The 142,499-nt window shown below is 47.8% G+C and overlaps 1 protein-coding gene across 1 annotated transcript; it reads left to right on the top strand.

The window, feature by feature from the left end:
* The first annotated feature begins 15,290 nt into the window (after positions 1-15,290).
* SMAD6 (SMAD family member 6) lies at positions 15,291-65,434 on the top strand. Its single transcript, XM_009567600.2, has 4 exons — positions 15,291-16,468; positions 19,043-19,099; positions 20,820-20,897; positions 58,765-65,434. Exons 1-4 carry the CDS (start codon positions 15,853-15,855, stop codon positions 59,304-59,306), a joined length of 1,293 nt encoding a protein of 430 aa, XP_009565895.2. The 5' UTR covers positions 15,291-15,852; the 3' UTR covers positions 59,307-65,434.
* Positions 65,435-142,499: the final 77,065 nt, after the last annotated feature.

Consider the following 142,499-nt stretch of genomic DNA (forward strand, 5'->3'; position numbering starts at 1 on the left):
TTTTGAAGTACTGGGGGTCACTCAGAGCTTGCTAACAGCTCATCAGCATGTGCTGGGTGCTGCTTTGGTTTAGTTTGCGCAGAGGAACTCTTTTGTTTGATGTGTCCTGCTAGCATCCAGCACAATGCGGTGCAGAACTGGCAGCAGAAAACTTTCTTCACATGCTTTTACATTTAACTGAGGCAGCTTAGTTGTTACTCAATGCGAGCACAAATCTGCAGCAGAAGCATCGCACCCACTCCAGGGAGAGGAGTTCAGATGAAAGAGCTGGCAGAGAAAGACCCTTATGCAAGGGCAGAAAGATCATTCAGAAATACTCATACAACACAAGACGAATCTTCAAATATTTATGAAAAACAAAGCTTGAATGTTAATTCCCCCTCACACATCACCCGTGAAAGAGATTCTAGAGATGAGGAAATGAAACCACAAAGCCAGTAAATGATTTGCCTGAGGCCTTCGCTGTAAATCAGCCTCTGAACTTGAGATCAGCTCTTCCAGTTCTCTCCACCACCTCTCCTGACTCTGCCGTGCCTCCAAGATAAGGCAAAGGGGCTTAAGCCCACCTTCCCCCACATGTCCTATCTCTCCAAAGGAGAGTGGTGCTCATGCAGGTTTCAGACCTGGGTTCTGCAGAGAGACATGAACCCTGCAGCTACACAGGGAGCACGGCCATCATCTCCTTACTTCTTCCAAATGTTGCCACATTAGGATGGAATGACTTCCCTTCCCCAGTTTGGGAGTGTTCTCATGGCCTTATCAATGAAAACACACCTGAATTTATTTTGGTAGGGTATCCTGTGTAATTATTGGGAAAAATTATCGACGCTGGCAGTTTTGTGCTGAAAAAAAAAAGAGGTTTTAAGTCTCTTTTAAGAGTCTTTGTGCTTTTACCCAACTGTTTTGTGGTTTCTAATTTGGGTGGTCCAAGTCCTACATGTGCAACTGTGAGGCCAACGGACCAGGAGCCCCTGTCCTCATCTTGGAGACAAACACAGCTATCCCAGTTGCCTTTTGCAAGTTGGTGGAGCCTTGGTCCTGGCCCCGAGGAGCACCCATGAGCAGCTGAGCTCCCCAAAACTGCCTGGGCACTGGGGCTGGGTCACTATCCCTGCGCCGTGCTGTGCTGCACAGCACAGATGTTCCTTCGGAGCCTCGCACCAGATAGGCTTCCTCCCGTGGGACTCTCCAGATAAGTAGCTTGTGTATTAAAAGTTGTTTACCCCATGCTTAAAGCAGGATGCTTTCCTTATCTGCAAGCAGAGTAAATTCCTCCCAGTGCCTCCACGCCGTCATTCCTGGCCCGCTCCTGCCTCCTGAGCTTGCTCAGCGCTGGTGGTGGCTCTGCGTTATCTCCCGGCTGCAGCGCAGACAGACCCTGCCTGGAGCAGCTCCGGGCTCTGCAATACCGAGACCAATGTCTTCAAAGACTGAAAATTACTCTGTAATTTGAATCTTTAACAGCACATGGAAAAATCTACAGGAACTGGCCTGTATCATGTCTCCAAATGGCTTCATAAATATAACACTGAGGAATTTGGATACTCTTGTGTGTGTCCATGATGGATGTTTGTATTCAAAGAAATGCCTTTGCTGCTTTTCCCTCTCTCTCCAAAGTGGATCACATCAACTGGGCAGCTCCTTTTCCCATCCCTTCCTTACCTTCAACCCCTGTTCCACATTACCGGCGATCGCACCTGCAGCAGAGGGCAAGGTTTAGCCCATGTCATCCATTCCCAAGCCTGCAGGCTCTGGTGGCTCCTCCTGGGCCACTGCTATTGTTGTCAAACCCCTGTTTCCATCTGCCTGAGACGCAGAAGCCACATGCAGAAAATTCAGATACAAAAAAGCTTGATGGAATGTATTTATCTGAAAACAATAGTGTGTCTGGATGGAAAAATCAGTGTTTTACACCAATCATGTGGTTGCTATTAATGTTTTCCAAAACACCCAGAGGTACCTTATGCGTTAAGTAAGAGCGGCCAGTTCTATTGTGCTTAAAAAGCAAAATGTGCATCTCTGCCTCTAAAGCTGCTCTTGTATTTCAGCCCCATATTGACACCCAGATGGCTGCCCGTTCCCCCAAATCTGTAGCCACAGGGCTTGGTTTCAGCCCAAGATGCTGCGGCAGATATTTATGGTTGCTTTTCAATGCTGCTTTTCCATTGCCTTCCTCAAAGCACGACAACGTCCTGGAAGTGCGGATGGAGCCTGAAGCCCCGCTCCGCTTTCTGCTGCCCACGCGGACTGAGTGATGCCACCCCCAGAGCAGGGTGCAGCCATGCTGCGAGGACGCCGGTGAGGACAGTGCTTGCAGGCAGCACAGGGTGGTGCCATGCTGGGTCGTCATCCGTGCTGAAAAAGGGGAGATTTAGCTGAAATCTTAGGACGAAATGTTTTCCTGTGAGGATGGGGAGGCCCTGGCCCAGGGTGCCCAGAGCAGCGGTGGCTGCCCCATCCCTGGAGGTGTTCAAGGCCAGGTTGGATGGGGCTGTGAGCAACCTGATCCAGTGGGAGGTGTCCCTGTCCATGGCAGGGGGGTGGAACTGGATGATCTTTAAAGTCCCTTCCAACCCAAACCATACCATGATTCTATGTGGTTTAACACTCTGTGCTTTAACCAGCCAGAGGAGCAAACCCAGCGGAGAGCTGCTGCAAGGAGGAATTGTTTAGAGCAACTCTGGCCGAGCTGGAGGGTTCATTTCCTCGGCTGCTGCAGCTCCAGGATCCCAAGATCCACTGATAGCCATTGAGCAAGGATTTCCATTTTTGGTGCGAGTTCAGACTTAAAATAGACAAGTCTTGAGCGAGGAAGAAACTGTGTTGACAGAACATCGGGAACATTCCTCTAGTGTACTTTCGAAAAGGACTATCTCTGTCTTTAATCTCCGCGCCGTTTCCTGCAGGTCTCCCGGGCCCAGCTTCCCTCTCATTGTTAGTGGCGCTTTTGGAAATGACCTCAGGCAGTTTGCAGGGACTGGCGACCCACGGTCAGAATGACTAACCCAGTCTGTCTCCATCCCTTGGACATGTCCCATTGACTAAATAAATGACAGGCACTGACATGTGAATAGAAACAAAAACAGCCTGACAAGTGAAATCTTAACTCTTTGGAGCAAAGAAATGTCTGGACGTGTGTTCCGCCTGCCGGGGAGTCGCTGCTAACAGTCCTATTGAGGGTAAAAACACAGCGAACCTCCCTGAGCTGCTCAGGACACATGCAGATTGGGTAGACAAACACCTCTAATATTATTTTTAATTGTTTAAAATTGTTTTCTGAAGCTTTTTATCTCGGCACATCTTTAATTAAAAGCGTGGCTCTGTGTTTATGTGGCCATTTGTCTGTCTGGGTTCAGCATCAATAATTCCACCGAATATTACAAGCAGAGGTTAACGATGAGAGTGCCTGTCGCAGGATCGTGGCCCTGGATTGCACCCCTAGCTCTGTAACTGCCATCAGTGAGTCTGTAGGTGTGGGACAGGTGATCCTGGTTCCTCCCAGCCTGTATGGAGCCAGCTGAGATCAGCTTTGAGAGGGATGCAAGGTGGGATGTAAGCTTTAAGGGGGATGCAAGCTCTAAGGGGGATGCATGTATTTATACCTCTCCTACAGGGCACTGGGTGCTGTCAGAATCATAGGATGGTTTAGGTGGAAAGGGACCTTAAAGCCCATCCAGTTCCATCCTCCTGCTGTGGGCAGGGACACCTCCCACTGGACCAGGCTGCTCAAGGCCTGAATTCTTCATCTGAGTCCCCACTAACACATCTTGCCAAACTCCTCCAGCCCCCACCCCAGCTAAGCACCACCAGATTCTGAGAACACGCCATCCCAGCGTGATCTATTTTTTCAGGGCCCAGACCAGCTGTCTTTGAAACCTAACAATAGTTTTACCAATGAGAATAGAATTAATGTTAATAAGCTACATTTGTGGATTTTTTTGGTTGGAAAATAGGAAAGTATTCTCTTTAATGTAATCAAAATATATTTTAAACATTGTAATTACAATAATTAATAATGCTGCTTAGCAGTTACTAGCGCTTGGTGCATCGTTAGGATGTCTGCATTAGCTAAGGTTTAACAATGAGGTTCATATAAATCCAGAAGAAGAAAATAATGATATGGGGAGTGGTTGTAGCACTGTGGTCTGATGGCTTCTTGCTTTAATGTAAGTAACAAATAATTCCCTCTGGCTCTCAGCGTTTGTGGATAAGGCCATAAAAAAGAAGAAAAAAAAAAAAAGAAATAGAGGAAACCTCAGCTAATAAAAATGCCACCCTTGCTTTATGGCTCTGAGAGAAACGTTTGTTGTTGGGCTAATGACGAGAGCAATAACTCGTGCTGCGATGGCTGATGTCATGGCTTGGTCCCATGCATTTCACATTTGCCTCGAGCATACGAGGACTGTGGGCCCGTGTTTGGCAGCCCGCTGATCCTCGCGCCTGGTGGTCACTGCCTCAAACGCTGGTCGGCGTCACTGTGCGGTGATGTGGGAGGAGGGGTGGCACTGGTGGTCAACTGGAGGTGGCATCGGGAGGTGTGGGCAGGTCTTGCAACTGAGACAGGAAAATGATGCCCTAACTTGGCTTTGGGGATTATTTTTATTAATGCAACACTGTCTACTGTCTTTCCTCCCAAATGACTCTTGTCTTCAGGTGTTGGGGACCAGCTGCTGTCCCTGCCACAGGGCTGGATGCAGCTCAGTGAAGAGAGAGCTGGTCGCATGAGCAGTGGGACAGAAATTGCTGGGACTCAGTTCCCACAGCTCCGAGCCCTCAACCGAGCTCTTCTGCATTCGCATACACTCCTCCCCTCCCTCTCTCATTGCTTTTTTGGTCTCTCTTCACCACATCTGATCACGATGCGGTAATCATTGTTTACTCACTGACCGAGTAAAAAGAGGCTGAGAGGTAAAATCCACTCACCTCACATAAACCTTGTTTTCGATCAGATTTGGTCACCAGGTATCGGCTCCGCTCAGTGGCCCATCCTCTCGTTCTCACCCTGGTTTTGCATCGGGGTGCCGGGTTGGTTCTAGCGCGGGCTGGACTTTGAGTGGGGTGGGTAGGAGCCAGTGTGCAGGGTCAGGCTGTGTGGTCGGGCTGACTGGCTTGGTGTTTCGTCCAGGCACAAACCAATGGGTCTGAGCCCACACATGGTCGTGCTGGCAGCCAGAATGGTTCCCCAGTGGGGAGATGTGCTGCTGGCACTCAGGGATCCTTAGGGAAGGAACTAGTGCTTCTGATCATCTCCCAACAGCTTGAGAAGTTGGAGCCAGCAGTTTCCTGGACAGAGCCAGCTTCTCATCACAGTTCGTGGTTCAGTAGGACTGACCCCACTGGGTATCTGCTCAGAAAGGGGTTTTCTCATTCCGTGGCATAGCAGTGGGATGGAGAAGATCTTGTGGGGATTCATCCAGCTTCCAACCACCGTCTTCTTTCTCAGCAAAGCCTGCTGGGTGTCTAAGAAGGAATTGTGCCACTGCTGGGTCAAACTGTGTATTTGTGTGTCCTGGTGTATATTTAAGGATGCTTTGGGCCCAGTGACACGCAGCAGCGCCAAAGACTTTAGGGTCAGCTCCTTTCCTCCCTAATCCTGCTTTCTATTTGCATGTACTTCTGCGTGAACAAGCCCTGGAGATCCCGCAGCCAGCAGAGATACTCAAAATACAATTTCAACACAAAAAGAGATGTCGTGTTGGTACTTTAGCAATGATTGCCTCTGGCTAGCTTTGGTTCAGGCCCAAAACAGAGAAGACAATATTCTCTTTTCCCCATAATGATTTTCATATCCCCATTTTGAGGTTGCGACAAGTTTGGGGAAGCATCAGACCACTGCGTGCTGGTCCCACAGACGTGTCCCAGGACCAGCTTTTGAAGCCTGCCTTTGTTTCTTTTCCCTGGCTGAACTCAGCCTCTCCAGCCAATGACTCAGTCACTATTTCTATTCTCTTCCCACTTCTGTTCTTGCTTCTCTAAAGTTTTGGTCAGTGGCAGCAGCTTTTGCTGATGTCTTGTGGCTGCTCCTCTCTGAGTTATTATTGGAGATGACTACGAAATAACAGTGCTGCTCTTTTAAGACGCTACTGCACCACTGCTGAAAATATTTACCAAAGATGTGGTAAGCAGCTCTTTACTGGAGTGACTGGCGTCTGCTCTGAAGCAGACCAGACGCCAGTCACTCCAGCAAAGAGCTGCTGCAACAGAACAAATTGCCCAGGGCAGCAGATCTTGGGAAGGGAGAAAAGCCAGCAGCCCAGTCTGTCTGTCTTTGTGTTTTCTAAGGGAGAAAAATTATCTTTTTACAAGCCTGCCCTAGTTGGCTCTGACCAGCTCTTCCCAGAAAATACCATCGTAAATAGAAGAGCAAACTATTGCATAAACGAACAGGTTGCCATTTATATCTGACCTTTCTCAGAGCTGCTTTGATGCCTTCGTCAACCTCTGGTTCCTTCTCGGCCAGCCCCACCACGTTTTTAGCTCCTGCTCCTAGGAGAGCACCACTGGACACAACGACCCTCAATTAAAATCCATTTTTGACCTTTATGCATACTCCTGCTGCTTTCTGTCCCAGCTCCACATAGAATAATCCTTTTTTTAATCCTTCTTTCCCAGGGAACTTCCAAATTGTATGTGTAACTATGGATAGGGGTAGATTTTGGGTTCTTTTAAGGCAGTGGGTTGGGCATACTGCGCAGTTTGTTCCTAGATCGGCATGGTGGCAGCACGCAGCGCCGCACTGTTTTTCTTGTTCAGATAGACCCTTCCCAGCTCAAAAATGACAATTCATCAAAGTCAAGCCAAAAAAAAGTAAAGGGTAATTTCAGAAGTGGGTGTTATCAGCCTGGAAAAGGCTCCACTGAGGTAAACTATCTCCACAGGCTGCTGAATAAATGCTGATAAAAAGGACAAACTCCCGTGTGTTTGTTATGGGTGGTGGTTTTAGATGTGTCCTCTGGTGGATGCGGGCAGTTGTAATTCCATTCCTATTTGAACACAGCATCTGTTTTATGTGATATTACTTGACTCCTGTAGCCAGACCAGGACAGGAGGAGTTTAATGGCTGGCCCTGCTGCTCTGCTTGCAACTCGGGAAATAGAGAATGAGGCTAAGGCAGATGCTCTGAGTTTCTGTGGGCTGAGAAATCCCCAGACTGCTCGCCTGCAGAAGGATGCTCGGACTCATCACATCCAGCTCTCTCCTGCTGGACTCTCAGACGACTGAGATTTAATGGTCTTCTCCTCCCCATCTACTTCTCCATCTTGCACTGGTGCCTCCTCTGGTGTGAGTCCTGGGAGCCAATGGCTGTGCTTACACTGCTGTGGGACCCATTGGAGGGTGATCACTCGTAATTGACCACTGGGTAGGATGTCCTCCTGGATAAAGCACTAGTTTAAGGCTCAGGAGTCAATGCCTTTATCCTCTCCACCCACAGGACTCATTTTATTAGACCATCAAAAGGACACAAAATCACTGTCAATGGCATCAGGAAAGACACTGAAAGGTTTGATGGCAGGTGGATCATCCCCCAAGATCAGTAGCTTCATTCCAGAGCACAGAGAAGTAATGATGTCTATTGTTCACTCCCATGCCACTCTGTGGTCAGGAGATCCGTGTCCTGCATCTGCTTAGTGAATCTGTAAAACAGAGGTAGGGCCAGAAGATCCTGTTGCTTTGAGGAATTGTAGCTTTGCTTGCTGACCCCAAGAAGTTCTCAGAAACTCATGTTCGGAAGAGCAATAGCCTAAACCCCTCCTCTTCTCTACAGCACTCATTGGGGGTGTACAGCAGTTTAGCAACTGGACAGAAGCACAGGATCAGAGCAGTTTTGGGGCATGACAGCTGGGGAACCTCCTCAGAGGACAATCCTGTCCCCATGGGCCATTTGACCTCTCCTAGATGCTGTCACCGGGCCCAGCCTGGAACTATCATTGGCTCTGTTTCACTGAGCATCCAGACAACAAATTCAGGTAGTAGCTGCTGGGCACAGGACTGGCCATCCTGATAAAACCTGAGAGTGGTGTTGGCTTGGCTCATACCAACCTCCTGAGTGAGCAGCAGTCCTGTTGGTCTGAACCCAGTGCATTCAGCTGGGGATAAATGGAAAAGGGAGGAATGGTTTCAGGCAGGGGCTCTGCAGCTGGTGGGTGCACATGGGTGTGTGAGAGCAGTAGAGACCCCAGGCAGCTCCTGTGTCCCAGCACAGCCCCCCTCGGGGCAAGGAAGTTTTTAGCGCTAGACTTTTGCAGGACCTCTGTTCCCTTCTCTGGCACAGATTTACCATGGGCAAATCCCTTTCCCTCAGACACAAAAGGTAATCAGATCTCTGCATTCCACTGGACTCCACGGGAGCCGGGCACTGACATGCCTCCAAGAATCCTTTCTGCTGCAAGGCCTCCAGACGAATACAAGAGGAAGTCAACAGCAATTCCTGCCTTCCCAGGGTGCTGTAAGAAAAAACACGGTGCAGGTAAATGAATGGTGCTTGCATGGGATCGAAAGGGAGAGCGTACAGGGAAAGCTGCACGTGTGAGAGTTGGGATTGATTACACAGTGGGAACTGGCTGATAAATCTGATCTCGTCCAATTTGAGAGCTGCCAAGCTGGCCAGAGGATGGGCTCGCACGGGAGACGCTGTAAGGCATTGCTGGTGTTGCCTGCGCTCAGGAAATGTATTGGCTGCTGGAGGAGGAATGAGTTACCAACGTGAAATTTGCTGAACCTCAGAAGGAGTTTGGCTTGGGTTCCATTCAAGTCCAATGGCTTCTCCATTTTCCCTGGCTGGTTTGTGCCTGCCCGGTCACTCCTGCCACACACTTGAGACACAGCCACGCGTAGGCAGCCGGCAGAGAGCCAGATGACGGGCTGATGAGCCTGGGATACTTGGCTGCTGGTGGCATGCACTCACCTTTGCCTTCCCCGTGACACCTGCAAAAGGAAGCCTCAACACGCTTTGTGGAGCTCTTCATCCTTTCTGATGTACGGATCACTACGCTTTGCTGAGGTTACATTGGATTTTGTGACGGTGTCTGCTGTTTGGAGAGAAGTGGTCTTCTTGGATGGAGAAATTCTAAGAGGTCTATCTTCATCGCTGTGATACTTGCTGCTGTTTCTTCTCTGTGGTTCCAGTGGGAGGCTGCACCCTGCAGCTCTTTCTGCTTCAGCCTCCAGGTCCTTGAGGTCTCTTCCAATCTGGCATTCTCCGATTCTGTCCTTTGCCCTCACTGACGCTGGCAGCAAATGACTTCAGGTGGGGAGACCTCCGCTGCTCCAGCCCAGCCAGCTTCTCCCTGGGAGCGAGACACACCTTCTGTAACGCTTGAAGCAAGCGGCCTTTCCTGGGGTTGGGACCACCATGCATGGGTGCTGTTGCTCTCCGGTGAGCACCTGTTGGGAGACAATTTTACCTCTGTTGCCTTGACTAGAAATCCAGGCAACCTTTCCAAGCAGCACTTTGTGGAAACGGGTAGTTTGCTACCCAAAAGAAAAAAAAAAAAGAAAGTAGTTTTGGTTTTGCCGAACTGACATTTTCTGACACAAGAAAACATGTCAAAAACCTTCCCAACCGCTCTGCTGGGAATGTGCTCTTTGCCATCAGTCCCCAAGGCTGGAGCGCTGGAGTGTTGAAATGTTACTACAGCCCTGGAAACTGTGAGTCAGCTTGTCCCCACCCACAGCAGATACTCGTGGGAAGGCCCTTGAAAAGGCTGGAAACTCAGCAGCTCTTGCCTTGTGGAGTTTCCATTAACCCATTAACATTAATTTCAGATCTGGTGAAATGCAGTATTTGGTGAATTTCTATTGGATTTTGCTCCTTTTTTTCCCTTCTCCTTCCTGATTCTGGTAAATCTGGCGGATATTTCATTTTAACTCATCCCTCGGTGGTTTGGCTCCCGTGGCCCCAGTTCACGCTCTGAGCCCTGTGGACAAACTGGATCTGGGCAGCAAATGCAGCACCCACGGTGGTGCCACTGGTTCCAGGGGGGATTTGATGGGGTCACAGGATGTCAAACCTTTCATCCCACTTGAATGGGAGATGCCAGTGCAGACTTTGCCAGTGCAATCCCTCCTGGCTGTGTCTCTGTGTTGGGATATAAATGCATTGACTTGGACATCTCCTGGCAATGAGGATGGTTGTGGATGTCCCAGCTTCACCAGGAGAAGGCATGCGGCTGCTCTCCTCCCCGTGGGGATGCAGGCAAAGCCTGTGTTGGTGCCCACGGTGCATCGGTACGCATGTGAGGGTTGCCTCGAGCCAGCTGGCATCTGGGTGGGTTGCTGCTGCGTGCATGCAGCTCTGCATGCCAGCCCTGCTGCAGCGGGAGATGCTGGGGGAAAGGCTGGAAGGTCCAATGCAACCCCTCTGTTGCACAGTTTGGTTTGTAGGTGGTGGCTTTTGTGGCTGATGCCCATAAGGAATCACCGGAGTGGGTTTTCAGCTGATAGACCAAAGTGGTGCAAACTCACTTTAGGGATACGAGGTCTGTAGAACATGAGCTGTGCTTCCTGCGAGTGAATCCGCTGTGCTCGAGCTGAGCTGTGCTTTCAAGCACACGCAATTCAGAGCAGTCTGTGCAAACCACTGACCTCAGGCTGTCTTGGAGCCACCTGCAAACTGCGTTTATTGCCAACTGGAAAACACGTGGAGGTAGCAAATCCCAGGTCTTAACTCAGTGTAGGGTGGTGTGACAGAGCTGTGTGTTCCGCTGCCGCCTATGTCCTCGGAGAGGTGGCAAAGGACAGCAACAACTCCAGCCCAAGGAGCCAGGATGGGCTTTGCTGTGGCTGCAGCCACTCAGGATGGGGACACATGCCAAGGTGCTGGGGTGAGTTCACATCTTCACCAAGGGTTTCAAAATGCCAAGGGCTGGGAGTGTGGAGCCCAGCAGCTGTGAAACTCTCCATAAAGGAATATTCTTCAAACATTTCTTTTTAACTTTGGATTTATCAAAATGCCTTTTTCTGATTTCAGCTTTTTCCATCTTGAAGACGGTCCAAAGTCCTATCACAGTGTGTTACCGCACAGAGTGTAACAGTTGCAAGAGCAAAATGAAAAGTCGGTTTGAACTGGAAACTCATGGCAATGTCATTAAAACAAATGAAACGGGACATTCTGATGTTGTCAAAACTTTTTCTCTCTGGTTCCTTTCAAAATCAGCTTCCAGCAAAACCAGCTTGATTTTTATGAGGCATTTTAGTTTTTGGCAGAGCCCCTCGCTCTGGCGCAGTGGTTTTGTCATGATTTCTCTGGCTGGGCTGACACGCTCTGTGCCCCTGCTGCCGGGTAGAGAAACGGGGGTGCTGCATGTGTCCCCCAGCCTTGGACTCAAGGCAGCGGGTTCTTTGTCTCAACTCCATTTCCAAGGCATTAAAATAATCTACAAATGGAGCTGTTGAAACATTATTTAAAGGACAATTACTGATTTTGTGTTTTAACCTCTGCATCCTTCTCTTTGACCAAAATCACTCAAAATACTAGAGATAAGAAAAGGCAGAGCATGAGATTGGTTTTCCTTACTGAAAACCTGGAGCATAGAGATCCATGCCTGCAGGTTTGGGCTCTGTTTTCGCCTTCTGTCTGCCGTGCTGGTGTGGATGTGGTGACAGCACTGGCCCCTCTCACCCCATCCTGGCTGCACTTCGGCTTTCGGAAGAAGTTGGTGTTGGTGCCCTCCTGGCCACCCATGGCCCTCCTGGGCCCAAGAGGATTTGGCTTTATATAGCGCCTGGGAGATCCATGTCAAGTAAGTTTGTCTGGCTTTTAAAATCTTCTTTCCAGCTTTTGTGCCAAGACCTATAGGACGTGTTCCAGAGCATTTCCCAGGAGTCTTTGTCATTATGACAGGCCAAAAAAAAAAAACCAAACCCTAAGATAGGGAGGAAAAAAGGCAGCGAGAGTACATTGCTGTTAATCAGTAGAAATCCTTTAATAACCAACATTACTATAAATTATATGTGCATTATGACAAGTACAATTGAGCGCTCTGTTTTTCTAGCCCTATGTTAGAGATTGGAACAATGTCCTCTTGTTGGGAGAGCCGAAAGGGATGGCACAGTGGGGGAAAGCAGGACTTCTCCATCACATACCTGTGCCTGTGGAGATGGGCAGCAGCACCGCGTCCCATGAAGGCTCCATTGTTCTTCGTGCTATAATGCAGCACCATGATTATATAGCATTGGACAGGCAGCAATGAGCTGCCTGCTGAAATAATAACCTATCCTTAGCTGGAACAGTGCTATATTTAAGATTTATATATATTTAAATGTTGGTAATTGCACATTTGTGACATATTATAATTTGGATGGCAGTTTGTAAATAAGATACTGGAAAGAAAAGCATCGGCTGCATACAGGGAGGTGAATCGTGGAGTCATGCTGGACAGGTCGATTGATGTGGATTTTAAACAAGCGTTGGAGGCTCTCTGGAGCAGCCTGGGGATGGACAAGGATCCTGCCTGGGCCCAGGCTCCAGGGAAATGAAGATTTCTGCTTCCACGTCCGAAGCTGAATCATTTTTGCAGCTTTCCCATGCCTTTTAATTTGTCTTTATTCCACAACATGAAAAAAAGCTGATAGCATTTCCTACCCCAGTTGGATGTTGGCAGACTTTGTACCTAGCTCTAAATCGTGACACCAGTGTAAAATGTTGCAGCTCTGCAGGTCGTCGCGAGCGCTGGGCGGTGCTGTGGCCATCCTGGGATGTTATTTCCACGCAGTCAGTACTCCAGTAACATCATGTGGCTTTACTCTCAGTTTGGTTTCTGCGTAGGGAGGGAGGTGATCAGAGGACAGTACTGTGCGGGACCAGCAATAATCCCTCGTCCGCAGGAGCTGGGAAACTCAGTGGCAGAGGGAGCAGGGCCTTTACTGGGGGCGTATGATTTCTTTACAGAGAATCGCGGAATAGCAGGTTGGAAGAGAACTCAGAGATTATCTGGTCCAACATTTTAGGTGATGTGTAGTTTAAATGAGATGGCCCAGCTGAGCCTTGGAAGTGCCCAGTGGAGAGGGATCCATCATTTCCCTGGGGAGATTATTCCAATGTTTTGCTGTTCTCATGGTGAAAAATTTCCTTCTGGAATTCAATCAGAATCTCCCCAGGAGAAACTTGTACCCATTCCTTCTTGTCTTTTCCATGTGAGTCTTGTAAAAAGGGAGTCTCCATCCTCTTAGCAGACACCTGTACATGGTGATAAGGTCTCCTCTAAGCCTTCTCCTCTGAGGGCTGAACAAACCCAGCTCTCCCAGCCTTACTTTGCATGGAAGGTTTCTCAGTCCTGTGATCTTCTCAGTGGTCCCTCTCTGGGCCCTCTCCACCCTGGCTGCATCTTTTTTGTACAGCAGGGACCAGAACTGAACGTGGTTACATTGCATTATTGACAAGTGAAGATTTACGTTTCCTAAAAAATCCACCCGAAAAGGGGAAAAGCTTTGCTGCTGGTCCTACAGGTCAGTAGGGAGAGAGCAACCCTGAAGCCAAACCTCCTATTTATGTATCACACATGTATCGATTTAAAATGGAGTATTTTGGCATCCCTGTTGTGAGGGTAATGCAAGTTAAGTTTGCCCTGAAAAAGGTGGTAACCGATGCATTTAAATCCTCTTTTTCAGGTGCATTCCCACAGGATTGGGGAGATGCAGACAGGAGCCTTCAGGTACAGCAAGAGCAACCCAAAGATGCCGTGAGAAAACCAATGGACATTGAGGTGCGTTGAGTGAAATACCTTTATTGTTTTATTGTGGGGGATTTTCTTTTCCAAGCCGACCAACTGTTGGGCATAAATGCCCGGGATTTACTTTTTTGCTGCCCGGTACCGTCCCGCTCGGTTCTCAGGCAGCTCCTCCTGCCCTCGCGGGCCGCCCCGGCCACCCCCCGCCCGCCAGACCCGATCCAGACCAACCCGGGGGGGGGATGGGGGTGAGCGGGACCTCCATCCGCGGGTCCCCCCCCACCTCGAGTGCGAGAGCTGCTTCTTCCCACCGCGTCCCGTTGGCTGCCGTGCCCGTGGGGTCCCACGGGGGAGCGGGGCCAGCAATAAAAATCCCCATTTTAGGCTATTTATTGATAATATGGGAGAGGCTGCGCGCTCGCATCCCCACAGGAGCTCCCCAGCGCACCCCGCCTCCCTCCGCCAACACACGCGTGGGACGGGACACGACCCCTCGGAGCCGCCGTTTCTCCTGCGGGGGCCCAGCGTGGCGGGGAGCGGCGGGCGGGCGGGCGGGCACTAGGACCCGGGGCGGCGCGTCCCGCGGCGGCAGCGGAATGTCTTTCATTCACGGAGAGCTCCGCGCCGCTCTGGGCGGGGGGGGCGGTGCTGGCGCCTCCTCCGGACCAATGAGAAGCGGCGGCGCCGCGCGTCGCGCTCCCTCCAACCAATGGGCGCGCGGCGGGCCTGAACTTTTGCCACGGCGGACGAGTTGATCCCTCGCGGGGGCGTGGCTCGGAGCGGGTGCTGGAGGGGGGGCGCGGGTTAACCCCCGCGCTGCCGCCGCGCCGCAATGACCTACTTTTCCCTCGCGCGGCCGCGGCGGGGCGCAACTCCCCTCCTGCCCCCCAAAGGCTGGAAGCGTAGGGGAGAGGGGGGAGAAAGGAGGTGAGGAGGGAGGTGGGGGTGGGGGTGTCAGCGGGGCGCGTGTCCCTTTAAGGGTTGGGAAACTCGATCCGGTGTTTGCGCAAGGCCCCGGTGCCGCGCGGAGCCGCCAAAGTGTCTAGACTGGCACATGATGGGCGGCAGCCAATCGCGCCGCCGCTCGCCAGGGGCCCTGCGCGCGCGGCCGCGGCCACACAAAAGCCAGCGAGGGCGGGGGGGAAGCGGCGGCACCGGACACCGCGCGCGGCGGCGGAGCGGGACCGGCTGCGCCCAGCCCCGCGACCTGCGGAGAGGGACCGGCTGCACCGTGCGGCACCGAGCCCCGGGGAGCTGCGAGGAGCGGGGCGGGCAGCACCGAGCCCCGCGAGCTGCGGGAAAGCACCGGCTGCACGGTGCGGCACCGAACCTCCGGGAGCTGCGGGGAGGCACCGGTTGCACCGAGCCCCGGGAGCTGCGGAGGGGGACCGGTTGCACCGAGCCCCGGGAGCTGCGGGGAGGCACCGGTTGCATTGCGTAGCATCGAGCGGCGAGGAGAGGAGCAGGCAGCACCGAGCCCCCGCGAGCTGCGAGGAGCGGGACGGGCTGCATCGCGCAGCACCGAGCGCCGGGAGCTGAGAGCAACGGAGAGAGGAGCGCGCAGCACCGCACGACACCGAACCCCCGGGAGCCGCGGAGCGAGGAGCAGCTCGGACCGCACCGAACCCCCGGGAGCTGAGGGCACCGGAGCGAGGAGCGCACCGCGCCGCGCAGCACCGAGCCCGCGCGGAACGGGCTGGACTGCAGCGCCCTGAGCCGCCGGGAACCGAGGGCAGCGGGACGAGGAGCCGAACTGCGGGGCGGCTGCGGGAGAGCAGCGCCGCGGAGCCCCCGGAGCGGCTCGGGCTGCAGCGACCGGGAGCCGCACGCACCGGGATCCGTACAACTCACGTGCTGACACCGGCCTTCGCCTTGTGCCGCCGGCTGACGCTTTTTTGATTCTTTGTTATTAATTTTTCTCCCGTTTTCATTATTTTTTTCCCGCTGCCGCCGAGGGGCGCCGCCCCCGCCGATGTAGGGCGGCCCCGCCGTGCCGGGGGGAGCGGCCCCCGCCGCCCTATGCCCTGCCCGCCGCCCCCCCCCACGGTGCGGCCAAAGCGCAGCCGCCGCCTCGCCGGGGCTGGGATGCGCTAGAGGCGGCGGCCGAGCTCAGCGGCCCCCGCGCAGGACGGGGCCGGGGGCGGGAGGCGAGCGGCGCGACCCCCCCGGCCGCTCGCGGTGTCGTATGTTCAGGTCCAAACGCTCAGGGCTGGTGCGGCGACTTTGGAGGAGCCGCGTCATTCCCGACAGGGACGGCGGAGATGGGAGCTCCAGGAGCGACCTCGCACCCACCCTCGGGAGCTTCAAAATCGCGGAGAAAAACGCCTCCTCGGCGGTAGCGCGGGGACGCCCGGGCGAAGCGGAGCCCGCGGGGCAGCTCGGCGACGGCGGCACGGTGACCTGCTGCCTGTTCAAGGAGCGGGAGCCCGGCCCCGAGCCGCCCCCCGGGTCCCCGGAGCGCCGCGAGGCGCGGTCGCGGCTGCTGCTGCTGGAGCAGGAGCTGAAGGCGGTCACGTACTCGCTGCTCAAGCGGCTGAAGGAGCGCTCGCTCGACAGCTTGCTGGAGGCCGTGGAGTCCCGCGGGGGGATGCCCGGGGGCTGCGTGCTGGTAGCCCGCACCGAGGTGCGCCTGGGGGGCCAGGCGGCTCCCCCACACCTGCTGCTGGGAAAGCTCTTCCGATGGCCCGACCTGCAGCACCCGGCCGAGCTCAAACCCCTCTGCGAGTGCCAGAGCTTCGGCGTCGCCGACGGACCCACCGTCTGCTGCAACCCCTACCACTTCAGCCGCCTCTGTGGGCCAGGTGAGCAGCGGCTGACACCCCCGGCTCAGCATCCTTCTCCCCCCCGCTTCCCCCCGGCTCAGCATCCTTCTCCCCCCCGCTTCCCCCCGGCTCAGCATCCTTCTCCCCCCGCTTCCCCCCGGCTCAGCATCCTTCTTCTCCACCCTCCCTTACACTCTCCCCATTCGGGGCTTTGAGGTTTCTACCCGTAGTTCAGCCCCCGAGGATGTTCAGCCTCGATGCGCTTGGTCGGGGTCTCCCCCCTCCCCGGCGGGAGCGGTTCCCAGCGGTGCTAAACAAGCCCTTTCCCTCCCCCTTCTCGCGGCGGCTCGGTGCTATTCGAGGCTCGGGCGCGCTGTGCACGCCGCTGGCGCCAGCCTGGCTCGCTGTTATCGGAGCAGCCGGGCGGGTTCCGCCGCCGGATGGAACCGCGGGGGCCCCGGGGGTGGCGGGGATTGCAGGGGCTGCCCCGGCTCCTGCGGGTCTCGGGGGCTGCCCTGGCCTCGGGGGTTGTGTGGTTTGGGGGGGCCTGCCCTGCCCCTGGGGCCCCAAAAACCCCGCTGGAGCCAGAGCTCCTGTTTTTTCAGATTTCTCATGACGAGGGGGAACGGCTTTAAGCAGAAAGAGGGGAGATTGAGATGAGATTTTAGGAAGAAATGTTTTTCTGTGAGGGTAGCGAGGCCCTGGCCCAGGGTGCCCAGAGTAGTGGTGACTGCCCCATCCCTGGAGATGTTCCAGGCCAGGTTGGATGGGGCTGTGAGCAGCCTGGTCCAGTGGGAGGTGTCCGTGCCCATGGCAGGGGTTGGAACTGGATGGGTTTTAAGATTCCTTCCAACCCAAACCATTCCATGATTCTGTTTACCATGGGCAGGGGGACCCCAGCCGCCTGCTGATGGTCCCTTTCTTGGCAAAACCTTTTCTTTTATTTATCTACTTTGCCATCGGGGATCCTGCCTGGCTTTGCATCATTTGTTTAAAAGAAACGTCTGCGCTGGGCGTTCTCCCCCTGCCCAGACGGTCACCAGAGCCTGGAAGGAGCTTTTTGCTTCAGTTGGAGTAGATGCCTGTTTGTAGGATTGGTACTTTTTTTTAGGAATGGGCATGCTTTCCGACTTGCTTTCCTGTAGCGGTGATTGCTTTCCCAGCAGCGCATGGCTAAGGAGTAGTAGATTACAGAGCTTCCATTGAGTGGCTCCTCATCATTTGGATGGTGGATGTCCACGCCAGGGCCCCAACTGGGTGCTGAGGATGATGGGGTGCCCTTTTCCACGAGTGTTTGCATGGCTCCCTGCAGAGACTGTTGGTGTTCCTGTTTGTTGTCCGGTTTTCTGTGAGGTGATGTAGCTGAGCTGTGCTCAGTGAAGAAGTCCGCTGTGGCAGCGGGTCTGGCAGTAGCATGGGACCAGCCCGCAGTGCACGACGCAGGCTGAGCCGCTGCATCCAGAATGGGACATTGGCACCATTTTTTTTTTTATCTTGAGTCTCTTAAACGCCCAGTGAGAAGAACATCTTGCTGTGGGGCAGCTTGATTGGGTAGGGCAGATGAGGCACCTTCTCTTGGAAGCAATAAGATGCCATCCCAGAGCCATCACGTGGGGGATGCTGAGGTGTTCCTGAGCTAACCTAAGCTGAGCTGTGGTTGTTGGGGCCCTGCTTGCAGTCCCTGTGGGAGCTGAGAAGCACACCCTTGTTGCAGTAGCGTGAGGTCAGTGTGATGCCATTGACTTCTCAAGATTGTTTCTCATTGAAGTGTGTGTCTGCTCAGTGCTGCTGCCATGATAGAGTCCAGAAGGCTGCACAGACCTCAGTTTTAGCAAGTTATAATTCAAGAAGCACATCACTGCCATAATTCAAAAGGGATAAAACTCCTCTAACCTGGGCATGAGGATGATGCAGGATCATAGTTACCCTTTCACATACTCTTTACTCTTCTAAGCAGAGCAAGAGCCACTTAGAGGACCTGATTCAGCCATGCTTCTTGGTTAACTTTAAGCGCATGACTGCTGATGTGCTGCCATTTAAAGCCAAGCATGTAGTTGGGAGCCTCGCTGAATCGAGGTTGGGCTGAGCGGGATCGTGGGAGCCTCTGCTGCTGGGCTCCTTGTGTTCTGGGGGTCTGTTAGGATGAACCAAAGTTACTTGGGTGGCTGAAGCCAGCCTGGCCCCTAGTGTCATGTGCTAAGAGTGGAGTGTCTTTTTCATCACCCAGCACCCTTTTTCAGTCCTTGTAACATGTTTGGGGAGCTCTTGTGAAGTCCATGTGTGTATTTAAGCCATGGTTAGAGGGTCCTCTCCCAGCATTGATGATGAAAGCATCATGCTTTGGGAACAACGTGCCATTTTGGGTCCTCTGGCAGGGGTGTGGGGCGAGGGTGTAGAGGAGAACTGCAGCATTTTTGGTACTAAAGCCCACTTTGAAAGGTCAACTGTCATTCTTCAAATATTAGGAAAACTCTTGATCTCGGGTTGCTTCGAAGCGGGTTTTCTTTCTTTGTGTGTTTATAACCTTGAAAGAGTTCTGACCCTTTAAGAGAAAGTTTGAGGGTTTCACTGATAAACCAAACCCAGCGCTAACATGAAGTTTTGTTTTTTCAGAGTCTCCACCACCTCCCTACTCTCGGCTGTCTCCTAACGATGAGCAAAAGCCACTGGGTACGTGTTTTCTTTCTTTTGATCTCCCAGCAGCTCTCTTTCATGGTACAGTCCTGAGGTGGGTTCTGAGACATCCCTACATGGCACGTCAGGCAAAAGCCAACAAGTCAGGATTTTATGGCTGCTTATTATTTCTGAGCAAGCATCAGCTGACGGGTTTTAAGAAGTAAATGGATGTAGGTTTATCATACCAAATTACCGTGTAGACACATGCATATTTTCCAAAATAATATGAAGCGCTATTTTTAATGAAGGCGTAATGAAAGGTTAGCAGACGCCGTGTTTTGTCTGTGTGTCTAATCTGCGGGATGACGGAGCGGAGGGGGAGTGGGAGCTCCTGGGTGCCATTTCCATAAAGCCCTGGCTGTGGAGGAACCAGCTATTATCCTTCCTCTCCTTATTCAAATGAGACCTAAACTCTTTGAAACTAAGCACTGTGTAATTTCTGGTGGCTTTTCACTTTTCCTGATGAATTATGAAAAGCTTTTAAGCAAAACTAGCAAAAGTATCTTGAGTGGGTGGAGTGGGCGTGAGGTGAAGGTTGCTGGAGAACCTGGTCCTGCATGGTGCACATTGGCATGGAAATGTTTTGAGTTGGCATTGCTGCATCTTGGCATCCTTTCTCAGCGCCTGCTTCTTGCTCAAGTGTATGGGAAGCAGAGATGCAGGAGGGAAGGGAGGAATTCCATATCCCTCTTGGGTTTCTTACCAGTATGGGTGCAACTGTGGTTGCATCGGGAGCGTGGGATTTCTGCCTCTGTCCCGTAATTGGTGGCTCTGGTTTACAGAGGGGGTGATGAGGGAGGCGAGCTGCTCTTGCTTCCCAGCCGGCAGGGACAGGGACGAGAAAGGCAGGGTTTGCCAGGGCGTTAGGAGTGGGACAGTGGTGCCTGCCTGTTCCAGCCGCCCCGAGGGAAGGTGGGAGCTGCCCCTTCCCAAAGGGGATCCTTGCCCTGCCCAGCCTGGGAGCTGCCTGCACCACCTGCCTCTGTGGCACGGGGCATTGACCAGGGCATCATGCAAAGCAAAATTTGCTGGGCATGGGTGTTTTTTCATTCTTTTGTTGTTTTTGTTTTTCTCTTATGAGATTTGAAGGCAAAAAAAAAAAAAGGAGGCATCCCTCCCTGCGCTCCCCCTTCCAAGTTAATTCCCTTTAGAAACTACTTGTGCTGCAGGGAGAGATGATAGTGAGAGACACGTGACTTTATTAAAACAACAGCCAAGGACTGAAATTTGCTTCACTGGCTTGTTTGATTGGAAAAATAATAGTTAATCTGTGAGCAAACAGTTGAGCACTTAATTAGAGGGGTGTAAGCAAGAGAGAATAACAAAGACTCTTAACTTGTTAAAACAAAGTTTCCTTCGCTTCAGCAAAGAGGAAGGAAGGAAGGAAGCAAGAATAAACAGCTTCAAGAATTTTAATGGTGATAATTAAGTATAGTAACTATGAATTGTTTAGAGGCTTAATGTAACTTTATCCAGTAAGCACCAAGTTCCTACTTGTTTGATCAACTTAACTGCAGTTATTTTTGTGGTTGAAGCAATTCAAGCTTTGCATTTGCATGGTAGAGGTACGAAGTTAATCACTGCTTTCTGGCTCCGTGGAGAGTTTCTGTCCGGGAGAGGTGGGCTGGTGACGGGAAGGAAAAGAGCCACGGGTGGTCACGTAGCGCTTGCAAGCACAGGAGACCTAAAAATGCTGCCTTTTTTTTCCCCCCAGATCTATCAGATTCCACGTTGTCTTACACTGAAACAGAGGCTACAAACTCGCCCAACATCACGCCCGGAGACTTCTCAGGTTGGCAGATGTTTTGCCTTCCCGTACGCGTGGTCTGTGCCGGGGAACTAATGGCTGGGGCAGGAGTGCAGGAAGAGATGGGGAGGCTGTGGTGCTGCTCTTGGTGTGAAAAGAAAGAAAAAGAGCAGCTATTTGAGTTGGGTTTTCAGAGATGCCTGTACTCCGTGGTTTATAATAAGATGCTGTTGGTGGGACAAGTGTGCTGGTACAAGCAGGGATGTTTGGGAGGTGGACATGGAGTCATGCATGACCCTCACAGAAGCTGTCTAGACTTTCCTTAAGCCCCAGGGCATGGGCTAGTTTGGGGCTGGGTTGTGTGCCATCACCCTTTTCATAGCAGGAACAGTGAGGCTACCAAACGATCGCTGCTTTGTGGTGGTTCTTGCTGAGTCCGTCCAGCTTGCGTTACCTGTTGGGTCCTGACCCTACTGTGCAAACCCTGCTTTCATGAGCAGAGCTCCCAGCTACAATGCAATTGAAGCTCCAGAACAAAGCTCTGCTTAACCAGGCCCTGGTTTTTGCTCTGCCCCACCCTTGCAACCTTTCATTCATTTAATGGTGCTCTGTAAGGCCTGGGGTGGTTTTACCTGCAGCAGGCGGAGAGCTGGGGCTTCATTCGCTTGGGTTCTGGCTGTGGTGATGGTTCCACGTTTTCCCTCTTGGGTGCCCTGTCCTGGTCTGGGGGCTGGCTGCATGAAGGACCCTTTTGTAGGACCAGGTTTAATTTCTTCCCTAAGAAATGACTTGGTTAATGGTCTGAGAGCCAAGACGCGTATAGACGAACCCTTGGTTCCAGTGGAGTCCCATGTGCCTCATTCAGCAGTTGGAATGGGCTTTGTGGTAGGGTAGGGCTTGGGCACGCCAGTGCCAAGTTGCCGGATTTCTGAGTGTGTGGATGGGGTTTGCTGCTCCTTCTGGGGGATGCTGTGAGTTGATGGTGGTGGAGGGGACCCTAGGGATACTGCTCCGTTATACACAGCTTTTCTCATCTCGTTCTCTGCCTGCAAGAATTTGATTGGTTTGATGAGACCTGTGATTTCTTTGGAATGCTTGAGCTGATCCGGACTCCACAGGACGTTGAAGAGCCTTTAAACAGCATGGCACTGCAGTGTCATGGCATGGTGGTGCGTTTCCCTGGTTTTTCCTTCTCCTTTAAGGTCCTCCTGCTATGGTCAGCATTGCCACAGTGCTGCCGTGTGCCGAATCCGAGGTGCCGGCCCACCGTGCTTTTGTTGTGCTGCCCAGTGCCCATAGCAGGGGAACAATTAATAGCCGGGAGTTGGATCATTCAGAGTTGTGCTATAATAAATATGGTTGCGATTCCTAACAAACATTCCTTGGGCTGGATACGTGTCCATAAAGCTCCCCATGCCCATAGCTTTTATTGTAACTTGATAATTGCCATTAATTATAGCAGCTGAGTTTGAAAACTGGAGTTCCTAAGGATGTAATGGTTCGGCTTCTCTCATGGCTGAGTCCTTTATGGGACATCTGGTGGCTTTTTAGGAGGAGAAGAGAGATTTTAACTTTTGCTTGAACAATGTAATGATAACATGTGACCAAGATTGTACTGAAATCGGATACCTCCTCTCCCCCTGTGTAGTTTCCGATGGTGTAACTTTTAATAAGAGTCTGGGGCTGTGTGATTTATTTTTCCCTGGTGTTCATGATTGCTGAAAGAGGGTAAGAGCTTCACTGAAGTTAACCCGTGCTTGTCATCACAGGGAAGTAAAAGGAAAAAAACTACTTAGACTCTACTCTGTCTGTCGTATTTTGGTTTGTTTATTCTCCATTTCAACTTATTTAATGGGTCCGCTTGAGATGTAGGCCTGTGTAAATGATACACCAAGCATGTGGTCTTCCCTGCCTCCTTTGTGTGTGCCGAAGGAGTTTGATGTGCATGTAACTCTTGTTCCAAAAATAAGTTCATTTTGGATCTAGCAGCAAGCCACTACTATTTATTGCTTCAGCTTTGATCATCAGAAAGGTTTTTCCTACAAAACCCACAAAATTCAGTTTTGGGTAACAAAGAGAACCATTCTTGTACTGTTAATCGTTAATTTTATGAACTTCTAAACAGGAAGTTTTAGCGTGGAGTCAGAGGATCATCTCTGTCTTATGTATAAATCCTTTAGAAAAACAACCCCTGTTTTTGAAGTAGACCTTAGAAACAGGAAGAGCTCTTCAGTGGACGAGCAGGCTCACTATAATGTTTGAAGTAACAGTCAATGCTAACTGGAAGCACAAGTTGTGAACAGTTGAGCAGATGCAACCTTCCGTGTCATGAGCTTGATCGATGCGTGATGTCCCAGAGTCCTCTTCCTCTGAGGCTCAAAGCGTTTGGGTCACAAAGCTGACTTTCCAAGGATCAGCACCCATTCCCATCTCACTTGGACTGAGGATGCTCCTGATTTCTCAGCGGGTCACAGTGGCCTGGGAAGATCTGAGTTGGTGGGAAAAGGCACTTGGAAGTGTCTGATCCCAAAGTTTCTATCTTTTGAGCTCAAGCAGTGTCACTTTTGTGCTTGTGGGTGTACAAAGAGGGACTTGAGTCTTTTCCTTGTTGGATTTATTTCTGCAGCCCTATGTGCCTGGGGAGCAGATGAAGCTGTTTTGGGAGCTATGTTTTGAGCCCAGGGGGTTGCCTTGGCCAGGCACCCTGTCCACCTGGGAGCTGGCAGAGTCTTGGCCGGTGTCCCTGCGGCTCCTCCGGCCGGAGCTGGGGAAGTAGCAGGGAAAGGGCAAAATCCAGCAAGGCAGAAACAAAAGCTCAGCCCAGTGACTCATAATTGGTGGAACATTTGTAGTAACTTTTTTTTCCCTTCCCCTCAGACTTGGCTTCTCCACCTCACGCCAAGAAGCTGCTGTACCCGTTAGACTTGCCAAGCTTGTAGAGGGCTGCGCTGCTGCTGCGGAAACTGGTTCAGTATGGTGGGGACGTGCTGGAGCAGATGGTCTGGGCCACAGGCTTTGGGTTTCCCTGCCTTCCTCTAAATCCCACAGGACTATCGATCCCTCCCCTTCCTTGGGAAGGGCCCTCTCTTCAACACTGTGAAATAACCCCATTCCTCTGCACTCCCCTTGCACAGCATACTGTGTCCGTCTGATTTTTTTCTTTATTATTTTTTTTTGGCTACAAAAGCCCCATGGATTCCTAGGATTAGTGACCAGAGCTCCCGTTAGGGGTGGCATTAAATCCTGGAGGTCCTAAGGACCGTGCAAAGGGAAAGGGTTTTGCGCAGGTTGGAAGACGAATGCTGGTGCTGCTCTTGGGAGCCTCCCGTAGGACTCCACGCTGACTGAACTCAGCTCGTGGCTGCTGTGGGGCTGGAGCAGCTCGTCCATCTTCTAGGGACTGCAGAGATGCTGGGGCGTTGATTTGCTTTGCGGTGATAGTAAATAAGGATAAGTCATGAGACCCTACCTGGAGTCCTGTGTCCAGTTCAGGAATCCCTAACATAAGAAGGTTATGGAACTGTTGGAACAGGTCCAGAGGAAGTCATGGAGATGATCTGAGGGCTGGATCACCTCTGCTATGAGGACAGGCTGAGAGAGTTGGGGTTGTTCAGCCTGGAGAAGGCTGTGGGGAGATCTTAGAGCAGCTTCCAGTACTGAAAAGGGGCTGCAGGAAAGCTGGGGAGGGGCTTTTTACGAGGGCATGGAGTGATGGAACAAGAGGGAATAGCTTTAAATTGGAAGAGGGAAGATTTAAATTAGACATGAGGAAGAAATTCTTGATGCTGAGGGTGGGGAGGCACCGGCACAGGTTGCCCAGGAGAGCTGCCCCATTCCTGGAGGTGTTCAAGGCCAGGTAGGATGGGGCTTGGAGCAGCCAGATTCAGCGGGAGGTGTCCGTGCCCATGGCAGGGGGTTAGAACTGAATGGGCTTTGAGGTCCCTTCCAACCTGAACCATTCTATGATTCTAAGTAGGAGCAAACAGGCAGTGATGGGTGCAGCTCACTGCTGCCTCACAGCCAAGTCCCCGGCCGCCGTGCTGCGGTCCCGCTCTGGCTGTGTGTCTCCGCTGAAGATATTTAACAAAGACTATGCCTGCAGCATCCAGTGCCAAGCTATTTTTCCTCAAAATGAGCCACTCATCACTAGAGCTTGTCTCATGTGTCCCTACATGCCTGCTCGTTATTCCTCGCTTAATCGGGAGTCATACCAGTGTTTGCACGGAACGTTTCATTGTTCGTATGGAAATGCCTTTGTGAACCAATGTTGCCCTTAAGGCTCAGCCCTGTGTGTGGCAGGGTTTTCCAGAGGGAAAGGGCTCCTTGCCGAGTGTGGGTGTCCGTGTCCAACACACTTCCCTGTAGTTCTGCAGCACGCTGCAGGATCGCATCCTGCACTGGATCCTCAGGCCATGGACCAGCTGAGCCCATGGCTGAGATTAGGGGATGCTCAACACTGGAGGGATTCAGACAAGAGAAATGAGAGCAGCTTGGTGCTCAGTAATGCACCCAAGCAGATAGAAGAGGAGAACTAAGTGCTACCAGTGGAAAGTGGGAGCAGGGAATGGAAGAACGGCCAGAGGAGAGTGAGTACAGAAGGGACTGGCAAGAGGGGTTGCAGGAGGAAGCCAGGGGAAGATGCTGGTCTGGATTTTCCCCAAACTACTAATTTCTTTTAGACTTTGAAATCAATTCTCTTCCCGTGTGCTGAAATTCTTCAAGAGTTCCAGCTCTGGTGAACCCACCTGTAGTTGGGAATGTGCATCTGAAAGAAGAAACTGTAAGTTGGTGGTTTGTTGGAGGAGTGATTAATTCCTCTCTACGCTGCAGAGCAGTGAGGAACCGTACCAGAAGTGGAAGCACATGCCAAAGCCTAGAAGGTGATGGGCTCCATGTAGAGATGGGGTCTGCTCAGTGGCTTATTCTATGTTGTCCCCTCCAAAGTTGGTGGAGGATAAATAACAGAGGGAGGAGAAGTAGAGGGATACCAAATAGCCTGCTGCTTAATTAAATTATATTGGATTTCTTCCAAGGTCTGGGAAGGTGGAGAAGTTGCTTGCAAGGAGGTGGTGGGACTGCAGGTGTTGGATTTGGGGAGCAGGTCCTCGTGCCCCCAAAGGGAGGAGCATGCCTGTCCATCCTGGCTGATGATTCAGCCCCACTGAAGCGATGCCATGGCTCCAAAGTGAGAGCTGGAGGTTTTTTTCTGCTTCCAGCAATATTTAGGATGAACTTAAGGAAGCATATTTTCAAACCCACTGAATGGAGAAAGTGAACGTCTCTCTTCCTCTCCCCCTAGAAATAACAGCCTGCAAGGATTTATGCTAACAAGGAAATTTATGAAGATCCTGTGTGTTAGGAGTAGTCAAAAAAAAAAGGGGCTATAAATATGTAAGGCGGATATGTGTGGAAACTGGGCAAACATGGCCCTTTCCAGGCAGGGGGAGAAATTGTGAAATTACCTGTTAATAGAAAAAAAAAATTTAAAAAACTATTTTTCTCATTAGTAGGGTGGCACTTTCTTCTAGGGGTGAAATATTACTTTTCCAGCTTTCCGATGATCATTTCTGGTCTCAGTGCCAGGCTCCCATGGCAGCCCTCGGCTGGGGGCTGCAGGGTGGGCCTGACCCAGCAGCTCCAGGAGCCTTTTCATCCGTTCTTCCTCCCATCCTATTGCAGAAACATAAATCCATTTTAAAAAAAAAATAATAAGAGCCTATCTGTGCATCCAGTTTAATCACAGACAGATGTTTATTTGGGCCAGTAATGGTTTTGGTTTCCTTTCTCTTTCATATTTGACTTTCAGCTCACTGGTGAGTCTCGCCCGGCGCAGTCTATAACAATCAGGGCTTGGCTAAAAACTTTCCTTGTCGGAGGAGTGCGTGTGTTGCCAAGAGCTACTCCTTTGATGCAAAAAAATACATCCTGGAGGTGCTTTGTCAAATGTTTTTATATTAAACATTTTCCCTCCATACTTTTAGTTTGCCAACGGGAAATAAAGTGCATCTATTTTCCAGTGCGCTTCAGAGAGGAGTTCTCTGCTCGGTGTGAAGGTTCTCCCCAAGTGGCCGTGGATGGCTGTGAATGTTGGAATCCCCATCAGAGAGCGTGACCATGCAACAGCCTCCCTCCCGATGGCTGGGAGAGCTTCAAACCAGTAACTTCCCTTTGCTTTGGGTCTGTTCATGTGCAGCTTCTGGGGTTGACATCAAAGGCTGCTTTGCAAACTAGAAGGTGAATCATGGAATTAATCCCTGAAAGGGAAGGTGGGGAAGCTCTTGGAGGCGGCATATCTGGGCTTTTACCTCCTAGTCCTTTCAGATAGATGCAGGTGTGCTGTTTTATTCTACAACAAATATCTTTCTGGGTTGATGATAAATCCACTGGAGCCTGCACATTACAAGAGGGCTGCAGAGTTTTTTGGTTTTTTTTCCATTACATTTGTGCTTGCTGCAGTGGGTGGCTCAGGTGGCAGCTCCTAGAGTTCAAACTTTTCTTTGGAGCAGAAGGGGAAGGAAAGCAATCATTTTTTCTGCAGTTGAATGGGCTCCTCTTTGTGTCTGAAGCCTGTTGAGAGCAGTGCTTTGTCCTTGAGCAACATAACCCAGCAGAGTACTCCAGTTAGGTTGTTAATATGTAGCTAGAGATGTTGTCCAGAGCATGGAAACTGAGCAAATACACCCTTAGGGACAGAAGAAAAAGCACCTTAGATCAAAGCTGGGGAAGATATTCCCTGCACTGAGTTATTTCTTCGTTATAACCCTGAAGGCAACTCATGTTGGGCCACTAAGCCCAAGAGCTGTAGTGTTGAGGTTGGCAGGAGCTTGCACTTGAAGACCTTGTGGATGACCACATTTGGGTCACGATACACCTTCATGTTGGCACCTGTATCCAATATCCCATCTGGAGAAGCAGGAGAGGTGTTGGTGTCCCCATCTGGTGCAAAGCGTGGGCCTCTGCAAAGAGAATGAAATCTTGCTGGTGGCCGTGCAGCTGTAGAAGGGTTTCTAAAGCAAGTGACACCTGTTCATAAAAATACCCTAAAGGTTCTGAGTTTGCAATACAAACCTTTTGGTCTTCATATTAATCCAGAGCAGGTTAGTAACGTGAGGAGGGAAATGAATTTTATTAAGGATGAGGGACCACAGGCAAGTTTGCTGTAGATGGGAAAAGAGATGGTTTGTGCTGAAGGTCTCCTGAGGAAGGAAATATAGAATGTTCTGAGGCTTACAGGAGGGAAGTTATGTTCTGGATAGGGAAATGGAGAAATGCTCTGTTGTTATTAGCCGTACAAGTGCTTTGCACAAGAGCAATGCCCTTCTCCAGTGCATTGATGGTGCTGAGTGGGGAGGATGGGATCGAGCTCCCACAGCATACAGTGTCCAGCCAGAGCTGCCCTGAGGAGCATCTTTAGTTGAGACAGCTGCAGTGATGTTCTTCACCTGAACTGATAAAATGCTGGTGGATTCCCTTCTTCCCTGTACTCTTCCCTTTGAGGAGCCAAGGAGTCAGTGATTTTGCCCGGATGGATGGGGTGTCTGCTGTGGAGCTGTGAATTGAGACGCAGTGTCCCCTGTCACTGCCCATGGTTTGCACTGATTTGCGTGTAACATATTCTTTCCTCTTCAATTATTATGATGTAACGTAGAATCACAGAATCATTATGGCTGGAAAAGACTTCTAAGATCATGTCCAACTGTCAGCCCAACACCACCGTGCCTAGTAAACCATGTCCTGAAGCACGATGCCCACACGTTTTTTTTGCACACCTCCAGGGATAGTGACTGTACCAGTGCCCTAAGCAGCCTCTTCCAATGCTTCACTGCTCTTTCAGTAAGGAAATATTTCCTAATGTCCGGTCTAAACCCCCACTGGCGCAACTTGAGGCCATTTCCGAGATCAGCACAGACAGCTCCTAGAAAAACCTGGGCAATCAGAGCTGATCCTAGTCCAGAAGAAGGAGAGGGGAAAAAGAAGTGTTGGCTGGCAGAACCTTGGGCTCGTTTGTCTGGAATCACACAGACTGCCTGTTGCACAAGGAGTGGAAGAAGGTTGGTCTTACCAATATTGGCTCTGTGCCTAATGCAGTGGGTAGAGCTGCTTTGCAGATGATCTCTCCACGTTTTTGCATGGACGCACGGCTCCTTGGCTCTGACAGAGAATTTGCCATGATGGAGCCAGGCAATACAATGCCCTGAAATGCAAGTGCCACGGGCAGTGTGTGGGGAGCACCAGCTACTTGTAGGCAACACGCTGTATTTCTCAGTAGGTTTCTGCATAGGTGAGAGTTGCCCTTTCTCTCCCTCGTTTACCTGGACCAGGGTGGTCTTTTGAAGCTAGCCGGGATGTTTTCAGCCTAGAATTTCTTGGACTAGGTACAACACCCAGATAAAATAAGTTTTTGTCTGTGGTTCATTGAGCAGTTATGATGTTTGGCCTTGAATCACAGAATAATCACATCCCTCACTTCTCCAAGCACCTAAGCATCACACTTAAAAAAAGAAACATCAGGAAGTAAGCAAGTTACTTAAAAGTAAATTAGTTTAATCTTTGTAGCCAAAACATTACATTCTTGCACCCTGTTAGGAGTTGGATATAGCTTTCTAGGTAGTAAAATCTCTTTTGATGTAAGTTGGGTTGTGTCTTCTAAACAGTGTGTATCTGATGGGACGGCTTTGTTTGAAGTTCACTTCTTCTTTCTGCCTGTGTTTTGATTTTCAAATACGTTCACTGAATACAGGACATGGTGTATTTATGACCTTTGAAAATGGTGACTGTTTTGAAGGAGGAATTTTGGCTTCTTGTAGGGACCTGTAGAGAGAGGCTTGTGTTCACAGTTACAGTAATAGATTTTTTTTTTTGGTGGCACTTTGATGGGTGAGAGGTGTTTATAGGCTTGATTCATAACCGAGTTACTAAGGTTTTCCACGGAAATAACTTATTAAATCCATGGCGCTCACCGAAACGATTGAAGTCTGTAGATTTGCTATTCATCAAAGGCACCTCCTTTCCTGGCCTCCAATACCTAACTCAGCATTTTACCTCTGGAGGATGCTCAGACCCAAAAGGGCTGGGTGGTGTGGGAGCCCAAGACATGTTTGAGTAAGAAAAAGAAAAAAAAAATACCCCAAGACAAACTAGAAAGGAGGGGAAAGGGGGAAAAAACCCAAACCTTCAGGAAAAACATCCCCCGTTGTTCAGGGCTGCTGATGGTTAAACCTGGTTTGCTGGAACACTGCTTATTTGTGTGGATTTTACTTTGCTGCTCGACAGCCGAAAAGTACATCCCTTTACTGCTGCTGGCCGGGCTGCTGGAGGCTTTGAAGTGCCTCGAGCCCCTGGAACCGCAGGTTCGATTTACTGGCAAAGGAGACTCGGCTCTTTGTCCTTCCAAAGTGCTTGGGATCGGAGGGGGATTAGGGAAGCAGCTGCTGTGATTCCCAGCCCCGCCAAGCACTGCTGTGTGTCCTGCCTTGCTGTGGGCTGCAGGAGGGTGGAGAGGAACACGTTGCCTCCTTGTCTTGCATGGGGATTTAGGTGTTTGGTGTTGATTGAGGAGGAGGAGGAATGTTGGCTCATCAAGGTCCCACCTTGCTCATGGGGCATTGGGTTTGGATGGTTCTTCTCCCAGCATCAAGCTGCACTCGCTCTCCCTCCTGTTTTATGCCTTTCCCTTGGTCAATTCCTCCCAAAAGCGGGTGTTCAGCCTGGAAAAAAAGCATTGCTGCGGGGCCTGAGTGCTTGAAGAGGGGTGGATGGTAAGAGGTTGTGTAGTGTACCACTCATACTGAGTTTCTGTTACTGAGAATTGTTGAATTCCTGCTTGGGGTGTTTTTTTTTCTGTAAGAACAAAAACATTTTGCATGGAAATGGCTGTCTTGGCTGACCTCTTGCTAAACACTGGCTTGTAATGGCCTTTGCAGCTCCTGGGGCTGGAGCAGGGATTATATGGTCCACTGCATTGAAGCGCTGAAGTGTCTTGCTGTCTCACTGCCCCTTTCCCGGAGGTGAGCATCGCTTTGGTTTGTCCTCGCTGGCTTTGGTTATTGGAAAATATCAGCTGCTTCAGTGTAATTAAAACCAAAGCCCTGTTCCTGCCCAAGCATTTTCTTAATCAGCCTTTTTTCAGCCATTTTGAGGCAAGCAGCTCGTGCTGGACATGATGATTTGCTTCCCCAGCGGTGCCGCATGGTCGTTTCAAGACCCCGTGCACAGAGCGCTGGGCTTGAGCCCCTGCTGCGTTTCAGGGTTGTGTCTCATTTTGGGTGGCAGCATCGGGATGCTGAGCCGTGGCTGGTGCTGAGCTGCATCCATCCCACATTGTGTCCAGGGTGTGCAGTAACGCTGTCCTGCAGTGGTGATGGCGCGGTGTTCTGCTGCCTTGTGCCCTTGTGTTGGGATGCAGCCACATGCTCTCAAGCAGCGTCTTGTCCCAAGTGGTCCAGCTTAGCTAAAATAATGCAGCGTAGAGGTCCGGCTGCAGTCTGGGTTCCTTGTTTAGCTGGCGCTAAACAAATATACAATATAACAAATATCTTAAGTGTAAGAATTAACTCTGACCAGACCTGAACTCCTTCATACAATAAAATCTGTTCCTCTGCAGAGGGATGCAAGCTTTGGCTGAGAACAGATGGGCTGTGATGCTTCTCTGTGCACTTGGCATTCTGCATTTCAGGTTATAAAAGCCCATGTACAAAACCTGCCAAGAAGTCAAATTAAAGCAGTGCAGAAGAGAGGGATTGGTAGGGAATTTGTATTTTTCTTCACAGCAGGGTTCTGTTCCTGGGGCACAGGAGGCCTTTCCTCATGGTGCATGGGCCCCTTGCAGCAGAGCCCACGGCGTCCTGCCGTGCAGCATCCCCCAGCCCTCCCCATCCTGCTCCAAGCACAATTCCCAGAGCAAACTCAGGATCAAAGCCCTCCTTCCCTTCCCGAAGGGCATCTCATGTTGCCCTTGTGTCACATTTGCTCTCCCAGCTGGACACCGATGCTCAGTTTGGCCCTACTGCAGCTTGGCCTCCCTGCCTGGGCTTTGAAGAGCTGTGCTGGTTGCTGCCCTCCCCTTCCTCTTCCTGCGTTTGGCTTTTATAGTTTTGGAGATGTTCCTCCTCCTTGGTGCTTTTTAGCATCTGAGGAGGATCAGGCTGTCCTTCTCTTGCTTTGACTGTGTTTTAGAGGTTAGAGGAGGAGTTGGAGGCTTCATCCTGCTGCAGGAGTATCTCTCAGTACAAGGAAGACCATGCTGGGGCTACCTGGGCAGGATTTTTCACAGCAGCAGCAGCACTGCGGAAGAGTTTGAGACACAACTGTGTCGGTTTTATCTACATATTCCATTAGCAGGAGCAAAATGTGCCAGCAGAAAGGCTATTTTTCAGCTCTTTCCATTTATTAACGTCTCATTTGCTAAGATTTTTCCATTCAAGGAGCCAAAGAATGTTAAAGACTTTTAAAGAAATGCCAGCTGCTTTACGCTTTCACACAGAATGATGCAAACCACTGTTGTCTATTTAATAAAGACAATAAAAATGCATTGAGTGAAGGACAGAGGGGGAAAAAGCCCCATAGATACCTACACGGAGGGGGAGCGCTTGGGTGTCTGGTTGGTGGGCAATGATAGCACTGTGTTGTCTTTAGATTTATTCCACCTGTCCCTGGAGGGATGGACATGCTGTTGAGAGCACATTGCTTTTCTTTCCTTTATTTCCTTTCTTTTTTTTCTCTTTCTGGCTGTTATAAAGCATGGCCTATTCTAGGGGCAAGCGCCTGGCACTGTGCTCAGACAACAGTCCGTTTGTGAGTTCCTGCGCCAGGAAAATGCAAGTTTGTCCACTTGGAAGAATGAGGCAGTTGATTCATCTCCCTGTGCAGGCTGTGGGATCACGGAGCATCCCTGCCTGCCCCATCCCACACTGGCAGCAAGGGAGGCAAACATGGACAGTGGTGGCTGGGAGCTCCCCTGGCTCTGCTTCCCCACCCTTCAGAATAAATGATGTTGTGTCGCTGGTTTCCAGCGATGCCGTCAGGAGCACATTGCGTCTTCCCCTGCACTCTGCAGCACACAAAGTCACTGAGTCCTCAGCTCTTTGGTGTCTTCTATAGTTCTTGGTCTTTGAGCCCTGAAGTGAGCTGAAAATAAGATATGTGGGGTGTTTTCCATATTCATCTTAAGGTCAGGAGAAGACACGGCATAACCCAACGTTTTGCAAAAAGAACTGTGGAATTACACTGAGTAGCCATTGTTCTGTGCTCAGCATCACTGTTTTCTTTAGGGTCCAGCACTTGGCAAAGGGAAACAAATGCGTGGAGAAGTGTCTTAGCGCTAAGTCTAAACAATAAGCAAAGTGTATGGGAAGTGCTGGACTAAAGTGTTAAAGACATTTTGATTTGTCACACAGGTAGAAGTGATGCTGGGGGACACGGAGCAGCATGGGCTGATTCCTGTAGCGTCCTCCTGGGCTTGCCGTGGCTGATGGTGCGCCCTGCTCGTGTCCGTCTTGCTGCTGAGTGGCTGTGTTGCATTCTACATTCTGTTTAAGGATTTTTTGATGGAGTAAAGCCATTGTAGCCCTTACAGCGTTCACAGGGAGTATCGCTTTGGCAGTCTTTGCACATCCAAAAAGAGGAGCTCTCTCCACGCAGGCACTGAGCAAAGATCAGTGGGCAAAGCTGTGCTGAGTTTCACAGCTCAGAGTTGCTGGTATTGTACAAAGCTCAGGCTCCAAGGTTATATGTGGTCGGATTTGTCTAGCACAACAGCTTGGTGCATCCAGCTCTGGAGAGAGAGAACACATAGAAAAACTGAGAATTTAATGTCTCAGACCCAGACCACCCCTATAAAGTGTGCCTGCAGCTGCCATTGAAGTCTCCAGCTATTTCTGCTACGAGGCTGATAATGGTAAAATTGAATCCATGAGGTTTTTATTTTGGCCAGTTCAAAACTGGTGGAGTCTTTCTAATATGATTTTATGAAGCCTTGAAAACAGGATGCTGTAGTTTTGAGGGGGATGTAGGCGCTGGGTTGCAGAGCAGCCTGTCATGGGGAGGCCAGGGCTTATTTTTCCCCAAATGTCTCAGGAATTGCTTTCCGAGATCTGCAAAAACCCCAACCTAACAAAAAAAAAAACCCAACAAAACTTTATGAATCAACTGGGAAGCCAGTAAAAATTAGTAGTAACAAGCTCATTTCAATAGGAATGGGTTTGCTGCTCTGCCGGCTGCCAGCCATTTATGAGACTGGCTCAGTGCCTGCAAGCAGGGTCCAGCACGCTGCATCCTTCCACCCTCCTGCTGCTGGAAATAATTTGTGACTTAAAAAAAATAAACACCACTATTGTGGAGCTTGCTTTATGGTTGGGGCCTGAGTTGGGCAAGGGTGACAGCTCTAGCTAGCTCCAGAGGTTGGAAAGCATGGTTGGGAGCTTTCTTCTCTATCTGATGTGGGCTTCTGGTGTGTTTCCATGGTGCGGGTGAGGACACTGGTAGTTGGGCATTGCATCCACGGCACATTCAATCTTCTTGCTGGATCCAAAGCAAGGGGAAGAGAGCTGGGTCGGGGTGGCCATGCTGATGCACAGGTGTTGCAGAGAGCATTGGTTGCTGTTAGATGCCATGTGTTGAGTAGCTCAACAGTGCCTGGCAAAAGCCTTCTCTGGGGCTTGATGCCCCAGATGTGCCTGCTCCTGTCATGTTTTCCTGGATGAAGTCTAGGGAAATGCCACACACAAGGAAGTGAATAGATTGATCTGTCCAATCGTTGACCTGCTGCAGTCTATCGCCATCAGTGGTGATTGTTTCATGAGGTATGAACGCATCAGATCCCTGTAGTGGGATGACCGTCATGCAGCAGTATCTGCCAGCGCGGAGCCGTGGCCTCTGGGGAGGTGGTATTTCCTACAGACCAATATGAAGCAATTTGGGCCACTCCCAAGGGCACCAAGCCAGTGCTGCTCCTATTCTGGGTTCCTGTCACAGGATGGGACCAGTCTGGCTCTTACTGCTTCACCTGGTCGCCATCTCCTGGTTCAGCTAAGGCTGTGAATGTTCCTGTGGTGTGAGCTTACAGGATGGGGTGACCCTGGGAGGAAAAGTGGACAAGAAGAGACTGTTGAGCTATTTCATTTCCCTCAATGAGCCGGAGGTACGCTGTGCGCTTTGCTTACCGGCCCTGCTGAAACCCAAAGTTGTTTCCCAGTGAGCTAGGTGGTGGCTTGCTTGGAGGACAAGGCCCCAGGACAAGCCCTTTTCTGATTTGACCCGTCCTTAAATATTGCAGGAGGTTCCCAGCCTGGGAATCTATCTGACTTTTCCACTTGCACTGGGCTTTGTTTCCACGCTTGCACAGAGGGATGATCTGTGCTGGAAGCTGGTGTCCATGCTGCCTGTTGGCAAAACCTCTGTCCATCACTGGTGGGTTGGACGCATCCCGTGGTGTCTATCTGAAGCCTTGCCAAGGTTGTGGAAGGCCGTTGGTCTGCAGGCAGCTGTGCTCTACAACAGCCACCCCTTCCCGTTGGGGTGAGCATGGAGCGAGGTGTCCGTTCGCACCCTGTTGGCAGCACATTGCTTCTGTCTTCCTTGAGCCAAGCTGATTCATACCCAGCCTTGAAAGATTTACTGCTGTCTCCTGGAAAAAGGGAGCAAACCAGTTTCTGGGATGCCACGGGATGCTCCGCTAAAGCCACTCACACGTGACTACGGAAACTTCCACCCCAGAGGAGAGCAAGGAAATTCCTTTGTGAAGACAAAGTAAGGTAAAGATCCTATGTGCACGGTGAGTTGCTCTTCCCCCCATTGTTGAGCTATTTTAATGAAAGGGAAATGTCAGCAAAAGCGTGTTAAAAAAAAAGTAGTACTTGCACATCACTGGGTTTGGAATAGGAGTGCTATGGGCGGCTTCTTCGCCACTGAAACAAGAAAATTTGAGTAGTTTTTTATTTCCAGGTAATTACAGCCACGTATTTTGAAATATCCGTGGTCTTTTCCACATGGAATCATCAATCTGGACCTTCAGAGCATATTGAATTCAGCTGCACTTTAAAGGGTCTGTTATTTGAGACTTCCAACATTAAAGATCTTGGCAAATTAGTTTTGCTCTTGCCATGCTGAATTTGTTTGTGTAAAAAACCTCTGTGGATTTGGTATGTCTTAGTCTTTGAAGAGCTTTGCTTCAAAGGCTGCGTGCACAGCTCCGCTGTCCATGCAGCTCCGCTGTCTGGGAAGCTCTGCTGCTTCATGGGGAAGCGTCACCTAATGGCTTCGTTAAAACCTGCAAGAAAGAAAAGCTGAGTGTAGCTTTTCAAAGGAAACTGGATGCCCCCGGCTAATGGGAAAGTGCTGGAGCTCTCTTGGGGCCTCGCATGTGCTGGTGTACAATCCACACGTGTAAGGATGCTCCTAAGCCTTCCCTTGCACTTCTCATGGAGGCAGCAGATAGCATTTATTTATGTAGATGTCGCAAGGGGTATTGCTATTTTTTTAGTTGCCCTAAGTGAGGCTTGTATGCAAAACCAGGCATGCAGAACTGGGGCAGGTTGGCCACGGGACTGGGGAGATGGGCATTTCGGCACCAGGCAGTTTGGAGGGGTCACTGTTAGCCTGCTTTGCCACCGTGTTTGCCATAGACACCAGTCTTGCTGCATCCCAGGGCTTTGGGTGGTTGCAGTTACCTTGGGTTTGGTCTCTGTGTTTGAAACCATCCCACACGTGGTTCCCTCCCCACCCCTTTCCTGCCTGCTTTGGCTGCAGACGAAAAGAGTCCACAGGTGACCTGCATGGCCTTTGGAGATCTAGGGATAATGTGTCCCAGGAAATTTAACTGAGATCTTTGCAGTCAGAAGCAAGACATGCAGTCGGACTATAGCTATTATCTAAAAAATAGTATTGCAATATTTCCCCATTCTTGGCTTGAAATCTATTTTTTCTGAAAGTAATTTGACCACAAAAGCAAAAATATGAGAACTTGTCTTAACATTGTGGTGTTACGCATGTTTGGATCAGATCTGTCGCCAAATAGGTTTTGTTCACAGTGGGGCAGGAAGCCCTTTCTCATCCCGCCTGACGTATGTGTGCACATCCCAGAGTGCTGCAGATTTTAATTGTTCCTTGGAAAATACATGAGCAGCAGCAAAAAAAAAGAAGTGTTAATGGAAGGACTGTCCCCTCACAAGGTCTTGGGCTGCCAAAGAGAGTTGCTTTTAGAGCCCAACACAAAACCAGTGAAGGTTTATGTGAGCAGAGAGCGTGTTGTATATATTCAATGCAGAGGCTTTGTTTCCCGGTGATGCTTCTGAGCTGCCTTATCTCGCCGACGGGAAGGAGCTGCCCTGCTGGATGTCTGTGATACGATCAATCAGGGTTTAAATGAGGACAAACTAACCAACACCGGTAGATTTCCGTGAGCCAGAAGATAATCCCAGATCAGCTGTGGCTCGAATCGCTGCTGCTCTGTTGCTGCTTTGCAGAAAACGTTTGTTTCTCTCCTCTCCCCCAACTTTTGTCCCTCACATAGAGATTTGTGCGTAGTATTATTTTAATCCAAATACTCTGTCCCCTCCTTTTCCCTCTCCCCTTCCCTGCAAACTGTCTTCCCCCCATGCAGGCTGTGAGAGGCACACAATGAGGGACAGCTGGCTCGCAAAGCAAATTTCCCCTTGGAGGCTGCGTGCAGGGGCCAGGCGAGGGCAAAGCTGGCACCGTGTGGTGCTGGGGTGTGCTCAGCCCCTGCTTCTCACTGTTGCCTGGCTCTCCCTCAGCTTCCAAACTGCTTTTCCTCCTGGCTCTGTCCTCTTTGACAAAAAGATGTGGTGGTTATACACCAGGGTTTTTGGGCTGGGTCCCACATCAGAGCATCTCCTCGGTGCCCATATGGGCAGTGAGGAGGGAGGACCAGGATGCAGGATGTGCCGCGTGGCTTTCCAGCTCACTGCCATGGCTCAGCCACCTCCAGTCATCGCAGCACAAGATGCTTTGAGCAGAGGTTTGTTAAGACATGGCACTTATTTGTTTCTCAAGCTCTTCTGCAGGTGAGGCTGATTGAGGTGAGATATTAGGAAGAAATGTTTTCCTGTGAGGGTGGTGAGGCACTGGTCCACGTTGCCCAGAGAAGTGGTGTCTGCCCCATCCCTGGAAGTGCTCAGGGGGTTGGAACTGGATAGATGTTAAGGTCCTTTCCAACCAAAACCATTCCATGATTCGATGAACATGCTTGCCTGTGCGTGCTGGCTGTCATTCCTATCCTGTGGGACCATCCAGCCCGGCAGCGCTGCCTCAGCGAGGAGGGGAAAAATCAAGGCTGTGTTTTTGGTAATAAGGCGACTTGAGTAGTCCCAGAGCAGTGCCTCTCTGTTTTGAGTAAGGTTGTGGGTGTTTATTTGAGGGAAGAGCAGCTCAGCCAAACATCCTGCTTTTAAACTTGACTTTGCAGCAGTCGGAAAGATGCCTGCAGCTATATTTGTGTGCAGCCTCCGACTGCCACCGTTGCGAGCGCTCGTCTCTGGGGCCGGATGGCATTTGCGAGTGCTCAGGAATAGGCTCCTTTCGGGTTTTCTGCCACATTAAAAGCTGTGATTGGCACCTCTTCACACTGGGGACTTGCTGGCTGTCGCAGCACACATCCCTTGGGATGTCCACCATCAGCCAGGGAGCTGGGTGTCTGGCTGGACACTGGAAATCCCGCCCCTTCCCAAAGGAGGGTGTTTGAGCCCTGAGTTTTGAGACAAAATAAAAGGCAGTGGGAACTGCCAAATTCAAGGGGGAAGATCTTGGTTTTGGGTCAAAACCGCAGTGGTTTTTTTTCCCCTTGTTTCAGTCCCAAATGCAGCCTTGCCAGAAACTTGGCTCAGCTTCACCAGCAGAATTAGGAAAGTATTTGTGTTTCAGGGTTGTAAGGAAACCTGAAACCAGGTGAGTGTGGCCGGGCCAGGCTCTCGGTGGGGAAGGCGCGTGGGGCTGTGCACTGCTCACCTCAGCTCCGTGCTGTGGAGTGGAACAAGGGTGGGCATAAGGGAGGGTGCAAGCAGGGCTTATTTTTGTAGATGTCTTTCTTGGCAACAGGGCTAAAAAAGAATTGCTCTTCTGCTCTTTACATTGTAGAAACCCTTTTTTCTGCTGATGCAGAGACCCTTCGGTGGCTGGGATGGGTCTCCATTCAGCAGCAGCCGGGGTTTGGTGGTCACAGGGTCCTTCAAGCTGCAAGAGAAGTTAGTGGCACCTCTGGTTTTTAAATATGGATTCTGAGACAGGGGATACTTGAGTATGAGTCGTGACATTACCTTCTCTTGCACACCACAGCATAGTGCTTTTTCAGCCACTGGCTCCTGTAAATAGTGCATTTAATCATATGTTGGCCTCTTTCATTTTTGCGAAGCTGGAACGTGCAAACTGTAGCTGTGAAGGACCACCCATCGATCTCTACAGCTACCTGAAAGGAGGTTGTAGTGAGGTGAGTGCTGGTTTCTTCTCCAAAGTAACAAGTGATAGGATGAGAGGAAATGGCCTCGAGTAGTGCAAGGGGAGGTTTAGATTGGATATTAGGAAAAATTCCTTCGTTGACAGAGTGGTGAAGACCTGGCAGTGGCTGCCCAGGGCAGTGGGAGAGTCTCCATCCCTGGCAGGGTTAAAAAAGTGTGTAGGTGTGGCACTTTGGGACATGGTTTAGTAGGCACGATGGTGTTGGGCTGATGGTTGGACTGATGATCTTAGAGGTCTTTTCCAACCTTAATGCTTCTATGATCCTAGAGATCCCTTCCAAGCTGGATTCTATGATTGACTTCAGCCAGAGCTGCACCATCTCTGTTGTTTAATAGCAGTTAGGAGCATGATGTCATGGGCAGAAAATAGCACCTGTGGTTATCAGAGTAAAAGTTTAATTTCTTGTAATCTCTCCCTGGGCTACCACCCCTTCCAGCCTTCCCCGCAGGAACCTGCGAGCAGATCTCCAGCCCCTTCCTGATTGTTTTTCCAGCTCCATTACACAATGCACATTTGTTTGGTTTTGCAAATTGGTCATGAGCAGTGTCAATAGCTGGAGATACACAGAAAGAGGAATGGACTTTATTTGGGTTTTAGGGCCTTCTAAATGAATAGTGCCAAAATAAATACCGAGTTTTATACTGAGATGTGCAAACTAAACAGTCCTGTGAGCTCCTGGAGAGAGGTTCAGTGGAGTGCAGCGGGGATGAAACCATCAGAGTACTCTGAGTGCTGAGCGGGACTCTGAATTCATGAAGACTAGTGTCCCCTTGGGTCTAAGTTGTTAGTTTTTTTCTTAAATTATGGATTTACAAAGAAATAAGGACATAAGGGCTGGGAGCATCACACGGGGTGACTTAGCCCAGTTACCCTCTGCCTTTGGAAACCGCATTATGATTATCAAGCTCTGTCTTAAAAGAAATTCAAAGTTCCATTCCTCTGCTACTGCTGCATTGTCCTATGATAAAAACCTTGCCAGTGTTTCCACCCTGAGTTTACTCACGGTAAGTTTACTCACTCTGAGTTTACCCACTTATTCTGGGTCTCTCTACAGTTGCTCACTCATTTAAGTTTTATAGTGTAGTCCGGTTAGAGCTTGGTTGCGTCACAGGGCTTGAGTGTTGTGCTTCATAGTTGCAAGGGTTAAATGTTTTGATCAGGGAGTGTGGGGATAAGATGAGGGGCAACACTTTTAAGCTGAAAGAGGGCAGATTTAGGTGAGAACTTAGTTAGAAATGTTTTCTTGTGAGGGTGGTGAGACTCTGGCCCAGGTTGCCCAGAGCAGTGGTGGCTGCCCCATCCCTGGAGATGTTCAAGGCCAGGTTGGATGAGGCTTTGATCCCCCTGATCCAGTGGGAGGTTTCCCTGCCCACAGCTGGGGGTTGGAACTGGACGTCATTTGGGGTCCCTTCCAACCCAAACCATTCTATGATTCTACAAAGAGTTGTGCCTCCTCACAATCTTAAGGACTTCGGTTGGGCGCCTCAGTGAATTATATGTCTCAGGTCTGCATTGTCTGAGCATGGCTCCAGGGTCATTTTAAAGCTTTTCCAGCATCTCACATCCTGGTGGCAGCAGGGCACTTTCTTTGCCATCACTGTTGTCTGCAAGCATTAAATGGCCTTGGTGAGATGTTACCACTGGGAAGCAGGAGTTGGCCAAAATTTCTATGGCAGACCTTTCCATTGGATGCAGTTTCATCATTAGAAGAAAGAATCACATGCTAATTTTCAGCTTATTGGAGCTGTTTCATGGTCCTGATGGCAGAGCCATACGCCGTGTTCGGCTGAGTAAGGCTGACTTCACCACTGTTTCTAGTCAACATTTGGAGCAGAACTTTTCTGTCCCCACGTGCAGTGTGGAAGAATTTATTTGTAAGAAGAAGAGGAAAATATGATGGAGGTTGGAGAATAAGTGGGGGCTGGAGAGTAGGAGTCAGGCTGCCCCGCTCATCGTGAATCTTCAGTGTCCTGCAAGAGCTTTCCCTTTGGAAAACGAGTAGCCTCAAATAGCCATGGTCGCTTGCTGAAGGGCACTGGGTTATGACAATAAATAAAAGCAAACAGCACTTGTAGAAATGTGAAGAATGTGAAAATGTTTAAATGATTTAGTATGAGAAAACTTTACTTAAACATTTAATTGAAGAGCGCGCTTTCATCTTTAAAGCATCAGTGTTTGAACTCTCATCCAAGTTTTCTCTGGACTTTCATTGCACTTCATCATGTACAACATGAAGCTGTGCTTTGTGGAGTGAATAAACTCCAGTTCCTTGTTTCCATTTGTCGTCGTCGTTACCTCAAACACACCTAAATTATAGTAAAGAAGCCATTCCAGGGCAAAACTGCTAAACATGTTAGTTCCTGTGGTAGATAAGAAGATCTGCATTGATTTGAAGGATTTGAGCTGGAAACACCGTGTCCAAGCAAATCTCGTAAACCTCCATGCCTTTCCATATGGAAACCACTCGTAATACAGATGTGTCAGTGCAAAAAACATCTTTTTTTTCTTTTCTAATGCAAGGGAATATTCACCTCTGAGGAGTGCATGTCTCCATATGGCAGCCGTGGGAGCGGCTGTGGTGGGTGGTTGGCACTGGTTTGGTTGCAGTTGTCTGTACTGGTGAGGGATACAGAAGTTGGTGGTAGTGGATTTGCCTTTGTTTCAAAACTGTCACATGGCAGTGGAAAACAAAAAACATGTAATTCTTGTAGTGGATGCACATTACTGAATGATCTGGAGTTTATGTAATATTTACCCATATGACATTACCTCTGGTGCTGCATTTCAAAGAGAAAAATCTGAGGACTTGTATCCGTAATCACAGAACAGGTCAGAAGGTACCTTAAATCCTATCCAGTCCCACCCCCTGCCATGGGCAGGGCCACCCTGCACGGGATCAGGTTGCTCCAAGCCCCATCCAGCCTGCCCTTGAACCCCTCCAGGGATGGGGCAGCCACCACTGCTCTGGGCAACCTGGGCCAGGGCCTCTCCATCCTTACAGGAAAATCTTTCTTCCTAAGATCTAATAATGCTGCCCACTACACAGAAACCGTAAGTAGTTTTTTGTTATAACCAGTGACACTGGCGTTACATTTACTGCAATAACCTGTTGCACGTAACCATGTTTTCTTTCGGGTGAATGAAGGGGATCAGCTGAATCATTATTTCTGTAGAATTGTGACCTTTGGGCCCCTTGGGTCCAGCATTAGCATTGGAAATGGCCCTGTTTGTGTTCTTAAAACCGCCGAAGTGTGCACCGCTGCGATGGCCTGCCATGCTCCGAGGAGGAGATTTATGCTTCCTTGCTTGCATGGTGAAGATTTTATAAAGTAGCTTAAATATTTACACAATAAGCATTTAAGGAAACGTTTCTTTCTCTAAAGGAGCTGCTGCTCCTTAGGACCCATCAGACCATGGACATGGTGGGTTTTTTAACTGTCTGACCTCCAGGAGTTTCTTTTTTTCACCTAACTGTTTTTAAGCAGACAAACAAATGGAAACTCATACACAGGAACCTATAAATAATGTTAATGACCTGGCTTGTATCCTCAAAATCCAGGAAATTTAGGAACGTGATGGCGAGCTGGCCCTTAGCTTTGCTGAAGGGTAGAAAGCGTAGCTGGGAGGAGGTGGTGGCAAGGACAGAGAAGTGAAGGCTCTGGGGTGACCTTAGAGCAGCTTCCAGTACTGAAAGAGGCTCCAGGAAAGCTGAGGAGGGACTCTGGATCAGGGAGTGCAGGGAAAGGGTGAGAGGGAATGGTTTTAAGCTGGAAGAGGAGAGAGTGAAATGAGATCTTAGGAAGAAATGTGTCCCTGGCCATGGCAGGGGAGTGGAACTGGATGGGCTTTGAGGTCCCTTCCAACCCAAACCTCTCTACAATTCCATGGTATCCCAAAGATCCCTAAAAGGAGAGGATATGTGTCCTGCTACCAAACAAGATGGTGGTGCTCTTCCACAGGGAGATGCTCCTGGGGTTTCCTTCAGGCCTGGTGTTTCCGGGTGGTCGGGGCACCATGTGGGGTGCAACACACCCCCCAGCCCCAGAGCTTCAGGCTGAGCTCAGCCCAGCGTTGCCTGGGGTGGGCAGGGAGCAGGCAGGGCCTTGCCTGCCATTCCAGCCAGTTTTCCAAACCTGCTGAGCCCCTTTGCTGCCCCGGGGGAGGCTCTGCTCTTCCCACAGCCCCCGCCAAAAGCCTCTGCCAGAGCCAGCCCTGCAGCGCTGCCCGGCTGGGTGGGCTCCCACGGCGGGGACACCCTGCAAAGCTCTGTCCTATGGGAATTACCATTTCTCACCCAAACAGCTCTGCTGTCCCAGGGAAATCACCTGGAAGCAGCACCCGGCGACTAGTAAAATCTCTTGCTTGGCGCAAACTGTTTCGTCTGAAAATAATTGTAAAACCTCAAAACCTAAACCCAACTGGTTCGATATGCAAACCCAGAGCTAAAGAGGAGCCCTTTAACAGAAAGAACAAGTATTTGCTTACAACATTTTGGCTTCGCTATTTTTCCTGGCACTTGCGACACTGGAGTTATTTTGAAGGGCTGTTTGCTGCATGAGAGGAGTCTAGAAAACAGCAATCCTGTTTCCTTTCTGATCTAAACATCCGTTTGCCGTGCGAGCTGGGGGGGAGGAACCCAACCCTGTGCATCTCAGGAAGCACAAAGAAAGGGGTGGTGGGTACTGACGGGGAGGAAAGCAGGCAGGCACCCACCCCTGCGAGCCTGCGATGTCACCCATCACCATCCGAGGGGGGCAGCAGGGCAAGGGAGGGGATTCTGCCCCTCTGCTCCACTCTCGTGAGACCCTGACTGGAGTCCTGTGTCCAGTTCTGGAATCCCCAACATAAGAAGGATATGGAACTGTTGGAACGGGTCCAGAGGAGGACACGAAGATGATCCAGGGGCTGGAGCACCTCTGCTGTGAGGACAGGCTGAGAGAGTTCAGATTGCACAGGATGGGATAGGTGCCACCAGCCTTTGCCTAGGCATCAGCACCTGGCTGGCTTCTGGTCGCGTGCAGGGGAGCAGGATGGGTTTAAAATACATAAAGTGATGAAGTGTTGCCTGGACTGAGCTGTTTTGCAGCCTTGCAGCCGTCTACTCCCAGCTTTTGGCTGCTGGCCCCCAGGCACGGGGCTCTCTCTCTGCTGGCTCGGCCCCATGGGCTGCAGACCCACAGGGGTGAACCCAAACCCATGTGGTTCCAAGGGCTCAGCATTGTCACCCATCAGCCTCTACTGCCGCACAGGCATCCGGGTGCTCCCACAGTGGAACATCCTGGATTTGGCCAGTTTGCGGGGGATGCATAAGAAAGATGCAGGGCCAGGAGTGGATTCTGCTCCCTCTTCATCTCCCTGGGGAAGGGCTCGTTAGCCTAATGACTGCAGATGCTGCGGTGCACTGGGGTGGGGAGCAGGGGAACAGGTACTTCTTTTTAGCCTTTATTTTTTTGTTTGGAAATGCAGCCTCTCACCGTCATGCTGTCACGGTTAAAATAAGGTTTAAATTACAGGGCTGGCTGTGGCTTTTTCCCTTTCTTTCAGAATTTTTGCCAACTTGCAATTTACTTAATGAAATCCTGCTATTCCGTTTAACAGGGATATTTTTTGCAGATGTTGATTTAACCCAGCTTTATAAAATATGTGAACTGTGCAGTTTCTTTCCTATTTTTAACAATTTAAGGATTCTAGTTCAGGAACCTGAGGGTTTAGAACGTCAAGTCCAGAGGAGGCCACAAAGATGATCAGAGGGCTAGAATACCTCCCATCCGAGGCCAGGCTGAGAAAGTTGGGGTTGTTCAGGAAGAGGAGGTTCCAGGGAGACCTTAGAGCAGCTTCCAGTACTGAAAGGGGTTCCAGGAAAGCTGGGAAGGGGCTCTTGATCAGAAAGTGCAGGGATAGGACGAGGGGGAATGAGTTTAAGCTGAAAGAGGGGAGACTGAGATGACAAACTGGGAGGAAATGTCTTCCTGTGAGGGTGGTGAGGGCCCTGGCCCAGGTTGCCCAGAAAAGTGGTGGCTGCCCCATCCCTGGAGGTGTTCCAGGCCAGGTTGGATGGAGCGTTGAGCAACCTGATCCAGTGGGAGGTGTCCCTGCCCATGGCAGGAAGGTTGGAACGGGATGGGCTTTGAGGTCCCTTCCAACCCAAACCATTCCATGATTCCATAATAGCATTGGTTTGTTTGTACCGTGCAAATACTGGGGTTGAACAGCAAGGCTTCTACATCAACCTCAGCCCCATTAGAAATAGTCAAAAATGTTGCAATAACAAGCACAAGTAATCCAAAGTGGGAACTGTGTTGCTCGCTGGACCTTTGTGAAGGTATTTCTGCAAAATATGACCTTGATTTTACACTCAGTTATTCTTCAGGGTTTGTATGGGAAGGTTCTTTGCATCCATGTGGATATTTTATTTATATATGTATGACCTATAGGAGAATGGAGAAATGAGGCTCTTTTAGGTTGCTGACAGGCTGCCTTTTTAATGTGTAGTACCAGACTTATTTCCCCCCAAAATGCCTTACTTCATTTTTTACAATCAATTCCCCTCGAGGGGAAGGGAAGAATTTGACATTTCTCTTCTAGCGCTTGGCTGTGTTCAGGCTGTGCAGTCTTGAACTCGTTAGCCATAACGAAGCATTCACATGCTCTGTTAATCTCCCTGTCCTTGATTTACAAAGAGCCCGACCTGCTCTCCTTCCCATTTTCCTCTTGATGGGCAAGTCGCTTACTTTGGTACTTCATTTGCAGAGTTTATAACTGCAGCCTCTTCGTTCCCTCTGCCGAAATGTCTCGTGGAGGAATTGCAACCACAAACCCTGCATGGGCAGTCCTGAAAAGGTTATTTTTAGCTCTAAATTTCAGCTGCCCTCCAAGAAAGGTAGGAGGGTTTTCAATCTGGATGAAGACCCTTCTTCTTCCTCCAACTGCACTGAGTTCTGTTCATACACCCCGAAATTATTCGACTGCGTTACATTGAGTGAGTGCTACTGGAAATGAGGAGACCCAGAGCTGTCGCTGATAGCATCTCTGCTGTTCATGTCTGGCTGTGTCCATGCTATAACTCATTAATCCTTTCCTCTTTGAACATCCTGGGTGAAGCTGGAGCATTGGGGTGTCTGGGGTTCCTATCAGTGTGGCAGGACAGGATGTATCCCACAGAACTGGGTGGGTATTTTGGTATTTTCCTATTTCCCACTCCCCCTTTTTTATAAGAAACTGTGGTTTTCAGAAATGAAAACAATTCCTTCTTGGCCAGGGAGAGTAATTAGCATGAGTCACCTCCACTCTTCATGTGCAAATACAGCGTTAGGGATTTTGTCATCTGGGAATGACAAAATTATTTATTTTATTGTTTATTGTATTATTTATCACCATTTATTGTGAAGATGACTTCAGGGGCTTTTGGAAGCTGCATGTCCTGGCCTTGCTGGCTGCAGTGATGCTTGTGAATGTTGTAGATTGCATGCAAACACATTGGTTTTTGTCCCGTCCCTTGCTTATCCCCTGCACAAATTTCCTTGCTGTTTATCTAAACTTAAATAGATTTACAGCACCATTCCAGGGAGTATAAAAACAACACGAGGTATGTTTGGTCTTTGAGGGTGATCTTATCCCAGGCTGGCAGAAATAGATGGCCTTGTGCTGTGTCTTCACTTCTGGGATTTATGGATTTTACACAAAAAAGGCCAGGAAACCCCTCCCAGTGCATCCACTGTGGCACCCAAATGGCATAGAGGGTTGTTACCCACCATATGCACAATGGTGTAGGTCCTTCTGCAAAGCAGAAACCACCAGCATGGCATCCTCGCTGCTTCAGCTGTGAATGTGAGGGACCAGCTATGGGTCCTAAACCCTGAGATGCTTAAGTCGTTGTTTAGTCTTTACTTAAGTGGGAGTACGCGCCCGTGGAGGCTGGCCACAAGCAGTTGTCGGTGGAGTGAGCTACTTGCTTGGAGTAAGGGCTGGAATAGCCCCAGAAAATGTTTACACATAAATACATGAATGAGCTATCAGAAAATCTGGTGTGTGTGGGTGCACACGCATGCACGCATCCCTCTGCACGTTCCTCCTGGCCCGGCTGCAGCCATGCAGACATGCATGCCTGTGCGAGCAGAAGGGCAGAAGCCGTCCCCATGCTCCCTTCCAATGCTGCGGGACCTGAGACCCGCCTCTGCCTCGCGTGTGCTCTTCACCGCATACAGGCTCCATCCCCATTGCTTTTAATTCCTCTCCAACAGATATGAGCTCCAAGACATCCACGTACAGGTTTATCTTTTCAACGTGACCAAATTGGCTTGCACACCAGAGGAATTGTTTTCTTGCAAAGGCACGCTGGCACTCAAAATCCTTTAATTCGCTGTAAAACTTCGGCAAATCTGCCACAAGCGAGGACTGGAAGGCACCACAGGCGCCGTGACACGCAGTGGCAGCCACGGAGCTGTGGCTCCCTAACTTGCGAGGCTTGTTCTGATAGATAGTGAGTCTCAGGGAGAGCTTTATCAGGAGAAAGATCTTGGGTTTTGGCCAGAGAGAACAAAGCGCAAATTTCCATTTCACTCTCAACCCCTGTCTGCTTCCTGTATATGTGAGGGCGCTGATACCAAGCTGGAAAAATTTCCCTTCTTAACAATGCAGGGGGAGAATTAGCAGGTGAAAGAAACCATCATCCAGAGCCCTTTTGGGGAGCAGAGGGTGGGCCTAGGGTAGGGGACCCACAGCTGGTCCAGGTACCAATGGGAATTTGGGATGAAAGCCCAAGATTTTTATTCTTCCAAAACTCACAGGCTGGGGTGTTGTGGCTGCCCGGGGCTGGACTCCGAGCGAAGAGCAAGGCGGCTCATTCCCAGCCCATATGGAGAAAAACATTTGATGGGCTCTTGCTTGTGGCCCCCGGGAGCCTCCCCAGCCCGGCACTCCTCCGTCACAGCTTGTTTTCCAGGTTGGTGATAGTTTCCTAGAGCTTTTGCAGTCCTTGATATTTGCAGTGGTATTGGCATCGAGCCGACACACATCTGCCTCCAGCGCCTTGGTCTCCTCTCGAGGATGCTGCTTGGGGCCACGCGGTGTCCTCGCTTCAGAGAAATCAGGGTGGCCTTGGATTTTTTTCAACCCGCTCGCTGCTTCTCACGTCGGCTGCCTTTGCTCCAAAACCCCACGGCTTGTTCTCAGGCGTAAATCTGATTGAGGTGTGATAGCGGGGCTTCAGAGGGAACAGCTGAGGCTGGAGCACAATTGCAGGCTCTCAGAATTTATCTGATGATGATGTTTTATTTGGGTTTGCTTGGATTTTCCACCCAGGGAAGCATCTCCCCTTGTTTTCTGGGTGGTAAAAGTAGAAAAGCACTGCAAAGCTGCTGCAGTTGCAGTCTGCTTTGTTTCCCATGTCCTGTACAAGCTGTGAAGCCCAACGTTTCCAGCTTTGCTGATGTTCTGGGGTGCAGGTTTTGCATGACCAGCCTGGGACGTCTGAAGGAGGCCTTGTAGGGGAAACACTGAGCATTCACCTTTGGAAAGGGCAGATTTAGGTTGTTACTGGAGGGAGTGGAGGTATAATTTGGGGTTGGGGCTGTGCTGAGAACTGCATGAGTAGGTGGTGTGTGCTGCACGGCTGTGTGGCCTTTGCAGGACAGCCCTCTTTGTTCAGAGAAGCTCAGTGCCCTCGTATTAGCTAAGAACTACAGGAAAAAGGCTTTCTTTTTCTTTTCTCTTTTCCTTTCCTTTTTCCTTTTTCCTTTCTCCTTTTCTTTTCCTTTCTTTTTTCTTTTCTCTGGAAGAGGTCTCTGCATCAGGTGGCCAGTGCTGGGCTGGTGGTCCTGCTGCTGTCGGGGAGGCTCGGATGCTCTTGTCAAGCCTGGCAGCAGAGGGAGTTGGGAGGCTCAAGCGTTTATAGAGCATCTCTGCAGCCACCTTGGTGATGGTCCTCACCATCTCAGTGTCTGACTTCCCAAACCAGCTCCGTCACCTTGGTGTCCCCTCCACGCTGGTAGAAACCCCCTCATTCAGTGCTAGTATGAACCAGGCAGGGCTTTGGTTCGGTTACCGCCCAAGCCTCGCAACCATCACCCTCCAGCAAGGTGATTCCCAGGCTCAGCCGGGAGCCGAGTCTGGCACCCAACGTGCTCTGCCCGAGAGGCGTGATGGAGGCGGAAAGGGGTGTTATTCCTGTTTCTCTTCAGAGGCACCTACTAATTAGTTTCTGCTTTTAAAATGCTTTGAAGCGCTCACCCGAAACTCCTCTATGAGCGAAAACTGTTATTATTTATTTATACCCTTTTCCAGAGTCTCTCCTCCACCACGGGATGCTCTGATTTGCCATAACTCTGGACACTGAGCAGATTATTTCTCTCCTTGAGGGCATGAGTTGGGATTTCTAAGAGCATCCAAAATTGCTCTGCAAAGCCGAAACAGCTTCGAAAGGGAGAGCTCAGGAGGTCCCTTGGGATTTGGCCGGCCCAACGTCTGCCCACCAGCCCAGCCCAGTCGGATGCGGTTGGCGTAGCTGGGATTGCAGCAGGCGGCCCCCGGATTAATTAATAGCGGGGGCTGGAACGGCGCCAGGCAGGAGCGGCGCAGGGAAGGGAGCAAGCGTTGGATGTTGCAGCGGCAGCTGAAAGGGAAATCTGCCATTGGGTGATTTATGGGGTGATTTCTCTTGGATTCTGAGCGTTTTTCAGGCTCTGGGGGGAAGAAAAAAAAAAAAAAGGATTGTGTACATGGTTGGTTGGAGGAGCTGAAAGTACAAGTTCTTAACCTAAAAATGAAAAAAGGGATTTTTCCCCTCATTTCTTTTGTCCCAGCATCCTCCACCCTCGTGGTCCTGCCCTGAAGAGCGCATTCGGGTAATGAGGCTTCCCCGTTCCTCAGTGTGCAGTGGGAGGCAGAGAGAAAAGCCATCCAACCCCAACTAGATGATGCTCTCAAGATTTTCAGCAAACTTCCTGATTTTACCAACAATGAGTTAGTGGAGACCTTTCTCCCCGCCTATCCTCTGTGCCTTTTACCAGTACATTTCTCTCCCCGTTTCTCGGGCTGGTTGGAGCGCAGGCTGGAGGCACCCATGGCCGGGCAGCGGGGATGCTACGGGTGCTCCTGGAGGTGCTGAGCTTGGACTTTGCCAGGGCTGATTTCCAACAGTGGAGAAGTCCCAGCCAAGTTCTGGTTGATGACAGGTCTGGTGCTTTCATAATTGGCAGCCAACAAAGGTGATGACGTTTTGGGCTCCTTTTGAAGATGTGTTTACATTGTTGTGTTAACTTTTACACACCGGGTATAACGCCAGGTTACATGCGCAGCCGGGGAACTTAAAAGCGATGAGCGTGCCTGCGAAAGCTGTGAGCAAGGGAAGCCGAGATTATATGGAGGCTGTTTGACTCAAGGAGAAAAAAAAAAGTCACCTAAATCTCTGAAAACATTGCCCTTTAGAAGTAACGCATAAAAATGTCAGTGAAAAATACCTGAGCTGGGCTTTTCCAGTTTTCTTGCTTTCTACGACTTTTCACCCTTGGCTGAAAAGACCTTTGGAAATGATGCAGGGGGATTGGGAAAAAAGAAACTCTGCTAAAATAACTTAAAATCATGTTCTGGACTGAGTATTTAATAGGCAGAGAAGGTACATTAGAAACAAAAGTCCTTGAAAATAAGCTAACCGATGATGGAGCACAAATTTCCGGGCAGAACTAAACATGGCATGTGTTTTTCTTTGAAGGATAGAAAAAAAGAATTAGCATGAGCTGATGATTTTGCAGAGCGGTTTCTTTCATGCAGAGAAAATTGTTTTCATCCTGGTTCTTGGCATTGGCTCCTGTCCTGTGTTGCTTTTGTTTCTTGGGCTGCCATGGAAATGTCCCCCTCTTTCCCCCCAGGCCTCTCCATGTGCCTCTTCCACCAGCTCTGTTGCCCGTCAGACCGTTCTTTTAACTAATTTAATTAATTAACCCAGTGCAAGTGTTCCTCTGAGTTAATCATCTACTGGGTTAAAGAATTAAATCAGCTCATGGAAGGAGGCTGGGGAGCACCAGGGTTCTGCTCTGAGGTAAAAGGTGGAGGTAAAGAAAGTGGTTGAGGTGGTGAAGGAAAAGGAAGAAGGTTCCTCTTCCATGGTGGGTACGATGGTGGCAAGGGCTCTTTCCAGTTCTCTGGTGGTTTCTTTGGTGTTGGTTTTTGCCAGATGAGTGAAGTGAACTGGTCTCTGTAGCTGCACAACAACCGCATCCATGTGAGGAATGTGCCAGGAGCCGTGCTGGGGTTGGAGGGGTTGGGACCTCATGGTGACGCCAGTTTAATCGTAATATGAAATCAAGCTCTTACGTTATAATTGAGGTATGAGCTGGGCTGAATGTTTCTCTCAGCAGAACAAAACAGAAGTCCAGGAGAGAATTTGGTGCCCTGCAGCATGGAGAAGGTCTGGACCGCTGTCCCTGGCAGATCTTGGGCATTGGCTGGGGAGCTGCTTACAGCCCTTCAGGGCCTCTTTGAATCAGGGAGCAAGTTTGTCTTGGTGAAAGCTGGGACATTAAAGGATCCTCAGCTGATTCTGGGCCTTAAGGAGAAAGTCCAAGAAGAAGCCTAGAGTTGTCAAGCCTCCTATTGCACCCACCCAACTGCCATTTCCTTGCACAAGCCTTTTGTCCTGCTGTGACATGCAGCTTCTTACTTCGTTAGAGAAACCAAGTAGTAATTCTGAAAGGGGACTAAACTGTCATTGTCCTCATCAGGCCTTTCCCTGTCTTTGGCTGGGGAGGACAGCATGGAGAACCTCTGGCTGACTGCCCTCCTCTGCTGTCCCCAGGGCTGCTGCAGGGTGGTTGCCCAGGTCCTACCCAGTCTCCTGCATTCATTTGCTTGTGGGCTTGGGATTCTGCCTTAAATATATGGTGGAGCCAATGCTGGAGCACTCCTGTGCACCCACAAAGCCACTGTTGGCCAAGAAGACATGGCTCTCCAAGGGCTGCAGCTCCTCTAAGGGTGGGAAGGTGCCTTCAAAGTCCCTCCCCCCTGCTCCCAGTGAGGATGGACAGACAGATGGTGACTGCTTTGTGTCCCTTTGTCCCCAGGGCGTTGTGCTGGGGACAACACAGCTTCTTTTGCTGAAGAGGGCAGGGTCTGGTCCCGTGGTGGCAGCTCAGGGGCTTTTGGGGCCGTGGTGATGCATTCCAGCTGAAACTTGTAAGGCAGAGGTATTTTAAGTGTATTGGCTTAACGAAACTGGGTGTGAGCTTTGCTGGGGCAGATTGACAATTAAATTTGGGTTGGCTTTTTTTTTTTTTTTTTTTTTTTGCAGGGCCATAAAAATTCCATTTCTGCTGCGGAAAGTTTTAACCCCTTCCTTCCCTGGAGCTTGTTTCTAAGAATGTTAATGGGGGATTATTTTAACCGATGGCTCCCTAGTGAACTGTTAAAAGATTTTTTGGGAAATGTGTGCGTTCTTTGTGCCAGGCTTTTTATCTGAACCTTGTTCAGAGTGACCCGTGTATGGCTATCACCATCCTGCTTCCATGCTGGTGGTAATGTGAGCATGCATCAGTGCTACAGCAGAGAAAAAAGGCTGAGCATGTGTCTGATAGAGACTGAAGTGGAATAAATCTCACAGTGAGAATGGGGAGGCCCTGGCCCAGATTGCCAAGAGAAGTTGTGGCTACCCGTCCCTGGAGGTGTTCAAGGCCAGGTTGGATGGGGCTTGGAGCAACCTGATCCAGTGAGAGGTGTCCCTGCCCATGGCAGGGGGTGGGACTGGGTGGGCTTTGACATCCCTGCCAACCCAAACCATTCCATGAGTCTATGAAACCTGAATGGAAAGGTGCTGGCCATTGAGGAAGGATGTAACTACGCTCCATGGCCAGAGGAGCGTTAGACTGCCCTGTGATGCCGGAGTGCAGAAGAGGGGGATGTGAAAATGGGGTGTGGACTGAGGCGCGGGGACACTCTTGAATATCTCACATCATCTCTCCAGGTGGCCGACTGTGCATTCAAACCCTCATCGCGTTTGTAGAGTGCAGCAGGTTTTAATTTTCACATGCGTGGTCTTTGCTGTGGGCACCTCTTAAATGTGTTTTGCAAAGCCATGAGGGTGGTTCGGGAGAAGGGAGGGGCTGGCATCACCCCTTCCTCATGGGGGGCTCCACTTGGAAAAACAACACGGCGCCGCTTGTGACTGTTTTCCTCAGGAGAGCGTGCAAAAATGGGAATATTCCTCAAAGCACTGCAGCAAACCTCCCTTTTCATCCCTGTTTCCTTACGCAGCAAAATCTTCCTCGCAGCCGTGTATTGTGGGGGCTGTTTGAGCTGCTGAGAGGAGCTTTGGTGTCTCTGGGAGAGCTGGAGCATGAATCAGATACTTTTATTAATCATGGATTTTGTGATCTGCCCATGTTTTCCATCCCGCTTTTAAGTGCAACATCAAGCAGTGGGACCGTGCAGCATTTTGTTTTGGAAAAAAAGCATCTTTCTTTTCGCTAGTAATGCGCTGCTTTGAAGTTTACTGGCAGAAAGCACTGTCAAATTGCAAATACTCGAAAACCTCATGTTATTTTCTTTACCTCCACACTCTGCAGGGAGCGAAAGCAGCAGTGCTGGTAACCCTGCGAGGATTTTATTCCCATACCCGAATTCCTTTCGCCTGAGCCATGCAAGACCTCTTTTTTCCCGTTAAGTCTTTTTTCCCCGTCTCGCTTCCTATCTTGTTTTCTTAATCTGAAATTGTTTGAGTTTCCTTTCGGATGGGTCTGCTGCTGAGGCATTGGTGCTGCAGCGAAGGAACCGGCGACTCGGAGGAATGAGTAAACAAGAACCTGAGTTTCAGCCCATCCATCTGATCGATAAAGGTGGCTTTGATGGAAGAGATAGCCCTGACGCCAGCCTAAATGTAGCGTTAGAAGTTGTAGCTGCCTACGATGATAGTTGTTAAAAATGTGGCTTATACCATCAAGGGAGGCACTGCAGGACTCAAATATTTGTCTTTCTTCAAAAAGAAACCCAGCAAGCCTGCCTCTATTCCAGCAGAATAGGGAAAAAAAGTCAATTTTCTTGTTTGTCCATAAAGAGCAGAGTGGAAAAAGAGGAGGACAGACTGAGATATGTATATAAAAGGCAGAGGAGATGCTTTTCTGCCACCGCCCCTGCTGTCTGCTGAGTGGTAGTGGCTGAGATAGCTGGAGGCGAAACTAATACTTGGCAGGGGATAAGACACAGCGCAGGCCCCCTCGTATTAGGGGCTCGCTGAAGTGCTTGCTTTATGTCAAGGCTGCAAGATGAGTTCATCTTTTCAGGATTTGGTTGATTGCGCTGGGAGATAAAAGGAGGCAAAGAACGCACCGCGGCAACGGGAGCAGGGCAGGCGGCGATGGATGGGGCTGGGGGAGAAGAGAGATGCTGCTGAAAGCTTTCTGGAGGCAGAGGGTTTGCAGATGAACCTTTTAAACGTCTCCTTTCGGGGTGTTTGATTTGCCTTAGGGCCGTGGGCGGGTTGCTTTTGCAGCTGGTTGCATGGATTTTAAAGGCTTTCTTCACCCCTGGCCAGGAACAGTGGGGTGGAAAGGAAACTTTTAGCTGCTTGATGTGCAATTACCTAAACCTCACTTCCTCACCCGTTTGAAGGAACACAGGACATCTCCTGGAATGCTTCAAGCTGGCAGACCTGTCACTGCCAGGCAGGAGCTGTGACTGGGTGACAGAGATGAGAAGCATATTGGCATGGGGGATTTCAGCCCCCAAGATGCAATGCCTGCATGTATGGATGGACTGAAGCTCATGCCATAAATTGCTTGGAATTGGTTTTAATAAGGGTAGTTCAGATGCAGAAGGTGCAAAAAACCCTCCCACCATTTTCAACATGTGCTTAGATTGATGATTTTGCCAAAATACGTGCCAGTTCCTGGAAAGCAGAGATGACACTAGAGATGGTGGCACCTACATTAAAGCCCATACAGTTCCAGGCCCATGCCGTGGGCAGGGGCACCTCCCACTGGATCAGGTTGCTCAAAGCCCCATCCAGTCTCGCTTTGAGCACCTCCAGGGATGGGGCAGCCACCACTTCTGTGGGCAACCTGTGCCAGGGCCTCCACACCCTCACAGGGAAGCCTTTCTTCCTAAGATCTCATCTTAATTTCCCCTTTCATCTGAAAACTGTTCCCTCTAGTAGTCTCCCTCCACTCCCTGATCAAGAGCCCCTCCCCAGCTTTCCTGGAGCCCCTTTCAGTACTGGAAGCTGCTTTAAGGTCTCCCTGGAGCCTTCTCTTCTCCAGGCTGAACAACCCCAACTCTCTCAGCCTGGAGAGGTGCTGCAGCCCTTGGTTCATCTTTGTGACCTCCTCTGAACTCACTCCAACAGAGATGTTCTTACAGGGTAGACACTGGTTTCATCTTTCTGTGCTTTCCCCCTCCTGAGTAATTCAGCTGATGAGGAAACTTGAGTTTTGAAGTTACCCCATTCTTAGTCTCCAAGGGAGATTCAGGGGCTGAGTGGTACTTTCTAAAAAATGTGATAACAAACCCAGCTTACCTAATGGGCATGTGGGGCTTTGTGGAGGTTGGGAGGTTAAACAGATGCAGAGCTCAGTAATTGCTACCAGCCTCCAGGTCCAGCAGATGAAAATCTCAGAGCTTGCCTGTAGCCCCTCCCCAGCATCACTTGAGTGGACAGCAAAATTTAGCGTTTGAGAAAAGTTTTGGAAAGACACTGGGAACGTCCTAACTCTACCATGTCCCAGGGGAATGATGGTGGTAAACTGGATGCTGTGGAAGATGAACCTCAATCACTCAGTACCTCTTCTTTCTGCTGCTTGCTCTCTTCATCATTTATGAGCTACATCTTGTTTCACCTCTTAAAGGAAAACATGGAATTACTTACCGTAGTGCATTAAAAAGAGCAAACTGGGCTTGACAGTCTGCGTGGTGGTAGACCAAAGGATGTTCTCAAAGAAGGTCAAACGATTTTCATCCATGCTAAGCTGTAGATTTCTAGGCTTTGTACAGATGTAGCTAGGGATGGTCTTGCTTCAGTAACATTCAGTTAGATAAGACTGTCTGGGTCAAATTTGTGTTAATGACATAAACTTGGTTAACATTTTTACAGCTCCTACAGAAATACTACAGAGAGGTTCTGAACGTTTTTATCATGAATTTCATCAAAGTTTCTGTTCTTCATGGAGATCTTCATGGAATCATAGAGTTGTTTGGTTGGAAAAGGCCATCGAGATCATTGAATCAAACTGTACCTGTCCACTATTAAACCATGTCCCTCAGCATCTTAGTGCACCATAATGGCAGTAGGCAGCTGGCTTGGTTTCTAACCCAGAATTACATTTGAATCTTTTCTGCCTTCCCTGAAATTTGCTCTTCCTATGGCTATTGCTTGGCAAGGCATTGTGAGGTGCTTTGAGAAGAGTCAAGTCCAGTTGTCAGTATTTAATGATGTGCAACATCATTGGGGCACAACATATTCATCGTGTACTTGCCAATGAAGTCATTACCCTTCCTGGGCAAGCTGGGTTGATTGTTTAATTCCTGGTGCCCTGGACATAGGAGGGTCATTTGACATGACAGAGGAAGTGCAGTTATTGGCCTGAGAGTAAGAAATAGAAAAAACTTTGGTTTTGGCTGATTTTTCTTGCCGGCAAAGCACAGAATTAGGATGAGCTTATTACAGAGTGATTCTGAGTGGTTGCGGCTGAAGATGGCTCAGAAGCATGGAGAAACAAAGACCCATCAGTGCCACTGGGACATGATGGAGTGTCCCACCTCAACCTGGTGCTTGTGGGAAAGAACCCCAAATTTGCCTCACCCGGCTCCACATGCTGCCATTGCCCTGACCAAAGGCCTTCACCCATTTCCCTGCTGTGCAGAGCCACTGACTCTGAATTTAAGGTGCTTGTCTTGCCCAGTTGTATTCAGCAGGGCTTTTCCCATGCCTTTTGTAGGCCCAGGACATCACCTCCAGTACTGCGGGGCACAGGGTTGTTGGCTCGCTCCTCCATGCAGGATTGCCATAAATACAGGAAAATGGTGTTTCTTTTCTCACTGGGGTTGAAGTATCTGATTGCTGTGGGGCTTCCTTACGAGTTCTTGATGAAATACGCATCAAAAAAAGGGGCTATTGGTGGCCATGCTGGGACCTAAAAATTATTGGAACAGATATCGAGGGAGAAAGGGGCCAATCTGGCATTTTTTAGGTGATTTAGACCTGTGATGAGTGAAGGGGGTGGTGGAAGACGATGAGCGTTGCCCATGGCAAAGGGCATCCTGCCGACCTCTCTGCCTCCCCAATTACCCTCCTTCCCCCATCTCCCTCCCCTTAAATTTGTATAGTTACAACTCAAGTTAAACTCTAACAAAGCCGCTTAATTCAAAGATGGTTAATGGGGAGGAGAGACCGTTCCCCTCCGGGGTAATTTGAGCTTGAAAAGAAACGGGGCTGTAGGGCTGCGCTTGAAATCCGGTGCGTCAATAGGGTCTCTGAAGCAAAATAATGGCATCACCCCGCATGCGAGTTAATCGGACGTGATGGCACGAAGGCAGAGGGGTCAGCAGGCCACGGGCGCGTGATATATTGTCAGGGAGCTTAATGCCGGGCATGGAACAGGGCTGGCTTAAAGCAGAGCTCCTTGCTTGAAATCCCAGTTACTGGTATGGTGGGAGCGGGAATGATGACCAGCAAGAGGTTAGTTCACTCTCTTCTGGGCTCTTTTGGGGCTAAGAGTTCCCATCTTCCTTCTGGAGGCATCACAAATCAAACAGATTTCTGGCAGTCTGTGTCTCTCCTGTCTTCCTTGAATGTAATTTCTAGAAAGAGAAGTTTGTCGTTCTGGAAAGAGCTTCAATGTCTTTGTTAGGAGGACATGTATAGTTCATAGCAACTACTCCCCCTTAGCGTGAAATGCCTCCTCGAATTTCGTGATCCCTCTGGGAACATCAGCATCTCTGTCAAAGAATATTACACAGCAGAGATAACTGTTGGGTCAGTCATCCAAGCACTTTGTGGACATCCCCTGTGTTTCAGCTCAGCACAAGATGGCCTTTGAAAATGGGAGTACGCCACCCCAGCAATGCTGGAGGAGCTTGGGGACCTGCCAGGCTCATGGCTGGCCGGTGCAGTGGTGCGGTGTCCCTTCCGGCTCTCGGTGCTAGAAATGCAGGTACCTTGAATACAAGGGGCCCCCGACTGCTCAACGCAGGATTGAATGTTAAGTTACAAAGAGAGAGACGTGTTGAGCTCCATGGGAGCTGGTGGGTGGCCTGTTGGGTCACCAGCCTTTGCTTGAGCCTTCTTTCTTGGTCTTATATTCCATAATTGAAGACAAGCTTTGGGTTGAATACAGGTTTTGGGTTGAACACAAGTTCCGTTCCTATGTGAGCAGCGCCAGTGGGTGGGAAAAGCCTTATCCTCCATACCTGTCTTTTCCCAGGCAGTCAAAACAAACACTGACTCTATCTCTGCTTTCCCCTACAGATGCCAGTACGTCACCTGATGCCATGAAGAGGAGCCATTGGTGCAATGTGGCCTATTGGGAGCACCGGACACGCGTTGGCCGCCTCTACACAGTGTATGAACAGTCTGTCAGTATATTTTATGACCTACCTCAAGGAAACGGCTTCTGCCTCGGACAGCTAAACCTGGAAAACAGGAGCGAGACTGTGAGAAGGACTCGAAGTAAAATTGGCTATGGGATTTTACTTAGCAAAGAACCAGATGGTGTGTGGGCTTACAACCGCAGCGAGCATCCCATCTTCGTCAACTCCCCGACACTGGACATTCCCAACTGTAGGACTTTGATAGTGCGCAAGGTGATGCCGGGCTATTCCATCAAGGTGTTTGACTATGAGAAATCCTGCCTCTTGCAGCACACGGCTGATCTGGATTACGCGGACGGGCCCTACGACCCCAACAGCGTGCGGATTAGCTTCGCCAAAGGGTGGGGGCCGTGTTACTCAAGACAGTTTATCACATCGTGTCCTTGTTGGCTGGAGATTTTACTCAGTAACAATCGATAACGGTCAGCCTCTGACGAAAGGAAAAAGAAAACAAAAAACACAGACTATCCCAAATATCATCTACCTAGATTTAATATAAAGTTTTATATATTATATGAAAATATATATTATACTTGTAATTATGGAGTCATTTTTACAATGTAATTATTTATGTATGGTGCAATGTGTATATGGACAAGAACCAGAAAATGCACTTTGGCTTATATAATTCTTTCAATACAGATTTTTTTTTTTTAAAAAAAAAAAGAAAAATTATACAGCAAAAATAGGAGAAAGCCCTAATTTTGATGTATGTTTTTTTTGAAATATTATTAATACCCAGACAAAAAGCTAATACCAGTCACTCATTGATAATAAAGTATTCGCATTATAGGGGGGGGGTTTAATTGTCTTTTTCTTTGCCCCAAGCCCCCAGCTGAAGTCCATAGCAGTGTCTGCTTAGGTGCTTTGTAGCTGGGGGACGTTCCAGAGGGGTGACCGCTGTCTCCTGTGTCAGCCAGGACCCTTAGAAAGACACTGTACTGCTGGAAGGCTGCAGTTGTCTCCAGGAGGAGGGAAAATGAGCACAGTTTGAGAGCCAGGGAGCAAATGAGGTGAAAGGAAAATCTCCTGTAGCTGTTCTTGCTCAGGGCTCTGATGCCTCTGACAACACAAAACATGATGGGGACATAATGAAGATGTGTGTGCATGTTTGTGATTGTGCAAATTAATGGTTATCAGTGCAAACCAATGAGTATCAGTGGAGGTGGGAAAAGCAGAGTAGACCACAACCCTAAGAGCTACCCAGTAGGACCAGTTTGTATTATCAATCTTGCATCGGGTTTGTCTGTGAGTGCAGGGTCTCCTGGACGTGTTTGATAGTTGATAAACAAATGGTGGTTTTGGACAACTCATGGTTGGGTGGATGCTCAGTTGGAGTCACCGTAGCATGGCCTGAATTTCAGGATACCTTCAGTAACTTGAAATAAGGTGGAGATCAGTTGGATGCAGATTGTCTTGTAGCTCTCTCAGGCTTTCGTCCAGGCAATAAACTGATAGAGGGTTGTTTGGGAAGAATATATTTGCTCTGAGGAGCAACTGCAGCCAGAAGAAGTCCTGGTAAAATGAGCTTGTCTTAGCTGATTTACTGGCTCTGGAAATTCTGGATAAAATCAGGCACTTTGCAGACTTGTGCGTTGCTGTCAGCACTGCAGCGGCCATATGCTTGCATGGCAGGTTGGCCGTTCTGGCTCCACTTGATTAGTAAAGTTATTTATTGGCAGTGAGTGGTGTTGCCAAGTCGTAGAGTTGTATTTCAAATATCTGTATGTTTCATTTTCATGAAGTCCCACCCTTTGGAGTCCAGTGACTGCAGAAGCACCTCAGCTTTTGATGTAACAGAGGATGCTTTTGTAGCCTTTGTATTTGCAGAGAAAAGCATGCAATGAGAGCTTCTCAACAGCTCAAAACTCAGACTAAAGTAGGACATAATCTATTACAAAGCCCTCTTGTTGTACGTCAGCACTGTGCGCTTTGGCTTTGGTGCTTGTACAGCAGCCACCAGCGAGGATGGGGATGGTGGGGACCACATCCCGCTACGGAAGGGAGCTGCGTTCCACCAGGGAGACACACAGACCTGGGCTCGATGTCAGGGAGAGACCCGAGCTGGGAATATCACAAGGATATTTCCGCAGTCGTTTTTCAAATTATAACCATACTTGATGTTTAATTGGGACCACATTGGTTGAGTTCATGCAGGATCAGTATTAATACTTGACATCATTAATTTTTGTTTGTGTTACAGCCATTGTTGTCAGGGAACAGTGTCAAAACATGTCACTATCATTTAAAGCCAGCTTTCAAGAGCTTTGCAGGGTTTTTTTCATCCCCTTTGGCTTAGAATTGGTGTGTCCTGCCATAGCACCTCCATCACTCACTGTATCACACTCACACAGTCGGTCTAAAGGCCGCTTTTATGTTTTGGGGCTTTTTACAGAGATTTTTGTTAAGACTGTCTTCATTTTAACTGGGAAGAATGAGCCAAAAGCTGAGCTGCTCCTCCCTGTTTCCTTTCTTCTCTTCCCTGGTGTTTACCACCACCACACAGAAGGTTATACATTCATATCCCGAGCTGGCTGCTGCCTTCTCCCCAGTTCCTCCTCCTCACATGCATGCATGAATGCAGCAGTGCCATCGTTTTCCATTTCCCACTGGTCCCTTCCATATTTTGGACCAGAATAGCATTAACATTATTGTTTGGTTTTAAACCACCCACAAAAGACCTCGTCCCAGTGCCCGTGGAAGCTGTTGTTCACCTGCCGTTCATTTTCCCTACCTTAACTCTTTGCATTTGGGCTTGATGATCTCAAAAGTCTTTTCCAACCTAATGATTCTAAGGTTTGCAGCTGGGCTGGTTGGTTGCCTTACAACTCCGTTCCAGGTTTGCATCAGCAAAAAGATTTTGTGGTGAAATTTGAAGGTTAACTTTGGGGTTTCCCTTGTGCAATCCACTGATTGTGCTTAATTTTTCCTTTTTTATTACTCAAGTGCTTCCCCAAGAATAAATCTGGAGTTTTATTTCAGTTGACAGCGAGACCTTAAAGGGAATAAAAAAGGATTTTATGGCCAGGCAATGAAAAAAGCCACCAAGCATTCTTTTCAGTCCCATTTCTGCCCTTTAATACCTTACTGTGATCATTCAAACTTAGGAACTTTAAAAGATGCATTAGGACATCCAAGCTATTGAACTCGAGGCTGGACCTTTGCAGAGCACACCTGGGTGATCCCGTGCGCTAGGTTTGAACCTGGGGGCGGTTCAGCCCCGGGGAGTTGGCAGCTTAGGTCAGGTGTGGGTGGAAGGCGTTTGTTCCCGCCAGGGTTAGCAGGAGCAGCTGGGCATCGTTGGTTTGGCTAACGACCCGATGGGTCTCTGCTGTGCCTGCACCCTCAGCTGCTGGGGGTTGCTCATCTGCCCCAGCCCCTATAAAAACAGGATGGGCACAGCCTTCTTGTCTTTTTGCTTTCTAGAGTCTTCTGAAGGTGATTCTCTCTCCTTTCTGGAACAGTTGTCTTCTAACAACAATGGTAAGTGGTATATTCTCTATTCTTGTTTCGTTTAAGGTTTGTGTGAGATTATTGCACCATGTTAAGGGCAGAAGTGAAAGCTCTTGGAAGAAGGGGGTTAGGATGTTTCCACCTGGGCTGTGCTTGGACCAAGCTTGCGCTGCTCTAGTGGAGTTTTGCGTGTTTGCTCTTTGTGCTGGAGCTGATTTAGCTTTATCCTGGGAAGGCTGATGGGCTATGTTATTACTGAGTGCTTTTTTTGTAGGGATGTGTTGGGCAGTGTGGCAGAAAGTGTTTTTTTTTTCTCTTGTAGTAGTGCTGAAACATTATACTGCTACAGGGTGTTAAACCCTTGGCTGAAGTAAAGGGCTTCAGCAACGCACTGGTCTTGGAGTTTGCTCAACTCATCAGGTTTTTTTGCATGGGAAAGTCATGATTTTGGTGTAGGATGGAGAGGGTGCACGGGTTTGATGCCTTGGCAGTTCTGAAGTGGATGAGTCTCGCCCCTCTAAGGCAGTGATTCCTTCTCAGGTGGAATTCCCTCAGACCACAGCTTTCAAATTTTCTTGTCAGTGAGGAGTAAGACCTTGATCCTCTAAAAGAGCTTGAGATGAATGATCTGACTCACTCTGGCTGCTTTGTGGATCATCTTAGGAAGTGATGAGACACGGAGATATTCTAAGGTGTTACTGAGGCAGTGAAACTTGCTGGGCGCCCTTCTCTGTGAGTGCCCAAGCATTGATGGAAGCATCAGGTGTTTCCACAGGGTGTTGTGTGTCTGTGGCTTCTTTGTGCCAAATCCACTTGAGTAGACTTTGGATGTAAGTGCTGAATTAGTTGTTCTAGTATTGGACCTGAGTCCTTGTGGGCTTTGATTTGTGGAGTGTGTTTATTTGACAAGATGCTCTTAAGCTGAATAATATTGCGTTTTAAAACTGTCTGAGCAATAGGCTGATGAGAAACAACCAGTTGCTCTTCATGTGTCCCAGAGGCTGCTGCTCCTCCTGCAAGAAGACGTTCATTGCTACTGTGACTGAGAAATACCTTTTACTAGCCAGAATGGAAAAGGGAATGCTAAAAGGAACCACTTTCAGCAGAAAGAGAGGCCAAGATCCCTTTGTGGTACAGCTTTGGCCACAGTTGTACAGGGTCTTTATACTGTAATTCTCCTTCTCAGGATTTTATCTCTGCAGTAAAAGTGCTGAGGACTTGTTTGATGTTTAACTAAAAGTTGAATGTTGTCCCCTGTGCATGGGCTATCAGGGTTGGTGTAGAGGAAGGAGGTGGAGGTTTGTCTCGGAGTACAATGCTGCTTGACTTTGTGAGTAATGGAACATCTCTATCTCTTTGGAGATGTGAATCAATGTTTTTGACAGAGTAGTAAAGTGGCTGAAGTGCTTATTTACAGCTCCCTGTGCTCCCTAGAACCTCAGTGGGTCCAATAGGCTCAGACTTTCTGCCTCTGGGGGTGTAGCTGTGTGTAGCTTCAAGCCAATGGGTTGGATTGAAGTGGAGGGAGAGCTTTTAACAGCAGCCCACCATGCTGTGTGCTGCTGAAGCAGCTGTGTGGTTGGAGCTGGTGCCTCTGAGGGGTGTGAAATGAGCATCAGGAGCCAGAGCGTTGGGGTGTATTTCCTGCCAAGTGCCAGGACCAAAAATCAAAAGTCTCATCCAGGTAAATAGCCCAGTGGAGAGCCAGGTGATGTCTCATCCCTGTGGAGAGCCAGCTGCAGGAACAAGGCTGGGCAGAACTGCTGGTGCCGTGCATTGCTTTGAGGTTTTGAGCTGTTGGATTTGGTGATTTGCGCTGATGGTGAATCTACTGCTACCTGGTTGCCTTGATTGGTTTTTAAACTGTTTTCCAAGAAACTGGGTGCAGGGTTGCTGTGAGCTGTGCTGGGAGGTTGAGAGATTCTAGTGCCTTCACTCTGTCGTGTCCCTTCTGTCTCTTGCCTGAGCTGTTTGGGAACAGCACGTGCCTGATGGATGATCGCGGATCTGGTCTGATGGGTGGCCAACAGGGACAACGATGTTCCTAGAAAGCAAAAATAAAGATTGCTCTCTGTTTTCCCTCCCTTGAGGTGAACTGGGTTGCAGAATCTTCAAGCCCTCAGGAAGGGAGGTGTGCTGGGGATGAAGTGGTGGCATTGCAGCAGGGTCTGTAGCATCACTTGATGCTGGGTGGCATCCTGGGGCTGGTCCCTGCAGCCTCTGCCCCGGCACCAGCACTCCAAGACTTGGTGCAGGAGTCTGAGTTGCAGTGGTTAACTGCAGAGCATCCCGAGTTATTTCCTGTAAATAACTCCTTTTGCTTTCCTCAAAGGTCTTATTTTTCCATTTGGTGCGTGATGAAGCATTGCTTGCCGCTTTGCGGATAATCCTTTCTATATTCCCGATTTGTGCATGTGCTGGTGCGATGCACAAAGTCTCATCTGTACTATATACACTGTGGGAACAACCCAAAATTGCTCTGAAACTCGACTGGCTTACAATTATATTGGATTCTATTAAATTAAAACACATAGCACATATATTACACAATAAACCACAGCTATTTCATGGATCAAATTAAGTTTTATTTGGGCAAATTACAACCTTTCTTACAGTTGGGTCTTTGTGAAACCATTCCTTTTTAATAAAAGCAGGCATTTTTGGCAAATGCTCTTAAAGTGTGCATTCCCAATAATTGCATATACTGTTGCTATTCTTCCTGGGATGTATGTGGCTAATTATCTTCTCCTATTTAGGATAGGTTCAAGAGAGCGGTATCTTCCCTTTCCTCCTCCCTTCTGCTGGAATTTCTTATTGCTTTCCATTTTTATTAGCTTGGCTATGGAAGTCTGCAGAAAAAAAAATGCTCTCCTCGTTAAAAGCAGGAGCGCCTTTCCCGGAATTTCTTGGGGAAATGTGACTCTCGCAGCTATGCTTTGGCTCTGGCCTGGGGGGATGCAGGGTTTGGGGGACAAAGCTGAAAATGAACCTCTGAGAAGTGAGATGAGACTTGGTCTGTGCATGGGGGAGCTTTTGGTGGGGGTGTAAAATCATAGAATCATGGTATGATTTGGGTTAAAAGGGAACTTAAAGCCCATCCAGTTCCCACCCCCTGCCATGGGCAGGGACACCTCCCACTGGATCAGGCTGCTCAAAGCCCCATCCAACCTGGCGATGAACACCTCCAGGGATGGGGCAGCCACTACTGCTCTGGGCACCCTGGGCCAGGGCCTCCCCACCCTCACAGGAAAATATTTCTTCCTAAGATCTCATGTACACATCCCTTCTTTCAGCTAAGAACTATTCCCCCCTCATCCTATCCCTGCACTCCCTGATCAAGAGCCCCTCCCCAGCTTTCCTGGAGCCCCTTTTAGTATTGACAGCTGCTCTGAGGTCTCCCCAGAGCCTTCTCTTCTCCAGGCTGAACAACCCCAACTTTCTCAGCCTGTCTTCCTGCCACCCTCTGGACTCACTCCAACGTTTGTGGAGGCTCCTTATTTAATAAGTGCTTTGTTTCTGCAACAGCCTTTTCCTGCACAGGAACAGCAAGGGGCATGTGGGACAGCCTGCCAGACCCTGGGAAACGTCTTTTGGGATTGCTCATCCTCACACAGCTTTTGCTAACAACAAATAAATGGTTTAAAATTTGTGGGGATGGACAGGCAGGATGGCTTGCTCCTATCTTTTCGTAGGAAACTTGCTTAAAATGAACCCCCATCAGCTGCTCTTTGGTTTTGAGAAGTGCAGGTACACTTTTCTTGCCTTTTGCTTTCCCTTTGCTGTTGCATCAGGCTTACAGCTACCCGTATCTTCTGGGAGTAATTTTTCCCACAGTATTTTCAACCTGGATGATGAAATAGAGGAAATGTCCTAAGCACAGCCTTCCTCGGGTAACACCAGTGTGAATTCTAGACCAGTGAGGCTGCGACAAACAGCAGAGCAGCACCAACCTTCCTGATTCTGGAATGCACAGCACAAAACCTCTGCAAACAGCCTCAAGTTGTGCCAAGGAGATTTGGATTAGACATTAGGAAAACTTTCTTCACTGAAAGGGTTCTCGGGAGCTGGCAGAGGCTGCCCAGGGAGGTGATGGAGTCCCCATTCCTGGAGGGGTTTAAAAGATGGGTAGATGAGGTGCTTGGAGATACGGTTTAGTAATGGACAGGCAGGGTTGGACTTGATCTCAAAGGTCTTCTCCAACCAAGCGATTCTATGGAACTCTGGGCTTGTTTTTCTCTACACAGCAGCACCTCTGGGCGTGGGAGGGGTGCTCAGCCCCTTGGCTGACTGTGACAGAGATGATGGAATTGTCACTGTAGAGTCCTAGCATGTTATATAAAACTCCAAAGCTTTTTGTCAGTTTTCCAAGTCCTTCTGGGCGCTATTGTCAGAAGATCAAGAACTATTATTTAGCCTCCCAAGTCACATCTGGATGCTGTTTATGGGATTGTGTTCGGCATGATCACATCTGCAGGAGGGGGTTAGCACTGGCAGTGGGAGTTGGTCTCGAGCTGCCAGACTGTCTGCTGCCAGGGCCCACGGACTGGTGGCATCTCCCCATCTTGCTCTCAGCCTGTGGTCCCAATAAAAGCTCCTTGGAGCTAATGGTTTCCCTGTTGCTTTACGACTGCTGCCAAGCGTTTGCTCAGAGGTTCCTCATCTGTGTTGATGCTTCCCAGCTCCTTCCCTCCACAGCTCCCTGATGTGTGACAGCCCTCTGGGTGCAGGCAGCCTCGGCACATTCCAGCTGCCAATTTGAGTTGGGTGACAAGCTGGTGGCCCTGTGGCATAAGTTATGGGACTGTCTGGGTCCCCTGTGGTTCCTGTAGACAGTGGGCATCAACCTGTGACACAGGGGAAAGAGGAAATAGGATTATTTTTTCCATGTAAAAGACTCCCAGAAAAGATCTGTTCCTCTCATCCCAATAATATGCTCAGAGCATCTCTTACCTGTTTCTCAGTATGGCCAGGATGGAGTTTCCCATTGCTATCGCTATGTACTCCACAGTTGTGGTGCGGGAGACATTGCATTTGCTCAGCGCCTCTGTACCGGGGGCCTAGGGTGGGGCAAGAACCAAATGAAATGGCCACAAAACATTTTCAATGGTCTTACCTGTGTGACTGCAGTGTTGGAGGATGGTGGGGGCTGTGTGGCTGTCACTTGGTTGCAGTGGCAGCAGGTGACAGCCTGGCATTGTGGGGAAGGGCATGTGCAGTGGGGAAAAAACATGGATGGGAGGGAAAGGGAGGAGTCCCCAAAGCATCCCTTAGAGCCTGGCTGTGAGTTTTGAAGGGAGAAGGTTCTACGCCTTGTTCCTAGTTGTCTCTTCCATCCAGCACCCATGCCCTCTATTGTCTTCCAACTTGGGCAGTGTTTGAAACTGGATGGTGGTGCTCTGTCTCGGCACTGGTCAGAGTCAGGTCGTGGTGCCACGCGGTGGGATGGTGTTTGGGACATGAGGCCTTACAGGGAGGTGGTACGAACTGCTCTGGGGAATGAACTGAAACTCTGACTGTTGTTAAATGCCACCGTCTGAAGGTCTTTGTGTGAAGCATGTGCTGTGCCTCCTCCCATGGCAGCAGGCGTGTCTGAGGGCCACTCTGTTCACTCGTGGGATGCGGATTTGAAACCACAACGCATTCTGGGGAAGAGAGACGATGACTGTGAAGTGCCTTCTCTCGAGGGACTTTGCAGGGGGGAAGGGTGGGAAGAAAACCCCCACTAGTATCTGGAAATTGCTTTTCTTCCTCTTCTTCTTTCAAAATAGCACAATTAACAGAAATAAACTTTGCAATGCTGTTAATTTTGAAGATCCTGTATGCCAAGCTTGAATGTGCAGAGCTCAATCGAGCAGGCACTGAATGTTGGGAATGGTTAATTATTACCCAAATGGTGTCTGAGTTAGGCTGAAAGGACTGAAGAATTATGAAACTGTAACGAGGGAGGCCCATTCTTGGCAAACGCTTACGTGATTCAAATGCTGGGGAATTCAGCATGTTTTTCTTCTGAGGACTTTGTAAGGCAGCCGATGGCCCAGATCGCATGGTAGGGATTGAGTGGGGGCCATCAGTCCAGGGGAGCTGATGCTGTAACAGCTTCTGCAGTTCTTCTGTCACAGCAGTGGTTTAAAAATAGCTTTGGTGAGTCAATAATTAACCCATTGTTGCTTCCTAAAATTCCCAAGCATGTGAATTTCTGGGTGCGATGGTTTGGTGCTGGATCTGTTGGAGAAGTGCTCTGTGTGATGTTTGGCGCTGCTGCAGCTGGGACTTTGCAGTGGCCCTTCTCTCTGCTCTCCTTTGCAGAGGTCTGCGTGTACGCTTTGGGCTCACATCCAGTTTTCACGGGGAAGGAGACTGCTTCCCTATGGAGAGCTGTTCTTTGGCCTTGGAAGACGAAGAAAAAAGTTTAAACACACTAAAGGTTTTGGCAGAAACTTCTTAGGTTTTCTGCTGAATATCTGATTTCTACAGAATCTTCCTTTCTCATCATCAGACCACGTGTGGTCCGTGTCTGTTCTCTTGGATCTTGACCTGTCTGCTTGCCTGGAAAATCAGAAGTCATGGTGTTTCAAGAGCTTCTACTTACTCCCTAACCTCCAGATGCCGTTGTCCATGCATGCGTGGTTGGGCTTCAGTGTTGTTGAAGCAGAATTTTGGCCCCAAATCTCATGGCAAAGCTGATGGAGGAAAATGGTCATATCAATGGGAAGTAGTCAGTAACACTTGTCTCTACAAGTGGTTTGTTTGGAACAGTTTTGTTTGAACTGTCACTGTTTTGCACTGCTGTGATCTTTGTCTCAAGCTCCGTTTGCTTCCCCCAGTTCAAATCTCTGAACCTTCATATGTAAAGCTGGAAACTGAAGTGTGTGATGGTTTAGAAATCACTTGGTGATCCATGTCCTGATGCTCCTCTTCAAGCTGCCCTGCAGACCCCCTAGTCCTGACCGTGCTGTGAAGCAGAGAACCTGTAAAGTGATGCTCTTTAGGAGTTGAGCCCTTGGCGTGGCAAACTTTAAGAAGCTTTTTTCTTCCTACAGATGTTTTTCCTCAGATCTAGTGAAACAAGTGAGGCCTATGAGAATGTCTTCAAGTGCTGTAACCTTGGGGGTCATTCTAAAATGTGTCTAACGCTTATTTTCCTGGGGTCATCTGGTTTGTAGCTGCTTCACTTGCAGCTTTTCAAGGAACAGTTTTATGTAAGATGGTCAATGAGGCTGTTCTGCTTTGTGCAAAATGTGTCCCACCAGGAAAGTCCCTGCTGAGTTTTCTTTCTGCTGCGCATGGTCAACTGCATGAGATTCATCTCTGGTCATGGCTTCTGGTATTTCATAAGGACTCGTGCTCCCCCTCCTCCCTTCAGTAGGTTGTGTGTTTCCAGAGTAGACCCTGATAGGACCTACACTTTGCTCCAGAAAGTGACAGGAAGGAGCCTTTGACATCACTGATCTAAAGTACCTCTGCAAACTCTGCCTCTTGTGGCTCCATGTAGTCCCAGTGGCAGCCTGCTTGGAGCCTCTTGAACAAGCCCAGGAACTGATTCCTTAGCAGAACACCGCTCTCGTATCTGGACTCTGCCTCCATGGCTCATGGTAGTTGGGAAGGGGGAGCAGAAAGAGGTTCAGGTGCCTGAGATACTGCCTTTGTTCATGGGCAAGGCTTTCCTTCTCTTTAGACTGGAGACAAACACTGGTGTAAGATCGAGGCATGAATTAGAGCAGGTGACAAGTCCACCTGTATCTTCTGGGATCAGTAGTGTTGGGAGCAGGATGCTGTGACCTTTTGCAGGGCTCTGACAAATACATGGTGATGAGCTGATGGGTTGGATCCCCAAGCTGTTAGCACCACCACACTTGGATCTGGAGGGTTTCCTGTGTGAACTGGAGCATGAACTGGGGTTGTTAAGCCTGGAGAAGAGGAGGCTGAGGGGTAGACCTTATTGCCCTCTACAACTACCTGAAAGGCTGGTGCTGGGCTCTTCTCCCAAGTGACAGGAGACAGGACAAGGGAATGGCCTGAAGCTGCGCCAGGGGAGGGTCAGACTGGATATTGGGAAGAAATTTTTCACAGAAAGGGTCATTGTGCACTGGCAGAGGCTGCACAGGGAGGTGGGGGAGTCCCCATCCCTGGAGGTATTTAAAAGCCAGGTAGATGAGGTGCTCGGGGATGTGGTTTAGTGGTAGATAGGAATAGTTGGACTCAATGATCCAAGAGGTCTTTTACAACCTAGTGATCCTATGATTCTATAAACTTTCAAAGAGGCATCTAAATTACTTCTCCAGAGAAAGGATGCCCAGAATGCTCTTGGGAACCAAGAGCTCCCTTGTCTGGGACCACTGGAGTTCTTGTCTGTCCTTCCCACTTTAAAAATCATGAAGAAATTAAATTGGAACCTGATTAGCTTGAAGAATATTCAGTTTTGCAGTTTTTGCCTGCAGCGGTGTCTAAAGGCCACAGTCTTAAACTATTCTAGTTCCATCAGATCAGAATTTTCTGATCGAAATGTATTCTCCCCCTTTTTTTTTTTGAAGTCCTGAGCTTTTATTTTAGTTCAGCCAATTGTTTGTGTTCTCTGTTTTTGCTGTTTCCTCCCCTTGTACCTCTGGGGAAAGATCTGTGGGATCTGTGGAAGGTTGGTTGCCCCTTCTGGTTTCTCCTCTCTTGCATCTGAAGTTATTGTGAATCCCAAGAAGCAGGATAACAAAACGGAGGTTGCACATCCAGTGGACTCTGAATAAAATCAGTGTATTTCTTTCTGTTGTGCGCAGCTGGTGCCTGCTAATCTTGCTTTGGGAATAACTTTTTATAGCTTTACCTTGTGGTTTGCTTCTTGAGCCCAGATCCTTTGCTCGGTGCGAGCCACCAAACTGGGAGGCATCAGGGCACCAGCGGTGAGCTCTGAGCTCACCTGTGTTGAGGGATTGGGTGAACTTGAGGCTGTGATCCCACTTGACCATTTGTGGCATTGCTCTCTCACCATGGAGGATGTTTCTGAGCACTGGGGAGTTCATCTGGGAAGGTGGGTGGTGCTGAGCCCCCTCTCTGCCTGACTGCAGCATCCATTCTGATTGAGCAACAGGGGTCCAAGGTCGAACATCCCATGTCAGGGCTCTGGCTGGATGCTCCCACTCCTGAGAGGTCACTTGCACAGGAGCAAGCAGAAAAATAGTGCAGCAAAGCGGAATTGCTGCTTGAGTTGCTTTTTTCATTAAAAAGAGGGAGGCAGAAACATCAAAACTTGAGCCCCTGCCCTCCCAAATCCTACCCTTGTCTCTGAGTATTAAAAACATCCTGGAGCTGAGACCACGCTTGTGCTCCTCGTCGAGAAGGATTTCTGCCAAGACACTGACCCCTTGTGGATTTTGCAAATGTCTTTGCATCTTTCTCTTTGAAAGGCAAAAAAATCCCCCTTCAGACCTTCACTTGGTGCCTCGCAACGCAGAGCTATCGGAAGATTTATTATGAAACGGAGGCTCCAGGGTGATTTATGAAATTACGGCTGAGCTGTATTGTGCACTGGTTACAAATTGCAAAGATATTCCATGGGACGTAAGCTCCAACGAGCACAGGATATATTACACTACGGGGAAAAGGGGAGCTTAAAACCAGCTGTCTGACTGTAACAACTACAGCCACTTCTCTTTGATGAGAAGATGTTATACATCTGGGTTTAATACAGAACATGATGGAGTGACACCGAGTTTCAGAATATCTTATACAGAGTGGATAATTTCTGCTTGCTTTTTTCCAGAGGTGTTGCACCACTTTATTCAGAGTTATATTCCTTTTCCCTGTTGTTTCTTCAAGTGTTAGCGACTCCTTGTTCAACTTTATAAAGTGCTGAGGATCGTTTCTCGCCGCTTCCCAGAAGAAAGGTTTCTCGCCACTCTTTGAGCGCACACAGCGAGCGATAAGGCTCGCAAAAGGCGATGCTGCAGTACCATATGTGGAATCACTGAGCTAAATTGGCTACCTATAAATATACCCCAGATGTTAATAGGAAAAAGGAAACTGGAACACATTATCAGGAAGGATGTGTTGTCTTTGGAGTAAATCCCTCCCATGGAGACCCCTCCTCTAGCTGTTGATGATCGCACTTCTCCAGAAGAAGTCATCTGTGAGCCCTGTTGTGGTGGGGTGTACTCTGGGGGATGTGATATATACATTAAGGTCACCTCTAACAGCCTTCTGGTCAGTAGGAACTCCTGGTGAACTAATTGCCACGGGTTGTAAAGCCACGTTGTTGCTTCAAAGATGAACCCAGTGGAGCTATGCTGGTTGGTGGCATCCAATCTGAAATGTTCTGCCATCTACAAAGGCACATTCTGGCCAGGTCTTGGTAGCCCATGAGCAGGAGGAACTGTTGAGTTGACAAGATTTCTTTCAAGTGCTTTGATCCAAGAGAACAGCAAGATTTCTGCATGAGCAATCTCATATTTTGGCTTGTTTGTTAAGTCATGGCATTTTTAATTCTCTTGATTGGGTAACAGATCATTTGGCACTGATTTTGTTCCCTGAACTGGTTGAGTGCAGCTCTTAGATCTGACTTCTGTTGTGAATATTTAGTAGCAAGTCTAGGAGTTCTTATATTTTTTGTTTAAGTTGGCTTTTATGAATAACCAGTCCTGACACACCCCTTTCCAGTAAACAGTCCTTCAAGTCTGAATGCAACTAAACCTGCTTCAGTCTTCCCCAACTGTCTGTGGGACACTCCTGGGAAGCTCCACTCTGAAGAGAAGTCCTGCTTTTTAGTAGTTAATGGCCGAAGTACTTATGGTTCCTCAAACCAACTGCTGACCCTGCAGTTTTGAGCAGGAGCAGGTGGTGTCCTTCCTGCTTCCCTCAGTCTTCTGCACCTACAGGAGCTGTGCCTTGGGTAGGTGCAAGCTCCCAAGATGAGCTTCTTGCCCTTGAACTTAAATGGACAGAATTTTGGAGAATTGTCCCCACTAGAAGCTGATGGTAATTGTTGCGCTTTATCATTTGCGGGCCAATGTCTGGATAGAAAAATCCTCATACCTCTGAGGTTGTTACGATCCAGCACATTCCCAGAGCTGGCTTCACGCTAGAGCACTTCAGCTCCCAGAAGATCGTGTCTCAGTCACCTTTTTGGGGCACTTTGAGCCAAAATGCACTTTGATGTCAGGCAGTTTGGCCTCTGGCATACGCTGTGATCTGGCCGGGGAGAAATGCTGGGGGGATGGAGAGTAGATTATAAATTTCCGCAACACCAAGCAATCCTGGCTGAGCCTCCCTGTTCTAGCAGGGTTACGAAACACCAACATGGCTTTCTCTGAGATACTAATTAGGGATGGACAAACCAGAGGCAAGAAAAAAAGAAATCCCTTTGCACTCTTTCTGGGGTTAAAGAAAGTTCAGCTAACTTTCTTCCTTTCCCTTGTTATTTTCCTATTCAGTGCAGGCTCTTCTCATCCAGGTTCCAGCAGGGCTGGGATGTGGAGCTGCTGAAGCACTGGGAGAGGCTGTTGTAGCTGCAAGATTTCCAAACCAGGCTGAAACAAGCCAGCAACCTGAATCCGAGAGTGCTGTTGTGACTTAGTGATCCCGATGTTGCAGTGCTCCTGGCTCTCCAAGTGGAATAAATTCGTGTCATGTATCTAGCAAAGATCTGGAAGTTGCTCAGGGTTTATCATCTTTATCCCCCCTTTTGCAGGTAGGAATAGTGCTTGGAGGAGTAGGATTGTGCTTGGTTGGCGCTGTGCGGTTGCCGTGCTCACCCATGGCAGTGACCATTTGCTGTGGTCATGGACTGGAGGCCACCACACCTGGGACACCCATCCCAGCTTAGCTGAGTCCTCCTGCAGCTGCTGCTCTTGCCAAAGTGATGGGCTTCGTAGCGTTGGTGGGCTTGGTAGCATTATGTTAACAGTTTAACTTGATGATATTAAAGATCTTTTCCAACTTAAATAGTGCTATGATTCTATAAACTCTTCACGTAGCATAATAAATGCTTACAAATCGTTTCGGTGCTGCTGACATTGCCTATTTGCAGTTCACTGAACGTAGAAAGCAAGCTTTCTAAATAAATAATAATAAAAAGCAGCATGAGTAGATTAACACGCATCAGTGCATGTGTCTTTGGCTGCACTCTGCTCATCTCGTTTTCAACAGGAGCCTCTTTCCACAGACCTCCCTTCCACAACATGCTCTCGCAGTGCCAGCTTAGACCTGCATAGATTAAAACCACGCGATCACAATGGATTTGTCTCTGGCTAATGAAGCTTTGAATCTAGTGCAAATTCCTCTAATGCACGAGGAAATAGTTATCATTTTTCTCTGGCACGGCATTTGATAAGCAATTGCCTTTGGCCGAAAGAGATGCCAAGATTTTACTGCTTGTTACAGAGCTAAATATGTGACATTGTAACACATGTAATTGGGATAATTTAACACCTCATTAACAGAGCACAGGAATGGCCTCTTCTCTTACCTTGTTTGGGTCTGCTTTTTACACTTCTTGCAGGCTTTTGGGAGAATATATTTATTTTACAGTGAAAAATGGATGTGTCCTCATTAAAGTCACTCATTTTGAAACTTTTGAGCAGAAGCTTCTTTGTGGAATGGGTGAGGAGAGCTGCTGATTTTCAATGGGAAATCTAGAGTCAGCCATGTCCCAGTTTGATAAACTGGGATTTAGTGGGTCATAGTCTGTAATTCTGCTTCTGGCTTCAGGCAAGCTGCTTCTTTTCAAGGGGATGTAAGAGGAAGATGATATTTTGAATTTTAGGATCCCTGTATGATTCCCATGGCATCCTTCTCATTACAAGGCAGGAGGCATCTGGAGGTGACTCTTGCATGAGAAAGAGGGAGGTCAGTGATGGGACTGCCACCATCTCCTGTCCCGCAACCTTCAGCGGAGATGTGTGTGCAGAGAGGTATAGGAGTCTAAAACCAGGTCTTCTGCGCTATCTTCACAAAGTCTTTCATGGCAATTCCAGATCTTGTTAAAAGCAGGAAAGACTAAATGTTGCAAGGGATCTCACTCTGAAGAAGCCTTGTTTCTGGCTAAGCCTTGCTTTGAGCTCTGGATGTATTTGCATCAGAATACCTGGTTTTCCTAACCCTAGCGGCACCTCTAAGCCTTTTGATATTCATGAGCATATGCATACTTGGAGATGGACTTGTGTATGGCATTACACTGAGAAGTTGGCAGTGAAATCCAGGAGCGAGTAATTAAACCAATTGATCTTGTAATGATTGTGGTGGGTTTGGGTGAAATATCAAATTTTAGTGTCTGTCCTTTGGATTAGCGTAGGTTGGTTTGTGTGTTCCCTTACAGGATAAGGCAGAAGAAGGGGTTCGTTTAGGTCCAGGCTGGCCTTTCTACGTCCTTCATACTTGGTGGAGGTTCAGAACGCTGGGGAGCACTGACATGGCCAACAATCTTTTTTTCACCTCCATCTCTTGCATAAGGAGAAGCTCTGGTTTTAGGGTAGCGATGGCAGAACTCATCTGCCTCTCCCTGCTAGAGCATTTTCTAGAAAGTTGCTTATTCTGTTGCTGAAACCCCAATTTAGCCAGGTTGGCATCCACCAGTGGAGCAGGGACTGAAGGCAGGGGAGTGCCTGGTTCTCCCTGAGGGCCGGGCCAAAGACACAGACAGCAAAGCAGTGGCCCAGAGATCCTGCTTCCCTGCCAGAAATGTTTCACTAATTGAAGGGACAGTTTAATTTTAGCCTTTCTAGTGGTGCAGTTCCTTTCCTAATTGGATCCAGCCTGATAGGAAAGAAGAAAAATTCACTTGAAACCTGCTGATGGATTTTGCTCATTCAGCAAAGCAGCAATGGGGGCTGGTTTTAGTCTCCAAGTTGGATGGGGCTGGTTCTGATTAGCACGGGGAAGGGCCGCTGGGAAGAGCTGGTGGGTCGTCTGTCTGCAAGCACTGCTCTGTCTGAGCCATCTTTAACCAGAGAAGCAAGACCCGGAGAGAGCTCTTTTATGGCTCTGTGGTGTGAAACAACCTGATTTGTTATGATCCTGCTCATGTTTTCAGCAACACATAGATAAAAGGCAGCACAGATGACTCTAAAATTCACGAGTGTTGCTCTTTTAACTTGCATCTGCCCTGATAGGTTCCTTCCTCTATAAAACAGCCTCTCTTTGCACTTGGGAAAAGCCTGTTGAAATGAGTTAGATCAACTTTGTTATGGCTCCAGTGAAAACTTCTAGACGCTCAGAAGTCTGCACTTGTGAAACTGGTCTGAAGCACTAATCCAAGCAAGCGTGGTTTTACTGTTTCAAGGCCATCGGGCTGCTCTTGGTATGCGGCCCCTGTTTACACCGTGGGGTAACATCCCCTGGCTCATACACTTTCCCTTCTGACATTTGGCGACTACACTGTAAACATGAGCTCTGAGCTGAGACCTGGTTTCTCTGGTCTGTGCCACAGGACAAACACTGCAAGATTTTTGGGAGGATTGGCTTTTTTTTTTCCCTTTGAAAAATAAAGCTTTGGCACAAATCAGTCTGGTTATATTTGAAATAAGAATTTTTTTCTTTCCCCCCCTCTCCTCAAGTAATAACTTATTTTTTTTTCATAGCGTCATGCTCTGTGATTTAATTGACTGCTTTTGTAAGTTGTAACGAGATGCTTTCTTAGGTTTAGCAGCTTCTAAAATCTTGGGTTTCAATGTTGACCCACACTCCTCCCCCTGCGCTAGTGTTGCAGGTTGTTTCACCCGCCCCATTGAAATGGTTTTTGAATAAACCCTTCCCTGCGTTTTCTCTGAAGGCTTTTTCATTCCCAGTGGAAACTTTAGAACTACTTAGTGTTTGGAAGTCTTGGATTTTCAGGGCAAAGGGCATAGAAGGAAAAGCATAGCTTTGGAAGCTGGGAATTTGAATCTTGAAACCCCTTGTTTGGAGCTGCTGGTGTACTTGGGAGGGAATGGCCATCCCATGATGTTGCACTTGTATGTGTGTGACCAGCTCCTTGTTGAGGGTTTTGTCTGTTTCTTGTGCATTGATATTGAGCTGCTGGAGCACATCCGGAGGAGGGCAATGAAGCTGGTGAAGGGTTTGGAGCACGAATCTTATGAGGAACAAGGATTGTTCAGCCTGAAGAAGAGGAGCTGGAGGGGAGACCTTATTGCTCTCTGCTACTACCTGAAAGGAGGTTGTAGCAAGGTGGGTCCTGGGCTCTTTTCTGAACTAACAAGTGAGAAGATGAGAGAAAATGGCCTCAAGTTGTGGCAGAGGAGGTTTAGATTGGATAATTGGAAAAACTTGTTTCCTGAAAGAGTGATGAAGCATTGGAAAAGGCTGCCCAGGGCAGTGGTGGAGTCACCATTCCTGGAGGTGTTAAGAAAACCTGTAGATGTGGCACTTTGGGATATGGTTTAGTGACCATATTGGTGTTGTGTTGATGATCTTAGAGGTCTTTTCTCCCATTAAAGATTCTATGATTCTACCAAGTCCAGGACGTTCTGGTCTTCTGGCTGGTACTGCAGCCCGAGTGCCATCAGTGCACCTTCCCCTAATTAATCACTCTTTGGAAGTGTGGTTTGGGCAATGCCCCTGTGGGCAGCTCCTGAAGCATCCCACCCTCATGAGGAGCCTGAGCCTTCCTCCAGCAAATCCCTGGTGAGTCTGTCAGTGTCTGGAGTGCCTGTCAGACAGGTCCTGTTCCCTTGGGTAGCTAATGACAACGTGCGATGTTGAGGTCTTGACTTCAACAGATTTAAAACAAGCTGAGCTAATTCAGTCAAAGGGGTGAGAGCAATCCAAAGGTGCAATGAGTATCATCAGCTCTTCGGGGCACCATCCTGCTCATTAATGGGAGGCTGTTGAATCAGGAGCACTGTGGCTTGTTTGAATTGTAGGGCTGCTGTGCTTACACACATCTTCTCTGCTTTGAAGACTGTCGCTTTCCACTTTGCATCAGAAACACAGGCTGTGCAAATCCTACCAAGGTGTCCTCTCCCTGCTGTGAAACAGGCCTTTCAAACAGCTCCTGAGGTCTGAGGGCTACTCTTCTCCTGAAAGCTGAATTGTCTGTTGATTTTGGAGGCCCACGTTCCCCCTGGCAGCCTTCCATATGTATATTTAGAAAGGAAGATCATGCCTTCCATCTCGAAAATAACCAAAACCGACTTAATTTAGACCATGAAAATTAAAAGCTCTTGAACTGCTGAGTAGTTCAGGCTCCTGCAGTCTCTTGTTTGCTTGTCGGCCATGGGGTTTCCCCACTTGACTGCAGGTTTCTCTCAGTCAGCTTTGGGTGTCTTGTGAGTTATTTAGGAGCAGGATTGTGAACCGCACACCTGTGGCTCTCTGCTGGCACTTTCTTCTGTTGGTGCTTCTGGGCGTTGGTGTTGGACGCGGACACTACTCTCATGGGAGACTCTTTGCTAGCAGACAGATGGTTGTAAAATAAAAAAATAGTGGGTTTTCATTACTATTATAACTTTACACTTCCTGTAGGCTTTTCTGGGGCACCATCAGAGAGCTGTCTGTATTTATATATACATAAATACCTATATATATATTAACAAATGGGCTGGAAACCTGCGTAACCTACACCCAAGTAGAGAAAACCCATCTCTGCAGGCAGCATCGTTGTGCTTTACACGGGCTGGATTTTTGTCCTTTGCTCACACAAATGTTCCATCTCCTCTGGCTGTTTCTGGTTGTGTGGAGTAAGACCCAAGCCAGCTCCAAGCCATGCTGGAGGCAGGATGCCTGATTTTTTTTTCCCTCCTTGCCTTTTGCTGGGCAAGCCTAGCCCAGCTGCTCAGTTCCTTTACACCTGGTTTTATTTGTAAATCTGGGATAAACAAACTTAAGCACTGAAATGGGGTTCCTAGTTTCTTTTTCCAGGCTGCTTGCAGATCCATACAAGACCATAATATTTAATAATGGCACCTGAGCTTGGTTAGCTGTCGATAAAGCCCTGGGGACCTGCAGAACAAAGATGCTGTGTGCTGCATTCCTTAAAGCTCAGCCGTACCTATAGCTGCTGATCACACCACTTTATTCCTTACTTTATCAGCTGCATTATCTGAAGTGTGCCCTGAGTGACTGCAATGTTGAAAGGCCCCAGAGTTAATTGACACTAAGAATGGTGTAGCATTATTAGGTGTGCCTTAATGTAACAATCTCTGTTTTCATGTATTTACTCTGTACTACTGAGTAAACGTAGAGATAAAAGAAGGTGAAATTAGCACTTCTCTTGCTTGCACTAAAGCCAAGTTGCATTATTTTCTTTTCTGTGGGTTTAGGCCTAAAAGTAGCTCAGGTATCTGCAAGTTTAAACAAGACAAACCGGGCCCCCATTAAAAATTACTCTCTCCTGGATAATATTCAACACAGGATTAATAGTAAAGAGGCTGATGTCATCTCAGAGCTCCTGTGACCCTTTGGACTTCTTTAGCATGTTGATGGTATACATTGTTTGTTACACAGAAGACTTCCTGCAGGAAAATCTGATGCTGCTGTCTTTCCAAAAGCAGAGGGAGAGATGTTTGGAGTAATGTGCGAAATAATTAGTTGGGTGTTAGGAGCTTAACCTGAGAGAGCCACCTTCTCCCAAGAATAACCTTGCTGCTGCTCTGTGGTGTCAGGTGTGGTCCCAGCCATGTCCCACTCATGGACTAATGCTTTCCAGGGTGTCCGGCTCCCGTGGCCCTGCAACATGAAGGGGGTCGATAGCATGGGGGGGGGGGGGTTTACCCATGCAAGTGGAAAGGCTCCTGTTCACTGCTCTCCCTGCCTTAGCAAGTGGTTTGATAGATGTCAAGCAAGGATGTGCTTTCTTCCTTGTTGTAACACTTTGCTGCTGAGTTGTTCCGGTTTCTGCTGCTGTCGAGTGGATGTTGTGAGCTGGTGGCACAGCTGGGATCAGTGTTGTATGGGTCTTTCAGGGGAGTCATCATGGGCACTGTGATGGAATTCATGCCAGACTTGTCTTGGTGTGGAGTAAAATGACTGCAACAGTTTGAGCTTATATACTAAAAGTGATTTTTATATGCTCTGTGCTGTTCATGCAGAATCTCTCTTGCATTTTTAACATTAGTTTTTACCTTCCCAGCTGGGCTCTGGAACCCTGACTTTTCCCTTGGTAAGTCACATTCTGCGCTGTACCAGCCTGGCTTCTGCTAATTTGTGCTGGAAAATGGCTGGATTAAACCAAGGCATCGTTCTAGGCTTTGAGGTTACAACCAGGTCTCTTGATAAGCAACTGGGCGTGCTATGAAATAATTATATAGCAGCTCTCATCTCTGGATCTTTATGAACATTAATTAGTGGATTTCATAAGATCAGTTAACTACTTTTCCCTGTGCCCGTAGGGACAGGTAAATATTATGGCTCTGTCCTGGTGCACAGTCTGCAGCATCAGGAGGGCAAGCGCTTTGTGATGGTTTTGGTGTCAGAACCTTTGTTCTGATGCTCCTTCCTCCAGATTTTGGTTTCTGATGATGTTAAGCTCATCTTCATATCGTTTTTTCTATTGCTTTTGTTTGCAGTCTGAGGAGTGAGAGGTGCCTGGAAACATCCAGACCACAATTGTTTCCTGTGAGAGAGGAGGAGATCAATCCTGCAGCTTGAGTATTAGGAGGCTGGAGAAGACAAGGGAGAGAACAGATGGGTCTGAGCTGCCTTGCTGGGGCACAGGCTCCTTGGCCACCCAGGCAGCCTCTCCTGGCCCCAGCTGGAGGCTTAATGAGGGGGGTTTACTGGAGTCCCCGACAGAAATATGCCATGGGGCACACTGTGCCTGTTTTATCAAAGAATTAGTTTTGATATGGCCTGGCGAGAGCAGAACTGCTTCCTTCGTAAGTGCCATCAAGTGCCAGGATCCTGGTGCCACGGCCTCTGTCAGCAGAGAGCAAAGGGTGCCCTGAAAGGGGGCAAAATGCCCCTTTCCTGTGCACCCATCTGCTCTGTAAAGCAAAAGCTGGCTTTTCCGTACACTGTTGCATTTGATGAGGAGGTTTTGCAACTTGGTCCATCTCCTGCAGCACTGCTCAGGTTTTGGCATGTGGCTTTCTTCAAGGTGTATTATCTTACACCAACTTTAATTCACTTAATCAAAGAGCTACTTTTGTGCTTGCAATGATGGACTGATTTTGATCCTGTTGTTCTTTTTGTTTACAAACAGGATATAGTGCCTTAACTCAATAGGTAAATATGGACAGCTTAGAAACTGGAAAACCTTCCTGTTTTGGTTTCATAAACGTTTACAAAGCCGTGCTTGAGAGTTTGCTTATCTGGCCTGTGTGTAGCTGTGGGTTTGACTTTGTGATTGCTGTTGCAGTTTCCTCTCAGCAGCTGACATGCAGAGGGGAAATTTGCACTGTTTCTACTGAAAAATCCTCCTCGTTACAGAAAAAGAATCCTTAATTTCTCACGCAAGCTTTGGCAGTTAGCTGGAAAGGCAAAGGATGGAGCAGAGCACAGCCATGGTGAGAAGCGGGGAGAGCTGCTTGAAGAGTTGCTGCAGAGACATCACTTCAAGGGAACAAGAGGCAGTGATGGACCTAGGAGGAATGATTTATGCTTGAAACAACTCCTCTGTAGCTTTATTTTCGAAATGGTTCCCTGAAAAGTTGCTCTTTCCTGGTCTGGGTAGTGCTGGTGCTCTGTGTCAAGTATGATGTCCTAGCCAGGGGAGGGGACCTGCCTGGTTTTCAGAGGATGCTGTGTCACCTTTGCTTTAGAGCTTCTTGCTTGGAGGATGCTATGTGCTTAGTAAATACTTGAGGCAAACTTACTGTCTTTTTCTTTTGTTATGTTTTTCAGTTATGGGTTTGTCATGAATTCCAGGATTTGCTTTTGCCATGGAGGGGATAAATATGGGCACTTGTACTTGTTCCAAGGGGCGCTCCTGCAGCTCAGGATTCACGCTGGGATCTGGGTGATAAAAATGAAGTGCTGCAGAGAATGCTGTTTCCAAAATGGGTTTAAATTGATCCAATTTGAGCCATGAGTTGAAGAGAATGACTGCTCAACAAATGTGAATTAGGCTAAAACTGCAATGTCTTGGCTTCTGTGGCTCAGGTTGAAATCCCAATATGCTGACAGCAATTGTTCACAACTTTGTTTGTCCCCATAGCTATTTTTAAATCCTAACATGCCTTTATAAATTAAGCAGCCAATGTGTTTTACAGGCTCCCTAGTATGATTTTTTTTTTTGGCGAACTTGTGCAAGACAAAAGTATTGCTTGTAATGAGCCCCAGTGTTATCTGAAAGCATCTGGTGGGCGTAATGCTGCGCTTCGTAAATGCGGATACACTGCTGGGTTGCAGAGTGAGGCAGAGACAGGGAGGCGGTAAAGTGAAAACCCAAGCCTTGCTTCCCTGGGCAACCTTTGCACTTGGATGGTGTGGAAAGCCCACTGTGAGCTGAGCAGCAGCGATATCTTGGGGTCTGGATTTCCTGTGGGAAATATGGATTGATGTCTGCTGTTGGCTGCAATAGAGGATTATTTGGCTCTGTTTTCACCTATGTGTATTAAAAAGAGCTGGGCACCATTCAGGAGTGCTGCCATGGTAGTATTGGGATGAGAAAGCTGTTTTTTTTTCTCATCTTTCCCTATCCCAGAGAGGTCTCTGCTGGATGTGTCCATGGATAGGGTGAGTACTCCTTCCTCCAGTTAAAGCTCAGCCTGTCAAGGTTTCCCATCACCATAAATAAGCATGGAGTTGTACCCAAAAATAAAATGTGGCATCATGTGTCCTTCCTGTGAGAAAGTAAAGATGTTGGGGAAATAGCCCAAGTTAAAATTAATCAGAAGTTTGGGTCAATAATCTTTTTAGATGTTTTTGTTATATCAGGGAGTTTGCTTAGCAGATGCCCAAGCATTCAGAAGCCAGCCCGTCAGCAGGATGGCAAAGTTCCCCCAATGAACCTTTTGACACAGCACTGGGTTAAGTGTTCTTTGTTTTCTGCCTGGCTTGGGAAGCTTTGTGCAGAGATGATTTTGGAGAAATAAATCTGGCTTTTCCTGTATGGCTTTTTCCGTGTGCTCTGATCAAGAGTGTAAGGATGTTAAGTGAATCAGTACATTGTATTTTGTAATTGGCACATCCTGATGTTGCTGGAAAGCTCTTGTCAAATTTTGAGGAGAACTGCAACTGTGCGAATGGCTGTGGGAAGGGCCGAGTCACCATCCTAGGGATATGAGCCAGCCTGAGATGGAGCTCTCTTCTGCTGTGTAACAAGTGATATAACTAGAGGAAATGACTTCAAGTTGTGCCAGGGAGGGTTATATTGGATATTAGGAAAAAATTCTTCACTGAAAGGGTTTTCAGGCATTGGAATGGGCTCTCCAGTGAAGTGGTTGGGTGACCATTCCTGGAGGTGTTAAAAAGATTGGGCAGACAAGGAGCTAAGAGATGTAGTTTAGTAGCAGACAGGTATGGTTGGACTTGATCTCAAAGGTCTCTTCCAACCAAATGATTCTATGATACTATAACAGGTGAAGGTGCTTGAGATCTAGACTGGAGACTCAGCTGGAGCAAAAGCACAAACCAGGCAACAGCTGGCTGCATTTTGCAAGGAAAAAGGATGTCTTGGTCCTGGCTACAGTGGTGGGCAGCACTGTTAGGATTGGAGCATGTCTCAGCACTGCTGGGAAATCTTGCGAGCAAAGTGACCAACGCATCAGCACTGGTCTGTGTGTGGGGATGGCACAAACTGACCTCTACTTGAAATGGGATTGATTTCTCCTTTGACAATCCTAATGTTGGTGGTATCCCCAAATCCTTACCATTAGCTTTCAACTTGGCCTCACTATCAAACATTCCTTCTAAAATGTTTGTTCTTTGACCAAAGTCATCCCTGGAGTGATGTCACTGCAGGTAGTGGCCTTGACAGAAAACATCTGCATTATGTAAGGTTGCAAATCTCTGCAGCTCTTGGGAACTTGCTTATGTGTACAAGCAGCTTAGATATTGTTAATAGTGAAAACACACTGTTTCTCTTGGAAGCTGTTTACATAACATTTCAGCAGCATTTAAACCAAGATGTATTTGTACAGAGAGACTGCAATGATGAGATGCAAAGCAATGTTACTTTTTGACAGAAAGGGTGGAAGAAGGCAACAACTTATGCTTGCACTGGGTCTGGGGCCAAAAGTCCATCAGCATCCTCTCTCCACACTTGCGGCAGCACCCTGCTACATACCTTGCTTTCTCTGAGGGTTTAAGATTCCCTGTGGAAAATAAAGATGCTGGAGTGAAGGATGGTGTTTGTGGTCATACAAATGTGAAAACCCAAGCTGCTTCTTGATGTAAAACATGTCTCCTCCTGGGTGCTAATCCAGGAAGGCTAACCAGAGGCTGCAAGAAGAAAGCTCAAGAGTGGAATTTATTAGAAATAGATTTCTGGGAGTTTTCCCACTTTCAGTTTGAAGCAATAATGAGTTTTAAGCAGCAGCCTGGATATCTGAAACAGCTACAAGAAGTCTGGGGAGGTATTGCCCTGTTTCAGTTGTGGTCAGCATTCAGAAAACCCTTTAGAAATGAGCTTGAGGTAAAACCTGTCTGTGGAGAAGCTTGGATTAAAGACCCAAAGGGTCTGGAGATAAACCTCCTGCGCAAGCAGGACTGTCTCTGCGTTAATGGCTGCGGCATCCTGCACTTGAGGATTATGAGATGATGGAAGTTGCATTTGAGACGCCTGTGATGTGGGTTTCTCTGACAAAGCGAGTTAAGCTCCCCCAGGTTCTGGGTCCTGAACACATTTCTCCTGCTGAGCAGCCTCAGCTGGCAGCTTCAAAGGCCACGCAGTCCAAAATGAAAACCTCAATAAAGGACTCAGCCATGAGAAAAACGTACGTACCAGAGAGGCACGTGCCTTGCATATGTCTGATAAACCCCTCCCAAATTTGTTCCTATCAAGCATTAAAAAAATGCATCTCATAGTTCTGCCTTCCTTCTTCCTGTCATAAAGCTAAAAACAGTTTTGGAATTGATTTAAACAGATGCTGGTCCCCTGGTGTGCATGGTTTGATTGAAACCATTGATGAAGGCTCTGCTGAGACCTTTGCCTGTAGGGAAGGGGAATGGGAATGGTCACTGACTCCCATTAGTTTTCCTCTGGAGCCTGGGAGGAGCTTGGATGGTAGGTGGGGTGGGCAGGGACTGCCCAAAAAAATAGGTTTTGCCGGGAGATCAAAAGGCAAAGCACAAACCTCCTGATGCCACCAAAGACAGACTTAAGTTTCCTGTGGAGGGCTAATGGCAAAGCTTGAGGCTGTGCAGCTGGAGAACGTGCAGGCAAGTTGCTGGGCAGGTTTTTTATTGTGGAAAAAGTGAGTTTCTACCCTTCTCTGTGCTGTGACAGCCAGCACAGGAAGCAAGTGAGAAGTAGATCTAGAAAAATCAGTGTTGATTGTAGCAATGTTTTGAGTATGTGTCTAGAAGTCTGCCTGCACACGCTGTGTGAAGCTCTGGTGATGCCTGTCAATGACCAGAAGCCTTCAGGATAACACAGGAACCTGTTTTGCAATTTGCCGTTAGTCTACAGTTGTTAACTTCACAGATGGTGTAAATTCCTGTTTATAAAACGGGGTAGGATGGAAACCTCAGCTGTAGCTGTGCTCCAGAGCCCAGGAGGTGGTGGGATTCCACTGGCTGTGAGAGCTGCCAGCACACCGGCCTTTGAAATGGAGAGCAGCTCAGATGGGCGTTTCAAAACCATGATATGCTGGGGGGGAAAAAAGTCTTCATTTTACAAAAGCTTGTGCTCTTTTCTTTGAGAGATATGTTGCTGGGCTTTAGTTTCACCTGAGAGATCAGGAACTTTGTTTGGGCTCTGGTCATAGAGAGAAATCTGATTGACAAACATAATGGCAGCTTAAGGTTTAGGCTGAAAGGTAACGCCTGTCAGATGCTTTCGGCTGCACTTGCAAAAAACCCCACTTATTTGGGGTTTGTTTCTTGTAGCCTGGGACCAGACATTGAATTGAGAGTTGGAAACGTACCGAGCATGGCCAAAGCCGTGTCCTGTGGAGCAGGAGAGCTGGACATTTCTATCCAAGGTGTGGCTGTACCTGGAGAGCATTGGTCCTTGATAGGGCTGTGCATTGATGCTCCAGGCACCTCCTCAATAGCATCAACAGTGACTTTACTTCTCTGCAGGGAGCTGAGACCTCTAAAGGCATCCCCTGATTTTCTGGGAGAGAGAATGAACTAGGAGCCCCCAGGCTGGTTGTGGCCACCAGCAGCGCTCCAGCCCTGGGGTTTAAGTAAATGTGGGATTATGTGACCCACGGCTGCTCCTTCTGGAGGTGGGAATGTGTGGGATCTGGGTGAGATTTCTATTGCTTTGAGGAGGAACAAGACACTTCAAAGGGCCCATCATAAAGAGGAAAGGTGCATTGGCAGAGATGGGGAAAAATGACAAACCTCAAAGCATAAAGAGGAGCACACAAAAAGAAAATACAGACTTGTGGAAGGAATAGGAGATGCCAAAGCTGAGGAAAGGCTAACATAAAGGTGTGGTAGATGAGAAGAAATCAAGTTACAGTGAAGACAGACTTAAAACCCAGCTGAAACAGGAGAATTAAGGAAAGTTGTTGTGGATGCAGAACAGAAGTGGAGTTAGAACTGATTAACTTGTGCAGGAAGCTGGATTAATTGTTTCTCAAGATCCTGTCTTTCTATGTTATACTTATTTCTCTGTGCTAGTACAAAATGCTGAGTGACACCCCGGCATGAAACTGGCCATTGGCAGAGGCAGGACTGTGGGTCTTGAGCTCTGCATCCTCACCCTGCCAGCTTCCCTTCTTCCTGACGTGACCCGCAGCAGAGTTTGTCCCTTTGCTTGGGGAACTGGCACTGCGCTTAAGGAGAGTTTGAGGTTTGAGTCTTTGTCGCTGTCTACAAAGAAACTGCAGAACCAGCGTGCTGTGGCTGGAGGGGTTGGATCCCAACTCAGATCAAAGGGACCCTGGGGAGAAAACGCCCATGAGAAACAACAGAAGGGCATAGAAATGGAGCATCACTGCTTGCCTTTATTTGGAAGGGTAGCTCAAGCTTTGTAAGGTAACAGTGGAGGGAACAAAAAGCCACATCCAGCTGCTGCTAACCATCAGGAGCTTGTGGAAAACACCCAGAGGAGCAAGGAGCATGTGTGGGGTGGATGTGGCCACTAATTCATTCCACGTGGGAAGCTGAAAAAATGTATTGAGGAAATAGTGTTGCTGTACTTACCCTGGAGCCGTAAGCGTGAGCATGGTGCAGGGGGCGAGGGTGTTCATTCAGTGCTCAAAACACAAGAAATTTGCCCTTGTTTGGCTGGGAAATGTTAGGAGAGGTGTTAGGCCATAGAGGAACATGGCTGAGGGCTGGTGTGACCCAGCATGCAGGACGGAGCAGCAGAATTTGGCTGCTTTGAGAGGTGGTGGGGAGAGGGGTCTGGCTAATAGGGTCCTGCTTTAAAATCAGTTTGTTCTCTGGATCTTCCTGGAAAATACCCCTTCCCACTGGCATAACGTCAGGCCAAGCTGTTAGATGTGTCCAAAATCTGTCCCATTTCCCCAGACTGGCTTTGGGCTGATCTTGCTAATGGTGATATGGTAAATCTCCATCCCTGTGGTGGTGGGATGGCTGTGCTGGGGATGGGCTGGATGAGGTGGCATCAGGCTTAACTAAGGTCATCAGATTCACAGGAGTTTCCCACTTTGAAATAAAACCTATTGGAAACGCATTGGATCTTCTTGAGCTCACTGGAGAAAGGTGGTGGCTGTCTTCCGAGCCACCTCTGCTTGTTACGATGTCCATCTGCACTGCTGTCCCTGTGATGTTGCTTGAATTCATGCAATTCTTCTTGCTGAAGCTCTGAGCAAAGAGATGGGGATGATATGTCAGGAGGAACACGCTGCCTGCAGGGTGGGGCAGCAGCGACCAGATGCGAGAAGCTGTTTACAGTGATATCATGTCCTGTTTGTTTTTAAATGTTTGTCAACCATTAATTGTTTCTATTGAAGTATGTTGTGCAGCTACTGCACGTCAGCTGTGAGGCCGGATTCAGTAAGATTTATCGGAGCAGGCTTGTGTTACAGCTGTCAAAATAATGCGTATAGTGCTTCAGAGGGAGAAGCAGTGAGAAGGTAGATGGTGTGGGTTAAGCACAGGGAATGTCTATATTGAGATTTTAGGGTTTGTTCTGGCACCCTGAGGCATGGGACAGGGTTTAGAGTTGAAGGCACCCTGCTCTGGAGCAGACAGTGGAGTGCTCTGGGTGAGCATCAGGGACATCGGGTGGTTTAGGGGCAGTTGCACAGAGCAGCTTGTTCCAAACAGGAAAAAAGATGTTTGTATGTAGGGGGGCAGAATTCTAGCGCTCTCCTCCTGTGTGTTGAAGTGTCAAATACAGATGAATGAGTGAACCCCCGGAGAAACTTCTGGCTTAGTAGGGTTATGCTGTGGGTTGTGGTGGGAGGGCTGTTTGTATGACCAGCGTGATGGGCACATCTTGGATATGAGAAGGGCATGTGCTGGCCTACCTGGGCTTCCCACCACTGTTGAGCTGCAAGATCACAGAATCACAGAATCACAGAATCACAAGGTTGGAAAGGACCCATTGGATCATCGAGTCCAACCGCTCCCAACACTCCCTAAACCATGTCCCTAAGTACTTCATCCACCCGTTCCTTAAACACCTCTAGGGAAGGCGACTCGACCACCTCCCTGGGCAGCCTGTTCCAGTACCCAATGACTCTTACTGTGAAGAATTTTTTTCTGATATCCAACCTGAACCTCCCCTGACGGAGCTTCAGGCCATTCCCTCTAGTCCTGTCCCCTGTCACTTGGGAGAAGAGGCCAGCTCCCTCCTCTCCACAACCTCCTTTCAGGTAGTTGTAGAGAGTAATAAGGTCTCCCCTCAGCCTCCTCTTCTCAAGGCTAAACAACCCCAGCTCTCTCAGCCGCTCCTCATAAGACTTGTTCTCCAGCCCCCTCACCAGCTTTGTTGCTCTTCTCTGGACACGCTCCAGAGCCTCAACATCCTTCTTGTGGTGAGGGGCCCAGAACTGAACACAGAACTGAACAAGATGTCTCTTGTTCTATTTACATGGAGTGCTGAAGTGTGTCCCTGGTGAACCTGCTGTCTTCCTGGGGCTGTTTCATAGGTCTTAATGTCAGAAGGACCATAAGGTCCAGTCTGTTATAGTGTAGGTGGTTATAGGCTTCCCCAGTAGGGAAGCCCCCGTGTAGGGGCTGTACTTTGTCCACGGACTGCAAATCCTGGATGCAGGGTATAGATAGGAGAAGCTGGTGTGTTTCTGGGTCACCTCTTCCAAACAGGGATTAACATCTCTCTCCTTTTTCCTACCCTGAAGTCATTCAGCTCTAGAAAGGGAATGATATGCACCTCAGTACAACTAGGACTAGAACTTCTCCATATTCGCTCTTCTGTGAATCTCAACCACAATGAGATCTTGCAAATCATTGCAGGAGGACTTCTGTAAAGAAGAGTTACACAACTTGGGTTTCATTTAAGGTGCTCACTTCCTAGTTCTCCCACCCATTTTTCCTGCAGGATTTGCCTGATGGAGGCTTTGCAGCCCGGTGGCAGCAGTGGGCAGGTGATGGAGGGCAAGTTTGTTTGAAAAATACAAACCAAAAAGGGTGTTCTGTCTGATCTTTGCCGTGGGCCAAGTGCTTGGACCTTCCAGTGACCAAACACTGTGGTCAGTCCATCAGCTGCAAATAGGAAGCCTGCCTTGAGGGGAAGACTGCCTTCCTGTGTGCCCTGACAGCTGGAGGTACACAATGAGATGGGCAAGGCTGGGGAGAAACTGGTCAGGAAGAAGAAATAATACAAGTCCTTGCTGCTATCTGATGGGAAGGAACCTGTAGGTCTTCTGCTCCTGAAGGAGTAAAGAGGGGGAGGGATCTACTCCGAGTCATCTCTTAAAAATATTACTGATATTCCAGCAAGTTCTTGTCTTGTACTTTGCCTTGATCTGGGAATAAATCTTTTGTTTGTGTTGCTGAGTTAGTGTTACCGGTCTTTCTGAATCACCAGACACGCTCTTGTTTTGGCCTTTAGCCCTGAGACCTGATATTTGCTTGTATTTGCAAGCCCAGTAATTACTGTCCTGAACCTGTTATCAGCATAAATACATACAAGGGAAATTGCAAGGTTATGGTTGAACTTGCAGGTTTTCAGACTAACAAACATTTTAGCCTGAAGATATATTCAACTTTATTTTCCTTTTAAGTGGCTTTGGGTAAGATGAGAAGTTGCCTGTCAGATTTGATGGGGTCAGTAAAATTCAACCGTGTTCTACTGTAATTAACATTTGAAAAGAATTTGCTTAGGAATTAGCTGTTAGCAGTGAAAAGCACCTCCTTGTATGGAAACAGCGAGCATCGGGGTTGATACTGTCCTGTGCAGTGTGGTGTAGGAAGGGAAATCCATCTCTTAACACTTGTCTTCCTGACAGTTACTAGAAGATTCATCATGGGATGCTGACTAGATCAACCACAAGTGTCATCTAGAAATGCAATAATCATCCCAGCAAGCACTGAGTGGAGAAGATATTTCTACCATGATGGGGGAAAGTTTATTACTAAAAATGTTTAAAGACTGTAGTGGTCTGGAAGCTGAATTTTCACTTACTGCTGTGTGTCCAGATGAAATAAACTGATTGTCCTGTTGGGGAAGTCTCCTCTCTAGTAGCACTAAAGTGGTGGTTGGTCTCCAGCCACTGCCCTGCTGATAAAAAGCAGGAGCGATTTGGATTATAATCTCATCTGGAAATCCTCATTGTGGGCCAGTTCCTTGTTATGGTACATCATGTTCCTGATGTGAGTTCAGCCAGATCTGAGCCTGTGGTGGCAAGCAGCAGGATAGCATCTGTGCCAGGCCATATCAGATACCGGAGAATCCCAGGACGTGGGTGTTCCTGGCTCGTGGCAGTTGCAGGCAAAGCTTTCCACAGGGTTTGTACCCTGTTGGGACAGTGAGGCTCTGCTGAAAAGTAGTTCTGCTCCCGTGTACCATGGGAATGTATCAGAATAAAGTGCAGCTCAGAAAGCTGAGGGCTGCCTTGCAATAAGACTTTAGGTTTGTTTCTCTCTGGTCCCCAACTCTTAAAGCAGGGATGATGCATTATGCTTTCTATAGTGCCCTGAGACGAAAGATATGAGTGTACTGCCTGCTGCAGACATGAAATAAAAGGCACCAAAATTGTTGCTTTGGCCAGATTATTTTTCACTGCAAAGATGAGCAAAATGTGTTTTCCTGAGTGGCAGGAAAATAGCTCTTTGTCACCGTCACTTAGTGACAACTACACAGACTTCAGATTTCAAAGCATTAAAGAAAAATCTGTTTCATTGAGATCACAGGGGAAAATGAGGTTTCAGTTTATCAAAGGTTTGGCAGTTTGGGTCAATCTGTCAAATTCTTTCTTAATAAATAACTCGTCGGGCTTTTTCAGGAAACAATAGTGTCACTTAACAACACTCTGTAATTAAGGCCAAAATTGTACTGATAGACACTCAAAGGCTTTTTCGGTCGAGGGGGATTAGAGCTGCAGGGATGGGAGCTGGTTTCAGAAGGCACTGGGCTTAGCAAGTGAAGATGGCTTCTGATAGCTTAAGTGCTGTCTCTAAACTGTTAAAGTTGTGCCTTAAAGCTATTTGTCTTTTTGTGGTGTAGCTCTGAATAAGTTAATCGGTGCTTGCCGGTTAGGGGACTAGGAGGGTAGCTTTTTAAAATATGCTCTAAAAAGCAAACATTGGAAAGGACTGCAAAATACAGTCAAGTACTGGTAGACCTAGTGGATGGGCAGTGCTACTGGCTTGTTAGTGTGCCAGGATAGTTCATAGAATCATGGAATGGTTTGGTGGGAAGGGACCTTACAGCCCCTCCAGTCCTACTGCCTGCTATGGGCAGGGACACCTCCCACTGGATGGGGTTGCTCCAAGCCCCATCCAACCTGGCCTTGAATGCTGATAATATTGAGGACAGATTATGATAGCAAAGAACATCTGTTCTGTCACGCTGCTTTACAACCACTGGAGAGTTGATTTGTCCTTTTGAACATGCACACAAGTACCAATACTGTAAAGAAACTTGTGTGGAGTTTTTTCCATCTTAGTTACTGAGTTATGGGCTTTTCCCCCCAATTTCCCTTTCTTGTTTTTGAAGGTAGTGACGTGTGCTCTGTGAGTGTTTGAGCCCTGAAGATTCCTGTGCTCTAAGCGCAATTGCCAATGCATCTATGGCTTTCACAAGCGGATTTATGACAAGCATGCTGCTGGCCTCTTCGCTTGCATGGCTTCAGGCCTGAGTTTCATGGGAAGCTGCCTCCTGCTGTGTTTAGAGGAGTTGGAGGGTTGGGAGCCTAAATCCCCACAAGAGGATGTGGGGAAGATGATGCTGATTTGCAACTCCTGCAATGAGCAACAGCACTACCTATGTGTACAGCTGCTTGTGGCGCCTTTCTGAGATGCACACGGCAGTGGCTGAGGAAATACACTGATACACTCCTAAACAGGACTGCTGGGCTGGGGTCACTCACGAAGCTCAGCCAGGCAGCAGGGGGAATACACCACAGTGCCCCAAACCTGTCACGCCGATTTGGGGCAGCTGGTGCAGCCTCTTCTTGTGCAAAGCAGCCTTTGGGTGCTTCCCTGCACTGCCAGATATCAGCCCGAATAAGGAAAATGCTTGTGGATTTGTTCCCTAACCAAGACTCCGTGGAGTCAGAAAAATAATTGCAGGGATTGTCTTGTTCTTGTGGCGTCCCCTACGTTATTGGTGCTTTACAGACACAACATTGTTTGTGGCTGGAGCTTGCGTTCAGCTTGGTGCCAGGCGGGTGCTGTGGCTCCTCAGCCAGCTTCAGCCGTGGGCAGCGGTGAAATAATATGCCAAAATTCCCCTTCCCTTAGGGCAGGGCTCAAGCAGGGTCACTGCTAGTGGTAGATGGCTGCATTTCCCCCTTTGCAAGGTCTCCACAACCACAGCTTCTCTCCTCTCTGGGGAAAAGCAGAAAGCAAAGCCTGATCCCAGTGCCAATCCACCCAGAGAGCTAAACGGAGCAAAGAGCACCTGTGCATTTGGTCTTAAAGCCTTTCCTTTTATGATATGGTTGTGCCTCTGTGAAATCTTAACTTTAATGCTGCAGAAATGCCAACACACAGAGGTTATAGAACGCAGCTGGACTACATGCCTGTCCACCAAGAGCTTCCCTACAGTGATTGAGATGGCAGAGTCCCTCACTAGAGTCTGGGAATGTGGTCCTACATGGCAAAGGAGCTCTTGCTTCTTGGTGCTAATGCCTCCAAACTGCCTAAAACCCTTAGAAATGGATGTCTGTCTCTGAGCTAGAAGAGCTGACTTGGCAGATGCAGCCAATGGACACTAGTTCATGTCTTCACCAACGCAGGCACCTGAGCGAGGTGAATAGGAACTGTTCAAGCAAACCAGCTCTGTTGGTTGGGCTTTTGCATTGTCACCTCCTGCTCTTGCCTTTCTGGAGGCATTCACCGTGCATGGATGCAAAGCCTCTTGCAAGGGACTCTTCCAGGTCTTCTGGGACCAAATAAATAGGATTTGTTTGTTCTTTTTTAGCTGATCAAGAAACCTTATCTGATAGGGCTTGTCTGCTCAGGCCACCTCATGTGTTTGAATATGCACGGGGTGGGCATGAGCAAGCAGAGTGTGGTGGACGTCAACTGACCCTAACCAGCCTCTGGGAAGGGGGTTAGGCTGTGCTGCTGTGCAGAGGCTGTTGAATGCTGTTGCAGCTTGCTGGAGCCACACAGCTGCTCTGTAGAGCTTATAGTCACTGTTAACACAGTGCTCAGCCTGAGCTCCGCTTGATCAAGGCCATCTTTAAGTTATCTTCAGAGCATTTTCTTGGGCAAACATGCTTTCTCTTCTGCATCACCAAGTCAGAGCTATTTGGGCTTTTTGATGTTATCTCTTCCAAGTTAGTTTACCTTTGTTGTTGCCTCAGGGATGTTGCTGAGGGTAGCAGAGCAGATTTCTAAAGCAGGTTGCTGTCCTATAAGGCTGATGTTGGGAAAACCCACTTTGGTTTTGTGGCACTTCATTGGATCTGTCACTTCCACTGTAAAATGGCAAGAAGAGTTCGTCTCCAACAAGGGCCTTTGTTGGATCTGGGTTTGTGTTGCGCAGATGAAGCATGAAGATGTTCTGGATGAAAAGGAGATAAGAATAGACTTGGGAGTGGAGGATGCTTCAGGGTGGCAGATGAGGGACCAGCCAGGGCTGGGCATGTGTGAGGTGCACACAATAGACATCCATTTGGGAACTTAATACTTTAATTTCCCCTCATCGTGAGGGTCAAAATAATAAAAATAAAAGGCTTTCTCATGGTGATGTGAGCTGTAATTCAGGGCAGCCTTTTTCATTTAGCCTTCTCTTCTGCATTAAGTTACTGTCTGTTGTTGCAGAAGAAGCTGCATCTGAGAGCAGTAATGAGCAGTCCTGGCAGGACTACAAAGAGCTTTGGAGGAGCAGGTACACAGAGGATGAGGTAAGTGCTGTCGTTTGGGTGAAATAGGTGTGGAAAGTGCACTCTGCACACGTTAGTCTTCAAAGCCAGCAATAATTACTGCATTTGAGACTGTATCAGCAGTCAGGGCTGCGATTCAAGTCAGGCAGGAATAGTTGGAGTAGTGCTTTTGTTCTCTGGGCATCCAAGCTCTCCATCAGTTCGCTCCATCGCAAGTGAGGAACGCAACTGGAAGTGTTGTGGGTTTGAGTTGGTGATCGTTTTCTGTGTAACCTTGTCTTTGATGCATTCATTCACAGTGCTTTGTGAATCCATGAATATGACTAGACTGTAATTGCTTTTAATCACAAAACCATCAAAAGAGAAAATGATAAATGAGGTGGGTGGCAGCAAGATGGGTCTTGCACGGTGCTGGCAGCCAAGAGGTCTGTCTGTGCGGTGGCTCCTGGCTGGTCTTGGCTCTCCAGGAGTGCTACTTTTGGTCTCATCTCCCTTCTTTTTGCTTCCACAGTCACTGCAGAGGCTTGGAGTTGAACTGATGTTGTGGGGTGGGTGTCTGCGAGATGATTTGTGCTTTTCTTCATAAGCATGAGCAAAATACAGGGACGTTCTACGTGGAGCTAAAAACAGCCTCAATTAGGAATTCATAATAGATCTTAATAAAGGAGGTTAGTGTCTTCTCATTTTGCAGAAAAGAAACAAGTGATGTCTTGGGTCACCAGTGAGCCTAGTGCCAAAGATAAGATGGTTTACTGCTTTGAGTTGGAGCTACCTAGCTCCACCACCCTCATATTCTTCTCTTTAATGACTAAATCACAGCTTTCTTGCACAGCCTGATCTAACTGTACTTCCCCTTGACACCTTCAATGATGATGCTGAGGTGGATTGTCGTGGTAAATGTCTAGAGAGGGGAGTTTTGGAAGTGATGGCATTAGGGTGTTCAGTAAGGGAAGATCATCTCTAGGCTTGGGGATGTTCGAGGCTGTGTATGTCCTCCTGTGCCTTCAGGACAGGGTGCAGCCATATCCTTGAAGCATCCATCCCCACTCCCAGGGAAGGATTCCCAAAATGGTTGTGATTGCTGCTGGGATTGAGCCATTTGAATCGCTGTTCCTACCTTCATTCCCAGCTGAGCCGCGGCCCAGGTCCGACTGCTCAGACACAGCCCCAGAGCTGCAGCCCGGCTGTTGCTGATCCGGAGAATGTCCCTTTTTGTGAATTGTGGGGTCACTTTCCCTGCTGGGAACAGCTTTAAACAGCAGAGGCCCCGGAGCACACAAAAGCAGTGTCAGACACTCCATCAGCCGCCGTCGCCAGTTTTATCTCTGAGCATAATAGCGGTGAAGGGAAATGGTTTAATCTCTCTGCGAAGGCACTTCATGAAACTTTTCTCCTTAAAGAGCTCTTGTGCCCTGGAACAATAAATGCCATGGATGCGCTGCCAGCCTGGGGTTTGCTAATCGTATTCAAACCCGTGGGCATTTCTTGCCCAGGGCTGGTGGGGTCTCGGCACCTTTTTGGCCACTGCCCACGCGGGCTGGTGGCGGCCATCCTGCCCTGGCGGCAGCAGGTCTGCTGGCACGAGGGAGGGCTGCGGGTACCATAGGCTCCGATGCTTCGGGCGCGCGATGACGTCCGCGCTGGCACGTCCCGCTGCACAATGCGCCAGTATGGGGAAGCGCAGGAGGAATGCAGCCCCCGGGCACGGTGTCACCAAAGGCAATTGAGGTCTTGCTGGAAAGGTCAGGCAAATGAAACACAGCGGAGCTTGTCTGGTGGACAATAAGGGATGTGTTGTCACAGGATGAATGAGCTGATCTAGTGGATGTCAAATGTTTACTCTGCGTTTCCCCGGAGTGGTCAGATGAGGACTGATGCCTCTTCCCTGTCCGAGCGGTGAGGACTGCTATGGACACATCAGGACCAGTGTGGTGGGATGGGCTGTGGTGAAGCTGGGTGGGTTTTTTATCTCCTGCCACCTTTGTGGCCGAACCCAGGTTTCACACCAAGCCAACAGCAGGAATGAGGGATGTCATTTTAGTCAGTGCTGTGTGGCTCTAGGGATTATCCTGCTCAAACCCTTTCTCAGGCTTCATTTAACCAGCACAAGCATCTGCCACCAATTCTGTTGTACATCCTAATGCCTTTCAACGCGTCGAAGATCTCCCAGTCTCAGCTAGGACAAAGGGCTGGGTGGTGATGGAGGGAGAGACATCTACGCTGTCTGCACAGATTAGTTTCTACAGTCCTTGTGGATATGAGCTGGTCTTGTAACCCTACAGCCGGGCTATGTGATGAAATCATTGCAGCAGCCCTGATGGTGCTTTGAGGTGAATCTAAGTGGCAGAGGCATTATTAACACTCTCTGAATCTGCAATCCAAAGCATAGTAGAATCAATGGGATTTTTTTTTTTCTATTTTACTTTGTCAGACTCTGGACAAAAAGGAGAAAACTGTTTCAGTGTACAGTAAGAATGATCTCTTTAGTCTAAGCTGTGGGAGTAGATGAAGGACTTCATCAGCACCCCAATGCTGCCCATGGGAAATTGGGATTGACTGTCTACTGATGCCATTATGTGCCAGTGATGTCTGTTTGCAGCTGCCTGACTGCGCGTGCTGCCTGTTGAGGGATGCACACAGGGCTGTGCGTGCTGCTCTTCGCTGGCTTGGGGAAAAAAGTAAACACAATCTCTGGCAGCTGTTTGAAATGAGTGCCAGTCCCATGTGGACCATGAAATATGGGCGGTGTGGCGCTCACAGTCAGCGAGGACTGCAGCAATGCAACGCAGGGCCATGGCCCTTCAGTCAGAAAGGGGAGTTGTGTGAAAGTATTAGGCCAAATGAGACAGTATTAGGTGAGAAGAGAGCCCTGCATCCGTGCCAGGTGTCCAATACCAGCTGCTCAGTGGCCCATTGCACTTTGGCAGGGTGCACGGATGAGGAGGTTTGCAGCCTGGAGAGCAAGATCCGTGTATGGCATCTGCTCTTCTTGCCGGTGCTGCAATCTCATTTATTAGAGAGGTCTTTGCAGGCTTTTAATATGCATTCCTGGGTTTAATTTACAACTTGGGGAAAGACAAAGTGACAAAGTGAACTGAAATATGAAATTACTTTAATTGCAGAGGAGGACAGTTTATAGGATTCAGAATCCAAGTAATTTATTTTAATGATCCTCTCTGCCCTCAATGCATAATTACCATTCGCATTTAGAGCTGGTTTCAGTAGAGGTATGCAGTGAAAGCTGGTTGGACCTGTTCAGATGGTAAAACTTCTGGCAACTAATAATCTGAGATGAAAAACAAATTAAAAGCAAAATATATTCTAATGTCAGATGTGCTTCTCACTTAAGACACTGGTTTTTGCTCTGTTTCCTGGAGACAGCTGTGTCCCATCTAAAAGCAGCAATCTAGGCACGTGGCATGCCTGGTTGAGTGTGTTTCCAACCCTACACTGTAAAATACTTGGAAAATCTCTAGGAGTTGACACAGGGGCCAGTGGGTAATGCTTCCTTTGGGGAGAGGAGATGGAAATGTTTTCTTGTACTGCAGTTCATTACATTGGTGGGTTGGGCATTTGGGGTGGTAGTGGGGAAAAGAAGTGGATTTGAAGAGGAATAGATGCTTCTTTTCTTGCATGAGTATTTGCTTTTGGCTGGTCACACTTGAAAACAGCTGGAGACTTTCTTCCTCTGGGAAGAGGGGCTGCTCATGAGCTGCATTCATGGCATTTCAGTGCAAAACCCCATGGATGCTGTTGAAGTCTCTTGTTGGGTGGTTGGACATGTGAGTGTCTTGGTGCTTCCAAGCTCTTCTGATGTAGCTGCTGTGACTATTTGTACAGGCATGGCCTGGCCCAGGTGGCTGCTGGAGGTGTGATGAGATTTCACCTAGCTTCACTTTGAAGGAAGTTGTCTTCCAATTATCTCGCTTGGCTTAGCTCTGCCTTTGTATCTCTGCTTCTCCAGCGTCTGAGAGCTTTCCAGCTGAGCTTGGACTAGGTTATTCTGAAGAAAAATGCTGATGCCTTCAGAAACCTGAGCACAATGCTGGACTCTTCTTCTGGCACAGTGGTGAAGTGGGAAGAAATTGGGTGTAACCTGAAGAAGTGGAAAGCAATGATGAACCCTGACTGGTGGGACTCGCGCCAAAGAGCAGGTCCTCCTGCCAGGCTCATGAGCCTTCCTGCGGGGAAAGGAGGTGAAAATACCTTTTTCTTATAAGGATCATTAAGTTCCTTGGATTGGGCAGTTGTGGCACACAGCTCTCCAAGTACAGCCTTCCCAGACCATTTCTTTATTATTTTCAGGGTTTGTTTTTTTTTGTTAAAACCATAAGGATGGGCTGTGGACCAAGTGATCACAGGAGTCCTTAAAGTTTCTGTTAGCGCTCTGTGTAAAGTAGTCATGAATATGTGGCAAAATGGGACAACATCCAAAGGCACACGGACCATCTATCTGCCTACTGGGATAGGCTGGATGGGGTTTCGCATGGCCTGACTTTTTCTGGAGTGCTGTGAGACCCGAGACCCTAAAGTCTACCTACCTCCTAACTTCTTAGACCATGTTGACGTGGGGTCTGGACTGGACTGATCCGCTACGACTGCAGGTGAACTGTGAATGCCCAGGGAGGGGCAGCAGCTGGTCCCAGTGCTGGCAGCTGCTTGCTGGTGTGGAAGGCCAAGGATTTAAAAGCTAAAGTTTCCCAGTAGTGGAACTTTGAAATCTTTGCACTTGATTTGTTATCTAAACATTTGGCTGTTGGACTTGAGCTGCAGCAGGTAGAGCTGGAGCGGGTGCAGCTCTGAGGGTTCACAGTCGCTGGCGATCTGGCCTTTAAGACTCACCAGCCACAAGAATTAGCAAGTTAATTTTTCGGAGTAGCTCCGTCTCCTTGGCCAGATCAGACTCTGGAATGAAGTGCTCCTGGCTTGAAGGAGAAGTGTGACATTCTTCCCCAAAACGAAATATCACAGATTCATTGCACACAGAGCCCAGCACTAGGGCACAGCTTCTCTGGCCTGGTTCCCGTGCCACCTCCAACATCTTTGCTTTAAAACCACACTCGAAAAAAAATCTTTGTTAAAAAGAACGCAAAGGATGCTCATTTTGGATCTTAAAATTGGGAAATGGTAGAATAAAGCTACTTTTGTAAACTTACGTCAGCCTCCTTGTGCAATATCCAGGCCTGATTTCCAGCCTGCTTTCTTCTCTCTGCTGCTGCTAGAAATGAGTGGAAGAGGAGATGTGGAAGCAGATGCCATATGGCCTTTTCATGCTTCTTCACGCATGGCAGCATAGGGCCGCCAGCAGCTGGGAGATGCAATGAGGGAGCACTCCTGTTGGACTGCATCTTTACTTTCTGATACACGTAACCATGGAAATGGTGTATTATGTGCTGATGGATTGTTGGATGGATGTGGGGGAAATGGTTGGAGACACAGATGGTGTCTCATGGCTGCAAAGCACATGGGAGAATTATTTGGGACTACAAATGAAGCAGGATGACAAGACTGAGTGATGTCCAACGTCAGCTCAGATACTGCCGCAAAGGGAACAGAGTGATGGCTGTTCATGGTGGGCTGCCTTTGCTAAACCCTGCTCCCAGGAAGCCTCCCAAGCCCTGCTTTGCATCCACGGTCTGTGTCCATGGTTGGTTGTGTTCAATGTGCAGGTGCCCAGATCCCATCAGCAGCACCCCTTTCCCCTTGCTCTTCTCCCTAGCGTAGCCAGTCTTTGGGGCAAACTAGCCCTGTCGAAGGGCTTCCAGGACAGTCTCTTCTGGGTGTGTTTTTGCCCAAAGCAATTTTTGCTCTGAGGGTTATGGAAGAGGAAAACATGACAGGCTGGCTCAGATTGGTTCCTGTCCTTGTTTCCAACATCAGCTCTTACTTTTTAGGGAAAACATCCTTTTTTGTTTGTTTTGCTGTTTAGAACTTGGGCTTTTTTCCTCCTTTCCTTTTGATCTGAAGTAACAGCAGTTTCCCAACAACTCAGTCTTGGGAAGTGGGAATCGAATTGCTTTCTTAATCCTTTGGCTTTTCTGTACAAGGGTGTGTGAACTACAAGAAGGATCTTGTTCAGACCCTCACTTTGTGCTTTACGTCCAAGCCAACAGAGCAAGGCTTGGAACTGCGATGCTGCTGAGGGTGGGGGGAAACGAAGTGGTGGGAAGGTTGTGGGATTGGTGGTGCCGCTCAGCAAACAGAAAGAGGAAAAGGAGAGCGATTTCTTATTCCGTTTCCTAACTCCAAACAGGACCCAAAGTTTTTATAAACTTTCTGCTCGGGTTTCAGGAAACTGCAAATGAAACTACATTCCTCTGTGTGTTGGGTGTTTTTTTACCTCTTTCTTTTTGGGCTCTAATAAAACATCATCACCTACAAGACTGCGGCCTTTAAAAGTACTCTCTGGAGGGCAGGTGAGGAGTGGAGGCAGATTGACTGGCAGCTGGAATAAAGACTCTTTATCTCTGGGGTTATAATTTCACTCTGTTCTGCATGCTGGAGCAATGGGAGCTTGGTCATCTCTGTTCTTGCTGGCTTCTCACGTGCATCCCAGGTACTGCGTTGGTGTCCATCCCTGTCCGGTGCTGTCTGTGGAGCAAAGCTTGTCAGCAGAGGAAGCTGAACTTTGCATCACGTAGGAAAATACAGTGTATTTTCCAAAATAATTGTAACTAGTGAAAAAAAGACAACATTTTAAAAGAGAATATAAAAATAACAGGAGTGAGATCAGACCAAGGGTTATGTGCCACTGGGGTTGGTGTAGCCCTGGCAGGCCATGGTCACAGCGTTGTGTGGCTGCAGGGTGGGAATCTGTCCTCCGCTAATTCCTTTAACCCTTTAAACCCTGGTTTTGGTGTCTAAAGTGTGCAAAACAACAAACCAATAACTGTTCTGGAGCTGAAGCTCTCAGGCTTCCTTGGTGAGAACAAAGAACAGGGAAATGGCAGGAGTGGAGGTAAAAAACAATGTGGTGACACTTAAAGTCAGTCATGCACCGTGTCTATGGCTATTTTCAAGCAGTTTAAGCATAGAGAATTTGGTAGTGTGAGTTAAGTGGGTGTCTTAGAGTATTTGCATCCCATATGAAGATGCAGAGCAGGGTTCAGCGCACAGCAGCAAACCGACATGAACCAACCTTTGATAAGGGATCAGCTTCACCTCTGTTGACAGCTCACCGGTAGCACTAACCTGATTTTTCTTTTCTTCTTAATGTGAATTGCATAGCTTAAAGAAGAAAAAGGCAGGTAAAACTAAAGGGGCTCATTGATATTCCTAGGGTCTTGTGTGGTGCAGTAGGGATCTGGCTGCTGGAGCAGGAATGGGGCTGGGAACAGAGAGGGTAAAGACCAGATTTCATCTGAATGCTGGTGTTGTGCTTGACCCAGGCATGAAGCAGAAGTTGGACCCATTCAGGAGGCACTCTTGTTCTTTCAAGTGATGCTCCTCTTGGAGAAAAGCTGCCTCCAGGATGTCAGGGTTCCCCTGTGCAAAGGCACAGATGGAGAAAGACTGGGAGCAAAGCTGAAGGAAAGAGTCAGAGTAAAAAGTTAGAGATTTCTCCCCAGAGTTTCACTGATCAGGTCAAAACTCGGGCAACTGGGCAAAAGCAGGGAATGAATTCTGGGCAGTGACATGCTATGGAGCAGCATCACAAGCTGATGTAGGAGGGCAACGTCATGGGCCTCTCCTGGAGTTCCTAGGCAGGAAAAGGGGTAGGGGATGCATAGGGGGCATGGGGATGGGTTTGATGCAGCGTAGCCTTAGCCTGGATCACTGGGAATTTGAGGATTCTGCTTTTTGGGGGGGTGATTCCTGGGGTTTTCCCAGTGCTCTTGTCAGGTCTGCTCCAGGAGATGGGGCAAGAGGTGTGTGTGTTGGATGTGATCCAGCGTGCCCCCTGTCCTCAATGTGTGTGTGCCCCTTAGCAAATCCATCTGGGCTAGTAAATTCCCGATGTGGAGAATTATTGGAAGCCAAATTGCTCTTAATTATTAAGCTTTAGGGTCCAGTACAAGAATAATATAGTATATGTGATACCCTACAGTGTATGTACGTGTAGAAAAGACCTTGAGATGTTGTGTACGCTCAGCATGTTGTGCCACAGACCCCCTGGGGCTCGTGCTGACCATGATTGAGTGCAGATCTCAGTGGTGTGTCCTTTTTGCCTCATTGCCACCCTATTAACACATTAATGGCAGCTCCTTGCCCCGCTGCCCCTCTTCTGTGGGAAAAGGGGTGCAGTGCTCTCAGAGGAGATGAATTTGGGAGGGACGAAGCGGAGTTTATCCAGGGTTTATCCATTTTATGTAACAGAGAGCAATTCCTAAAGGCAGCCGCTGCCTAGCACCAGAGAACCAGAATTATTTGGCAAAGGCAGTCCAGGATGCTTGGTTAATTAGAGAAGACCCATTACTGGCAGACATGGGGCATATTTATTTTTAAAGTCTGTTACTGACAGTGAGAACATGCCTCTGGCGAGAGATCTGAGGCTCTGGCTATGTAATTCAGTTGAAAAAGAGATTTAATTTTTTCAAAACAAAACCAAACCCCCACGTCCCACCTCTTCCCTGCCAAGGAATGGGCATGATCAATGAGGCAGGGAGGTGGAAGGGGGCGAGGGCTGTTATTTACGCAAAATTTCCACCTCCTTCCTTCCTTCCTACCAACTCTCCATGACCCAGATCTGCCTGGTAAGGAAAACTGTGCTCCCTAACTTTGCCAATTCTGGGACAAATAGGTCATCCAAAATATGCAAAAGCTAGTTCCAAGTCTTCCAGCAGTCAGAAAGACCTCAGAAATCTTTGGATACATGAATCCCATAATAGTGTTACTTCAAGCATGGGTTTTGAAGCCCTGAGTCCTCCAGGAGCAGGGTTTTCCACAGTGATCCAGGGATGCGAATGTAGAAGAACATTTCTAGTCTTACTTCATTCATTTGCTTGTTCAGACCTTCTCAATAGTAATGGCACCTGTTGTCTGTATTGTTACAAACTGAGTATGTGATACCTCCCTGCGGATGTGAGCTGTAATCTTTCAACTAAATTAGAGAAGAGCCCAGCCAAGGATGTCTTCATTTAAATCTCAGTGATGCCTTTAACCTTGTGAAAGTTGTGCTGCCAGATTTTGCTGGGTGATTGAAGATGATACAGGAAACTTTCCACGAGGAAACTCTCCAGCATCCTGCAGTCACTGGCAGAGATTTATCAGTTTTGCTTCAACTGTGCAAGGCATCTCTCAAAATAAGAGGTCAGTAGATACTTCATGGGCAGCAAGACTTTTCAACAGTTCCATGTTCACACATTCCTCCTTACACATACACTTCTCTGGCTCATTTTGATTAAGATCCTGAAATCTTTGGGGAGGTTCTTTAAATTTCCTTTTTTCCCTCAGAACTTTTCCTGTAAATGCTAACTAATAAGCTGAGTTTCTTGCTTCTGAACTGATGCTTGCATCTGATAAATTGGCAGCCATTATAAGCCTTTGGCGGGATGAATCGGTGCTTTTCACTCTCACTAACTTAATTTCAAATTGAATCATTGTTTTTAGTGGTAAAAGCAGGTTTTGAGTTGCTTCATGAACTGCTCTGATATCACAGTTGTTTATATTGTAGCACATGTGTGTGAGCCAAATTAAAAGAAAATACCTAAGGTAGTACTTTTTTGGGTTCTCTTGCTGTCTCCACCTCTGTCTTTGACAAGCCTTGGCTCCTGGTGGAAGTTCAGCCTGTTTGCAAGGTTGTCTGTACTCCTCCAAGTCCCCTGGGGTCCCCAATAGGATTTATCACAGGTCAGACTCGGATAGTGTTGGGATTTGAATCCTGGAAAAGGTTTAAAACCTTTGCAAGTGCTTTCACAAGTCGCTGACCCTGCAGCAATGACCTTAGTGTCCCCATGGCGTTCCCTGTGCTGCAGTGACATTACTTATAGTGACTCTAACAGTGACTTTTAGGGAGGATTTAATCCACCCACTGCTGGAATAACAGATACTTATGCTGTGGTAGGAGTTAATAATGTCTGTACCTTGGAGATCTTGTGCAGGGGTATCGCTTCAATGCAAAAATAGAATTCTCTGTAAGTGCCTTTGTCTATTTTTAACAATACATTTCATTTTAAAATAATCTGTTCTTTCTAGTGGGAACTTTCTTGTATGTTAGTGCAGCGGTTCTTGCCTCCTGCTCTTGAGGGCTGTTTTCGAGCCGCCAGAGCTAAGCAGATGCCAAGGTTTTGCCTTTGTGTGGTGTAATGGCACAGAAATGAGCACTGCACAGCAGAGGCACCGAGCCTGCCGTAGTGAAAGGTGGGAAATAAAGGAAGCGAATGTCATTAGTGAGCGTCGAGTCAGTTATCAACAACTTCCTGACATTGTTAGTCCTTGCTCCATTCACGGTCCCACAGCCTGGCGTGTGTCCAGGCATCGTCAGCAGGTATTTCCCTCCTGCCCACAGCTTCGTCCATCAGCATCCCCCACCAGGTCCGTCCTGTTGTGCTCTGAGGAAGCATTAACAATGATAATGTGAGCTATGGGGTGACCCATGGGCGAGAGCATCTCTGCACCTGGCGAACCAGGGGCTCCTTTTTTAAAATGCTCCTCTCACCCATACCTTGGGGTAAGTGCTTCACAAATGTGTCTGCATCTGGTGACAGAGAACGAGAAACCGAACTCATTCTCAAGGATACACAGTTGGGATATAATGTTTAAAAACAGCAATGTAAGGCAGTCAATGTCTCTGTTTCTAATTTTAATATGAAAAAAGTCTTATATTTGTGAAGCGACAATGGGTTGAGAACACGCGTGCCTAAATTCTCCTTTTTATTTTCTGAGCTGTGCTCTTTTCCCCCAAACGCTGTTTAGAAAAAGTGGTTTGTTGAGGAATAGGTTTTAAACCTCTCTTCGTTACTGTTTCTACAGTGAAGTCACCCGTGTAAGATAAATAGTAGCTGATCTCTTGTTAGTGAAGTACACGCTCTCCTTCACGCTCTGCTTGAAGGGAAATGCGAAGTACTCTGCCATCTGCTTCGAGCAAGTGGCCAGAGCAAAGGCTGCAGCCTCAGAGCCCTCCGTCCCTGGCCAAAAGCTGCTCTCTTGCAGGCACTGTGTCAGCGAGGAGTCCAGTGGACAGGGATGTGCAAGGGGGGTTGTTCTTGGTAGAAAGGGGAATTTTTTTTGACACTACTTCCCTGCTCATCATAAATGCAAAGTGCAACTTGCTGCCAAGATGAGGTTTCACACCAAAACCATCTGAAGAGGGTGGTGTGCCCAACCAGGGCTGTTCAACCTCTTCTTGCTACGGTGTAAAAGCTGCAGGCACAGGGGACAGGCCGCGTCTGTGCAAAGCTACCAAGCTATGTTTCCTACAGGAATCATCCCTTTAAAAAAAAAAGTGATATACCTCTCTTGGGGTACCGCATACTGTCTGGTGCGTGTGAGATTTTAAGCTGTTGCATGGTTGATGTGACAGATAAATACCCCTAAAGCTGTATTTGGTCGTTTAAAGTCTCCAGCCACAGAGTGTAGTTATCACCCATTATGCTCTGTTTATTTAAAGAAAGAAAAATACTGTGGCAATCAGATTTTGTGCCAAGTTACAGGGGGGAAAAAAACGCTTTTTAAAGAAGTATGTGTGCAGGCAGCTGGTGCATGTGAGATGCTGGAAACAAAAGCAAGTCACCCTGCTGCCAGCTGCAGAGCCGGCAAGGGTCCCCCACAGCACTGCTCCTATCTTGGGGAAAACGATGCAAAGAAAAGACATTTAGTTGCGTGAAAAGCGAGAGTATCAGGGATGCAGCTGATGAGCAGCAAATCCATGCTGGATCACCTGGAGGAGGAAGGCTCTCCCTCAAGGCCATGTTCCTGGATGGGGGTTTCCTGAGGATTTGGGGTGACATAAAGGTTTTCTGGTTTTGCAGGATCAGGTGCTTCAGTGCTGTGGGGTGTACCTGTTTCCCCAGCTGAACTAGAATTATATCTAACTCAGCTTATGTCAGTTTTTACTTCAGCAGACCTGACTTTTCCACTTGCAAACATGCATTTTGCTTTTACCTACCATAAATATTTTAAAATCTGGTCTTATCTACTCAGTAATTGGGTTTGGGAGGGGAGCAATGCTAGTGACTGCCTGAGCCATGGGGAGCAAGGCTGTGATGCTGACCAGCTCTCAGGAGCTCAGCTCTGATCTACCTCCCTTGGGGTGACCCTGCGTGGGTGGTGGCAGAGGAATCGATCAGCTGGGCATGGAGAATGTGCTGCAGCACCCCAGCTCACGGTCCCGGGCTCATCCTCTGCTTGTTGCCCATCACTTGCTCTTTTGGGAGGTTTGCAGATACTATGACAGCTGTTTTTCACCAAGTGGAAAAAGTCACATGAGGACACACCTTCCGCTTAGAAAGTGAAAAACTTGTAGTTCTACCTGTTTTCAATGAAAAGCATTAAAATGTGACCTGTGGCTGCTGGACTGACCCTGAATGCAGAGGCCAACCTGCTGTTCCCCAAAGCCTTTATTCTCTCTTGAATAGTTTGTGTTGCAGAAACTGTGTGATTCTGTGGGGGTCTGACCATCTCCAAACACAGAACCTGCTGGCATGCGTGACTCCAGTTGGGAAAAAGTCATTGTTTTGGTCCTGGTTCCTCTGCCCAAGCAGGATGGAGGACCAACAGCATCACAGCCACCCACACAGGGTGGTTGGTCCCTGCAATGGGGTGGCGCACCCGCCTGGTGCAGCAAACCCCATACTGATGCCGCTTTGCCATGTGCCAAAGGAAAGCTGTATTCAGAATGAAAATCTGTCAGAGAAATGGGTCTAAAACCTAAAAGGAGATGAAAAGCAAGAGGCGTGCGTGGAGCGGGGCTGGTTCTGGCTCCCTCGCTGCGGCGTTGGGCTAGTGGTGACTTGGCGTGAGCGCTGGCTGGAGGGGAAGCGGGGCTGCGGCACAACTGGCTGCAGAAGAAGGATTTGGGGGTTTTGTGAAACACTTCAACATTTGGACATCTGCTTCCACTTTGCTGGGAGCAGCCTGGGGGGCTTTTCTTCTGTTGTTTTTTAACCTTGCAAAACCAATGGTCTGTGTCAAGTAGCCACTCAACCCAACATGATTTTAAAGCTGTGGCTCCTGTGTGCTTTGGCATGGTCCAGGGCAAGCCAGCCACGCAGGACAGGGCGAGTGCTCCCCAGGAAGTCCATCCCAGGCACTGAAAAAGTTGTCCACATCAGGATTTTAATACTATTGCAGGGGTTTTTTTATAAAAACAAATATTCTTCACTGTATGGAGCAGGATGTGTGAAATGCACAGCATCTAGGGTAAGAAAACACCTCTCTATTTAATCAGCATCCTGGAAAAATCCCTCTACAGCCTCTTGCTTTAGGCCATTGCTCATGGAATTGCCAGCAGAGCTACAGCAGCAAAAATATATTCGCTATCTGGAAAAGACTCTTAAATCAACCAGTTATTGGGCTCAGCAGAGCTCAGTTGTCTTCTGCGTGATATAGCGGGGAGGATGTTATAAAGCAATGTAATTCTGCAATAATATGAAGCAAGGAAGATGAGATGAGCCAAGGGCCCTGACCTTAAATTTTATGAGCAACTTATTGTTGCAGGGATTGGCAGAGCAGGGCTGGGAGATGGGAGGCAGGATTTCTGCCGTTGTGCGGAGTCAGGAAAAATGTGGAGATCTCCTGGGTTGGTGCTTGCTAATCTGTAGCTTTTTCCCTTTGGGCTTCATCAGGTCTGTTGTGAGGACAGCTAATAAAGGAGGTATTTTTAAAGTAATATCAAGCATAAAAAGACAGAGGCTGTGGTGTCCCCAGTACCCGGACACACGCAGAGCTGCTCCACAGCCGGGATAAAGCAGTTGCAGCGGCTGACCCCGACCTCCCAGGATTATCTGATGTTCTCCGCATTTATAAGCAAGGAAGAGCCAGTGGTCGTCAGACCGACTGGCTCCGCTCTGAACTTGCAGCCCAGATGGGAGGCGAGACCTGTCCTCCCAGCATCTCAGTCCTGGGGTCAGTAAGGGGAGTCTCTCCTCCTCTCTTTTCCCCCACAAGGCCCCATACAAATTGCTGGCCGGGATGGCAGGGCAGCGTTTCTCAGCAGGTCACCAGGGCTGGGACAGTCCTGGACAGAGACGTCACTGGGGAACGTCTCGTCTTGCAGATGTCTCGAGGGTGGCTCTGAATTAGCTGCATCCTTTCAGCGGTGCAGCAGGACTCGGGGCTATCGCTAGACGGCCTTTTTCTTTTCATTTCTGGCTAAAAAGAAAAGCTTGAGCTGTCATGGAGTGGAGCCACAGTAACATTATTTGTTTCAGAATGTTGTCTCTCCTTCCATGAATGCTGATGCCTCTGACCTCTCCTGTCCAGGAGGTAGATGCCTCCAGCCTTGGTTTTTGGTGGCCCAGCAGCAGGGAGCTCCCACGCCCCTGCCTGGAGCACCGAGCGCGTTAGTTTAAGTTAAAATCAAATGTTAAAATAATTCTATCTAAGTGTTAAGCGAGGGTGATTGGAGTTTGCATGACTCCACATTCAAACTGTGATTTCTTTAGGGCAGAGGAGTTATTTTCATTAACTCTTCAGCGCTTGCTCTCCCTGGCAGGAGGAAAGGTTGGATTAGCTAAATGTTGATGTATGGACTTTTAGCTCTCCTCAAGCTGTTTTAAATCAAAGCAGGGTAGGTAAATGTTTGGCTGTTTCCTGTGATGGCCTCATCGTCCACAGCCTGTGAAGTAGCACAATCCAAAGGGCAGCTGTTAAACAAAGTGAAAACAGACAACGGACTGCACGGCTCCCCAGCATCTGCTGCCCAGCACTCAGGGAATCCTCCTCCTCCTCCCTCAGCATCTGCAGGGATGGTCCTTTGTCACATCAGACAAAGGAGCTCATGGCTTTTGGGATGGCAGGATGGGCCAGGGGTTGCTGGCCTGTTGTACGTCGAGACGCGGTGGTACCCAGGTGGATGCAGTTGGGATGCAGCTCTACCACCACCACCCAACGCTTCCACAGGCAAACTTCTGTAGGGTATATGGGTTTCTTTTTGTTTTCTTTCTTGCTCTCACCCAGAGAGTTGTCTGCCCAAACTGAAGGTGAAGTTACAGGTCTGTATTTAGCTGACCCTCTCAAGAAAACCTGTCTGGTTTGGCTGCTCAGAGTGCAGATCTTTCGACAGGAATCATCGCAGGCTGTTGTAGGGAAGGGGAACAGGGTTACGTCGCTGAGTGTTTATAGGAGCTGTGAAGCTCAGGAATTCATGTCCGTGATTTAAACAAGGCGTGGAGGAATTTGCTGTCTCCTGCCATCCCTGCCCTGCCAGAGTGGGTGACGGAGGCTGAGTCTGTGGGAGAGCAGGTTGTGCACCCCGACTCCCACCTTCGATGGGGATGCCTTAGGGGAAAGAAGTGATAAAATGCAATAGGATTCAGTGGGTGTTTCTTATCGGAGCTGCAAATCTGTCTTTCTCCAGGTTTTTGGCTAGGGTAAGCTTGTTTCCAGAGCTTGGAAAACCAGCTGGTTTCTTAAACTGGCACTCTTGCATTAACAAATGTAATTAATAAATAGTTATAGCATGTCATGATGTCTTAAGCCTAAAGGTGTTCCTTGAGTTGTCATAGGTTTTTCTCTGCTTCAGACTCGTTTTCCCAAGAGCTGGTGTGAGGGGGCAGAGGAGACTTCTGAGAGATGAGCGCTTTCTCCTGGGCTTTGGGCTTCAAGATGCCATCTGTGTGCTGGGCGATACGGAATGTGCATGCAAGAGGTTTTTTTTATTTGCTTAAAGGCTTCACCTGCAGCGCTGCCCTGCAGGGACCTGGCACAGTTTTTACCATTTCTAATCACACCCTTAGTTTTGTTTGCTCAAACCACACCCCAGTTTTGCTTATCCTGTTTCTGAAGTGATGTCGCAGCCTGCGGCAGGATAAAACCCTGTTTCCGACTTCAGGTGAGGGATTATGTGGGAGTCGTACACGTAAGATGAGCCAGTTTTTGTGGGTGTTTCTCATCCTTTTGCAATTCCTGCAAAGCAAATTTAATGCACTTTCAGTTTGGGCACAACAAAGTCGAGCTGCAGATCAGAAACACATGTTGTAAGTGCTGCAGGCACTGAGTGAAACTTGATCTGCCAAGGTTTCCCTTAAATCTGCGCTTTCTCATTTGGCTCTCATATTAAAGTTGTATTTCAGAGCTGTCTAACCCTCTCGAAAGATGATGAATAACAATAAAAACATTCACTGGAGGACTGTCATCGTTTCCAAAGGAAGTGTAATAAATACTTTACGACAGGACTTTTTTTTTTTTCCTATGTACAGCCATAAACTAGTTTTAAGTTACAACTTATTAAGCCTCTAAACAATTAGAGCCTGGCTGCAGGAAGGGGTCTGAGGTTGGTCCCTGGGCTGGGGGTTGCCTTGATTTTAGGTTTGAGAGACCCAGAGGGAATCACTTTACTTTCACGTGCCTCAGTTTCCCATGGTGCTGATTGAGCTATGGTTGTTAATGGTCGCCCAGGTCTTGGGGGTTTGGGTCAGGTTCTTGGGGTATGGACAACTGATGTATCGACATAGAATCAAAATGGTCTGGATTCAAAGGTACCTTAATGACCAACCCCCCTGCCATGGGCTGGGACACCTCCCACTGGATCAGGGGCTCCAAGCTCCATCCAGCCTGGCCTTGAACACCTCCAGGGATGGGGCAGCCACCACTGCTCTGGGCAACCTGGGCCAGGGACTCTCCACCCTCACAGGAAAACATTCCTTCCTAAAGTATCATCTCAATCTTCCCTTTTTCAGCTTAAAACCATTTCGCCTTGTCCTATCCCTGCACTCCCTGATTGAGAACTCCTCCCCAGCTTTCTTGCAGGCCCCCTTTAAGTACTGGAAGTTTGCTGTCTCCTATGTTTGTGCAAGTGAGTTATCTGCTCCTTATTTTGGTTAAAAATGTGCAACTGTTTGGCAGCATCAATTAAAAATAAATAATCCGACTATTGTTTGTGTGACCTCCCCTAAGCCACTGTGTCTCCACAGCAATCCCCTTCATCCCCGCAGAAAGAGCCGGCCCCACAGCTGGTCTGCAGTGCTGCCTTGTTGTGAACCCCCCTTCCACTCTAATGCTTTAGCAGGGAAAATCTGAGAGAAGTTTGTAGAAAATAATCCGATCAGGAGAGGTTTGGATCTCCCTTTATTGTGCCTTTTATTTTGCTTCTGGTTTTACTGAAGGATAATAAAAATAAAAAGGGCTTATAGTCTGAGGATGTCGCCTTTTGCAGCATCATACTGCTGAAAAAGCCTTTTTCTTGTTGGGTTTTCCCCCAGCTCAGTTCTTAGTTTGAATGATGCTTAATCCCTGTTGGTTAAGGAGTGCTGCTTCAGAGCTGCACAGACCTGGCGTGGGGCTGAAAGGTGCCCGGTCCCTGCAATGGACAGGGATGAGCGGAGGATGAGCAAGAAAATGCTTAAAACATGTTCTGCCTCTGGTTACAGTGGTGTTTCTACCATAGGTTTAGCTCTGCTTCGCATGGAGAAAGCTCTTCAGTGGTGCCCTCACTCTCACAGTTTCCACCGTGCCTTTACCTTTGCTGTGATTTTATCTCAATGAACGCTGGTGTTGTGGTTGGAGGATAAGACATTACATCCGAAAAATCCCCCAAGGTCTGTAATAAGTGGTTACTTAGGGCGTTCTCTTTACATTTAATGGTGAGGCCTTCACAGGCCTCTGCTCCACAGACTTAGTTGGCAGCTAAGCTGGCAGCAGATACAGGGGCTATAGCTGCAGGTTTTGTTTCTTTCCAGTGCCAGTAATTTGCTAACTGGGCTCTAATGAACCTGAGAGTATTCAAGCTGAATTGGAATTGTATGTCTCTGGATAGGCTTCCTGGCTGCTATGGCAAATGATGGGTGGATTTGTCTTCTAGTACCGAGTGGGAATTATATTTGCTAGAGGTACCAACAATCCGGTCTTGTTTTGACCATGAGATAAAAGTTATTGTCTGAATATCTCTTTGTGCTGTCGCAAATGACCTTTTTGTTAGGCTTTTATGCTTATTGAGCTCTTACCCTTAAGCAAATGGAAAAGCAAAGACTGAGGCTTTGGGCTGGACCCCTGGAGCACCTCGGCAGCAGTCTCTGTCCCCTGCCTGCCCCAAGGACAGGACCACCAACACCCCCTTCCCTGGCCACTGCTGGGTTAGCAAGATGCCTGCACAACTGGAAGTCTCCAAGGATGGGTTTTGATTTAACGTTCATTTTCTTAATCTATTTGGAAGATGGAGCTCGCATGCAACATCCAGGCAAAAAGGGAAAAGTTTCGTTCTGGATTCTGAGAAAAAGGACACAAATATGCACCCATATTGTGCTCTGCTCACTGCCTGCGCGCCTGGCAGGAGCTGCTGCACAGACTTTTGCCTGCTTGGTGGACATATTTAATGTTTTCCATGCGTAGGCATGAAAAAAGGAACTGGTGCAGCCTGTGAACCATTTTATTTGTTTTCTCCTTTAAAGCCTTTCCAGGCAGACTTTGGTTTGGACTGCTGGCTGGCTCTTTTTTTTTTTTAATTGCAATTAATGCCACAAACATTCTCATAAAGTACTAGATATTATTGACAGGAGGGTTATTAAAAAGCAAAACAAACTCCAAACTCAGCTGTAACCTGAAACATATTTGATCTAAGCTAGCTTATATTAAAGATGATTTGCAATATGAACATGGAAGAATTTCTGGTTATGGGTCCAGAATATCTGAAAAAGTTGTTCTTCAAGTGCCTGAAAACGACATTTTTGTTATTTTCCAAAGCTTGTGGAGTCCTCAAACTCTGTTTGGTTGCATGGGCAGCCCAGACCACATGACGGAGGTGGGTTACCCAGCCCATCAGTCTCCTGGTATGATGTTTCATCACCTTGAACTAGAAACTGGAGCATCACCATGAATGCTCCAGCCTTGTTTGCTCAGGTTGTCTTTACAATCAAACACTAAGAAGTGCATATATCGTTTAAGTGCATTGATTCAAAATCTATATCAGAATTATTGCATTCGCTGGCTTTTTAGACTGCCTGTGCAATTCCAGGGTGTGATGAGAGTGACTCTAGGCTTCAGCACTGACAGTGTATTGTGTTGGCTGTGTCATTTCAACTTTTGTTTAAACGGAGCTGAATAGGAGATTTATTGGTAATTGTCATTACTAAATGCTTGTTTATGGAGGTCAAATAAGCCCATTTTTGTGCTTCATTGCAATGTTATGGACACATATGCATAGAAGCTGCCTTTAAATGCAAGGTTGTTTGGTGCCAGTGACTCACAGAAATTCAGCCCAATGCTGCTCAGGCTGTTTTGAGGGTTTTGCTTTGCTTTTACAGTTTAATGCTGAGCCTCTGGGAGGGGTAACAGGTCACTGTGTCCACTCCTGGCCACTAGCCCTCATCCTAAGTGTGGTTGCTCCTGAGACCAGGCTGTCAGAGCAGGAGCCATCCGTGGGGCTGAGCTCAGGTAGCTGCACCACATCAGGATTCAGAGGATGCTCTTAATTCAGGTGGGAAAGATACTCATCTAAGCCCATTACAGGTTGGGCTGCTATGTCTGAGAAGATGACCATGTGGAAAGATCTCTGCAAGGTCTAGAGAGCTGCTTCTGTCCAGGGGGCTTTGGCCAAAGACTAAATTGGAGCCTGAGGAAAGAGGAGATCAAAGGATTGAGCTGGAAGGGATAGGGGAACTGTGTCAGGGTATGACAGCCCTCACCTTGGGAAGGTGAATGCAGGTTGTTGAAGGGCTTGGGAGTAATGCCCTTGGACAACTCTTTGCTGGTCAGAAATTGGCCCTTTGCTTGGCTCTGGACCCATCTCCCCCTCTGAAATGGGAACCCCACGATGAGGACGGAGCCATGCAGCTCCTTGGAGGTGGCTGGGGACACTTGCTAGCATCCTGCACTTGGGCAGGTTCTCCACTTGCCAGAGATTTATAAACCTTTCTGCTCAGGGGAAGCTACTGGTACTTCATCTTTGTATGTATTTATATTTATCAAAGTGACAGTCTCAGTTTCCCAGAAGCATTCCCAGATCAAATTTTCTCCTTTCCTGTTTGCCAGGCTCGGGGCTGCAGCAGCAAGCCTATTTCTCTTATTTTTTTTCCACCGTACTGAGCAGTAAATGTTTTTCCCACTGCAGTTTTTACAAGCATCGGACCTCTAACAGCAGCAATGTTCTGCTGCGGCATTGAACTGCTTTTTTTGTACTTGGAAGTAGCATCATTCCCGTGTCTGCATTTCCCTACAAACCCTAAACCTGGGGGAAGCTCAGGGCCTGCGTTAACCGCAGCTTGGAAATAAGCAGGTAGTTGATTCAGCAAATTAATTTAGTATTTTTTTGACCCCTCTGATGCTTAATGTCCCCTATGTGTAACCAGAGTTCAGGGTGACCTGAGTGTATATTGCATTTTTAAACTGCCTGAAGCTCCAAGAAGTGTTTTGAGGAGCAGCGAGTGTTTGGCTGAGTGGGACTGACGGGACAAGCTGCATGGAAGCAGCCCTGGTCTCTGATCAGATGAACACTTGGATGTTTGCAAGTGCTCAGGCACGTGCTTTGAAATGAATTTTCCACGAATCCATGTGGCTTTGAAATTCACTCTTCATAAATGTTCCTGCTGGTAAAACTTGATCTCAAGAAGGTCTCTGGGAGCTGAGAGCTGGGGGCTGTGAGCAGAGCGAGGGGAATTTGCTTCAAAAATCTGGCAGATGGCAAGTAAATAATTTTGCCCAGGCTCAGCTGTAACCACTTCTTATAGGTACCAACTGTATACCCAGGTTCAGAGCTAGTGCTGGTCCTGTTCTCTGTCAACAGGTATTGACTCAGGTGAGATCTGGACATGCAGGAGTCTAATGCTGAGTCGATTTATGCATGCAAAATGGGGAATTTGCGGAATTAATAGGAAAAAAAAAACAGCTTGGTGCTCACCTGTTAATTTCTGGCTTGTTTTTTTTTTTTACACTATGAAAAATAATTTTAGAAGGGCTATGTAATATATGAGTTAGGGTTTATTGGCTGGCAGCATTGCAGAGATATTTCATTACCATAGCTGGCAAAACCCAGGAAAATGTCATTACTGGAAGTTAGATAGCAGGATGGGGAACGTATAGAAGAGGCGTGCAGGCACCAGGCAGAATTCTGGGACAGCCAACCTCTCTCTGAATGAGGGGTGTTGTTCCCCTTTTCCTTGCTGCAGGCTTGTACGGATCTGTGGCCACCACTGAGATGAGAGCTCAGGCTGCAGCTTGGATCTTAGGGCTCTGGGATAAGGCTGAATATTAATAAAATAAAGCATTTCTCAATGACCTGTGCCATCTAGTGGCAAAGCAGAGCTGGAGCTGGAGGAGCAGCGAGGTTTGTGTGCTGGGAGCATCACAGTGAAATGGGTGCCCACCACACTGGTAGGGATGGTGCTGCTGGTGGGTTTCCTCCACTAAAACCCTTGCACCTGGGGCCAGATGCAGCTTTCAGGCTTTGCACTGCAAATGTGCACTCCCTGAGTCTGAGTTTCCGTCTCTGCTCAGTCTCGGTGCTGTGCCTTGCGTGGCTCAAAGAGAAGAAGCAGGAGTGTGTCCTGAGATGTGAATGCTGCCCTCTGAGGTAGCTGCCCTTGTCATGTCTCGCTGGTGGCGTGGGCTACAGCCCTGTTTCCAACAGGCAAAAGAGCTGCCCTGCTCCAAATGCCTCTTTCTGGCAACGGTGCTCTCAGTGCTGCACGGCAGGGCTGGCAGAAGAGAAGATCCCACGCCTTCCTCACTTTTCCCTGTGCCTTTCTCGAGGAAGGCTTCCCCAATTTATCTGACCGCAAGAGTGGGAATGGGGTTCCTGGGCTGACAGCAGCCTGCAGTGAAGATGATATCCGAAGATTCACAGTTTAAACCTTTTCCTGATACCCTCTTCGTTATGATCTATTATATCTCGTTGATATGATGGCACTTAAATTAAGCTTCATTTTGTGTGGCAGGTGAGCAGCTAAGGCGCATGGGCTACACTTAAAACTGAAACACAAGTTGCACGTAAACTAAAGCAGGTTGATGAGTCTGTAACCCAAAAAAGAACCTGAAACAAACCATCCCATTAAGCTGTGTATTTACGCTGCTATTTCTAAACTAATGCTCTCTGCTATTTACTGAGCCTAAACCACAATATTTTACCAAGTGCTCCAGAATCCAAGATGCATTTTTGCAACTCCAAGTCAGTGGAAACTTAGCAGTTTATTTTTCCCTTTGGAAAGTAACCAGTTCCTATTTTTATCCTGGTTAAAGCCCACAGCGTCACTCATCAGACTCCTGCAAGCAAACATTTCTTCCACCTTTTGCACCAAAACTTCCAGGCTTCCCCAAAAATCAAACCGTGAATTGTTACTCTGTGACCCCAATTCATTACTCTGAAACAGAAATGGAAAATACCATGGCAGGAATACAGAGATCTGTCAGTAAAGAAAACCAGGCAAACTATTAAAGTACATTTAATATCGGGTTGCTGGATATAAACTAATCTTTCTTAGAGGTCTGGATGAAAGAGGCTGGATTATCCTGTGTCTGACTACTCCATTGTTTTTGTACCTTCCTCTGAAGCATCCGGCGCTGGCTGCTCTTGGAGACAGGATGCTGGACCAACTAGACAGTGGCTTTCATCCCACACGGCACTTTTGGTGCTCATATAAATGGGCCCAGTCTGTAAAATATATTGAAAAACATTTTTATAGGAACTGGTTTCTGTCTTCTGTTGTCAAAGGATTCCTTCAAGCCTATCAGCAGTTTTTCTTCAAAGACTTTCTCCTGCTTTTTAACCCATCTGCTGCCTGATAGGAACAGCCCATGCCCTTTTCCAAGCCCGATCTCTGCCCTTTAAAAGCAAAGGCAAGGTTTGCACTTTCATAGAACGCTCGCAAGGCTGAACTGCCCCAAAATAGGACTTTGAGTGTAAGGAAATGTGAGTTTGTGCATGATGCCAGCAGTCTTCTACCAGACGTGCTGCCGGTGGCACCGTCGCATGGCCAAACTTTGTGGGAGGTGAGCAATCTAACTGTTTTCTGGCCAAAAAAGATACGGCTCCTACATGAGAACAGCAGGTGCTGAACTCTCCGTCCTGATGGTGCTATTGGAGAGCCTGAGCTGGTGGTGTTGAGTCCAGGAACCTATCAATAGGGTGTTTTGATGTCCAAAAGTTACAGTTCTTTGTTCAGTCCTCCATACGGTGTTTCTCTGCTTGCTATGATTTTCTCTCACGCTCTGTGGGACTTCTCCAATAAAGCAAGGAAGGAAAATCAACAAACACTGAATGGTTATCAAGCTACTGCAAGTTAAACATCTTGTGGTTTCGGTTCTAAAGCTTAGTGTATCATTCAGTTGCTCTTTTCCATGGCTTACCCAGCTTGCTTACGCCAAACAGAGTTCAGCGGGGCTGAATTTTCAATTGTGGACAAGTTGGCATCATTTCATGATCTCTCGTGAAACAGAATGTAATGCATCGAAAGGGCATTGTTGGTCATGAATGGGTGCTGGGAAGCAAATCTTCTACTTATTTCTGTAGATCAGGTCGCAGCACAAGCTGTGCCAACCTCCTGGAAATACAAGAAACTGTTGAACTCAAAAGCCAAACCAAGTAACAGCGGGAAGACCTCGGCCAACATGCAAATTTTCATTTTTTGCTACCTTGACAACTTCTCTACATGGCAGGTGACCAGTGAAACCCGCTCTGTCCCCTGTGGCGCTCTCGGCATGAGATGGGGGATCTGATCCTTGGCTGCGTCAGTCCATCATTCAGACTGTCGGGGATCTTGGTAATGGATGATGGCAGTGGCTGTGATTGCTCCCAGTTTGCAGCCAACAGGGGAAAAATGGACATGAAGTTTATTTCAGCCCCGGTGCTGCCAGAGAGGCTCCAGATAAGAGTTATAAGGGGAAATATTGAGGGAATGCAGCTGGAAGGTGTGAGCCAGGGACATGTCTAAAGCACTCCTGGGTGCTCTCAGAACCAGATTCAGCAGGTTGAAAGCTCCATGAAGCCTCATACACCAAGATCTAGCCAAAGGTTTATTTGTTTAATGAACCTTTCTGACTTAAATGAAGAAAAAACATGAAACCAGTGGCCAAAGCCCACCTGTGCCAGGGGTTTTGCTGAGTCTGCAACCATCCTTGGTGCTCTCCGGACTTAGCTGTGAGCAGGGGAGGTTGCCAAACATGTGCCTCTTTAATTGTACGTATTTAATGAAAAGCAGTGCTGAGCCTGTTGACTTACCTTCAGGAGGTGCCTTGGTACCACCTGAAATCTCGATGTGGTTTCTCCTCAGTACAGTTCTGTGCTGCTGGGCTGCACCGAGCATATGGGCATTTAACGAGGCAGTCCTTGATGTCAGGCTATAAACCGTGCAGGGTGGGGGCTGTGTGCAAGCAGTGAGCTCGGGAGTGCTTGTCCTGTGGCTTCTCGGGTTAGAAAGGAGACCTCCGTAAACAGCAACAGAGTCCTTGGTGGTCATCAGACTCTTCACATCTGTGGGTTGGGGAGATCTGTGGTGGCCAAGATAAAGTACCTGGCCATTGGGCTATGCTCTGCGTCCTTTCCTGCTCTGCACACGCCTCTGTGCTTGTAAAATGAATGTGTTGTATGTTCGCATCTCTGGAGTTAGACCCTTTGCTACTTTGCTTCACTTTCCTTATGCAGGCGTTGTCTAGATGTCCTTCTGACTGGTTCACATTAAACAGTGAGGAAGTTCACAGTTGAAGAGGCGATTTAGGTTGAGAGGGAACAAGCTCAAGTTGCGCAAAGGGAGGTTTAGATTGGCTTATTGCAAAATATTTCTTCATGGAAAGGGTTATTAGGCATTGGAAGAGGCTGTCCAGGGAAGTGGTTGAGTCACCATCCCTGGAGGTGTTCAAAGGATGTGTGGATGTGGCGCTTAGGGACATGGTTTAGTGGTGGATTTGGCAGTGTTAGGTTTACGGTTGGACTCGATGATCTTAAAGGTCCTTTCCAACCTAAATGATAATATGATTTACACAGTCAGCATAATTGCCTCTGGGTGATATTTCTCCAAAATCTGCAGGTCACGAAATGATGAAGATGGGGTTCTCTGAGGTTGTCCATATACACTGGTCTGGGTGGATAAGAGACCAGATTCTACTGTTGTGTGGTGTGAATTAAATCCCTTTATGTTCTTTGTTTTTGACAGCAGATTTAACTTGCTCTGTGCCTCCGAGTTTCTCTCTCTTTGTCACTACTGGAAGTTAAATAAATATCCCTGTACAAAGCAGTGGTGGCTGGGAGGACTCCCTGACAAATCAGGTGGAACGTGCCCAGGGTTTTGATGGCAGAGCTCCACAGCCTCAAAATAGCCCATTTCAGTGCAGAACCTCATGGCTTCAAAGCACCGGTGCCCTTGGGCTGAGTGGAAAACTCAACAGCAGCAAGAGAGCCTGCACAGGGGGAAGTTCATATCTAACTCTGATTTTTATCTTTGCTTCCTGGGTTGCAGATAATGTCTCTCTAGGGCATATAGAATTTGAGGCTGTGGTTTCTGGAGCTATAAATGCAACACTACAGTATTTTCATTAGCGCTGAGGACAAATACATTGACTGAAATCTTATCTCTTACATTACCCTAATGACTTTAGTGGTACAAAGTCAGCGGACTAAAAGAAGTGTACAAAGGCAACCTAGCGGTGACAGTGGGTTTTCTGCAGCTCAGATGTGTTGTACCAGATCATGCAACAATGCACTGCAAAGCAACAAATGTCTGAGGGCTGCGTTAATGCTAAGCGCAAACAAACTTCATGTTTTGTTTGCAGATCAGACACTTTAAAACCTAGCGTAATTATGTCAGATGTTAATTACTCAAAGCATGTATTAGATGGAGACTTATCTGTTTCGATGAATTGGTGTTGAACTGCAAGTTCCCAAGGGACCCGGCTCTTGTCATGCCTCAAAGATAAATATTTTGGGGTTTCTAAGTTGAAATGTAGTTGCTCCTCTCCCGGAGTCCTGCACGGTGCAGGGCTCAGGGTCACAAATACAAGGACCTGATGGGTGCATCCAGTCATATATCCCACTGCAAAAAGAAGGGTTAAGCCCTGCAAGAGCCTAGAGATGCTGTGGATCCCTGGTTTTGACACAGCCTGGGTCGTAAACCTGATCCCTTGGCAGGTGCTGTGGTCCTGTGGTGGTTGTGTCACCTTCCCAGAACTGAGGGTTTGCTAGAGATGTTATATAACAGCCTGGGATGAGTTTTGAGGCTGGAAGTGGTCTGTCAGCTCCCTAAAGCTGGGGTTGCTATTGTAGGGTACTTCTGAACAGCAAGTATCATTTCATAGCTTATGAGATGGTTTGAGATGTTGGATGTAACAATGATGTAGTCCAGTATAGTACTAGGGAATGCTTTGGACTTATTAGAGGGGCTGGGAAACAAATCCAGCCAAGGTGAGGATTAATAAAGCCATAGATGCATGAGGAAAGTGCATACTATGGTGGCTTGTCACTATTCTTGGTTCTGAGCAGACCCGTTATTATCTTTTGCTAATGGTTTGGTAAGCATTCTGGAAAAAAGCAGGGTTTTAGAAATATTTAGGGACCTTTCTTCTTCCATTTCAATATTTTTTTTTTCCCAGTGCTTCTTGTCAGTATCTCAGGTATTTCTTCTCTGCTCAGCTGTTCTTGGTAAGCACACACAGAGAAACATCACTGGGGTTTAGCTAGGAAAAAGCCCTGCTAATTACTCCATCACATTCAGAAAGAAAAACCTGAGAAGTGATAAATTAATCATTAGCTTGACAAGAAAGAGCTGCGTATATCCCTCACATTTCCATACAGGTGGGAAACACTTTTTTTCCGTCTGGCTGCATACACTATTAATAGAGTTGCCCAGCAATTTAAAGATGCCTTTAGCTGTGCAAACAAAGCCTATTTCTCATAGATATAAAATGCACTTAAGAGCAAGGAGATACCAGGGGATTATGCTGCAAGTTCAGTGTGTCAGAGGGAGGTGACTGCAACAACAAAGAGTAAATTCATGGCCGGGGTCCTGCCCCATATGAGGTCATTTTCTGTTGAAGCCGGGCTCATTAGTCCAGCCAGCTTGTTGATACAGCTCAAAGTGCGGGTGACAAGTGTGACTGGGTTTGCTGAATTAGGCCTGCCCACCGCGCCCGGCACGCAGAGATTCATCATTGTCTCTCTCTGGGAACAGGACCGTTAATTGCATAAACTGCCTGAGCCGAGTTTTCCAGCCGCGTGTCTCCGCGAGGTCATTTCTGTCCCAGAACCATCAGGTTTTGACAGCGGAGTGTTTAAACAACACGGAGTGTTTAAACAACACGAGAGCGGTTTGTTTGGGACAATAAGGGAGAGGGCTGGGTCACAGGGCTTCATTAGGTAACTTCCTCTGCGTTGGAGAGGGGAGGTTTGGCCCCAAACCAAAGCCTCGAGCAGGACAACCTCCGCAGTCCTGCACATCACCCTCCTGCCAGAACAATCCCGGGCTGCATTTGGCCACAGGGCTTGGGATGGGGAGCTCTGGATGAGCCAAGCATCACCATGCTGCCTTGCCTCCCAGTGCAAAATACCCCGACTGCAAGATCCCAGTTGTAAGCGTTTACTTTTGATTTATTTTATCAAGCAGCGTGGGGAAAATTGTTACATCTCTTCTTGCCACCGTGGGAACATTGCTCTGATAAGGAAAGTCAGATGCTCCTCCCAGCACTGCCTGCTGCAGCCCAAGCAATTGGCCACAACAGTATTTAATTCTGATAATTCATCCCGGATGCCACTGAATGCACTCAGCTGAGTGTGGGGTTTGAGCAGTTGGGTACCTGGGATTTGTTTCTGGAAAGCGCTTGAGATATTCAAGCCAGTAAATCATTATGTGCTCGCTGCTGCGATGCTTCAGCATGTGGTCAGAGCAAGAAGTCCTTGAAAATACTTTTTTGCATTTTTTTGTGAAAAAAAAAATTACTCGAATCTAGCTGTTTTTATTAGGAATTACGGGCTAAATCCCTTTGACCATAAGTACTCGGAATTTTCTTTTTTTCACTAATGCTATGTCATAATTACATAATTAGTAGTATGTTATTTAAAGAAGTGATTCTTTAAACTTGGGATGAGTTCTTTCACTACTCCGAGTGGGAGCATGTGATAAAACATGGATACAGAAGATTTCTATCTCTGTCAGGAGGCTGTGTCAATGCTAAGAAAGGAACAGACACGGGGAAGGTCTGGTCTAAAGCAGGTGACAGTGTGGTATATACAGTCGAGCAGATGCAGGGATGTGGTACCCTGTGAGGATGCTCCGACTCCTCAGCTGCTCCCGGCCTCTGAATCCACACAGAGGTTTTCCACCTCCTATTTTGGTTCGTATAGATGTCCAAGTCTCTGTGACCAGCAGTGGACTTCGAGGTGAGCTTTAGCCAAAATCAAGGTCCCGAGCTTCAGGGATGCTGGAGCAGTGTTTCTGCTTGTGTTGGTCTGTGTATCCCTTCATTTTGCTGTGCAGCAGCAGTGATGGATCACAGTACCCAGCCATTAACATGATGTTTTGGAGATGAAATATTAGTTGGTTTTTGCCACTTGTTGGTCTGGATTTTGCTTCTGCCCTGAGAAGCAGGCAGCGCTTCCCACAGCACCCAGCTTTCCCTTCAAAAGCCCTGGTAAATTTGCTCTGCTGAAGCCACAGGGAGTAGATTTCAAGCCTAGATTTTCTTGCTCCTCTGACAAGGTAGCGTTAGGAAACGCCAGGCTGCTGCATACAGATAGCATTGGGAAAAGGCTATGCTTCATTTTCCTCTAACCAGAAAGTTTGTTCACCCAGAAGTCCTTTTGGGGGAGCTACTTATTTTCTAATCTTGTGGTAATAATGAAATGATACAGGAGTCTGGGGATAATGAAGACAAACTGATTTCCTAATGTACTGAGCACAAAAGGAAGCAGAGAAGGGTTTCAGCAATGAGACAAGAAAAAGAGTTTATTTTAAATAAAGATTACAAAAATAACCTACTGTCAAAGATGATGTGAAAACCATTAAATAGCAATTTAATGTAATTATAATCACGGGTGAGCTAAGGGCTATCTTACACAATTACAATCAATCTTTGTCTCGATGTGCTATCCTGAGCCCTTACTCCTGACTCCAGCCCTGTGTTCTCCCTGCACAAATGCTCCATTTGGAAAGAGGCTCCATGACCACCCAAGCCATCGAGACTGAGAGATACTCTCTGAGGGCTGATGGAGAAACTCGCTTCGATTCTGCCTTCCCCGACTGTGACGGCCCTTTTAACAGCTGCTGCTAGAATCAATAACCAAGCGTGGTACCTTACTAGCACCGATTGCTACAAAGCAATGTCTCACTGAATGAGTAGCAGATGGCACCATTATGTTTGGCTGTGTTGAAATTTTATGAGCATGGTGGATCCTTATTTACTAAACCAGCGGAACTGTGCATGCGCCCAACGCTTAAACAAGAAGGGTATCAATCAGCTGGACTGTGCCGTGCTCATCCACGCAACGTGCTTATGCCCTGGAGAAATGAGAAATAACCTCTAAGAGAGAAAAGGGCTTCAAAAGTGTTTATTTCAGTTGGCAAAGCCAGTTGTTGACCTGCAAAACTACCACCCAAAAAGGTGCTGGGAGAGCCTTCAGGTTAGGAATTGAAGGACTGTGAGAGTGCCAATAGATGTTGGTAGGATCTTGCCCACCGACGCTCATGGTGGGCTTGGCTGAGACCCGGCATGGGAGATGCTGGTGTGTGATACCCTGTGTCTCACTGCAGCATTTCCAGTCTGAAACAAAGGCCCTTCTGTCAAAGCTGAGCAAAGAACTCAAGAAAAAAATAATAGAACTAATCTCAGTAATCTAATTTAGTGCTGGGCCAAAGGTTTCTGTGAGCATGGGAAGTTAATCAGAGAGACTAATTAATAGGGCTCAGAGCAGTCCTTCATCGCTCAGCAGTAGTTTTGGCAACATTGGACTGAAATGCCCATTCTGGGAGCTGGTGGGACCATCCCACCCCACTTGACACAATTTGTGGCTCAGCAAGGGTGTGTGGTTCAGTTCTGTCTGCTGCCAACAGCATTGGACATGCTGGGAAGAGGTTGTACGCCTCTTGTTCCTGTGAGGTCAATGGGGAGGGACAACCATTTTCTCTTAGAATCATAGAATGGTTTGAACTGGAAGGGCCTTTTAAAGGTCATCTGATCCGCCCCCCCCCTTGCAATGAGCAGGTACATCTTCAACCATATCAACTCTTCTCACTGATAGGTCTGAATGTGCCTGTCCCAAAGACATCTACACCCTTCTCTGCAGTACATGGAAAAGCAAAGAGAAAACAGTGCTGGGCCAGAATGGGCAGTTGACTGTTTCTCTGTGTCAGCTAGATGTTTCTTCTTCTCCTGGTGGTTGTCTTGTTTGTCCAGCACAGTTTCAAAGCATTTCAGCTGTTTGAAGAAGTTTTTGTGCCTACATGGGACACTTGTACCAAGCAGTTGATGAATCCTACCACAAATGTCACGGATTTGGGTCATTAATGACTTGTTCTGAGCTCACTGGCTCCTCAGTGGTGTAAACTTGTTTGAGCAGTGATGATAAATGCAACATGATCTCCACCATGGAGTCTGCAGCTGTGTAGCAAGGCAGGAGCATCCCTGCTGGAAAGGGAAGTAGTTAGAAAAGGGATTGGGGACCAGCAAAGACAACCTGATAAGCATCTTCTTTCCTGTGTGGTGGATGTGCAGCTGTGCTGGTATAGCGACTGTGCAATCTGTACTGGGCAGTGGGGGCTTGCTAGCAGTTCCTGTGATGGTTTTCTTGTTTATGCTTCAGAGTCACTGAAGAAGAATAATCGGATGGGAAAATAAATAAGGTCAGGCTGTCATAAAATAGTACTAATGATCTTTAGTTTTAAAGTCTAGGGCATCGTTTATATATGGGCTTTTAAAAGCGCAGCCATCAAATGATTGCTATGAAGGAGAGTGCATATGATAACTCTGGCCATGGGCTGGAGATCCCTGAAGGTCCCAGCTTTCGTTGTGGGGTCACATCATATTTTGTCGTCTTAAATGAATCGTTGACTTCAGGAATCTGGCAGCTCCAAAGCAGGTTTGATTCTTCCAGCCACAGAATCAGGTTCTAGCTGACTTACCTGTCTCTCCAGAGCATGGTATTTGTGTCCTAAGGTGCCAGACCAGTAGTGCTGTAGGAGCAGCCCTTAGGGATTTTGGGGATTTTTCAGGCCAACATGAGTGGTGCAAATGCCTGTGCCTCAGTTTCCCACCCCTGAGGATGGCTTGGGAATACCTGAGTTGCTGCAAGTAAATGACAAGGACTAAAATGCTGTAACAAGACCTGAAAATGAGTCTCTGGGGAGCACAACGGTTTCTGCTCAGGTAGCTCCAAGGAGCTTCTCCTGCCTCCTCTTGAGCTGAGGAACCCTTCCCAATCTTCTATGCTGGTGTTTTCCAGGTCAATCTTGGCCACAAAGTGGTCTGGATGGCAGGAAAAGCCCGTTAAAATGGGAGAGTGAGCAAATAGTGGCGAGGACCAAGGGGGAGATGCCCAGAACTGCTGTCAGCAGCATCAGGGAGCTCACTACGTCTCCAGGCAAAGCAGGGCTGAGGGGATTAGCTTCACATAAAAGATTGTTCTGAGGGGGAAAAATGTACTAATTAATTTGATTTTCATTTGGAAAAGGGGTGGTGATTTGAGAGCTGGAATTGCCTGATTATTGCCAGCATATAAATTTCTCCTAGAAATGTGGCTGCAGTTTATCCTAATCATATTCAACTCTAGGCAATGAAAATACTTCTTGCTATTTGTTTTGGCTTCTCTCGCTGTTACAGTGTCTGCAAAAATATGTCACGCATGAAGTGCTCCCCCATAGTTTGACAAGTTATTCCTTATGCTTGCTAATTTTTCATTAAGAAAAATGACAGAAACACCAGATACTCAGTAAGGTCTCCGTCATAACTGTGCATCAAGATTAAAGACCGAGAAGTGTGGGTCTGCTGGAATTGCTTCGTCTCCATTATTTTAATGTATTTGTTAAAAAGAAAGTCTCCCTACCCCGTTCTTGCACTTCTCAGCTACAACAGCTGGAATTCTGCCTCTGTAAAACATGCACGATGGGTTGTAATGTATAGTTTGTACAAGGCAAATCTGCTGGCCAGACTGAGCTGTTACACGCATATTTGGCCAAAAACTGCCTCTAGTTGGCTCTGGGTGTGCTGCTGGTGGTTGAATGGGGGCAATTAGCGTTATTACAGCAGAAAGCAGAGGTTCCAAACAAAACAAAGGGGTTGGTGGATTATTAGGTAGTCTAGAAAAAGTGAGTACAGACAGTGTCTGCACCAGCTCCAAATAACTCCTCGGTGGGGTCGTGCGCTGGGTGCAAGGGACCACAAGGTGTGCAGGCAGGTTGCTTGAGGATGTGGAGCAGAGTATTAGTTGTGATCCATGCCGGTGCCATTAGGAAGAGCAGGAGCAATGCTCTGGAGGTTAAATTCAAGGCTGAAGCATCCACAGATATGTTTCCGTAAAGTTCTGCAAGACCTGGGGTGCTCTGAGATGGGCAGAGGACTCTGGAGGGAGGATTTAGGGATGCGAGGACCCCGGAGCTGAGGCTAAAGAAATGGCTGCGAGAAAGGGGATTCGATGTTTTCAGTGACAATAAGTGGTGCTTTTTACACTGACCGGTATTGTAACCTGCTGGAAAAATGGCATTGACAGCAGCCACCTGGGGTTTGGTGCAGCAGTAGTAGGTCCGTTCCTGATGCCTCTACAGAAAAGGAATGTGCAGGAATCACATAACTGGTATTTGAGGATATTTTTAGGACTCTGTTGTACATCTGCCTCCATACCTCTACCACCCTCTGCCTTGTATTGTCAGCTTCCTAAAGCACGGGAAAATCTTTTCTAAAACCCATTAAATGGATTTTAGGACTGAAGTGCACAACTTAACTGAGTGGTGTCTGACGGACGGTTTGAGGCTTCTCCAACAAAGCAGCAGTAGGTGAGAAAATCAGCCTTTAGGTACCCAAAGTAACAGTTTCCCCATACAGATCAGTCTGTGCCTTAAAGCACAGAGCAAACTTGGTGATGCAGCTGCGGAAAGCCTGTGTACCAGCTTCCCAGGCTGCTTGTGAGAAAGGGGGTGAGGCTTTGCACAGAGTCATTTACATGGTAATTAATAGCGTCTGTGCATGCAGAGGAGAGAGGGTGAGTGTGTCCCTTGGGAGCTGCTTTGTCTCAGCACACTTGCGGGGAAACCTTGCCCCTGAGAGTGGGAAAGGAAGCGGAGCCCCCGAATAGTTTCATTTCCTCAAGGACTTTCCCAAACAGATGGGATAAAATTGCTATAAAAAAGGAATCCCAAGATAGGGAAATATAATGAGCTATGGGCAAGGGGAAAAATAAATGCTGAGGGATATTTATGCAGCATGGGGAGTAGAGAGAGCAAATCAGAAATTCCAATTAAGTCCATAATTTATTTCAACGGAAATAATAAAATTAGAGATGGGCCCAAGTGGCGAAATTTAGATTGGGATCCCGATCCAAAGAGCGTGTTTAGTCTTAGTCCATGTCTAACAGTCTCCATCCAACCATAATGGACAGCATAGACCTGCACCAAGTGGCAGGCCCTTCAAAAGTTATGGGGGAATATGGTTAGATAAAGTAGCAGGCATTCAAAGGGCATCATAAATGGTCGATAGTGTGAGACAGGGTGGTTTTTTTTAAAAGAAGTGTTAAAATTTGTAAAAGAAAATGATTTATAATGCAAAGACAAATTATATACATGGAATACAATGAGAAGGCTTTAATTAGAAAGGGAAGCAGATATTTATAAGGCCTGAGAGCCATTGTTGTTGCTGCTAAAAAGTCCTGCAAAAATGAAAAATCCTTTTGGTCTTTCTCTTCTCAGTGTATCAAACTGGGTCAATGTCCCAGCAAAAGCAGATATGCATCCTTGCTAGGAAACCAAGGCAAACTCCAGAGCACTTAGAGAGGCACAAAGAAATGTATTTTGTGGGTGTTTTTTCCTATGTGTCTGGGCATCTGCAACCACAGGGCATGTGGGTACTTTGGCAGTGGTTTGTAATGGAAAGATGCAATTGTAAAGCAGTAGCCGAGGAGCTCCCTTGCTTGCTGCAGCGTCGCTCTTCGTGGTGTTGGTCTGCTCCAGTTCAGTTCAGCATCAGAATCACCGGGAGTGGCACAAACACAAACATCTTCCCCAGCTCAAAGGGGCCAGGGAAAGTTTTTGACCCCATAACGGCAATTGGCAGAAGCCCTTGGAACACAAAGAAGTGATGAAGGTACATCATTATCTTCGGTGCTTGTGTTCCAGCAGCTTGTGGTCAGCTTGAGGAAGATGCAGCATCAATCAATCACACAAAGTGCATGAACCAGGGTTCCCTCCGCCTTGAGACACAATCATGAAATAGCACATAACACCCTGCCCAAATGGCCCTGAGGAAGCGAGTGGGAATTAGCACTGGGGAATGCCCAGGGCAAAGAACGAGCAGGTCTCCTTGCACAGAATTTGGCTCATGATCTGAGGAACTAAAAGGGTGGTTAGAGCTGCTGCAGATTTATTAAAAGGGTGAGACCATAGCATTTTTAATCCCATTTCAGCAGTGCTGCGTGTTGCAAATAGTTACTTTTTATTAAAAACCTTCGCAGTGCTTGAGCTGAAATTACTCTGGATTTGGTGCACAGGTCAGCATCATCGCTGTTGTGAGTAGTGTCTTGGGAGGGTGTGTGGCACGCAGCCTGTCCCAGCACCCTGCACGTGGCTGGGTCATGACCAGGGCGTCCCTCTTGGCTCTGAGTTAACACCCACACTGGTACTGCTGAAATGAGAGCATCATCTTGGTAGCTGTGTAGCTTGCATAAAAAATAATAACAATAATAATAGGTATCAAGGAATGGGTCTGTATAATTTCTGCCCAGATCGCTCACTGAACGTCTCTACTTGGGTATATGTTATGATGACGTCTGCAATCCTCATACCGTGACCGCGTTCCCCATTGTGCTAAGCAGATGGGGTAGAGGGATCTCACCGTGGCAGATGCAACCAGGGTCACTGAAGCATCACCAGTAGCAACAAAACCTCTTCTGCAGGCCAGCAGGTTAACCCTGCACGGTCTCCCCTGCCCGTGCTGTGACACCAGCTGCTGGGCTTTTGTTTCAAAGCCTCGCAGCTCCTTGGGAGACTGGTGCTAGCATTTCATTTTAGCCTTCCAAGCGCTCCATGTCCACAGCGCTTGAGTCGTGTTTTCCTTCCCCTATTATTTAACACAGCACTTTGAGCCAACATATTTTATGGACCAAAGTTGTTGTGATTAGAAATGTATGTTTTCAATAATGACAATGTGCTTTCCCTCCCTCCGCCCTATTCAAGCCCTCAATTTACGAAATGGAGAAAAGTATTTTAAACACGTAGATCAAAATTACACACCAGCTTAAATGTGTCACTTCTTGGCACAGCCAGCTCATTTCTCAGCCAAGATTTGCAACTAAGATTTCTGCTTCTCTATTTTATTGATTTCTTTTTTTCTTTCCAAGAGCACAAATAGATACTTAACCAAATAAAAGTTAACCCCTAAGCAACAGCTCCGTCTGCTTCCTTGGGCTTTGGGTTTTGTGCTGATCGGCAGTGTTTCTTAATACCATGGTGGCTGCTCATTTGCCAAATGAAGTTCCTCAGCAGTTCCAGATTGTCTTGGGTCCTTCACCTTCGACTGAGGCTAGGTGATGGCTCCACCTAAGCTCTCCTTCAGCAGCCACGGTTTCTTGCAGGTGTGGATATGGGTGGCTTGCATAGAAAGGTCTGAATCCTTTGTAAAGAGAGGCTGCCTAAGGAAGTGGTAAAGGCTCCTTCTCTGGAGGTGTTCAAAAGACACGTAGATGTGGCACTTCGAACAGAGTTTAGTAGGAATGGTGGTGTTGGGCTGATGGTTGGACTGGATGCTCTTAGAGATCTTTTCCAACCTTAATGATTTGGATTTGTATACCAGCATCTCTTTTTCCAAGGACTTCGGAGTTTCTCAGACATAGGCTTTAATGTGCTCCTTATTTAAAAAGGGGATCGTAGCTGTAAACGCAGATGGCTGCGTTGTGTGCGTTAAAACAAAGAAACTATGAAAAAAGTATTTTGCGCTGTGTTTGTACAAGGCTCTTGTAATGAGAAGATCCCACCAGGCAAAAGGAGTTGAGATGCTGATATAGGAAATGGAGTGTATTCAGTGACGTGCCGCACAGAGGACATTTTGTCCCCTGGCACATGCAGTATAAAAACTCTGTTGTGGAGTTTAGAGGTTTTCTAGGCTTCTCTGCTGTGTTTTGAACGCTATGGCCTCAGCTAATAAATACATGTACACATTCCCCGATGTGCATCGTTATCCCAGATTAGGAATTAGGCAAAACAGAAAAAGTGCATCCTTGGTCGAGTTCAGTTACCAAAGCTGCAGCGGGGCAGCCAGCTTAAAACCTGAGCAAGGGCTTTGAGTGGCAGAACAAAGAGTACAGCGACTGTCCTCCTGGGTTTGCATCTGTGCGTGGCTGCAGAGCGTGGTTTGGGGATGTCTGGGAGCACAGGGTTTGTCCCTGATGGCAACAGCACCAGGACTTAGCTGTCCTTTTGCAACACAACTGGAAATGAGCATCACAGCGTTCCTTACCCTGCAAGGCAGAGAGCAAACCTCTACTTCCCCATCCCTGCGGTGACAGCTGTGCACGCTTCCCAGGCTGATGGTATATGACAGGTCTGATGGGAAGCAAGGATTTTCATTTACACTATGTAGTAGTTAGCAACAGATGGAACTATAAGATCAATATATAGTCTAAATAATTAAGAATCGTGTATTTAATTGTGCCTTTTCAACAAGCATTTCAAATTCTTAAATCAGCTGTGCAGTTGTTGATACACGGAGCAGTTGCAATATATTTCTTTTTGAGAGACGCATTGAAACTGCGGAGACTGATCCAAACAGGATGAGTGAGTGCCTTGTGCTTGCGAAAGGTTTTTTGGCAGCTTGGGAGGGTTGGTCACTGCAAACAATCACTGTGCTGATGTGTTGTGATACCCAAGAGGTTAACCTGGTGGGTAAAGTAAAGAACGATTGACCTCATTCTTCTGAAGGCTTTGAACTTTATCCTCCCAAATGCTACGCTTTCAGATGGATCAAACTGTTTTAATCTCTCGTCATTCCCATGCAAGTTTGAGGTTGCTCCATTTGGGTAAACTGAGGCAGAGAGGTCCTGGGGGGCAGGCTGATTGTAGAGTACGAGCACTGAAATCCTCTTTCCTCTTTTTCCTTTCCTCAAGAGTTTGATCTATTAGGACCAAAGGCCTCTCTAAAAGTGACGTTATCTAGCAGTGCTACAGCAGAGTATGATCTCAGCAGCCTGTTTTTAAACTCAGATGAACTGGATGTTCCCTAACATCCGTGTTTTTACTTGAAAGCTGAAATGAAAGATTTTGCATCCTTTGGAAAAATAGTTCTCTTTGGCTCTTCTTCCAGGCATTTAACCAAAGCAACTAGCTGAAAATCAAACATGGAAAACCAATGGCTTGGATGATGTCCTGTCCCCTGTCGCCCTTCCCCAAGTGCACAGCACAGAGCTCAGATAGGCAAAATCTTTGTGTGCCTCTGGGAGGAGACTGGGACTGTGAATGTCCCAGTGCTCGCATAGGTGGTGGGAAAGGTGCTTTATTTGGGAAAGCTGGGAAAACTTTCCCTGTGCAGCCTTCTGCTTGGTGCCACACCAGTACTGCACTTGTGTGTGCTAAAGGCTTTGATTTTGGGAGAATAGGTGCTGCTCAGCTGTGTGACCCAGCTTCCCACCAGCACAGACAGACCTCAGACCATGGGATGGTGCACGGGTCTGCAGAGCCTGGGGTGGCACAGGACGTGCTGCAGCTCTGGGTGGCCTTTGCAAACACAGGGGGAGATGAAGTTGTGCTCTGTGGTATTGTGCATTTTTGATTGTCTCCTATAAGGCCATTTGATATCATCTCTTGTTCTAAGGAGTTTCGGCGCCATAGCAATGTGCTTTGCGGTTGTTTCCATTTGCTGTTGCCACTTTGGGAGGTCATTTGTTTATCTTCTGGTTGGAACAGAAGATAAAGCCACACCTTGATACGGCTGAGAGCCAGGAGGAGCTTGCACAGGTGAGAGTGTGCCTGGATTTGCCACTGGTCCCTGGGGAGCCTGAGCCAGCGCATCCGAGCAGGCTCAGCACCGCGTCCAGCCCCGTTCCTCAGCGTGGGTGCTCGCAGGCTTGAGGTGGCAGGGAGTTACTGTGGTGGCAGTGGGGCGTAAAGGAGATGGAGGGAAGCAGACAAGCTCCACCATCCCCGGCATGAGTCAGACCATGAACGCTGCCTGCTTGTGGTTGGTCCCCAGCTTAATTTATATTAACTGTGGCCACATTGTTCAAACAATCTCCACGCTCTTCTGTTTGTGCAGGTAATGATGATATAGGCTCATTTATGCAAGATTATCCTTTTATCACATTTCCAGACTCATTTATGAGGCTCATGTTTTCCCCCCAAGGGCATCATCAAGTGAGTTAAGTTGTACTATTTGCCTCCCGCAGTGAACTGGCAGGAGCCTACTTCATTGACTGATGAGGGCTGCTGCCTTCGCCAAATAGGGTCTGTGTGATGGATATTTTACTTGTGAATATTATAGCTGGAAATTAGCATGTTTATTGAGGTAGAATGCGTTTGTTTACATTCTACTACCCATGGTATTACCTTTTATGACCTGAGTTATTTAGCTGAAGATAAGCATAAGTGCTCCCCATCTGGGGGCGGGGAGAGAGAAAATAATAAAAGAGAAATTAATGAACTACTAGATATCAAATTATGCCTTAAATAAGTGACGGAGATACCTCTCTGGGAGCTGCCCTGATCCCCTCACCTGGGCTAGACTGGTTTGAGCATTAAGCAGTGCGATGGAGGCACTTGGCTCGGTTTTACTTACGGTTTTACCTGGTTTTGCCTATCAAGAGGCTTTCCAGGGAGGAAACCATCCCATCTCACTTGAAGTACCCAACATCAATTAGATACCATAGAATGGGGATGGTCAGTGGAGGAGCTGAGGATCTCAGCCCACCCCGTAGGGCAGTCCCTGCAGTCCTCCCCTTTCCAGATCTGGTCACCATCCCATTGCCTTGACTGTGGAGTGAGGGCCAGAGCACAGCCAGGCTAAAGGATTAGGAGAGACCGATTAACTTTATGCTCCCAAGGTAGCAGCAGCTAAATGAACCGTTCCCAATTGTTAAAAGGTTAAAAAAAGTCTAAACCTCAGCTTGCAAAGCCACCCGGTGTGGTTTTCAACAATACAGGAGTGTGCACAGCACTGTGCCGTGGGTTTGTGCCATGCCTTGAGCTGTGGGCGGGTAAATGTCGTCTTTCCCTCTCTGTTTCTGGTTTTCATTTTCTCGTGGATGCCATCCATCCTTTTTGGCGTTGCCTACCTCTGTGAAGTCTGGCCAGCACATGGGCTCTGTCTCTCATTCCCTCCATGACGTGTGTTTGCTCTTCTGTGGTGAAGGTGCCGATTCGTTGACAAGTGACAAACTCCCATGGGACTCTTGAGGCTGGAGGGAGCCTGACCAGCACGTTTCAGACTGGACATGCTTTTCCCAGCCAGGGAAAGCTCTGGCCTATGAGATAATACATAAACTGACCCCAGTTGTGTCAAATTTTCCTAAGGGTGGTAATTCCTTGTCTACTTAAAATGATGACGGTACATTCATTGTGTGAATTACCTGGATACAGAGCTGACTGCCATCCAATGCAACCGAGCCAAGCAGCCAGGAAGGCCTGGAAAACAACGCATTCCCAAACCCTACAAAATGGATGATGTGATACATACTTAAATCCATACATCAGATATCCTTGGAAACAGGGCCATGTTCTTTCTGTAGTCAGAAATGCCTGCCTGGAGTAGGGAATTTGCCTGGGCGGTGCAGGACTGGGCACCCTGCTCCTGTCTGGAATTGCAGACAAAGTGTGTCCTGTAGCCTGTGTCAAGATTTAATTTCATTTCAAAAGGTGCCTGCCAAGCTCTTTTTTACTTAGTGCGTGCCTGCAGACAAAAATATGTTTTATATCAAGTCAAAGAAATGCGCTTTTTCTTTTTCAGCAAAATTTGGCTCTAATTTTTATGGCCTTTAAATATATATTATCATATGTGAGCGAAAGAGAAGGGAATTGGTGTCGTGTCAGCTAGAGAGCAAAGAGGAGGCTTCAGTGATGGGCAGAGTCGGTGCCAAAGCCCGCTGTGCTGGCTTGCAATGTGTTTTAGACAAACGGCGGCCAGGAAATCCTCCTGCTCCACCAAAGCGCTGTGAACCTTTCCGTGCTCTGCCCTGGTCTGGGGGTTGAGGCTGAACTCACACCAACGTCCCCTTCTCTGATCACCAATGTGCATACTGGTGATGCGGTGGCCTCAGAGGACTTGTAGCTGGCACCAGCAATGCTGCCACTTTGTCTGCGAGAAGTGACACCTTCAAAGAGCAGTGACAGCATTACCCCATCAGCATCTGCCTATCTTGCTTTGCTTACCATGTTAATTTGCTGCTGTGTGACTCTCCAGGGTGAAATGGAGACAAATATGACTTCACTGTTACAATAACTAGTAATAAAAATTATGATTGCCAATATCTGGGAGGCACGCACTTGTGAATCGTAAGATGAAGAGAATTAACAGCTTGAAAAATCGTTGGCCCTGGTAGAAAGCAAAGCTGTAAATGTTGGGATTATTTCCCCTGCGACTCTGCTGTCAGCAGGGGATGGTGCGAGCGGGGATGTTCTCCAGCCCCCACAAGAAATCATTTCCCCTTTCCCTCGGCTGTGCAAAGCCCTTCATCACAGGCGTCTGTGAGGCTTGGTTGGAGTGTTTAATATATGGCAAATGCAGGCATGTTAGGCACAGATGTCACTTGAGTGTGTAAATCTGCTTTCACAGGTCGGGTCCATGAGCAGCCCCAGGCCACATGCACGTGACAGCAGCCACGATGGTTTTGTGCCCATAAAGTCATTTCTTCCCAACCTCTTCCCTGATTATTTGGCTAAAACTTGATGATATATCCTGGTTCTGTGCTCTTCCTGCTCTCCACAAGAGCTCTCGATGCTCTTGTTGTTCATGTTGTCTTCTCCTCATCCTGCTCTTGACCTTAAAGATATCATGATGTAATAAATCCTTGGGGCTAATTGTGTGTTATATAGCAAATATTCAAAGCAAACTGTTTGCCCAATGGGCTAAAATAGATTTGCATGAAGTGTTCATTGAGCAATTATGAATAACCTACAAGTTTCAAAAACAGCCTCTGTGGATAATTTGAATGTTTGCTGCAAAGTGCAGCATTTGCTGGATTAATGAGTCATTACAGATATTTCACTGAGCTCTGGTGGCACTGCCTGCTGCTGCATGAAGGGCTTTTTTTATTCCATTGCACCTGTACCATTTCAGCGACATGCAATGCTTAATTTCTGCAAATTACTCCTACTAGAGCAATATGAAATACAACTTACTTGGGGGAAGGAGAGGTATACTTTAATTAAATCATCTTGCAATTAGTCCTTGAGTGATGAGGTAAGGTGTTTTATCTCTATGCAAGTGGTACCAAACCACTGAGGAGATGCACAGGGAGGGAATTCCAGAATTGGACGTTATAATCAGACGAGTTGTTCAACAATTTGAGATTCCTTGAAAGCAACTAGGCAGCTATTTGGGGGTGACTTTTGCTTATTTACTTGGACCATCCATATTTACAGTGTTTTAAGGACCGATGCAATTAAAATCTATGTTTTCTGGGAGTGCATTTAGGCCATAAGGAGTATGGCAAAATACACAGACAAAATAAAATGCACTGTTGATCCAGATACTTTGTGATGAGGAGGACTTACAAAATTACATCACTTGTGTATAGATATTGGATTTGGTTCTTTGAGATCTTCTTCTCAGCTGTGGGGCTCCGGCTGTGCTCCTCTGCTCTCCGCAGCACTTTTGGGGAGCCCCACTCAGGGAGCACAGAGTGGAAGATTATTAACCATTCACACCAAATGTGGATGTGATGGTCCCATTTGTCCCTTCCATGGTGACACTTTGCACCCTCAGAGGTCCAAGTTACAGGCGCCATCTAAAATGTCTCCAAGGTGGCATAAAGATTTCACCATTCATTTCCCTTTGAATTCTGTGCTGGAGAAAGAGATGAATGGCTGAATGGTTCTGAATATATAACTCCCCAGACAGCATTTAGCATGGTGTAAAGTTTCCTTAATGGTTTGTTGTGCTTAGTATTTTGGACAGACAAAATATGTTTGCAGACCGTTGTGCCTGACACCAAAAACCTGGGCTGGTGTATTGAGCCCTCCAAAAGAGAACATCTTGTTTGAAGACATCTAGGAGTCTCTAGGGAAGCAAACATGAATTCCTCTGCATCTCTGGTCTAAGTGCACATCACAGCTTGTGCAACCCAGGACCAAGCCCCACGTGCTCCTGTAACACAGCAGAGTCGTTATTTATATTCAAGCCTAAGAGATGCTAGAATGCAAGCACTGCACCGCCCTCCGTTATCTGAGCATTGGGATGAGTTCAGTTGAAGGCCAAGAAGTCCATTTCATTGACTCTGACAATTGTTCGGTCAGGCTTTTAATGCAGATTGGGTAGTTTTTCTGCTGTCAGGTTGTGCTCAGAGGAACTTGATTTCAAGGAGGAGAGTGCTGGGGAGATCCTGTCCCAAATTAAAGAGCAAGTGTTAAACAAGGGCACGTGCAGGATAAACCTGTCCTTTAGAGCACTATTGTCCAGATATATATATAAAAAACCAAAACACTTAAGTGCAGTTTAGTAGCAGGATTTGGAATAAACCCATCAAAAATAAGGAAATTCAAAGTGGCAGCAGCAATTTCTCCCTTTCCTCTCAACAGCCCTGAGTATTACCTGTGGGATACGATCTAGGGACCTGCACATGGGCAGTTTAATGCAAAATGTCATTTCTTTGAAGTTTAGAAAACTGTATATAATAATATATGGTATATAACATATAGTACTGTGGAGCTAATAAATAATATGGTCATGAGTACACATGTACGTGCAACAGAGACAACAATAAGCAAAGAGCCCAGCTTGAATTTAGATTCTTGGCTTGGATTACATTGCGTAACAATTTTAATGTTACTTAAATGTAGGTGTTTTGTGTGTGGGTGCACGCGTGTATGTGCATTAATAGCAATTTGTGATAGATGCCTTTGGGGCCCAAGCATTCAATAAGGAAAAAGGAGTTTTTATGGGAGATAACATAACTGTTTGCGATTTGGCTATTCATTGTATCTTTGGCATTTTATGTACTGCATTAGCTGAGGCAATTTCATGCATATGGATATAATGCATTAAGTAGAAGCATTTAAATATAGTGAAACTAATTTTATGATGATTAGTTGAAGGAAAACATTGCATTCGTATCATCTATATAGGAGCCAATTTGCATGAAAATGCCCAAAGTTGCTATGCCAACATTTTCTGTGTTGTCAGTCGGGGTCGTCTCTGTGTCAAGACTTTGTATTAAAAATCGGTCTCCAGTGCCCGTGTCTTTTAATTCATTGCAAGCTGTAGGCCATTTGCTCACAAAGCGCTTGCAGTAAAACAAATGAATAGCTAAAATACTCATTTGCATGATTCCCATTTGAAAACGATTCCCCTGAAATTAAGGAAGCGTGTTAGTCGGTTGTGAAGATGGATGGGCAGATGAGCCATGCAATTAATATTTTTCGGCATTCTCTTTTTAAAGCCCTCCTAAGACTAAAAGCAACACATGCTGCCTTCCAGACAAATTGGGTCCCGCAACAGTTCCAGAGATGCCATGGCAGCAGCTTGTTCCCACTCTCTCCCCTTTATTGTCTCACTTACATTATGCAGTAATTAAAACTATTTACCATTCCTACTTATCTGCCATCTGCTGCCATTGAAGTTTCCTCTTCTTTATAAAGCCATCTTAAGCAGCAGCAAGAAAAGTAGTGGATTCAAGGACAACTAGGGAGGGGGAGAAAATTCTCCTGCTTTTTATTAATAGATAGCAAACCAGGGTGAGGGTTGGGTATTATAAACAGCCGAATACTTTCACGTACCATCTCATTTATGTCCTGGCCATGGTGGAGGGAAACCTGGGCACGTGGTAGAGGGAAATCAATACGACAGATCTATATGATGCTATAGGTGCAGCAGTGGGATATGCTTCTATTTATACCGGGGGAAGGGGAAAGAAGGATTTTGCTGATGGCCAGGTCAGGAGGAGTGAATGAAAAAATTTGATTTGAATGGGTCCTGCCTTAGAAGCACACGTGATTTTTAACAGATCCTTGAATGGGACCTTGCTTCATGCTGGATGAAATCCTGTAGGAGGCAGTTATTGCAGCCAGGCATGGATGTTAGGCAGAAACAGCAGTTGCTGTCAATCCATCAGAGAAATGAGGATGAAAATGCCCAGAGTTCTCCAGGCGAGCAATGGTGATTGCAGGTCTTACAATGGAAAATGCGGTTAGTGGTCGTGGCCTGAAGAGTGCTTAAATCATCCCTGGTGCTGGCGGGATGGGAAGCGATGACAGCCAGGTAAACGGAGCCTGTGGGAGACTCCGGAGAGCCCAGCCCGAAGGCAGATTTAGGGAGGGCAAGACGTACCCCAGCAGGGCTTTTATACCATCAAATGGGCCAATAAAACAGCTCCCAGTGCGCTGTCGGTAATAAAAAGTGAAGAAGCCGGCAATTACTGTCGCCCTCATGGCATAACTCATGCTCCATATTATTTACAGTGACTCTAAAATTTAAAAAATCCAGTTAGCTTAATTGCCTTTCCCTCTGCATGGATGTCAGCAAGAGAGGGCGGCACGAGCCGACTGCTCCGGCACTGAAACCCAGAGATGGCTCCAGGGGAGCGGCTCGCCCAGTGCTGGATCTGGATGGGGTAATTGGTAGCAACCCACAGGAACATTGAGTTTTGCTGGCTAACTGCTGAAAACCAGGTTTTTTAGTATATTCCTCATATTAAAACTCTGGCAGTCTGAGTTAGTGATGTGTAAAGCCAGCCAAGGCGCAGAGCACTCTGGCTTGGTTGGTTTTTTTCTTAGAAAGCTGTGGCAGTTTCATTAGTTTTCCATCGTCTGACTACAATCGATTTTCTCAGTATTAAATTCTTTTATATAAGCAGTCAGATCTGTATTTCAACTCTTTTCCATGAGAGCCTGTGGTTTTGCCACCTGGCCTGAGTATAATGTCAAGGTAAAGAAAGAAGAGAAAATGTTTAGTTCTGGGTTTGCGTGGGTTTTTTTGAACCCTGAATCTTAAACTTTGGTGAAGTTGGTGTAAAGCACCATCCAAAAAACTCTGGCAGAAATATTCCCAAACCTATAAGATTATGCAATGCAGAGAATATGGTATATTCATATTCCAAACAATGCTGGCGAGTAGCTGGCCATTTGCTGAGATGGCTTACTTGGTCTTACAGATATTTCATTCTCCCCACATCTGGAAGCGTTTAATATTTAGGTGAGAAACAGCATCCACTTTTTCAGCACTTTGTGTGATTTCTCAAATCCAGTGGAAAGCCTCATGTTCAAAACGAGTCATTTTCCAACCCATTAAATTCCTTTGTTAACATGCAGATATTTCTCATTCCTTCCAAAGTACAGTAGAGCAGGCATTGTTGCACCAAATTATTTACGGACACACTGTTGAAACCTAAAAACGCAGGATTCTTTCTAGTCTTTTTTGGTAACTGGAGCAGGCTTCTGCCTAGACCTAGTGCACCCTCCAAGCACAGCGAGACTGGAGCATCTCGCATGCACCTCAGACCACCCCAGCAGGACAGGATCATGCTGCTCTCCCCATCATATTGTTTCTGCATGATGCAGAAACCTCGTCTTGATAAGGCTGATCAGAAGGAGGGTGCAAATTTGCTCCAGAGCAGCATAATCGCCTTTTTGCTTGGTGCTGGGCTCTTCCTTGCAGCCTCTGAGCAGCCAGGTTCGTGCAGGTGCCCCAGCCTTGAGTCACATCTTTCAGCTCCGAACTCTGTCAAATATTCCCTTCGTCCAAAATTGAAAAACTGACTTGGTTTTCTTTACACCGTACAGCATTCCCATCCCTTTTAGTAAATGATTTTGCATCACAACCCTAAAAAAAAAAAAAAAAATTACCATATAGATTCCATTTAAAGCAAGAAGAATAAAAAAAAAATATGTAAAAGGAAATATTTTAGGTAGAACTTGAACAGCAAATGCTTTTTGGTCTCTGTGGGGAGTAATGATCCACAACAAGGACACAATTCTATATGCATGTAATATTATCACATGCTTCAAAAAGCTTTTAAATCACATAAATGCAGTTATGGACCATTGTACAAAATAAACATTCCACTTGTGTTTAGGCTGTTTTTAGTTCTTTGATCTAAAGTGAGGCTTGCAGATTTTATTGCGTTGTAAATTAAAGCAGCTTTGATTTGATTGAACTAAATTAATACGACTTCTGCTTCTTGCAAGATAACGGCCACAGTATATTTTGGCTGCACTGCACATAAGAAAACTGCAGTCTGTAGCAATTCCACTGAAGCTTCATGGAGGATTTCAATACCTATTTTAATTAAAACAAAAGCCTATGTAGCAGTAATGTGTTCCTTAAAGAGCAAAAACTTAAAGTGTCCTTTTAAATCTATTTTAATATGTCTTAAGGACTAGAAGATAAATAGCAGGAGAGCTGGGCTCTGACAAGGTCTTTATTCTCAGCCTTTTGAATTTTCTTTTTGCATGAGCAAGGCACGTCTCCTTTTAAATAATAAATGTCATGTGGAAAAGCGAGCAGTTTTCAGGTGTTCTCTCAGGCGCTGAACTATGGTAGAGCTTTCAATGCAACCTCAAGGACCACAAAAATCAGCCGTGTCCATGGGCAGACCCACTGATGTGCTCATCCCCACCCAGCACAGGGGCAACCCATGACCACCCCAGCAGGGATCCAGCGTTGGGTCAGCTCTGACCATGCTGGCAAGGTCCTCGGCCCATGTTGGCCAACATGAAATTACACTTTTCAAGCTAATACTTCATCTATAGGTCTTTTTTATCTATAGAGCCTCTTGGGGTGGCTGTGCAATAGGAGCCCAACCCAACTCACAGCAGAGTACCTGTCTTTCAGATACCCTGAAGAGACTCCAGTATCTCCCAGCAAGGCCTGTGGCATGGGTAGTCATGGGACAAGGCTATTTTAAACCCGCTGATGAATTTAAGCAAGCCGGTTACTGCCTGTGGATCTTGTTGGGTTTTTTTCCCCTTGCGCAAACTCAGGAAGTTTGAAACCAGCAACACTTCTTGCTAGGTTCTATTTCCCCAAAATCCTTAAACAAAAGCAGCTCTTGAAAATCTGCAACATTAGGGAAAAAAAAAAAGCAAGTGCTAAAAACATGGAGCTGCCTCATCCCGACTGCAGGGGCACCGCAGGAGGAGCAGAAGAACTGCTTCCAGTGGGGGAAACACAGTGGGCATAGGGGTTGTTCTCCTCCACCCACACCTCCCTGCTGATGGTCAGCATCTGGTGTGGTCTCTGGGCACAACCGCAGTCAAGGGGCCACGAGCTACAGCTGCCCCCTTTATATCTCAAGGGCCCCAGAACTGAAGCAGCCAAAAAACTGCACTGGTATGGGGGATCCAGGCAG

This window comes from Cuculus canorus, chromosome 12, assembly GCF_017976375.1.
Source record: "Cuculus canorus isolate bCucCan1 chromosome 12, bCucCan1.pri, whole genome shotgun sequence".
NCBI lineage: Eukaryota > Metazoa > Chordata > Aves > Cuculiformes > Cuculidae > Cuculus > Cuculus canorus.

Excerpts from the sequence above, each read along its gene's own strand:
- SMAD6 (XM_009567600.2), top strand. The coding sequence starts at position 15,853 with ATGTTCAGGTCCAAACGCTCAGGGCTGGTGCGGCGACTTTGGAGGAGC. Across the intron at positions 16,469-19,042 it reads CAGCCGCCTCTGTGGGCCAG|AGTCTCCACCACCTCCCTAC; the intron begins GTGAGCAGCGGC and ends TTGTTTTTTCAG. Across the intron at positions 20,898-58,764 it reads CACGCCCGGAGACTTCTCAG|ATGCCAGTACGTCACCTGAT; the intron begins GTTGGCAGATGT and ends TTTCCCCTACAG.